General features: G+C 42.2%; 1 protein-coding gene and 1 long non-coding RNA gene across 8 annotated transcripts; both read left to right on the top strand.

Moving 5' to 3' along the window:
* The first annotated feature begins 38,207 nt into the window (after positions 1-38,207).
* SUSD4 (sushi domain containing 4) lies at positions 38,208-109,104 on the top strand. Of its 4 annotated transcripts, none has more exons than XM_061475355.1 (9): positions 38,208-38,373; positions 38,642-38,797; positions 79,292-79,504; positions 87,397-87,576; positions 91,014-91,202; positions 103,999-104,190; positions 104,672-104,816; positions 106,496-106,878; positions 108,044-109,104. In XM_061475355.1, the coding sequence occupies exons 2-9, from the start codon at positions 38,677-38,679 to the stop codon at positions 108,070-108,072; spliced, it is 1,452 nt and encodes a 483-aa protein (XP_061331339.1). In that variant the 5' UTR covers positions 38,208-38,373; positions 38,642-38,676; the 3' UTR covers positions 108,073-109,104. The 4 variants fall into 4 exon arrangements, with proteins under 4 accessions (XP_061331339.1, XP_061331342.1, XP_061331341.1 ...); XM_061475357.1 differs by having other exon boundaries at positions 38,225-38,337; XM_061475358.1 differs by lacking the exon at positions 91,014-91,202 and having other exon boundaries at positions 38,209-38,373.
* Positions 109,105-109,292: 188 nt separating this feature from the next.
* On the top strand, positions 109,293-118,156 carry LOC133280551 (uncharacterized). Of its 4 annotated transcripts, XR_009747223.1 has the most exons (4): positions 109,293-109,526; positions 109,991-110,111; positions 110,701-110,908; positions 114,564-118,156. It is a non-coding gene; the product is annotated as an uncharacterized LOC133280551 (long non-coding RNA). The 4 variants fall into 4 exon arrangements; XR_009747221.1 differs by having other exon boundaries at positions 109,293-110,111; XR_009747222.1 differs by lacking the exon at positions 109,293-109,526 and having other exon boundaries at positions 110,094-110,116.
* Positions 118,157-119,409: the final 1,253 nt, after the last annotated feature.

Raw genomic sequence — 119,409 nt, 5'->3', positions numbered from 1 at the left:
GCTCTGGCTACCTCCCTTCCCAGCCAACTGGGCACTTCGGTAATGCCAAGTGCCCACAGAAGCTGGAGGTGAGGGACTCACAGGCAAGCAATGAACTGCTGAGAGCACAGGGAAATTGGGCACAGGCACAGCCTTGAGGATGGATGGGGAATCAGGCAAACATGATGGAACTCCTCTGCATGTCTTGGCTCAGTCTTCAAGGGAGAGAATAGAGGATGGAAGGCCATAGGAAAGTTGCTGCTGTTATTTCAGCTGTGATCTTCTCCTATGAGGGCTTGCCCATATGTGGATTTCAGCACTCAAAGATAGGTTTGGGAGTTTTAGGAGGTGAGTGGCTGGAGCTCAGAAGCTCATGAATGAAAGTGTGAGGGGAGAAAGGTAAAATGAGTATGTAGGGGGGTCTTGGAGCTTAAGGTTGTGAGGGACATGCTAATATGGATCGTGATTTAAAGAAAAAACTGAAGCTAATAGTCACTGGCTAACAGTGCTATGCCTTCCTAAGATCATGGAAAACCTTTGACCCTTAAAAAATCTCTCTGCATTTAATTTCACAGTATTGCAGTGTAACAGCATAGCAATGCAGGCAAGATAACCTAGCAATCCTCTAGCAATCAGAAAAGAGTTCTGTAACTTGCAGTAATGATCTCACAAGACAACGTGGGTTTGACATTTCTCCTGGGAGCGGAAGGAGTGCAGGCAAAGATCTGTGTCCCCAAGGCAGATGTGGAGCCCATGCTTCATCCCTCTCTCTTTAGTGCTGTGTTTGAGAGGGGCCTTTCTCCGTGGCTGCTTGTTCCTCAGCTCTTTCTTTAAGCAGCAACAAAGCTGTTGTTTGGTTCCCATCTCTGAACACAGAAAGCCTCATGACAAACCCCAAGCCTCTGCTTGACATCTCCCAGCATTTCTTCTTGGTGCTGGCTACAGCTCTGTGACTAACAGGGGTGTATGACCTGCTTTGGTGTGTGGCACTGCCTCTCTGATGGACAATATTTGCTGCTCTCATTTGGAGGTCTACTAGAAATAGAGAAATAAATACTTCAGGTTGCAGTATAAAACCAATAGTGGGGGAATCATAGGCTTTCCCCTGCTGTCCCTGTGCATGTATCCCTAGTCATGACATGGCGTGCAGCTGTCTTATGTCGCCACCAGTTTCTCATGGTAGATATTTGCCTGCTGACCAAAAATAGACATCCACATACCTCCACCTGCCTGGAAGACAGACCTACATGGGGCAAAAGGAAGTTTCCAAACCTTGGTTAATTTCTAGTGGGTGCTCCGCCTGTTCAGTAAGATGAACATGTCCTTCCCTGCACTGTATCTTGAGTATGCAACATGCCTCCCTGCTAACCATGCAGCAGGGTGAGCTGACTGCTTGCAGCTTCAGATTTGCTTTCTGCTCACATGTGCTATTCATGAGTTCATTCCAATTATGATCACAGAGAGGCCTTTCTTCACAGGACTGGGAAGGCTCAAATGTAAGCAGAAATCCATTGCACTCTCCCTTTATATCAAGCAAGGTGCCCCACCACAATAATTCCTATAGTTATTGCAGTGACTTTCACCCTCCTATACAGGATGGGCAGAGTGCTGCACTCCATCTTCCTTTATCTTTGGGAAGCAGGCAACTCCAGAGGAGCCACCTCCTCTTTCATTTGTTCTTCAAGCGCAGCACTTGGCTATCAGGTCTTAGAGAACAACTGCTCAAAAAATAAGCCTTTCCATGGGACTGAATGCACTTCTTCTCACATGATGCATCTGCAAAAGATGATTAAGATCCACCTTATTTTCCTTCCTTGTGCTGCAAGCAGAGCAAATATCTGTGCACCTCAGTTCTCCCAGTTCTGATGGGGCTAAAACGCCTTTTGGTTAAAATGCCTGTAGCAGCTCCTGTGGAAGCAGTGGGGCACAATAGGCTGAGCCAGGGCTTGGCATTTGGACTCTGCATTCTTACACCCTTCATGCTGGCCATGCTTCATTTTTGGAGCAGTGAAACACCACAGCTCCCGTTAGATTTCAGTACCTCAGTTATGGGGAATTATAAAGCAGGCAAGTCACAAAGGTTCATGAATTTATGATACATTCCCTGTCACTATGAAAGCTGTGCTGCATGGCATTCTCAGCACTTTATTTAGAAAAGTGGGGCAAAAGAGATCCCCATGGAAACTCTGCAATGGCTCTTCAGTTCTTCCCTTTCTCTCTCCAATTTCCCATAGAAATATCTTCATTTGTGCTGCAGCCTCATGAACTGAGAACTTGAAATCTGTCCATTGCTCCTGTAAGATGTAATTCACATTAGACCGTGTTGAGAGTTTCAGATTCCTTGTACGCGAATTGTCTTGTGGTTGCCTATAGAGGAACTTTCTGTGGGTATAAACCCTGCCACATGAGCATCTGACACCAGTTTTGCACTAGAGTAAATGTCTGCATGAGGTGCAAGACAACCATGGGGATTTGGAATCCTGCCTACAAGCTAGCAGGATGAAAAGAATCAACCTCATACATGCAATTATCTGTCACCTGCTCATCCTCCCAGAATGGGAGATTTACAGAGGCATCTCTCCTTTCCATCACTACAGGCTAATGATCAGATCCATGGCTTACAAGTAAGCACAGAAGGAGCTGTCCTTTTCAAACTCCTTTTTGTTCTTCACTTCAGAAAGTCCTGTTTCACCTGACTCCACGTTATGTTTTAGTCCTTCATTTCCATACAGTTCAGACAACCTGGCAGGCCTGGAAGAACTGAGATACTGTGAGCGTGTTTTTCCTTTTCATGTTATTCAGGAAGCATCGAAAATTCCAGCCTGCTGTTGCTGTTATCCCAGCCTAAGCTTATAGACTGGAGATTCAAATAAAGTCCATAAAAACATGCGAGATTCTGGATGCGAAAGGAACCCAAATCCCAAAGCTTTTGAAGTTTCTCCACCACTAATGATGTCCCCAGCGATAGTTAATCTTAAAGTAGTGCCCTGCTACTGCCTGACAAGCTTGTTGCCATGGTGTCTGTCTCTCTCTGTATAACTGGCACATACAGCATAAAATCCTCTCTTTCTTTAATGGAGCAAATTACCTCACATGTTACTGTTGGCCCCTCATTAGCTCCTTCCTCTGTCTTTGAGATCTTCGATGCAGCTCCCACCTGAAGTGTAGGTCCCCATCAGCTCAGCTTCATCTGCCGGTGCAGATGGGAGGGCTGGTGTGGTTCTTGGGGAGGGTTGTGTTGGAAGGGAAAGGGTGTGAAGAGGAAAATAATCAGTAGGAATGGATCTGGGAGAGGGACTAAAGAAGCATCTGAACAAATGCTGGGATAACAGCCAGGCAGAAGACGAATGAATCAGCTTTTCATCCGTGCAGGATTTGAACAATGTCAGGAACTGGGGAAAACAAGTTCTTCTTTGACTCCTGCTGCTAGCAAGGATGAAAGCATGTGCACTCTCTTCATAATACACAGGTCTGACTTAGAAAAACAAATCCTCTTCTCTTGTTTGGAAAACTCTGTAAAATATTGCTGGTTTTGTCCATTTGCTCACCTCTAAACCGTAAAAACTACATTGTTGGCTCAAGGGGTGATTAATGCACTTTTTCTAACTCACCTCTTATTAATTCAACCCTCTTCCCCCTCAAGCCAGTGATGTCTTCTTTAAGTTCAAGCTGGCTGATCTGCTCCTCAGTAGATGCCTCACCAGTTTAGGTTTGCCTAGGCTGATTTAAATGGAGTAGCTTGACCTAAGTCTTATACAGCAGGTAACAGTGCAGGACTTCTTCCAGTATCTTAAAGCATTTCAGACTCCCCTAAATTCCCACATCCTTTTTGATAGTCTCTCTCTTATTCTCTTAACTGCACAGATGGTCACATTTTTATCTGTGCTGTATGCTTCTTGTCAGCTGACGTGGTTAAATGTTTCAGTGTTCCTCTGTTATATGTAAAAAAGCCACTGAAGCTAATTTTGAAAGGGAATTTCCATTCTCCTTCTCACTTGTTCGCTTCCTGCTAGCCAAGATACAAGCCAAACCCAGGTAACAGGGTCTATACGGGTGCTCCAGACCTGGTACGTCACTATCAATTGCTGAGGTGGAGCAGCAGGAATAACTACAATCACTGCCGAGGGGAACATCACCTGGGTGCGGTGCTGAGGTCATGTACCACTTTGAAGCAGCTCTCATAACACAGGTGTGTGGGGCACAGAGTCCCCAAGAAAACTGCTAGGCTATCCATGTAGAAAGCACCACAAGTCTTTCCAAAGATGTGTTTTCACTGCATTATAATGTACTCATACATGAGTACATTAAACACATTTTAATCTAAGTGGGTGTTTTATCTGTGTCTTTACACAACCCTGTAGCTCCGTGGGGACATCACTAAACTTCCCACAACAAATGACACTGTGCTGGCAGTGGCATCACAGACTGTGAGGACAAAGTAAACAACCGACCTCTGTGCCATTGAGGGCCTGTATTTAGACACAAAAGAATCACTGAATAATAGAATAGTTTGGGTTGGAGGGGATCTTAAAGCTCACCTCATTCCAACCCCCTGCCATGGGCAGGGACACCTTTCCCTAGACTGGGTTGCTCAAAGCCCTATCCAACCTGGCCTTGAACACTGCCAGGGACAGTGCAGATCTCCCAGCTGGAGCTGCAGCTTTTGTTTCAAAAGCAAAGAAACCGATTCATTACCTTTTTCACACTTCTGAAGGAAGCCAGGCTACTTTTTTGTCCGCTAAAGCTTTTAAAGGAAAAAGAATAGACCAGGGCAGTGCAACATTGCTTTAATTATAAAATTACCAGTGCTCTTTAATAATGAATGGAATCCTTTTGCCCCAGCTTAGACACAGATAGCACAGGATTTGGGATTTCCAGAGTTTTTTTCATTTCTATGTCATATTTTCTCTTCACACCTTAACTGCCTATTTAGCCAGCACTCCTAGGCCTGTTTTTAGGCACAACTCTCTGAATAACTGGACTTCAATGTCATCTATCTTTAGTCATCCTTGTAGGCTTGATCTGGAAAGAAAATCTTTCCTTTTATTTAAAGAGATTTATTTGGTAATTCATAGAATCACCGAATCATAGAATAGTTAGGGTTGGAAAGGACCTTAAGATCATCCAGTTCCAACCCCCCTGCCATTGGGCAGGGACATCTCACCCTAAACCATCTCACCCAAGGCTCTGTCCAACCCAGCCTTGAACACTGCCAGGGATGGAGCATTCACAACCTCCCTGGGCAACCCATTCCAGTGCCTCACCACCCTTACAATAAAGAACTTCCTCCTTATATCCAATCTAAACTTCCCCTGTTTAAGTTTGAACCCGTTACCCCTTGTCCTGTCACTACAGTCCCTAATGAAGAGTCCATCCCCAGCATCCGTATAGCCCCCTACCTTCTGCTGGGGAAGCCTCCCTGGGAGTTGGTAACTGTGGATGCAGAAAACTAGGAAAATATTTTCAGTTTCAGAAAGAATCAGCATGGAATTCATTAGATAGAAGAAAGCAGAGGAAAGGAAAAATAAGAAAATTACAAAGTACTGACCTGACCTCTAGTTTGTACAGCAGCTTTAGCCAAAATTCTGGAAGAAGGAGCTATCTGAAGCAGCAGTTGTGAGCTTAATAAAAACAAGGTTGATTCCAGCCTTCTACATGCTAATTCAATTTGAGCTCCTCTCGGTTTTGCACTGGGATTCTTTGTGTGTGTGTGCTTTTATACATGCTGATAATGTCTGAATCTCAGACATGCTGGTCTGGGGCATGAAAGCTTATATGAGGAATAATCTAACCAGATTTTAGTGTCCAGGCTGACTAGAGCACTAACAATGAGCAAGCTTTATGGAGAGAGGAAATAAAATTAATTTCACAGATTTCACAGTTCATGCCTTGCGTTGTATGGTGCTACCCTAAATGAGCAGCAAGAAAAAATAATTACTTTAAAAATGATGTGGGTCACAGCAGGGATGTCCTGTGTGGTCTGTGAAGTTAGTAGAAAGATTAAGCGCAGCCTTCTGAATTAGGAGATGAGGTTCCCTTGCTAGTTCTCTTTGCTAGTTCTCTTTGCTAGTGACTTCTAGGATATACCTGGAGCGTTCACTTAAATTGCCCCCACATGCATATAGTCCCTGACTCCAAAGCTGCACTGCTCAGACTTGCCTGTATTCACTTGCTGCCTGCCTGAGGAGATACCTCCACTCAGAGGTGCTCCAGGTTTTGTACTGGAGTTGCTGAGGTCCTAGAAGCTGCTTCTCTAAATGTGCACAAGTAGTTAAGTTTTGACAGTTTTATGGTTTTGACATCCAGCTCAGACTCAAGGCTACCCAGGTTCCAAGTTCCTCTGAGAGACTCAGTCCAAGATGCATCTCTGAGGATGCCTAAAGTATCCCAGGAGGATGCCTGAAGCATCTCCGGAGGATCAAGTTCTTTTTGAAACACGATAACACTGCTTTCATCTGAAATATGTCTATGGTGAAGCTGTTTCTTGCCACTTCACTCTCTTCCCATACATGGTGATGTAGTGGTTTAAGCACTTAACTAGGATGTGAGAAGCTCTGCTTCAAGCCCCTGCTTCTTGTTAAATGATGCAAGCCAGCATCTCCTTGTCCCCCAAGAGGCGCTACCATCTAGCCCAGGGATAATATTGGAGGGGAGCTGCCTCTCTGTTCTTCCTCTGGAAGTTATGCCACTATACAAAATAAATTCAAATATTTACATGCCAAGAACACAGAAGGCCTGGGTGAGACAAAGCACTCCACAGGGAAGATCTCCATGGGCAATGTAGCCTGAGGTCTGACCCCCAGAAGAAGCGCTGCTCATGGGTGGGAGCTCAACACAGATGACAAAGGTCCATGACTCCTGCATCCCAGGGGGTGATCTGACAACAACAGGCTTACTTTTGCCTGTCCTCATAAGAATCCAGCTCTGTCCACAGGACTGCCTATATTATTCTAGTTCAAAGGATATCTCTTTTCAGTACCTGAGTGCTGGTGACCATTCTGTGGCATAATGGAGCTATGTAATGGCGATGTTCTATTGTCAATAGGGATGTACTATTTTTTTTTAAGACTGTCCTGGGTTCAGCAGTAGCAGTCATGTTTTTGTTTTTTTTTTCCTTTGTGCTAGCTGGTGCAGTGCTGTGTTTTGACTTCTAGCCTGAGAACAGTGTTGGTGAAGTCGATGTTTTCAGTTGTTGCTAAGTGATGTTTACCCTGACCAAGGACTCTGTGAGGCTCATGCTCTGCCAGGGAGGAGGGGAAGCCGGGAGGAAGCAGAGATGGGGCGCCTGACCCGGGCTAGCCGGGGAGGTATTCCATACCACAGCACGTCATGCCCGGGGTGGGGGGTGACTGGGAGTTACCCGGAAGGACAGGGGCTTCCGGGTGGAACTCATCTTCCCTGCCGGTGGTATCGTATTCTCTTCCCTTGTTATTTTCCCTTATCATTGTTGTAGTTGATAGTAGCGGTGGTGATTTGTGTTGTACATTGGTTGCTGGACTGTTCTTGTCTCAACCCGTGGGAGTTGCACTCTTTCAATCCTCCTCCCCGTTCCTCCAGGAGTGGGGGAGAACCCCGGTGGGGGGGGGACACGGACCTCGATTGTTGTCAGCTCGGCACCACTCACTGGGAGTGAGTGAACAAGTTACCTGACTGGGTTTAAACCACGACAAAGACAAGGTGCATTTTGGGAGCAGCATATTCATGAGAATGTCTTGAAAAATCATGGTATTTGTCAAATCAGGATATTGCTTCTCTGAATTCCTACACAGAGAACAGATGAAATTTCCTCAGATACCAGGAATATGATTTTGGTTGTTTCAACTTTGGTTTACTCTGAATGAACGTTTCCAGTTTGGGCTTCCTGGAATAAAAGTGATGTAAAATACTGTTGGCTACATTTCCTTCATTTAATTTAAAAGTAGCTGGCAACATAATGGTAATTAGAATCATAGAATCATAGCATGGTTTGGGTTGGAAAGGACCTTAAGATCATCTAGTTCCAACCCCCCTGCCATTGGGCAGGGACATCTCACACTAAACCATCTCACCCAAGGCTTTGTCCAACCTGGTCTTGAACACTGCCAGGGATGGAGCATTCACAGCTTCCCTGGGCAACCCATTCCAGTGCCTCACCACCCTTACATAAAGAATTTCCTCCTTATATCCAATCTAAACTTCCCCTGTTTAAGTTTTAACCCATTACCCCTTGTCCTGTCACTACAGTCCCTAATGAAGAGTCCCTCCCCAGCATCCCTATAGGCCCCCTTCAGATACTGGAAGGCTGCTATGAGGTTTCCACGCAGCCTTCTCTTCTCCAGGCTGAACAGCCCCAACTTTCTCAGCCTGTCTTCATACAGGAGGTGCTCCAGTCCCCTGATCATCCTCATGGCCTCCTCTGGACTTGTTCCAACAGTTCCATGTCCTTTTTATGTTGAGGACACCAGAACTGCACACAATACTCCAGGTGAGGTCTCACAAGAGCAGAGTAAAGGGACAGGATCACCTCCTTCGACCTGCTGGTCACACTCCTTTTGATGCAGCCCAGGATATGGTTGGCTTTCTGGGCTGTGAGCACACTGCAGCCGGCTCATGTTCATTTTCTCATCGACCAACACCCCCAAGTCCTTCTCCACAGGGCTGCTCTGAATCTCTTCTCTGCCCAACCTGTAGCTGTGCCTGAGATTGCTCTGACCCAGGTGTAGGACCTTGCACTTGGCATGGTTAAACTTCATGAGGTTGGCATCAGCCCACCTCACAAGCGTGTCGAGGTCCCTCTGGATGGCATTCCTTCCCTCCAGGGTATCAACTGAACCACACAGCTTGGTGTCATTGGCAAACTTGCTGAGGGCGCACTCAATCCCACTGTCCGTGTCAGCGACGAAGATGTTGAACAAGACCGGTCCGAACACCGATCCCTGAGGGACTCCACTCGTTACTGGTCTCCAGCCAGACATTGAGCCATTGACCACAACTGTTTGTGTGCAGCCATCCAGCCAGTTCTTTATCCACCGAGTGGTCCATCCATCAAATTGATGTCTCTCCAATTTAGAGACAAGGATGTCGTGTGGGACACTGTTGAACACTTTGCACAGGTCCAGGTAGATGACATCAACTGCTCTACCCCTGTCCATCAGTTCTGTAGCCCCATCATAGAAGGCCACCAAATTGGTTAGGCAGGATTTCCCCTTAGTGAAGCCATGCTGGCTGTCACCAAGCACCTTGTTGATTTTCATGTGCCTTAGCATGCCTTCCAGGAGAATCTGCTCCAAGATTTTGCCAGGCACAGAGGTGAGACTGACTGGTCTGTAATTCCCTGGGTCATTGAGAATACCTGGGGAGGAAATATTTCCATCCCTAAATTCAAGATGATTTCATGGACGGATGGAGACAGCTAAATCAAAACTTAGCTAGTAGACGAATGAACCTGGGTGGACCAAAGAGGTTCACTGCACTGAGCAAAAAGTGAACAACATGTTTTGATCTTGATTTTGGTAGGCTGAAGTATTCTGGTGTATGTAGTAGATGATGCTCCATGCCACTGGTGTGGTCAATAGAGAAGTCTGGGAATACAGCTCGTTCAGAGACACTGCAAAACTAATTATACCACCATCCGATCTTAAAAGTACCACAGAGCTAGACGAGACTGTGCTGCAACACGTCTTCAACCTGCACTCCCTAAACGTTTACATCTAATTAATTTTCTTAATTGCATAACAGTGCACTTCCTAATTACACTGGGGAACCACTCTTGGATTGTAACAGGGTCTTTATCTATTGCTCAGATTATTCCGGCTGTCGCTCTATCAGCATACTCCCCAGCCTCATTTTGTGCTAGCCCTTATGTCTACGAGCACAGACTGCTTGGGGAATGCTTGACAGATCCTTCAACTGATGCAGCTACATCTCCAAGGACCAGATGGATACCCTTATTCACACAAAGTTACTGAGTAGTGCCATTGAAATCAATGGGACTACTGTGGAGACACTTACTGCTTGATGTAAGAGTTTGTTAAGAGCTCCTATATACAACAGCCAGAGGAAGCCAACTGCAATACACATCCACAATTTGATCAGTTCTACAATACCCAGGAGCAAGACTATGTGTTCTTGAGTGCCATCTAATCTGGGGAGTAACTAAGTCCTTACCAACAGATGGCATACTGCTGAAACAAGGAGTGCAATCAGCCCTCAAATTAGCCATTTTTCACATGATGCTGACAGAAATGAGGAATCCATACCCCCAGATACCTCCATTTATCCCATCACTGGAACTGGCATACGCAGTGATGCAGGTGGGTATGTAATAACGCCATGCAAGAGTAATTAAGGTCAAGCAGCAAAAAACCCAAACCAAGACCCCTGTGTGAGGAGTCTAGTTTTGAAGGAAGACACATGCCAGTGCTGCCAAATACATCTGACAGGCAGTAGTGCAGTATTGTTTCATTTGGCTACACAGGTGACTGAGGTTAAATACCTGAGCTGTATTCCAAGTTTTCAATGACACCGGAGTGCTTTAACACAGTGTTGGTGCCTCCAGCTTTCCACCATTAGTGGGAAGTAGTGGGGGTCTGGATCGTTTTTGCCCTATCTCCATATTTTGCTGAAAACAACCAAAAATTTCATAATAATGCTAGGTCAATTTTAATCTCTTTTCCTCATTTGTTTCTAAATTTTGTAAAGTCACTTAGCCAATGGGTTTACCAGGAGCTCTCCCAAACAGCCATCTGCTTCACTCCCTGAGGAGGACATGTCCAATGCAATATCAAAGTAATACATTTAAACCTGATCAAAGGAAGTATACGTTACAAAATGCTAAGTAAAACGTGAGCTTATTGTCGGTGGATATTGTTGGTCTACAGCATTTGTCAAGATGAGAAAAGGGATTAGACATCTGCATGGATAAAAAGGGTAATCACTGTTTTAATAACTGTTGCTAACACATCTTTTGGAAAATCATGACCTCTAAAGTTAGAGATTGAGAGCAAACCTGCTGTGAGCTTTAAAATACCTCTCCATCTGTGTGCCTGCTCTGAAACACTTTATCTTGGACACCTCGAGACGGGATGGTCTGCTGGATGGGCCAGTGTTTGCTCCACGTTATATCAAATAGATCTGTATTCATTTGCTGTGCAATCACCACTAGTGCTCTGTACTTCACCCCTCTGCATTGCCAGGAGCCTAATTTCAGCTTCTGCTTCACTGACCAGAGAAGGAGTTGACATGTCACAGAGTAGAAGGAACTTAATGCCCTCTCAGAAAGGTTTCACTTTTCTTCCTTCTTCCTTTGCTGCTTTAACTGCATCCTAAATCAAGGCAGCTGCGTGGTAAGTTCTATGTTTATTCTTTATTTATAGATTTATGAGTCAATGGAGACTGTGAAAGGTATGTGCAAAGCATAATTCTGGCCACTTATTGAATTGGCTGAAATGTGTTTGATCGGTAACAATTACTCTGAAAGAGAGGACAACTTATTAAAGTCTAATTGTCTTTTCCTATAAAAATAACTTACAATGTGTAGGCTTGAGGGTGCTAAGACCTGAATTAAAAATACTTCACAGTGTTGCTGTCTGTGCCAATTGTGAAAAGCCTCTCTCGGTTCCTGGGGCTCCCTCAGGAAGTGCAGCATGGGGATACCCATGAATCTGATTGCCAGATAATAATGGTGACTATAGTCCCCGGATCACCTGAAAATATCCCTTCATAATTGCTGTTTTCTAACAGCTCTAGAAAATGACCTGTGGGATTGAATGAAAACCCACTAGAATTTTAAATAGCTGTCCTGATAGTGATCAGTCCCTAGAGGGGAAGCATCTGGATACCCAAAGGGACAAATATTTGTCTGCAAACATGCTTCTTAGTGATGATGGTACGTAAGCTGTAATGCTTCCTTTTCATCTAGCCCTTTCAACACAATCACAGCAACACATGGCTTTAGCCTGATTTTTTGCCTGTTGTCCGCTGCAGACCAAGACCTGAGAGACAAATCTTCTTTCAAATTGGATAAGACATGTAGCAGTGCTGCATCCATGAGCACTGCACAAACAACAAAATCCCAAAATTGCCTTTCAGCACAGCCTGATTAGAACCAGCACTGAACAGCAGCAAGGGCTGTCTGAGTCTCAGGATGTGTCTTACCGCTTGCCCTCTGCAATGCTTTTCAGACTGCACCGCCAGTGGCTTCCTCATCACCGTGCTTTCTAAGAGTATAAATGGAGGAATGGCAGGCTGTGGAAGCAAATGATGGTTATTGCAGTTGCTATTAGATCGGGACTTGGGAGATTTGTGTCACAAATGACTTGTGTGATTTTGAGAAAGTAATTTCATCTCTCTTGGGGTCTCTATATTTACTATGGAAATAGTAAATATAAATATTAAATAGTAAATATTTACTATTTACTTCAACAAGTTGTCTCTTTCATTTACATGAAAAAAACATAAACTACTGCTCAGCCTGTTTCTCAGCACTAGCATCATGACTCAATCACCATGTTGGGATCTCTTCTATGTGAGATCTGCTATACTGGAAATGCAAAACCATGCCCATCTTTTAAAAATGAAAAGCTCCTCTGCACGCAGGCTGGCAGAGCCCTGTGTCATCTGTCACCCATGACGTGCATACAAAATTATATACTTAGTTTCCAAGCAAAATAATTGTTAACTTTCCCAGTGACATCCATCAACCTGGGCAAATATCCCAGACCATCATGATGAATATAGGTTCCACCAAGCAAAATAGGCCTGGTACTTTTTTCAGCCTGGATCCTGAATGGCATCTTTGCTTTAAGTGAATTTGCAAAGTATACATGTTTGGGAACTCAGTACGTGATTCCCCTGGTGATACAGAAGGGAAATAAAATCTGGACCACACTTTCCAGGGTTTATAGGAGTTAACAGGAATAAAAGGCAATAAAACATGAGTTATCACTGAAGTCACAAGCTTGACTCTAATACAAATAAAGATCAGATCAGCTAATAAAACAGTTCATTCTTTGCAGTTCAGATTAAGGGGGTGCTTTAACCCTCAAAACATCCTTGTTGAACATACTCACATATGCCAGTGCCCGTGGATAGCTCTATGTCCTGGTTTCAGCTGGGATAGTTAATGTTCTTCCTGGTAGCTGGTGCAGTGCCGTGTTTTGGCCTCATTTGAAGAACAATGCTGATAAAACATCGATGTTTTAGTTGTTGCTCAGTAGCACTTACCCTGATTAAGGACTTTTCAGTCTCATTCTCTGCCAGGAGAGAGCAGAGGCAGGACACCTGACCTGAACTAACCAAAGGGGTGTTCCATTCACAGCACGTCATGCCCAGCATAGAAACTGGGGGGAGTTACCCAGAAAGGACCAACCACTGCTCAGGTCAGGCTGGGTATCGGTCAGCGGGTGCTGAGCAACTGTATTGTGCATCACTACTCTTTATTGTCGTTTTCCTTTCCCCTTTTTAGTTTTATATTCTCTCCTCTTGTTATTCCCCTTATCCTTGTTATTAGTAGTAGTACTACTACTATTGTATTGCATTTTATTTTAGTTATTAAACTGTTCTTATCTCAACCCATGGGTTTTGCATTCTTTCAGTTCTCCTGCCCATCACCCGGGAGTGAGTGAGCAGCTGCGTGGTACTTAGTTGCCAGCTGGGTTTAAACCACGACACTCCAAAAATAATAAGTATGATTCATTTCATGACTCACTACATGGAGAGGAGTCAAGGGGGTATCACTAGCTCATACTCAGATGAAGGAGTTAGCATCACTTGTTTTCAAAAGCAGTTTCAAAGCTAGAACTGTTTAACTGCAGAGATACAGTGAGTACTTGTGCATGGCAGGGCTATTGAAATGATAACATGTCAGCTCCTTTTGGCAGGGACTGGACGAAAAAGCAGAGCTTTTCTGGGAGTTTTCTTTCCACAGGCTCACAAGCAGAGAAAAACTTCAGCTCCCCTCAGGCTCTGTGTGAAAGGTGCTCTTGGCAGGATGGTGCATAGTGGCACTGGGGGAGACAGGATGCTCTGGAGTCCAGAACAAGCTGTATCAGAGGAGAATCAAGGTGAAAGACCCTTATGGAAATGTCCACCCCATTTTTAAAGGGTCTTTGCTGAGAAACCTGTTTAAGAAAATTGTTAAGCATGAGCCAGATATGTGAATGAGGTATGTTCTCTCCCAGAGAGACTTCTGAGTGACTCAGTCTGATTTATCCTTGCTGAAATGGTCTCTTTTTGGTTGTTGAAATTCTAATTATTTCTATTGTATTTTTTTTACATGTGGAATGTATGATCTCCATTTCTCTCCTGAATGAGGTATGTCTTGTCTCTAAGGAGACAGGGACAGATTGAAAAAGCTAATAGGCATTGATTTTGTTGACAATGACCTTTAAATTAGAGTTAATTTCTGAGCGCGTGTAAAGAATGTTGGGAATTTGTTTAAAAAAAACCTCAATTGAAACATACTAAAATTAGTAGGTGCCATTTAAAATAATAACATAAACCTTGTAATAACCAAATTTGAACAATTTGAATAAGATTCATATCTTTTCTTTTCCCAGAAAAATATATAGGTAAAATGCCAGAGGAATCAATACCTAAAAAGTAAATTAGAATAAAGCATTGCCCCTCACATTCCAGGTGGCTGTATCCTTTATTTCCAGCTAGAAAGGGATGCCCCTAACTTTGTATTCAATACAGCCGTGCTGCCAGTGACATCAACCTGTGCTTACCCACTGTGATTGTCTTATAGAGACTCTTCAGTGCAGAATCAAACTGTTGGCACAGGACTGATCCCAAGCTTGAACCCATTCCCAACTCACATCCCAACTACTTTGATGCAATCCTGTGTCCAGGCACAGGCTTTGAGTGAGCCCTGGTGCATGGCTGGGTGGAAGGAACAAGGAGTGAGCCTGAGCGTCCTCTCATTACTGTGTGGGCAACACCAGCCCCTGGCTTGGTCCTTCAGCTCTGCACCCTATGGCAGGGAGCCAGAGAATAAGAGACATGTCAGTCAAGGTCCTTCTTAGAAGGACACATCATCTTAGGGGCATGAAAATGGGCAAGGCACTAGAAATGCAGAAATTCAGGGTGAGGGAGTAGCAAGGAGTATCATTAAACTAAACCTTAGGATTCTAGTATTGTTTTTAATAAGCAGTTGAATGTCAATATGAAAAATGGTTATGTTTTGAAGAATGAACAGGATTTTTTCTATTGCTGATTTGAATTCCTTTCTATGCCTTTGTAGTCCCTGAAGGCTGACATTTCATGTCCTTATATTCAGCTTTTAGTCTGTTTTTATTTTGGGTTGGTTTGGGGCTTTTTTTTTCCACTTGTGTGATAAACATTTTGTGTTTGTGACCTGAGCACCACGAGATAAAGTTCAGATGGATAATTTTAATGAAATCTGAGAAGTTGGGAACAAAAATCAGGAGGCGTCTGAAGAAAGTGTCAGTGCTTCACACTGTGTCTCAACAGCTGAAATCAAATTCTGCTTAATATTGTTCACCACCAGTAGTAAATGCCTGTACTGACCCTTGATTGTCAGTACGTTTTTAATATATGTCAGAAGTCAAACAGGTAAAAGACCAAGGAGGTATGGCCAGGGGGCATGACGGGGAGAAAACTGGGAGGGGGTATTAATGTATTGCATGTGGCACGTACACACTTGGTATTTAACTACAGTTTGTTCCTACTTCATACCCTCAGGCAGCCTGAAGCTAATAACCCTGTCATCTGGAGCGAGAACACAACACTGATCATCACAATTTCACTAAATAAGTAATTTGAAATTAATGATATTGCATCCTAATAAGACCAGCTCTGGTTGACTCCTTGCTTATCTTGAATTACTCTGTCAGGACTGAATATGTTAATTTTACAGATAAAGCTGTGTGTGCCTGCACACCAGTTGATGCTGAGTGTCTCTCCGTGCTGCCTATTATCTGTACCTCCCTGACCTCCTGAAATCCTGATGAATAGGATTCACTGGGCAGGGAAAGCCACAGAATTTTTCCCTTCTCATTTAGCACTGCACGATGCCATCCCGCAGCTGCCCATGACTCCCATTGAGGTTGTTGTTGCAGTCACCTCAGCTATGCCAGTTTATCTCAGGGCAAAAAGGACTGCAATCCAAATGCAAGCCTGGAGCTTGCGACTCAGCTCTCCTACAAGTAACTGTGCTCCAAAGCACCTCCCTCGACCGTTTTGATAAGCCCAGAGTCTGCTGGTTGGTCAAGTAGCCCCTTTAGTTTGATATCCCAGTGGTACAAATGGCACTGACAAGCTGCAGGCAGGAGAGTTGGAGTAATGGGCAGGTAGCGGAGGGGGCAGCTGGAAAGCTCTCAGCCTGCATCTGTAACAGCTATTTGTATAGTGTAAGAGATCTCTCAAAATAGCAGTTAACTTTATAGTTTTCCCAGTAAAATTTGCATCTATTTAAGACAACTGAGCCGAATTATTTAATTGGCAGCTGCTCTGTGATGTTCTCAGAAAGTTTGATCTGAATTCAAGGTTGATAGTAACAGGAGTGGATTATTGACTTGAGTCTCTAATTGAAGGAAATAGGCTTCAGCGTCTCCTCGGAAGAAATCTGTGAACAGGCAGTGTAACTGCCCTGTTGATGGGAGCAAAGACTGCTTATATGGGAGGGAAAATGGTAATTTAGCATCAGAATTAAATTGCTATCTTTATTGTATAGACCAAGTATGAAAACTCTGTCTTACAGAGATATAATAGAGACACACATGTTGTCCCATGACAAGGAAGTATTGGCAAAAGAAAGTGTTTGCTTTCAGATTTCTTTTTAATAAGACTGCTTTCCTTCAGGCAAGGTTACTTTACACTTATTTCACCTCTGTGTATTGCCTTAGTTAAGAGACACATCCACAGAGGCGCTGCACGGTTGGCTAAGCCTGCAATGTAATAAAGACTACTTTTACTTCAAGGCTGGGGAAGGATTTTCAAGATAACATGCTTTTACCAAAGCCCCTGAAGTTAAGCAAATCAACACACTCTCAACACTTACATCATGTTGATTTTTGAGTCCAGGGGAGGCCTGAACAGTCTGAATTGGAACTGAAATGGTGTTAAGAGCTGCTCCAGCTTGTGTTCTATCTCATGTAATCCCACATGCTCTCTGCATCAGGGGAAGAACTGAAACAGGGAGATGCTGTGACCCTCAGCTTGGACTTCTCTCTAGCAGCAGCAGGAGGAGGATAGGGCTACCCTGGTCCTATGCTCGGCGGTGAAGCCTGGCTGCTGCCCAGATGCCATGGCAGGTGGGCTCCGGCTACAGCCGAGTGCTCTTTGGTCAGCTCCTGGCAGCATTCTGCATGGAGGATGACATTTCTGTTGTAGGTACCTCCAGCTTTGCCTCCAAGCACCCCCAAAAATGCCACAGAGTTCTGTGGGCACCCAGGAGAACTGGTGAGCCTTTCAGAGGACAGAAGGGAAAATGAGCTCACTTTGGTTAAAATCAGAACTGACTCACATGAAGCATCGCCTTTGCTATCTAATACCATGGTGGGGTGGAAAAGGTTGCGTGCTCTCCCTGGGACAGTGAAAATGGAAGAAACTAAAAGAGAAAGCAGGCCTAGGCAGAGGAGAGGGAAAAGAAGAGGAGGAAGAAAGTGAACATGTGAGGGGATTGAAAATGGAGAAAATGGATTAATTTCCACTGGCTGAACTGCTGTGACTCCTGTGTCTTTCCTCTCCCTTCCCTTCGAATAGTTGATGTCCAGAGTAAAAAGACCTTTTCTGTCTTCTGACTGAGACTGCATATTCTGGGTTGAGGACCTGTTGTTTTGTGATGAACCCACAAGGAGGAGCTGGGGCTGTCCCTTGTCCCAGCATGCTTTCCAGCAGGTATCAGGGCAGAGTTGAGGTGCTTTAGGAGTCCAACCAAAGCACACAGTTACACAGGAGGGTAGAGGTTGAAAGGGGCTCGTGGAGGTCATCTAATCCAATGTCTGCTCAAGCAGGTTGCCCAGGACCACGTCTTGATGAAGTGGGAACATCTTCCTAGGGTCAACGCCACAAGGCCAGAGCAAGGGCAAGACATCAGCAGAGCAGTGCGGCCAGGAAGGGCTAAAAGTCACTGTCACCTGCAGCTTGCTATCCCCTGCAGCCGTCTTCCTTGCACACTGATTGACAGGGACTTTCTTCAGACCCCCTCACTCATGGCAATGATATAAAGTGAACTTCTGTGCTTGGCAATAGAAATACTCCCCTCAAATGATGTACCCCCTAGTGATTTCAGAGAGCTGCAGCAGGATTTCATTCAGTTTGCATGGAATGTCTCGAGTATGTGTTCTGTTTTCTACAGAGATGTCATTTTAAAAAGGAGCTTTGAAAAAACCATGCTCTTGGGAGCTGCACTAGGTTCTTTCCCCTTGTCGAGAACGGTAATACTCCATGCTTGTAGGGAAGGTTTTCAGGTTGCACTTCCTTGTTAATTTTCCCAGATGCTTGCAATAAGAAACGAAGCACTGTAAACATCACTGCTTTCCTGCCTTTGAGAACACCCAGTCAAAATCAGACATGGTGTGGAGAAAAATGCGTATAATAGAAACAGCAGTGAGGGTGCTGATAGCTGGGGACCTCAACATTTCAGGCTTGTGCTTCTACACAGCTGCTCAAGTTAGTGCTGAGTGAATACAAAATACAGGTGCTCTGATCTTCTGTCATTTCATAGCCATTGTTCATTTTGTATTAGAGGCTTAGAAAACAAGAAGCAAGGGAGAGAGTCTCTGGCATGCAGGTGAAGAATAGATACACAAACACGGCTTTCCCTTGAGAAAGAAAAAAAATGACCGTTGCAAGCAATCAGGAGGATGCATCTGGTGCATTATTAGGAGATGGGTACATGAGATAAAATGAGACTAGATATATGTGAGACCTTGCATAAGATGGAGAAGCCAATGATGAGTGGAGCAGTTGCAGAGGGAGACCTTCACAGCAGCGTTTTGCAGAATCTTATATACGAAGACGAGGAGAAAGAGGGGACAGGTTTGCACTGAATTTTTTTTCTGTTAGATCCAAGGTTTTTGGTCCTCACATCTGGGGGTCTGCTGAAACCTCTGTGTATGAACATGGAGAGATTTTCATTGGAATGCTGTACCTTTGAAGTCAACCCGAAGCATAGCCTTATACTCACAGATCTGATACAATGCATAGAAATAACAGACTTTGAGAATGGCCATAGTAACCAGCCAAAATACAAAGGGTTTCTAAATCCCAGTAGCCCAACGGATAATAATGCTGGAAGTGGGTTTATGCTGTAATTTGTATTCAAAGCCTGAGCGCTACAGGGAGACCATTTCTTGTACCTGGAATTCAGAACAGGCCCACTATAAAGATATGGCTGGAAATTAAAAAATAGATGTGCTCTCTTATCACCTTAGTATTTGAGATGAGTCTGTCCAAGGTTTAATTTTCTCCAAATAATATACAGCAATCGATGGGAGGAAGTGAAAATTGCACAAATTAGTCAGGAAAGATTGTTCGCTCTTTCCTATAACACAGGAATTAGCAGGCAGCACATGAAATTAATCACAATAAATGAAAGGAAGAACGTCTGCACACAATACATAATTAAATTGTGCACCTCCTTGCCACAGGATATTTTGGATACCACAAGTCTGAATAGGCTGAAGAAGCAATTAGACGGAATCAGAGTAGAAAGGTCTCTCATAGGCCATTAAGCTCCAGAAACCCCTGAAGTGGTGGCTGTCAGTAGATAGAGGGTACAGCGGGGGAAGGAGCATCCTATGCTTATCCCATTTTTCATGCTTTTTTCCTACACATCTTTCACTGTTCAGACTCAGAGACATGATGCTGAGCTAAACGAACCTTTGGTATGACCCCGTGTGGCTATTCTCATGAATTATACAAGGCACAGTTCCATACATGTTACGGATGCAATTCACACTCATGCAGAGCATCGGCTTATGGCCTCGCAAATCCTGCTGAATATTTACGGAGAGAATTTCAGCAGAATCTAAGTGGCTGGGTTATTGCATCCACATGATCCCTTTTCACCCTATCTGAAATTTCATACTGCCTCTTCTGTGGCTGCTTTTTGGTTTGGGTGCAATTTGATATGCAATTAGTCAAACATCCTCTCCTGCGATATCTGTCCTGTTGTGAACAATTAGCGTTGCATAAGGGAATACATTCTGAGGCTCAAATCCTGGGGATTCCTGTCAATTTGCATTGACAGCATGCTTACAAGAAAGGAGCTGACAGGTCCAGCTGGATTTGAGTGTTAGCAGCCACAGAGGCAGGCACACAGGAGCCCACAGATGGTCCACTTCTTTCTCACATTCTTAGCTGCGGCTGCATCCTTTTGTTTATATGTAAATGTTATGCAAGCTATTGATTGTGCTTGAATGTCCAGAAATGCCCTTCTTAATGTTTCAGCTATGGGTTAAAACCACAAACATAGTTTTTAGATATTTTAATGTGCCACCCAAGGGAAGGAAATCATCGAGTTCTTAGTTATATGCAGGACACTTTCTTGTTGGAGAAGAGCGGACCAGCTAGCGGGAGGCTGATGTGATGCTGTCCCTAGGGTGGCCAGATTGCCTGAGAGCAAGCTCCACTTGAAGAAGGGACAACCTGGCTTTGCAAGGAAGATCAGTTTGCTTCTAACAGTGGTTGTCCAAAAAATTCTGCTTCACGATGATCAGCTTTTCTCTGCATTAAAGCGTGCTCATGCATAGCTAGGTATCTTACAAGTCCTTTATTAAAAAAGAAAGCAAGACCTCTCCCAAGTCTGCCTTCATCCAGAACTAAAGTTTTTGGGGGAGGGCAAGAACAAGTAATTCTTTTAGTGCTTGGAGCTCACATGTTGGAAAAGCTGTCAGATGCTGTCTTTTCTTAGCTTTGTAAAGCTGTTAACTGTGTTCTGAAAGAGGCTTTTAGTACTCTGGCTAATCAGATCCCTTCTTGGTTTATCCTGAACTAATTATCTCTCATCTCTTCAAATTATTCCCAGTGCAGCTGATCACCTAAAGACTTCCTGACCCTGGGCAGCAGCTGCTGTCCATGGCTGATAAGGTGAGGCATTCTCCGCCAAGAGATGTCTTCCCAAACAGAACTAGATCAAAATGCTAAGCAGTGCCAGAATATTGTACCAAATAACCTTTTCTGTAGCTGCAAGTTTTTGTCTCTCCAGGGGATACTGCCTACAGATCTGGAGGCTGTTTTCCTATTATATGGGCAGCAACATGTTAGCAGGACACAAGACTCCATGCACACGGGACAGCTCAGCATGATGAACTGTCTTTGCCCTTCAGCAACTGATGATGTTTGCGCGGCAAAAGACTGCAGCTCTACATGGGTTATAGCATGCAGAGTGCAACATCGTTTTCCAAGCATGGTCAGCATTCCTGGGCTATATGCGCTCATCTGCACCTTTTAAGCAGTGGCTTGGATGCAAAGAATGGTTAACTTAATTTATTTATTAGTTATTATTTGCATGCCCACCATTAGAATTGTCAATATTAGCATCTCCAGCATTGAAATCAGTTCCTGTTAAAGCCTTGACACTGAATGCAAACTTTCAGAAGGGGCCATTTCTCTGCAAACCATCCCAAAATGCAGATCTGAGTAGCTGCTGCAAACAGAAGAGTCTAAAATTCCTCTTTGGATCACAGTGTTGCAGCATGGCCTGCAAATCTGTCTGCTCTTAACCTTCCAGATGGCAAGATGAGGAGGCATCCCTCAAAAGATGGGTGTACAGTGAAATTTTAATTAATGGTCACTGACCTTTAGAAGTGAGGCATAGTACTGTGTCAGACATTGTACCTTTTACCTAGGAAACTGCTGGAGTGTTGGAAAATACCTTTTTCTGAGTTGGGACCTTTTTAAAATAAGATTTCAGTGATCTACTTCAGATTTCAAATGTTGTTTATCTGCTTTTCCTTCAAGGACTCTAACACCTTCTCAGACCTTCAGCAGACCGCATCAGGGTGCTCGGATGGTGCTCCAATGTTGATTGATCAGAGTCTCCAAATCTTTCATCTAGCTTATCTGTCCCAGGACACCCATGAGATGTTAATCAAGTAATCAGGGTTAAACAGAAAGGGATCTGAAGGAATAGCTGAGTGGAAGTTTTTAATCTCATGTTTTGTTTTCTTGTTCATGTCCTTCTATTTTTTGTGTCATTTAAAATTTCAGTCACAAAAATTACTCTTCTGCACTGAGCTTTATGTATGTAAATGATGATCTTCCTAATACTCTATTGTTTCCATATGCCATATGGGTTTGAGCACACAGTCACTTTTCAGCCCAAGTTAGTAAGCAGCACCTCCAATTCCTCTCCTAAAGATGTTTATATCGTTTGGCCATGACCCCTTGTCATTACATGTTCGGGTGAAGAGCAGTTCTTGGCTACTTCTTGAGTCAGACTCCTAGTGAAACCCCAGATGCCCGGGAAAATTCCATTTGTTTCTGTGGTAAATAAGTGCATTGGCTCAAGGTCCTTGTTCTGAGAGAGCTGGCATTTTCCTCCTGTTTGATGTGGCCAGAGGATGTCTACTTATTCTTGTGTGGGTGGATGAGATAACTCTCTGGTGTTCAGACCTGTCTGGAAGCCTGGGTTAATGAAATAGGTCTGTATTATTAAATTCTTCTGAGAGATAATTCCATATCTCTAGGCTACCTTGGAGCATGAGTAGAGTGGGTTCCCTCCTGCCTAAGTAAGGACTGCAAAGAAGTACTGTACGTATCTCTCTCATGGAGAGGGCACTCTCCGTAGCTGCTGGTGCTCTACTCTGCTGTTTGTATGACAGAGGAAGCATCCAGGCTGCTGGGCTGGGTGATGTGACCCAAGAAGCCCACCTTTAGAAACAGCCCCGTGTCTTCTTCAGTAGGCCAACATAATAGAGTAGTTCAGAGGGTGCTTTACTTGATTCTATTCCCAGACTCTGCCTTTTACTCCACATCTTCCAGACATGTCAGCTAGAGGGTCTTAAGTTTCTCAAGGTCAGTGGTTCTTGCTAATAGAAGTGTCCAGACCACAAGGAAGCCTTTGGGAGTACATCAGTCTTGCTATAAGTACTGGGTCGCATGCCAGGTCTGGTGATAAATGTCAAAGAGAGAGGAGAGAAGATTCCTGCAAATGAGCCTATTCCACCTATTCAGCACCCACAAGGAGGTACTGGGGACTCTGAAGTATTTAGTTTACAGTGAGCTGCTCCACTGATGTAATTTGCCTTGTGTGTTAGCTACGCGGCCCTTGAAGATGCAACCATACTAATACGATAGTTTTCAGTACATGATTCCTCTTAGCTGCCAATTTCTTGGATAAAGCAGATGTAATTTGCACAATACCATAATGTAAAAAAGATACTTGTTCAGATTACATCTAGTTACTTGCAATTGCAGAAGGCAATTTGAAAACAGGAGTTTGGGACTATTACTTGATCCCTAGAGCGGTAACTAGCTAGAAGGATCCGAATAGATAAGTTTTCAAGCATTATTTAGTTATACCCACCAACCTTTGCCCAGAGGGACTTGTTCTATGGTGAGGGCCAGAGGATAATTAGATATCTGATGGCTCAACTTTTGAATTGTTATGACTCAGCGTGGCCAGTTCAGCTGAACTGAGTTCCCCTGGTGTTCAGGGATTCAACTAATGAAAACTCAAGCTCATTATATAAAGGCAAAGTAAAATATATTATCAATTGACACACTAAGCCTTTCCACGATGAAAAGGAATTAATAACATGCAAGCTCATCCAGTAATCTTTCTATTGCAATGGTTATAACAGTGTTCCTGTTATAAAACCAAATTCATTTCACCGTATTGCTGGAGGGAAGGGATGGGATCCAGAGGGACCCTGACAGTCTTGAGAGATGGGCCAATGCCAGCCTCATGTTCAACAAGGCCAGTGCAAGGTTATGCACCTGTGTCAGGGCAATACCAAGCACAAATGCAGGCTGGACACAGAATGGATTAAGAGCAGCCCTGGGGAGAAGGACTTAGGGGTGTTGATTGACAAGAAGCTCAACGTGAGCCACGAGTATGCAATTGCAGCCCAGAAACCAACCATGTGTTGGGCTGCATCAAAAGGATCATTGACCAGCAGGTCGAGGGAGGTGATTCTCCCTCTCTACTGTGCTCTCGTGAGGGACTTTTTACAAGGACATGTAGTGACAGGACAAGGGGTAATGGCTTTAAAATGAAAGAAGGTAGATTTAGATTAGATATTAGGAAATTCTTCCCTGTGAGGGTGCTGAGGTGCTGACACAGGGTGCCCAGAGAAGCTGTGGCTGCCCCATCCCTGGCAGTGCTCAAGGCCAGGTTAAATAGGGCTTGGAGCAACCTGGTCTAGTGGAAGGTGTCCCTGCCCGTGGCAGGGATTTGGAACTGGATGAGCTTTAAGATCCCTTCCAACACAAACCATTCTATGATTCTGTAATTCTATGATTCTGTGATTCTATGATTCACGCACACACTGAGTTATCCTTATAGCAGTAGGAACAATTATACACATCATAAGAAGCTGGAGACTTACCTCCAAGTCCAGCAAATCTGCAGGGCATTATCTAGGAGATAATGAAGACCAACATCTCAGCACTAGGGAAGAGAAGATCTTCATTATTGACTGCAGACAAAATATTAAAGCCAGAAGGAAAAGGTTAAAATCTTCCAAAATGCCTAATGGCCCTGCATGGTTTTAGATTTTGGATATTTTGCCCAAGATATGTAGAAAATACCTTATTCTCCTCAAGCCCAACTAGAGGAGATTGTTGAGATATATATGATGTAGCTTTTTTACTGTTTTGCTGGGATCCACAGTAGAATGTGGGGCAACCTTTTCAGAAGTTATTTGAATCAGTATTAGTAAACTGCACATGCATAATGACATTCTTTTGTACCTGGATGTCAGTAACAGTTTCTTTTTAATCTGTTTTCTGATTTAGGCTTTTTAGTACTGCTGGATGTAACAGCTTGTTAAGCAAATCCTTATTTCAGTTAAGTGTATAACTACATATATGTTTGGTTTTGTTTGGGGGCTTGGGTTGGGTTCTCTGCTATTATATGTTTTAGACTGTGGGGAGTGAGTGAAGAGAGAGAATCGAACAGCTTCTCTCTCACAATGAATGCATGCCAGACTGCTTTGTAGAGGATGACATATTCGCTTTGCTGTGATTGATCAGAATCTTCAGTGACTGCACCCCAAACAGGACATAAACTCAAATATTGCCACAAAAGAATGCTGCTCTGTGGCTTGTTCAATTTTCAGTAGCAAACTTACCATTCCACAGTTGAGTTTGTTCATTTTCCTAAGAGATTAAAACACTTTCAGCTTTATCTCAAGACTTGGGTATTTGTAGAAGAATATGAGTGTAGCAAGCGGATGTCAGAGCTGGTGCCTTTCAAACACGTTTCTGTGTTGTTTTCCTCAGAAACTGGTGGATTATTTCTATGAAAATAAGTACATAATCATTCCTCCCACAGCTTCCCTTCTCATCAGAGTCAAGTTTTATAGAGAGCAAGGCATTTATGAAAGACATAAGCATAAACACTATAACGTGATTTGTTCTGAATGGATTTCCTCCCGCAGTTTGAATGGGGTTGCAGACTATTTCTCCTACAAATACTGTACATGGGTTGGTATTTCTTCTGTTATGCATAGTGACTTTTATTTTACTAGTAACTACACACAGCCTTTAATTTTCCAATCTGTAATTCTAGGCAACGAAGCATGACATGAAGCCTTGGGTTTTAGGTGCACTTCACTTGGGAATGCCCATGGATTCTGTAAGCAGGCAGCAGACTCTCTGACTTCCTTGGTGCATGCAGTGGCAGTACCCACTGCGGTGCTGCTTTTCTCTTCACAGCTGGAGTCTTCCCTCAGATCCTTAAATAAGTTAATCCATTGTCACAGGAAAGTAGCAAGGAATTAATTATTGCAGTCACTGATAAGCCAAGTTAGCAGCAAACTTTCCAGTGGAGAGCAGAGCCAGTCTATATACAAGTGAATTCAGCGAGGAGAGACACATTCTCAGGACTTTAATCAGTTTAGCTGCTCAGAGTGCAAGAACTCTTCTATTTTAGAATTATTGACCAAAATTGCACCTGAAAACCAAGAAATAAGAGCTTATGATGACTGCAGAATGATTATCACAGGTGGAGATGCAATTTAGGAGCCAAAGATGACAGAGATACTGCAGAGGCTGTAAAGAAAGCAGTTTATTTTTGAAGGCCTATGATGTTGTCTTCCAGACACATGCCTTGGTCTATAATGCCTACAAAGGCAGCCACACCTAGTAGGGTACGCTGGCATTTTACTTTTAATTTTCTGTGTACATCTTCTCCCAGAATAGCTCAGACAAATCTAAGCTGACTGGTGAGAGCTTAGGAGAAGGCAATGTTCAAAGATCTAGGGAAGAAAATAAGACATGTAAGAAAATATGGAAGAAACTGGGGATGTGGGGATGTTACTCTGGAGGAGACTGAAATAAGGCATCATAACAGTCTTCAGTTACTATATAGAGAGCAGCAGTAAAGATAGTGGGAATAATCTGGTCTCCACTTCCACCATGAATGGCGTGAGCTTCTGTGGGAAATCACAGAATCACACCTCAATGATCCAGAGGACCTACCGGGGTTCTTTCCAGCCCTATTTTCTACAGTTGCTAGAAGTGTCCTATTTCCCATTAGTAGTGTGTAATTAGCTACTGTTTCCCATATTAGGAGGTGGCTTAATGGCTGTTTTCCATTGGAGTAACTCTAGTCACTCATGGGGAGGTTCCTGGTTTGCTCTGCTATTAGAAGATCAGAAGCAACACTGTATTTCTCCTTCTTTAAACCCATTTGAGACCTTGCTTGACCAGAGTTGAAGTGAAATCAGTGCTAATGTGAGTGAGCAGCACTGTGAATGGTGCTTAGGAAAATATTAAGGCTATGAACACCTTGTTTTCTTGAAGGACCAAAGTAGAGGCTGGATTCAGCAGCAGCTAAAACCTCACTGTTGTACACTTGAAATTACAGCTCTGCGGGCAGTGTTAAGTGGAGGTATCATTCCTCAACGGTTTCAAACAGTGTAGCACAAACATGACAATGATGAGATAAGAGGCAGATATGAGTGACAGTCTAGGAACTAAATCTGCTCTAATCTACTTGAGTGTAAATCCACTTACTTCAGATGCATAGCTCCAGAGAGTGGTTCCAGTGTGGGAAGGGAGAATTTCGCCCTAGCGTACTCCCTTTTTTGTGGCTTTTGTTACCTCATAGTCACAGCAGAGGGCAAATAAAGTGAAACTGTAAGATGTGTGTTCTCAGATGGGCCTTTTTGGTTTGTAATGCTGGTATGTGATCAGTCATAGGAAGTATAATCAAGCAAGGCAACCTGTGGAGTACAAACAGGAGCAAACAGAGAGCCTAGAGATTTCAATAACGATCCTTTAACTACTGAGGTCAAAGGCAAATCCCCATGAATTACAAAGGACCTCTGACCTTGGTTTCCAGCAGGTACCTAACGCTATGTGGCAAACCTGCCTTTGCTTGGATAGCAGTAAGAATAAACTGACTTCTGAAGGCATAAGAAACAATTAACTAGTTGTTTCTTCTTTTGTGCATGCTGGATTTATGCGTAGAACCTGTTGCAGGTTTTGTGTGGCACCAGCAGCAATAGCAGGGACATCTGAGCTAGCCACAGCCAGGGCTGCTGGAGGAGGCAGAGAGATGGGACGCATAGGGTAAGGGATGCAACATCGGTCTCCCTGCTCACAGAACAACTTGTGAGATAATTACAATGATCATTTGGGATATATTCGGAGTGGCCCGTACATTCTTATGAGTGAAATTGCCCTAGTCGGCGCTGCAGCATGTTAGCATTAAATCACCATAGTATATAATCCAGAAGGTAAAACCTCTAAATCTTTTGAAAGGTTTGTTCTTCTGACTAGTAATTTAACAATCTTGTAAGAAGCTGAGATATAAGAGCTTTCTGGCAGAGAAATAGAGGAGAAGCAATGAAAAATGTGTCATGTAGTCTTCTGAATCAATTGTAGTGTCTAACTTACATTTCTAATGAATTATGAAAGGTGGGATGACTTCTCTCTTTTTTCTTTAAGCTAATCTGGGACCAGACACTGATTAAATCTGTAGAGAGCACTGCTCCTTTATATGTGATTTTTTTTTGTGGGAGATGCAGGATTTTTGGCAGGATAAAAAAGAATATAAAATCAGGAATTTCATGTAATGAATGTACTTTGTTGCATTTGTTTTTCATGTCCTGTGCATGCTTGTGGAGATGGCTGAATAATTACCAGTATTTGACGAGCAACTTCTTTTCAGTGCTCCTTAACGTACCTCTCAGGTTTTGCTCAGTTTAGGTTTCTCATTGTTTTTGCAGATCATAACCTAAACCTTTGACCCAAAGCCCAGAGAAATAATATATAAGCATATTTCTTCGTCCTTGAATAGCTAAAGGACTAGACAACAGGTTAACTCAGTGCAGCTCCCGGGTCAGGCAGCTTTTAGCTCTGCTTTTCCTATGCTGATGTTTTTCCTCGGGGAACTCAGTAAATGTTGCCTAGAAACACCTGTGCCTCAGAAACGTCTGAAGCACAGCAAAATAGCCACAGAATCAAGTATGCGAAAGAGCCAAACTGAATTTGGGGAGACAATTCCCATAAATGTATTTGTACTAATCAAAATGCTGTTCTTTTTCCCCTCAAAGCTATTTAACTGCGGCTTGCATCCCCCACGAATTTACTAGTCAACCTTAAAAACTTAATAAGTGCAGTGCATTAGTATAATATTCTGCTCATTCTTGATTCCGTATAAGTAAAGGTTTTAATTACTAAAATTATGCAGTTCTAGAAATAATTTAATGAAATTATTCTTCCCATTTGCATTCACGGACTGCCTCTATTCAGGCATTATGAGAGGTGGTAAATTGTACTGAACTATGGAGGAATAAATCTCATGCTACCTGAGGACTGTGCACCTTAACGGTTTCAGTTTTCAGCAAAATCAAACTGCAGGGAAGGGAGCTCAGTATACTGGAAGAAGGATTAAACATAACGTGTGGCTTTTTGTTATCCTTTGTGCTTTGTTGATGGACCTATGCCCTAAGCATAGGTAAAATTCTTTCACGGTCATAATCTAAGATGACCGGTTTCTGCTTTCAGTGAAGTCCTTTGCACGACATCTTTTGCCATTGCTGGTGCAGGATGTGTGCCTTGCACAGGAAGATTACTGGATGATGCCTTAATTAAAGCGCATCCTCTCTAATCTGAAATGATGTCTGTTTATTTCAGAACTAATTACTTCATTATGCTTTCCTCTGCTAAAAAGTCTTTTGTGCCTGAATGAGACTGCAAACTCTTTGGGGCAAAGACCACATCTAATGAGATAATGTTATGTTTGCTAAATAATATATTAGGAAGGAAGCTTGTGAATAAAACAGAGGCTGAAGTTTTGTGATTCAATTTTGAGTTTCGGTAAAATTTTACAATTTATCCCATATTTGCTGTCATAAATAACCTTTTTCTTCAGATTCATAAATAAATCATCATCTGAGATACAAGCTGCTACCCAAACAGTCTCAAATGTTAGCAAAATAATTTCTGACATGACCATGATGGACTGAGCAATAATTCCTGGATTCAAATCGGTTGCCATAGAATTTCACATATGCAATTCCTCTTTTCTTCACAAGATTTTTTTCTGTATGGAAAGAACTACAGTAACCTAAGAGACTATTTTGAAGGTATTATTTCTAAAAGTTACAAGTGTCACTTCCTAACCTAGAACACCCATCCTACACCAAACCTACTCTGGACTTTTCTGTAACAGGTAAAGCTAAGTGGTCAACCAGGAAACATTATTCACTGCTTGCTGCCATTCAAACTGGGAATAAATGAGAACAGATTTTTACACATTCTTGTATGTTTCAGAAGGATGAGTTTCCCAAAGATGAAGAAAAAGGTGAGACTGATAGTGAGGAAAAAAACATAAACAGAAGGAGCAAATGTGACGGAGAACTGCGAGCTCTTTCAAGAAGAGCTCATTAAATAGCCAAAAAGCTGTGATTCCAGTGTCAAGAAAGATGACAGTGTTGCCTGAAAGGCCACCCAGGCTCCGTGAAAAAAAATGAAAGCAGCAATTAGGCATAAGCCGTAATGTACAATCAATGAGAAAAAGGGTAACATATAGCAATAAATTATAGATGAGAATTTGTGAAGCATGGGGAATGGAGAGGGGACAAAATCACATGACAATGAATTCTTTCGGTTCCTTCTGGCTGGGCACAAGGCAGTTCGGGCTTTTTATTAGGAGCTTTGAAGGGAGCTACCACTCTGCAGGACAGTGGGGTCCTGATACGAGGTCCTCAGCAGTGAAAACGAGCCTGAAGTTTGTTGCTCCAGAGAAGGAAACACCTTCCAAAGGAGAACTGTTCATTTCTCCCTGCCCTTTCTCCCAGAAAGAGCAAAGCCTTTTCCACCCCAGGGCAAGATTTTTCACCCCTGCACAGTGAGTGCAGTGCCTTGAGCAGGTCCAGATCGCACGGACCACCAGCTCAGGCAGCTATTGATGTGCTATTGATTTATTTGAAGGGGCAAAACTGCAGTTATGAAGGGACTCTAAAGTCCAGATGAAAAAGGCTCTGAGAAACCATTGTTTGGGAGCTGAAGTTGACAGATTCAAGTTGGATAGCTGAGGATCTTACTTTCCCACGGGAAATAACTGGTTGAACAAACTGCCATAAGACAACTGGATTCCTTTCCAGAAACTTATATTTAACCAAATACTAACACACTTCAGCATTCAGAATATACTGGAGCAAAGAAGAGAAATGGAATGATCAGGGACACATAGAAGGTCTGATCAGATCTAATTAGTATTACATTTTGAAAGCATGTCATCCAAAGCTTGTGCCATCATCATTACCATACACAGTCCTGGCCCTGTATATAATACCTGATGCTTTATGCACCACAAATGTGTTGACATTCCTTACCAGAAAAATTAGTTTATGTGTCAGTTTGTGTTCTGCACTGTAAAGAAAACAACCACCTCATATAAATAATATAACCTTAACACCTAATTACAAAGAAGGGCAAAGCTTTTAAATGGCATTAGTTCAATAAAACGGAATCATTAATTTTATGGTAATTTAACCTGTTGAGGAAGACTAGACCTAGATGGATTAATTTTTCATTAGGAAGCATGAAGAATTATATGACTCCCATGGGCATCCAAAAATCTGAAAGTCAGCTTATGCAGGAAAAAGACAAGACCTCTTTCCTCTGCGTAGCCAAGCAGGGTTTCAGCCCTTGCTCTGGGGAACGGCTGTCCCTGGAGGGTGCTGTAGCGCTTGTGTGGAGAAGGCAGGAACATGAAGAAGAGAGGAAGGTACATCATTTACTTATGGCTTTTCTACTCCATGCTGTGCCACATGCAAAGTGTTAGCAGGATGCTGCCCTCTCCTTCTCCACGCTATAGAGGGTTTCCTCTCCCATGTCATTTGCTGCCAAACAGATTGTCACAGGGGAGCTCACCCCAATTCCAACCATGCCCTTTTTTTCTCATTCCCCTTCTCGCTTCCCCAACCCTCTTCAGTTGCCCAGTGGCTCTCAACACACAGTTTCCCCTGCATGGACTACAGAGGGGAGGGAGGTTTTTTGCTTGTTTGGGGGTTTTGTGTTTGCAAAATGAGAATAGCTAACCTAACCTAATCTAATTTGGCCTTCAATTCAGGCTACTCCTGTGGTTGCTGTGAATTTCAGGGTGGTAACAGCATGAAGTAATGGTGATCATGTTTTTTCTAGGCAGCTTTAGATTTGTTATCATCACACCTGATAAGAGCCAGCAGATATTCAACTACAGAAATGCAGCACCAAGGAGGAAAAAAAAAGGATCGCATGCAAGGAGAGACATGAACAAACCTGAACTGTTGCCTGTACTGACAACCATATGAGCAGCTGGTACAACTGACACAGCTTGGTGGTAAGATGGCTATAGCTGAATCGAGTTATTTTTGTGGCTCCATGAAAAAAAAGGTAAGAAATAAACATGAAAATTATAAATGAGAAAAGCTCAGATCCAAATCTCTGCTTCTTCAAAGGCTGCTAATGCTAACTGCTGTCTAGTAAGTTTTTCTTTCTGATCCCTTTCTTCTGGATGCAGGAGTTTGCACTATATGGTTGTTGCTTTACCTTACGCATTTGTATTAGTTTTGCAACTTTATACTGTGGGTTTTAGTATGTGCATCAGAACAAAGCAAGTTACAAACGTTCTAGTGTAACAATGACATAACTATCCTTTTGCATGGCTTTGCTGTGAAATGAAGCTAACACAAATTGCTGTATTTATCAAGAAACATAAAAAAGTGCAGATATGGAACATATAAGATGCATATAAATCAGTTCTTCCTGAATTTGACCATGTGTTATGAAGTCAAGGTTTTGCATGCCATTTGGTTAGGACTCAATATAAAAAATCTCAACAACTTAGAAAGCCATTATTTAGGTCTGTAAGGTTGTGACATTTTACCTTTTTCTGTTACTCTGCTTTCAGGATTCTAAAGGTACAGGTATTTGCACTGGAAGGATTCTCAAAGAGCAGCTCTATTCATGCCGTAGGCTTTCAAAGAATATGCATGAACGCATTCCCTTCAGCTATTTCATTCTCCTTTCTCATGGGGACTCTACTCCAATTCCTTCTTCTTTCCTCGTGTCCTGAAGGAATATATGAAACTGCTTTTTATGCAAGGAAAAAGGTAGTGCGCATTTTTTTACTTCCCTACATGGTTAATGAAATGCTTCTAGGCAAACACACTGTGTCCACACAAACCCTGCAGAGACATGAGATGCAAGGGCCTGAATCCAAGGACCGTGGAAGCAGATTTATTCTGTACCTGAGTGGAAAGCTCAGCTCGTCGGTTTGCACAAGGGAAGGCACATCCTTTCAGGTTTGAACGATACCCTTCTCATTCGAAGCACCATGCTAGCTTCCATGCTCCTGTCAATCCAGCACATGGAAGTACACCACTCCCTAGGCAAGCACAAGATCCCTGCTGCCAAGGCTGAGCCCACTCTCTGAAACAAACCCCCAAACCCATGGGAGTTTTTGCTAAGAAATGGTGAAGTGTCTTTGAGTTAAGATTTTAGATCGGATATAAGGAGGAAATTCTTTCCTGTTAGGGTGGTGAGGCACTGGAATGGGTTGTGAATGCTCCATCCCTGGCAGTGTTCAAGGCCAGGTTAGACGAAGCCTTGGGTGGCATGGTTTAGTGTGAGGTGTCCCTGCCCACGGCAGGGGGGTTGGAACTAGATGATCTTAAGGTCCTTTCCAACCCTAACTATTGTATGATTATAAACTGCAGCTGAGCTGGGGTCTGGAGGTTGTGATTTGACTGCAGGTACCCTTCCCTTTGGGGAAGCTGAGTTCAAGGGATGCGCTTGTAGGTGTAAGTTCAGGTAGCGGTAGGAAGGAATTTGAGTCTTGCTGTCCCTGTGAGGTTCCCTGTGCAATGGGCTGCGCTGCCCCACCAAAGACGCAGTGGCAGTCAGATGTGTGCCTCCTCATTCTGCTCTTGGCTGCCTCTCCCAGACAGAAGGTATGATTTGGGAATGTTCCCAGTTGAAAACAGATGGGGCTGAGCACCTTCCTTTACACAGACCAGCCTTCTTTGAGTAATGAATGAGCTGGAGGTGAGACACTGGGTCCTCTCATGCAGAACTTCAGGTATCATCATACAATTAATGTGTGCTGTGGGCATAGAAAAATTAATCATGAGTTTACAGTGAAGGGTGATGAATATCACTCACACTTGGAATGTTGCTGCAAATCAAACACTGCATTTGCATTTTGTATTTGCTAGCCTCTTCTTGCACAGGGGGATGAAAAGAGAAGCACTCATAACCTATTGGAATTGTTTCAGGTCCTGGAATAGTTTCACTTCACATTCTTCTGCTGGAAATTACTGTCTCATAGTAATGTAGTCACAGAAGTAGCGGCAAGTAAAATTTGGCTATAATCAGAAAAGTGCAAAAAACCTCCATGTGTTCAGCTGAAGAATGGACCTCCCAGTACGTGCAGTCCAGTTCTCCCATTAGCCAGATAGCCTTTATTCTGTAATCTCCTCTAAACCATGTTGCTGTAAATAAAAATGAAGTATGGCTTTCTGTTAACTAAAACTCCTCATTAGTTATGTAGGCCAGTAGGAAACAAAAGAGTAGTTCAAGCTCCACCTTCCCTATGCTGCCAGTCTTTTTTCTAATGAAATGTAATTAGCACTAATTGGTAAAACCACACTGCTGGCTGGTTAGCAGGGTTTGTGTATTGGTCCCAGATGTGATTTTATGGCTGTCAGCACGAATGGCTGAGTGAAGGAAAAGAATTGTCCGTTCATGTTCCTGTCATTTCCTTCAGGGTGCCCCCCATCCCCTTCCCACTCAGAAGGAGTGATTATGTTTAGGGAAGGGAAAGCCTCTTCTTAAATCCTGACTTTGTGAGAAACTGAATGCCTTCAGCTCTCATCTGAATCCGGCAGGAGTTGAAAGTTCAGCGCTTAGCATCTGCAGAACCAGGGCTCAACAATTTTAGGGCTGTTTTTCTTGAGCCATCATAATTGTTAGTGGTTCAGAATTTATCAAAATAATTATCCTCCTAATTGCGTACATGTTCTTGAAAGCACACTTATGAGGCAAGCCTCTCTCCTAAGCAATCACCGTAAAGGATTCTGTTTAGAATAATTGCTTTCCTGCAATTACTGAGTGGACTGCGATCACCTTCTTCAGACAGATGTAGGTGAGAAAGCTGGCCTTTTTAGACAGGGATGAAATGATGTGATGAAATCAAGATATCTAATACAAATCAACCTAGAGCGGTGGGCGGGGGTAGCCTTTTGCAGAGTCAAGCAAAGGCAATGTCACAGCGAAGAGGAGGGTCTCCAGGTAGGGACCAGAGCACACTTGGGAATAGGATAGAAAATATTCAGGAACTCATTTACTCCTGAATATTAACAGTAAGACATCCATATTAACACCTAAGAAGATAAAACCTTTCTTTGCATCTGTGTATTCTCACATGGTTTGATAATATACGCCTCCCCAGGTCACCCATATGTGCCTTAGTTTTGTGAAGTCTTGGCTCATTAGTATTTCTAAGTTAAAACAGAGATACAGCATACTCCAAGTATGAAGAAACTGGCCGAATGCCTTATCTGATGTATAATAGGGTTTAACAAATGGGTAATATCAGCAGTCATGTGTTTATTTGAAAATGCTTGAAACTTTGAGCCTATTAATATTACAAGAGATGCCACATATCTTAGCCTGTTATCTGCCATAAGGACACAATAAGGTCTTTATTAAATCTTAGCCCTTAACAGTTTTGTGCTTTACAAGGCATTCAGGACTCCCTTCAGCATTTTGTTGGAAGATGCTTGAATCATTTTTCTTAACTTTCCATGCAGAATTGCGTGTAACAACATGATACCTGTGGGCTGGGAAGAAATAGTTCTTCCTTGTGGCCAATGAAAAAGGAAGCTGGTTTGTGTCCAGGAGGCCTGGAGGACGTATTGCAATACGTACTTACAGCCTGGAATGACATTCTGCCAGCCAAATCTCAATGCTAGTGATGGCCATTTTATATTTACAATAATTAATTACAGACTTCTGCCTTAAACTCTTCTTTTCCCCATGGACTGGACACCCTATACCCATTCAACTGCCACTAACCTGCACTGGTGTCTTTTTTTACTGCCACAGATAAATTCTCTTATTACCCTCAGTTACAACCACAGCTCCATCCTTTTCACCCTTGCTGGAATCCAGCTAAAGGACTAAACTTACTTACCAAACAGCCACATCTCTAGGACAATTCCTTCTGATCTTGTTTTTGAGCAGGGAAATATGGAGAAGGAATACCTCAATGGGATAAAAACCTCTAAATATACCAAGCACTTAATCGCATAAAGACACAGTACTCAACATTTTGGATGGGCACAGATGAGTGCTGGTGCTTTCCATCTTTGTCCTGGGGGGTGGCTGCTAAGGAGAGCTGCAATGGCAGTGCATGGAGATGGAGGCAGCTCTGTGATGACTTACAGAGAAAAACAGATACCAGGTCGTTTGGCTGACTTGTTTCCAGCCCATCTTTGCCAGTGATGGTGAGGGGTTATCCCCAGCGAAGGCAATTCTGGGTGAGTCCGTACAGGTTTGAGGCAAAATCTGTGACTGAAACACTGGGGGGATCATCATCGGACAAATCCTACAGTATTTTACAGTCTGTGCTGTGTAATAGCAGCTCAGAGCTTTAAGTCCAGCCCATTGATCACAGCTCTGGCCCTACTTCATCTCAGAAGGATGCACTAAAATTGATTACAGATGTCAGTTTTGGTCACTGAGCTGCTGTAGCCCTTCAGCAATCTATCTCATCCAGAAATGAAGTCCAAGTGGAAGCAGAGCACCTCCTTCCCCTCTGCCTCTCTGCGGTCGGGCTTGCCTCAGGCTTCACCTCTTGCTGCTCCTCACTCGCTTTGGTCTTTCCTGGGCTGACAGGGACGCCTGCCAAACTCCTCCAGCACCAGTGAATGTTGATTTCCTGGTGCTGTCTGAAGCAGCGTTATTCCTGCTCACTTGGGGTGGTGGATGGATGCCCAGAGCATTTGGTGGTCCTTCCTTAGGCTGAATGGTGTCAGAAGCATGGCCACAAACACATGGGGGTAAGAAGAAATGGCAGAAACAAGGGCTAAATAGCAGCTATCAACACTATAGCTCACTCGTCTCTTCCTCCTTGGAAGGAGACTGTAATGACCCCATCCATGTTGAAGGCAGATTTTTAATCCAGCTCTTTGCATTTGAATTGGTGTGAAACAGAAATGGCGCTAGCTCACTGGGGACATTATCTTTTGCCATTTTGATTACAAAAATTAAAGCTATCAAACCAGTAATGTAAAAATAAAGATTCTCTTGTTACAGATAATAGGAATTGCTGCATTATTGCTCTGTCCTGCCACTTGTGGTAGCCAGCATCTTATTGCCTCGGAAGAATCATCTGTATCATATAATTGTGCTTGTGTTGTGTTTGCTCAGTTTAAGAGAGCTCTTACTGACCTGAACTCCCTCTCTGTGCTAGCTGGGGAAGTGAAAGCTCACCTGGTCAGGAAATGATGCTTGGGCAGAAATGTTCTGTGGTTTTCAAATTTTCTCATTTAAAAGGAGCAGCAAAAATATCTCAGAGAAAAAGCACCCTCTTAGCTGAAAACTGGCCAAATACTTCTCCTTTTTAATGAAAAACCTGTGTTTCACTGTGAGATGCCCATTTTCTCCAAGGGAGAGTAAAGAGATGAAGAACTACCCTTCTTATATTGCTCTTTGAACTGATACATGATGCAGTGATTCGAGGTAAAAGCCTTCAGAGTTTTAGCTCATCAGGTAGCTGAGACTTGTACAGCTCCAGCTGTACATATACCTTTACCAATATCAACTGTTAACTTCAAAGCACCAGGATGTGCTATTTCCACATGCTCTTAGTAGGAGCCCATGTATGTTTGGGTACGGGTTTGTGCGGAGCCCAGGTATGTTTCGTCACAAACAGGTCTTGTGTTGCCCCCAGTATTCTTCCCTCCACTATGTCCAGGAGTCTGCTGCACACCTTAATCTGTTTCACGAATGTCATCTCTGCAGCCTCCTCGGCTAGAAGACACCCTCTGCTACTGCTGGGCCTGCACTGTGCAGTGGGTGAAGGGGTGATACCCCTAACCCAGTGCCCTGCGAATGGCACCAGGAAACATGGAGCTATATCACAGCTGTGCCACAGTGTCTCCAATTCAGTGATTTGTGGCAGTGAATTTCACAGATTGTCTAAATCCAGCTGGGTGCTGCTTCCTAACAGCAAATTGCTTCAGCTGGCAGGCCTGGGCACACAGCCTTTCCCCACTGGCAGCTGATGGGCAAGTGCTCTGTCGTACACCTCCTCATTCCACAAACTGTGACTGATGCGGCACCGGCATCTGCACGGAAAAACCTTACCTCATGCCTAACACATGATGAAGCATACAGGCATCTTAAAGATGCTCCCTCAGAGCTTCCCACCACGAACCCCCGTTTTGAAACGAAAACAGCCGGAAACTACCAGGGGCTTGAGCACGAACTTCACGTTTCCCAGCCCTTGGGAAGTGTTCGGGCTCCCGTGGAACGGGGCAGCGAGAGCCCTACCCCCGCCCCGCTTCCCACCCGGCGGGACACCCATTCCGTGCCGTGCCGCTCCGTGCGCGGAGGGGCGCCGCAGCCCTGCCCGCGGCTGCCATGCGTGTGCGCGGCGGCGGGGCTGCCCGCGCTGCCGCTGGGCGCCGGCGGTCCCGCAGCGCAGGGTTCCCCGCGGCCAAGGACCGGCGGCCGGGGCAGGTGCGCGCTGCGGCTCCGCGCTGCGCCCCCCCGCAGGTAGGGCTCAGCCACGCTGCGTGTGCCGGTGTGTGTGTGCGTGTATGTGTATGTGTGTGTATGTGTGTGTGTGCGAGCCCGGCCCCGAGCCGCAGCGGCGGAGGCAGCGGCAGCAGCAGCCGCGGAGGTGCCCGCCGGGGCTGGCTGGGAGGGGGGACCCGGCAGGTAGCGGCGGCGGGGCCGGGCGTTGGGGTGGGGGGGGAGGCGGTCCGGCGTCGACCCGCGGAGCCCCGGGCACCGGCGAGGCGGAGCGGCTCTCTCGTTGCAGGCGGCGGCTAACCGGATGCCTTTGGCGGGCAGAAGATGTGTCATGGGAAGCAGGCGAGCGGCGGCGGTGCCCTCCCGGCTGCGCGGCGGCGGGCGCTGGCCGCGGCGCTCTGGATGCAGCTGGCGCTGAGCATCGGCCCGGGGCCGGCGGCGGGCGGTGAGTGAGCAGCCCCGAGCCCCAGGAAGAGCCGTTCCCCTTCCTCTACCTCCACAGCCCCGGGGAGCCGGGGGGGGGGGGGGGGGGGGAGCCGGGAAACTTCCTCCCCCAGCCCGGTGCCCTCCGCGGAGAGCGAAGCGCCGCTCCGTCCTCATCCCCCAGTCCCTCGTAGGGATCTCCGGGAGGAGGGAGCTTCACCCCGGTGCCTGCTAGGGAGCAGTGTTCTATGGAAGTACAGCATGATTTTGAAACAGCCTATTTTCTTTGAATTTAAAGAGAAAAAGGCCAAAAAAAGGAGCTTTCCCCACCGCTGTCCAGACGGCCATCTCCCAGCTGACTCGTATCCCCACGCAGCTAGGGAGAGCAGAGATCTGGGGAGGAAGCGGGCGATTTGGGTCTGAAAATGCAACGTCCTTCAGCACTCTTCTCGTGGACGAGTCACCCAAACTGATTTGGCTTTTTTAATTACATTTTTTTTTTAATGCTATCTTTTTAAATTATTGAGCCTGTGAGATATTTTCAGCAGGTACTTTTAATTACAAAATTGCTTTAAATTGATTCCATAATTAGACTTGGGTTGCTGGAAAAGTCTTAAAGTAAACTGCTTTGCTGCAAAATGAACTTAGCTGTGATAATGAGAGCAGCTCCACATTTCTACTCTGGTATGATATTATATATCTGTGTTGGGGGAATAAGCCATTTTATGATTGAATCGCATCACTAATGGCAGACTGAGTCCAATATAAAAATTGCTTGGGCTTTTTCTCATGCCAAAGACTTATGCCAAAAATTTCTAACTTGAATGCCTAAGCCCAAGCAGCTCTGATCCAGATGTGTTTTCTGTCACTGAAACATAGTCTTACACAAATTTGTCTGAAGAGGACCTCAAAAGGTCGTCTTGTCCATCCTTCTCCTGAGGTGATTCAGTCCTAATTTCCCATCTGGAGACAATGATGCCATTTTCCAATAGAAATCCTGTGACTGCAAATGTGATTCCAGCTAAACAAGCTTTTAAACTGTTGCAGTATCTACAAACCTCTCTTTAGAAATCAATGGCTTTTCTTTCCCCTCCAACTGCGTTACCCTTGGTTTCCTGGCCAGCTTGCGTTTCAGTGTGGTGATGCCATTCTGCCTGTCCTGTGCCTTCCTCGCAACTGGAGTTGTGTGAGCTCCTGTCCTTCTCTAACCTCCCTCTTATGGCTCCATTCATAAAAATGAGACTGTTCCAAGGCCCCCTCCTCCCTGAGGCTGTGTATATCCCGCAGTTTGATTGTCGGCGTTTATTTAGCTGATTAGTGCAAGAGGTTCTTCAAAATATGGTTTATGTTTCCCTTGAATGTAGTGGTTTTCATCACAGCCTGCAATAAATTCTTGTGTGATGTTGATCATTATCAACACTGCTGCCTTTCACCTTGGTAGCGTAACTAATTCTGTGTCCAATTGCATTTGTAAGGCATTTTAGGATCTTTCAAGAATTCTTATTTCAATCTTTTTTTTGTCCAGAATCTAGGAAAAGGCAATGCACTGAATGATTGTGCAGGGGTAAAATAACCAGGGAAAAATATTCATTGCTGTTCTGAAGTTATTACTGCTATTATTTTCCAGTGTGGTTGTGCTCGGAAGTTAGGCACTATATAAATACCAGTAAATGTACAGATCTTTCATGTAGTAAAATATACGGTCATTGGGGTGGTTTTTTTTCACCCTGAGTCATTCAAGTGGTAAAAATAACGAGCTTTGTAATTAGAACAGAGGACTGTAAATTAGGAACCCTCCTATTTTAGGCTCTGTTGTATCTGTGAGCAAGCTTACTGTGCTTATGCAGCTTGCTGTGAAGGCTTAGCTTCTTGATCCCCAGCCTGTGACCCAGAGTCTGAGAACTTGTAGCAGTCATTGACATCAACAAAGTTGTGGTTTCCCAGGACCTTTGCAAATTTGGTTTCTGTAGGGCTCTCATTTTATGGATTTGCGTATCCAGACAGATCCAGGCATTACTGACTGCTTTGGAAAACGTAGCCCCGATCTCTTTCTCTATCTTCTCATTATCTGTTAAATAAGGATAATTATACTTCTCTCTGAGATTTGAAAAGAGCTTTGATGACATTTAATGAAAATACTATGGAGGTGGAAAGAATTTGTTTCAAAAGCTTTAGAAAAACAGCAGTGACAAAACGCTGAAATAAAAACTATCTCACATATTAAAAATGAAAATGAATAGTTTAGGGTTATTTTTTTTCTATAAAGCAATCCACAGCTTATGCTTTGAATCCCATTTATGGCTTCCCCCCTTCCTTAGCTGATACCAGGATTTGGCTCCTGTGATAATCCTGTCATGACTTGTGTGACTCCTGTTTTATATATGACTAAGCTCTATTGATTGTCACGTTCTACCATTTCACCCCAAATCAATACTACTTATAACTCTTTTTTTCTTGTCAATAACCCTACAGAGAGTAACTCTGTTTATTACATTCTGACTTTCTCAAAAGTGAATCTAGCAGAAAATTTGCTATAGAAGTGAACTCAAATGAACAAACCTTTCAGCTATCAATATACCTCATTCCTCCCTGATGTATTTAACTGTGCTGATACCGAGGATAAAGTAAATTTCAAACCTCAGCTTGTGGCTTTCATCTAACCATCTTTGTTTAGAGAATTATTTAGGCTGGAAAAGTCTTTTAAGGTCATCGAGTCCAACCGTTAACCCAGCACTACCAAGTTCACCACTAAGCCATGTCCCTAAGTGTCACAACTACAAAAGTACCTCCAGCGATGGTGACTCCACCACTGCCCTGGGAAGCCTATTCCTACGATTGACAACCCTTTTGGTGAAGAAGTTTTTCCTAATATCCAGTCTTAACCTCCCCTGGCACAGCTTGAGGCCATTTCCTCTTGTCCTATCACTTGTTTCTTGGGAGAAGAGACCAGCTGCTCTCTGGCTCCGTCCTCCTTTCATGCAGGTAGAGAGTAATAAAGTCTCTCCAGTCTCCTTTTCCCCAGACTAAACAACCCCGATTCCCTCAGCCGCTCCTCATCAGACTTGTGCTCCAGGCCCTTCATCGGGGCCCTTTGGACACGAACCAGTGCAGTGTTTTTCTTTCAGTGAGGGACAAAAAAAGAAAGAAACTAAGAAAGTAGGAGCAGGGTGGGAAGGCTCCTAAGAGGGAAAATGAAATACACGAGCAATGGAGCTGATGACGAGTTACTTTGGAGTTTCAAGGCACTGTGCAGGGTTTACCGTTAAACATGTAGTTTGGAGATAATAGCTCTAAGAATATGTTTTTACATGTATTTCGAATTCCTGGAATTGTATTGAAGGTGTGAGGGACTGGAGAAACCTAAAAGGAGAAGAAGAAAAACAGCTCAGTAAGCTTCTGGATTTGAGGTTCCTTATGTGGCCTCAGAATTTTGTCATTGTACCCGGACATCTCCCAGGTGTGCTTTTTTGTCCTAGGTCAGTTGGGTGAGCTCTGTTCTTCTGCATGTTTCTGTGGAGAGGCTCAGGGCTGCAACACACCTCTCTGTAGGCTTGGACAGGGCTATGGACTGTCACCTCATCTTGCTTCCTGGCCTCAAGCAGGGTCATGTGTAATTGTGGTCTTCTTGAAAGATGTCTGTTTAATCACCTTTAAAAGTTTCCACATCTTTAAGCACCCTCTGCCACTGCTTCATCAACCTATACATGAGAAAGTTTTTCTCAAGGTCTAACCTGAAACATCCTTGCTGCTGTATAAACCTGCTATTTTGCATCTTGTTCACGGCAGATGTTCAGCAGAGCTGCTGGTTTCTGGCTGTCTTTGGTGTTTGGTTCCATCTCTTTGGTCTTCTGCTGTAGAAATGCTGACTCCAGTTCCTCTAAGAATGGGATGGCTCCAGTTTCTCCAAACTTTTCCTAGGTCTACATCATACTTTCTAGATTTCTGGTCATTCAGACCAGGAGCTTGCTCCCATGGAGCCATGTCCTTATGGAATACACTGCCCAGGAGCCTCACCAGTGCAGAACAGAGCTGAAGGATAGCTGTCCATGCCTTATTGCCCTGCTCCTGTTCAGACATCCCAGGTACATTTCCTGTCCTTATATGATGCTGCTGGTTTCTCTTCAGCTTCTGATTCCCTGTAGCTCCCAGGCTGGCTCCTGCAGGGCTTGTTCCTGCAGGGCTGCTGCCTGGCCAGTCCCATCTTACTGCTTTTTTCTGGCATTGCAGTCCATTTGCTGGGATTCCCTGGTTGTATGTCCGGCAGACAACACGATGGGAATTACTGTATGTTACGTGTGACAGTGAAGAAATCTGGCATGTTACGAAGCCTTCAAACATTACATTCAATGTTAGTGATACCCTGTGGAGCAGCGGTGGGTTAAAAAAAAACAGACCAAAGCTGAGCTTTTACTGCTCCGTGATTTGATTGTATTTGATTTAAGTCTTTGTTGTGCCTTGGTTATAGTATCTAACTCATGCGTTTGGCTATAGTGGCTACCAAAAACATATCCATCAGGTTTCTGAGGACTTGTTTCTTTGGGGTAGCACAGTTTTTCGTGTGTGCTGATGATGCAGGCTCACCAAAAGGTTTGCTTTTTGTCAGCCCGCAGTTGGTTTTGATGAGAGAAGCCAGACAAAGATTCCCTGGAACTGCCTTGCATGCACTTCTGCGATTATGAAGGTTTTCTGAAAAATCAGAATGTTTTCTTGTACCTCCTCATTAAGTCTTTAGCTAATGTATTTTACTCACTCCCTCTCAGTGCGTCTGCTTTACTTGTCAAGCCAAATAGACATTTCAGCCTTGAGTTCTCTGTACATTTGATGGAATCATCAGTTATTTTGCCGGACTGCTTTTAACCTCCAGCTCCTTGGAGAAGCTCAGTATTTTGGAAGGAACAAATTTTTCCCACTGTGACACGATCTTATTCTCTATCTCAGGTCCTCTTCATACAATCTCTGTTCCTCTCTCTGCAGGCTTATCTTAGCAGTTAAGCACCATTTTGTAGCCATTCTGATTACAAGTGGCAAGGCCAGCAACATCACAGGGTGGCAGCTCATTTATCTTAGTGGCACATCCACTGCCTACAGCCTTGTGAGAGGTGGGCATCTTTGATAGATTAACCTCAAATTAGTACCTTGCAAGTGGGAGGCTTATCCCTGATTTGCCATGGGATTCAGAGACTGAAGTTAACTTCTCTGCTTTGCTCCCTTACTCCCAGAATTACCCAGAATAATTTTGCTCCCTTACTCCCAGAGTATCTTTGATCTCTGTATTAGGGATGATTACAACTTTAGAAGAATGAATTAATTATGCTTTGCTCGATTTCCTCATCTGTAAAGTAGACAAGCGATGTATTTCATGGACATGTTATGAAGTAGTTTGAGAACCTCCCAGAGAAAAATGTTACAAGAGTGAGAAACAGGGATTTTAACAAAGTTCACCAAAGCAGAAAGTCCTCTAACGTTTGTGATTTTTGTTGCTGTTTTTGTGTGGATTAATAATTAAATACCCTTACGAGAATTAGGAAGATGTTCTCTCTCTTGGCTTTCACAGATTCTTAAGGATTTTTTCTACTTTTTCCTTCATGTTTTTCAGTTCTTTCCCAGATATTATCTGCCTCTGAGATTAAATATTTTTAAAACAAAATGCACATTATTGAAGCAGAAAACCTTGCACTTGTGCTTGGGTTTCAGTGAGGTTTTAGGCTTGAAAAGGACAACAAAATGCGGCTGAATTCATACGTGCTATATGCCAGTGCAGATGTGACTGAAAAACAGGGCTGCGCTTAGTGGTGAACAAAAGTTAGCCAGAAAATGAGCTGGAGGGATGTAAGTGATGTAGTGTGTACAATTTGATTCCATAAGCATAAAAATGTGCTTTGCTAACATATTAAGGGGACTGAAGGTACAGGCGTCTCACCAAATTCAGCAATTTAACTGTGACACCAACATCTCCTCACTTAGTTTCATGTCTTCTCAGCTACTTTCTTTGACATGGCACAAGGAAAGTGTTATGAAACCAATTACAGACTGTATGTACATCTACTAGGTTTCACAGTGGAGTGGTTTATAGCAGCGGTTTTTCATGTCCACACTTAGCTTCTGACTCTCCTACCCCATTGCTTCTGTTGACACGAGTTTGGCTGCCTGTTTTTCAGAGGGGACTCCCGACAGTGTTTCCTGAACAGCTGGGCTGCTGATGGGATTTATCCAAACTGAGGTGTTTCTTTTGCCATGTACTAAAAGCACTGGATGTAGTTGTTGGTGCCATCTGTGCTCACTGAGCTCCTGCGGGGAAAATGTGTTGGATGTGTTTTCATGCTTGTGATGGGTGATCCCAGCATCATATCAACTTTTAAACTAGTTTGTGTCCATCCTGGGTTCAGTTTGTTATTATGGGATTATACAAAGTTTTTGCTCTGTAGGGAAGTTCCAGAATTTACCAGGAGTATTTCTGTATTAAGCAAGCCTTGTTTTTGTCAGTATGACCAGCTTTAGAAAGTAGTATATGGGGCTTTTCTGCTGTCATCACTGCTGACTGTTGATAAGTAAATCTTATTAAACCCATAATTTGACAAATGTTCTTGCTTGTGTTAGGTTAATAGGAACAATAGTGATAAAAATGTGACCTTTTTTTTTTCATAAGCCCTTCTCATCCATAGAGTTCAAAGCACTTTATAAAGGAAAATAAATTTTATTATGTCCCTTCATAGATGGGGAAATGATGATAGAAAGATTAAATGGCTTGAAGCCACGTTTCACGTAAGAAATAGATGTTGCCATAGACAGGGAAGAGATCCTCTGCATCTTTGTCCAGCACTTTCTTCTGTAAATAGAATTTAGGGAAATTCCTAATCCATATTTGTATGATGCGGCCTTTATAATAGGATTTTTTGGCTGTGACTGTCTTCAAAATTAAATGAGCAGCAGATTTCCTATTCACATAAATTGCTACTTAAGCAAATCACAGAGGGAGTTTTTTCCAGTGTGGTTTATTTGCCTGACTCCTTTATGTCTGAGACAGTACATAGCATTTTTCCAGACACTGGAACATCGTCTTCTGAATAATAAAAAAGATAAGAAAATGTTATGTTAGGGTCAAGCCCTCAAAATGCTATCATGCAGTTTCTCATCATACAAAGCGCATATCAACAGGAATGATATTTCTGCCTTGCTCAGTCATGCGGTTCCTGATCACAGTTTACATGAAACTTAGAAACATTAGAAAAATACTGACTGCGGTTTTTAATTAATTCTAACATACTTGAGCAGTTAGAGAGGAGAAGAGCATTGCAGGACCAGGTAGCTCTGTGCAGACTGGGGTGTGAGTGCCACTGCTTTACAGTGCCCATTGCAGCTCAGAAATCAGTGGATGTAAAAGAATGAGTTCAACAACTGGTTGCTTGTAAAAATATAAGGTGTAACGTAAAGGACATAAAAGGATGAATAGGAATAGTGACTGGTTCCTTGCTGTTTCATTTGCTTTATGCAGGTGGTGAAGCAATGCAAAATGCAGAGCTGGGAAGCATACTAAGGCTAAGGGTGCAGCAGAGTTTCTGTGTAAAGCCAAATTCTCCACTTAATGAAAATTGACAAAATCTGGGGGAAAAAAAAGTTTGCTTGCAAACTGAAAAGAGGAGATGGGGCTTTACAATAGGCTGAAGAAGAAAAATAGGTGAGGTTACTAAGGGTTAGATTATGTAGAAGCTGTGTTATCAAGGATATCATGAGATAGTGTTCTAATGATAAACTTTCTTGTACACTGCTGAAGAAAAAGCGTGATACAGCACACACATAAATCAGGGGGATCGTTATATCGCTGGACTCCCATTCCAGAGACCTAGAGAATACACTAGAAAGAAGAGTTTGTCTTTGAAAATGTGGAGCCTTCAGATCTTCTTTCTGGTACTGCAGGAAGGCAGCAGCACACATATTTGTTTATCTGGCAGGAGGCTGGAGAGCACCATACAAATTCAAGAGAGAAGCTCTCATATGTGCTGGGAGGGAGGAGAAGATGCTCCTGAGGGAAAGCCTATAAACGTGGTGTCCTGTTCTCACTTTTCTCATTAGCACCATAGAATGCATACAATAAAAAAAGTATGGAATAAAAAATTTGTTTCCGTCTTTCTAGAGGTGGGACAATAGACTTGAGAGAAGCAGCACAGAAATAGGACTGGAAAAGGTCTCATAAGCTCCCTCAAATCATCCTCCTGTCCGGAACAGTTGTCATGCGAGACTTTATGTTACAAACTCTACAATCTCCCTATCTATCCCAGTGTTTCACTCTCTTAACCACTAAAAAGGCTTTTCTGAAGTCTAATTTGAGTCTTCTTTGCTGTAACATGGGACTCCCTGAGGATTTATATCTCTACTGTGGGATTCCAAAGTGTTGCTTCCTCCACCATGCTGCCTGTTGGTGCAGATCCACCAGTGCTGTGTCTTTGGCTATCCTGACTACTGCTACCTGCTATTTCCCTGAATCAGGGAGGGAAGCATCCTGACTGCTCCAGCCCAGCATAGTGTCTCTGAAAAATTAGCTATTAGTTAATAGTCCAGGAGCTCAGGTTTAGCTGTAACTGCCCTGTGTTCATATGTTGAACTCACATGGAAGGAGCTGTTGTGACTCTTCATGGTGGAACTTACATTTTCTGGTTTAGTTAAGGTTGCAGCTAAGTTTGTATGTAACACGAGATCACTCATCTCACCAGCAGCTACGAAAAAGGTCAGCTTTGCCTTGCTCGTTTGGAAGGGTTTGCAAGTATTTTCCAAAGTCACAACTGGAAACAATCGGGAATAACTCTCAGAGACCTCTTATGAAAGATGCTTATTTAGGCAATCTGTTCTCCTTGGGGATATTAGCCCAGCTCCTTGTACTTGTTCATGATGTAAACAGTATGTTATTGCCACACTAAATTGCACCCACGTGAATCTGTGTTTTACTTCTGTAGGCTGACTGAAGTTGTATATACTGAATAGCCCCGTGGTAATAGATTAGAAACATACAAAAGCCAGTCAGTAGCTTAAAGCTTCCATTGTGTTCGCAAGGAAACAATTTTACCTGGAATCTTAGAAGCAGCTGCTTAGAGCTGTTACCTCCAGTGCCTGAGTTCCCGTTGCCAGTAAAATGGGTGCTGACAGTGGGTATCCAGAAAGACTGTATCATTCATGAATCTGCAGTGGCACAGGGAGAGGTAGGGGGTAGTAGTGAGTGTGTGGGGAGGAGTTGCTTGTTTAGGCTAAAATGGAAGTTTGAGACGTGTGGCGCAATGTGAAGAGATGAATTATCAAGAGGAGGATTACGATTGCGTGGGGTTTGAAGGCAACGGGGCTACTTGCTTGAGTAAATCTTACAGCTGTAAGAACTTCATGGCATACAGTATGGTTTTTATCTAATACTCTGTGTAAGCCTACTGTGCTATTTCTGTGTTTGTGTAATAATGATTTGCATTCTGAAAGCCACGGGTACTTATGAGACAGAGTCATTCTTTCTGTGTCTTTCCACTTCGTTGACATTTTTAGGGACATTCTGTACACATCATATTACTCAGAGAAAACACAAATGATCCACTTAGAACTGAAAATAAATAACAAATAATTTGGTCTCCTGTAAACTGGACTTATAAAATAGCTTGATTGCAATTACCAGCATTGCAATAATCTTGAAGGAATTAAGATAAAATGGTGTTATCATGAGCAGTAGTAAAAATGAGAATATGCAGACGTTTGTCTTGAGCTTGTAAAAGGCAGAACACCCTTCTCTCCTCTGAAGGGGGACCACAACCCACAAAAAATACAGTGACAGCCATTCTGGGGGAGCACCACACTGCTGAGACTGCAACCCAACTCCTGCACTATCCTGCCTTATATTCAGGGATAATTATGGCAGTTCTTCCATGGCAGTTCTTCCCATCGCTGACTTGTTCAAGCACATTGCCCTCTTTTCGCACTCCTTTTTTGCTCTCTTTGCTGAGGCCTGAGCTTCTTCTGTGAGGACATGGAAGTATGGAGGGTGCAGCCTTTCTTTTCATTCGATGTCACTACAGGTTAATACTACATAGAGTTCTATGGGTCAGCTGGAGTGTACAACGTGGTTGTGACAGCACAACCCAGATGCAGTCATCAGGTGTTCCACCTCTCTTTTTGCTCCTCACAAGCCCTTCAGTCACAGCAGCAGGCAAGAAACAGAATGAATAAGGTCTATGTCTAGACGCATCAGTGGCGTACATTTGTCAGAAGCCACAAAATCCTTAATTTGCACACCTTATTATGATTGCACCCCTCTTTTATGTGTGCCCTTGTGCAAATTGTACTGCTGCAGTCTGGTCCTTTGACAGCATTCAGATACCTCTCCCACATTCTAAAACTCTCCGTCTCTCCCTGGTATATGATTCACGTCTCAGAGAGTGGGGTGGCTGTTTCAGCTTTTCTCTTTTTGAAGAATGGCACTCAGAAATGGTTGTCCACACAGAAGAATCCATCTTGAAAATCTAGCAGAGCCATTCACCGCCGATAGCCTGTGTGTCATCTCTCACTGTTGCCTTTATCCACTGCGCCTGTCTTAGAGGCCAGTGCAAGAAAGCTACAGTCTAGGGTTGATTTTGTCAAGACTAGGCTAGTTTGCAGAGGCTAGGATATTATAGTCCAAAGTGAATATCCCAGTAAAAATTCTCACCAAACAAAATACACAAATGATTGCAAAATGTGTGTATATGAAGCCCAACTCCATTGGACTTATGATCTCTTTGAAATTGGGTCATGATGGGACACACCACTGCCACAGCTGCTGTTAAGAGGTGCAGTGGAAGAAATTGCAGGGAAATGGCACATGGACTAGCTGGTTATAAAGGAGTGATAAAGGAGGGGTACGTAACTGCACTCTTTGTATGTACCCATGCATTAATGCACTTAAGCATGCCCTTACTAATCTTACATGGAGATAGATAAAGAGATAAATAGAGGTGTGCGTGTACGTGGGATAAGAGTAAGACACTAAAAAAAAACAACCCTAGCTATGAAATTGCAAAAAATATACTACTCTCTTTGACAGTCATTTCAAGGTTCTTACGCTTCTTCTTAACGTTTGCAAGGTTGCTTTTCACACTGAAAAATGGATGAGCGTTGCCTTTAATGCTTCTCTTTGGGTGCAAGAGTGATATTGGATTCATGTGAGGGATGGAGAGCGGAACAGTGTTGGGTATATTTAGATTCCATTTCATTTTTATTTCATATGCAGCAACATTACAGAGAAGGACTTCGCTCCTCATTTCAAAGAAATCCGTCAGATAAATTGCATTCACTGTGGGGAGAGAAATTTTGTCAAAACCAAGATGAAAGATGCCTTTTTGCAGTAGCCTTGATGTAATAGGAGGTGTTTCCTGGGTGCTACTGATGGGTGCATTTTTTAACTCTGAGTTCTGCATGTGGTAGTGTTTTCTTGGTTCTTCCAGCAGACTGTCTGAGAAACCTTGTACTTAGAGCAAGTAGGTCTACGCCGTTCTAAGTAACTCGTTCATAACACAAGTATGTCAGCCAGGCCAAGTTTACAGGGATATAACGTGATAAAGCAGGCTGAAAAAATTGCATTTAAAACAGTTTCTTAGAATGCTAGCATTATTAGAATATAAAAAATGCAAGGGGCACTCATTTAAAGTAGCTCAGGATTATGTCAGCTAAAGGGATTTTGCATTAGTATCACAGGTAAGTGATTCATTACATTTGCCCTTCTGGCCTCTTTAAAGCTGTGATTTAAAAATGCAGATTTTTCACAGGAAATAGTTACAAATCTGATCTGAATTCCAAATGGTTTGGTTGGGGTTTTTTCCCCCCAAGGAAGCAGTGTAACAGCTCCCAGTTGCAACTGTTCAGTCATCTTAGCATTTGCTGTTTGTGGTCACTTTTTGCCATACTTAATCTCAGTTTAATCCTTTGGTTGTTTTGATGGAGAGGAAAAAGTCCTTTGATAATGCATCTATACATATATTGTTAGAAAAACCTATTTTCCATATGCTGATTTTTTCTGTCTTTTCACTGAAATAATTCTGTTATCAACAAATCTCCTCTGAAGTATGAAGCCAAAGCAGTACAAGGAGCTGCAGCAGCATTTCAGGAGCCAGTGAGACTGGCAGCTTACTGTGAATGTTAACACAATGCTGCTATTTGTTAGCTTGGAAATACCGTTTGCTATTTTTTCCCTGATCCAAATGTCTTTGGAAATATGATGTAGGGATTTTCCTATTCATCAGCTTTCCATTTCTCCTGTGAATTTGCTTTCTTGCTCCAAGGCAGTCGTTCAGGCTGTGGGGGCTCTGATTGCCAGCAGCACTGCCAAATTTCCTGCAAGAGCAAACGTGGATCCTCTGTTTTATCTCCTACACCTGACCTTGGGAATGAAGGAGATAGGGGTGAGTGGAGGTTTTATGCGATGAAGAGATTTGGCCTTATGAAACATTTCTAAAGCAATGCCTCGCCTCAGTTTACATACAGGGATGCAGGAAATCTCGTGTTTCTAGAACACAAGATGATGCCAGTTCTTCTGGTTGCATTTACAGCCTCTCCTTTCAGCATCTGAAGACTGCTCATTCTTGCTTCATTCGAGCCCTGACAGTCCTCTGACCTATTTTCAGAAGTACTTAACTTAGAAGAAAATAGGTGGACTGGTCCTTTTTCTGGGAGATTCTCTGTTCACTTCAATGATGTTTAATATGTTTCTTTTGTAATTTGGCTCCTGTGTTGCCTCCTGTAGGTCATCTGCTCTATCTGTCTAGATCAGCTAGTTTTCAAGAAGATTCTTCACAAATGCTTTATAGCCATTTGCATTGATCTGAAATAGCCAAAAAAAAAAAGACAGGAAGAAAAAGAAAAGACAGGGATGTACTCCACGGGGATAAAAGGGATTGAGAGATGGACTATTGAGAGGTTTATGTATAGCTTCCCTTTTCTTCCTACTTGTAATGTTAATTTCAGTCTTGACTCTCTTACTGAACTTGACTGTATTAATTTGATATATTCCTGAGCAATCCTATTGAGTTTTGAAACCTAGGGCTGGTTGGTGCCCTGTTCCTGAGTGCTCATGTCCTTACTACCATTTCATGATCTGTGGTATGATGGAAATGATTCTGTACGTATAAGCCTAATGACCTGAATTTGTAAAGCTAAATAGCAACACTGCTACTGGCATGACTCACTATTATTTTTAGCTCTGAAGGGGAGACAGTGGAGCAAAGGTTCATCTTTCCATACCAGCTCCGTCTTTTGTTGAACAACATGATATTGCTGAGAGGTTTAACCTTCATGTTTCTGTTTTTAATCAGACTTCTGCAAGATGTCATGCATCTGTTCGGTTTCTTTTTGTAATAGGCTCACTTCTTGAGAGAGTGGCTCTGTGCTCTTCTTGCACAGCACAGGTCCTTTAATATTTGTGAGGACAGAGGCTTTGCAACTTGCATTGTTGCTTGAAACAGCCAGCCTAGAAAAGGTGACTGATTTAACTGAAACAGCAACACGGAAGTGTTTGGATCAGGTTTGTGCTAGTCAAAGCAAAAATATTTTCTCCCTTGCCCTTCAGAACGCTAATTATGTTATGTTTAAAGAACATTTTTCAGAGGTGAAATGTTTGGTAGTACTGATACAATAAAGGAAGAGTCATATTTTCCTGTGGGATAATTGATCCAAACCGATTCAGTTTGGAAAATCACACTGATTTCTGAAAGCTCTTGCTTCTAGTCTTGAAGAGTGCTGCAAAGCCTGGCAGGTTGCATGGCCTCTGCATTCCTGATGGGGTTACCTGGTCATTAAAATCCCCTGTGGCACCCAAGCTGTTCCAGTTTCTAACACTGAATTTCTAAGTAAAGGCGAGTGGTAATACTGTCAGATTTGGAAGGAAAAAAACAGGCTTACGTGTTAAAAAAGCAGTTAAGTGACTTTGGAGGTTAAGAACTGCTTTAGAATTGGCTTAAGCACTGAAGGAAACTGAAAGTCCACAAACTCCCAGTGAAACAAAGGTCCTGAGCTACTCTGAGGGTACAAGGCAGACAGAGAGGTACTGCTGCCTTTGGGGTACTTGCTGAGAGTATGACCAAAGCAAAAACCTGCATGCAGATTACATAGCATTTAGGTCTTAGACTGTAGTTCAGCTCATAGTGGTGATGCAGGGTATTTCATAAGGAGGTTACTGCTTGTATGTTAAGTTGAAGGAAAGATTACTCATATTTTTTTTACTCACAGTGGGGAGATAACCCGTACAGAAACCGTTTCCTGGGAAAAACCCACCAAGCAACCAAAAAAACTCAACCACAACAAAAAATAACCCAACTTACCAGTATTTAAATTTAATTTGGATTATTTCTTAAGAAGAACATATGATGGTGAATGTCAACCGAGCGATATTAATATGTTCTCTGTAATCAAGCCTTGTTCTGCTACATATGGAAGATTCATTTGAGCCAAAAAGGGAAGTAAGGGCAGGGAGTAAGGAATACAGGGCAATAATGTGCCTTGCATTATTAGAGGATTGCAAACTCAGATAAAGTAAGACAGAGACTTTTTGTCAAAGAAGTTGAGTATGTAAGTTTAAAGCTTGCTCTAGGCAGTTTTAACTCAGCCAGCACTTCCAGCAGCTGAAAACCTAAAGTGACACTGACCTTGGCAGACTTACAAGGGTAACCTTTGCACAGGGATGAATTATTTCTTGATCAGTTGCTCAAGTATATGAGGCACAGTCCAGTATTCCTTCAGTATTGATTATGGATGTTTGTTTTATCCCAGAACAAGCGTACCAATTGTACATAGGGGAAGTAGAATCAGTCTTTCTATGTATTTGAGCTCTTCTGTATCCATAATACGATATCCTGGGGCACACTGAAGCACTGAGCTTACGCTCTGCCTCTCTCTCTCCTTGCCTTTTTGACTCATTTCTTTTTAAAGCTTTAATGCACAGAATAGGAAATACTGGTTTTGTTTGGGAAAGATCTGCACAACCAGCCTTTTGGCCAGCTTGTCTTTTTCCTGGCCTTGTTGCGTTCATGTCCAGGAATGCTTCATGACCTTTGTTGGTGCACACACATTTGCAATTGTGCACCGAGTCTTCAAGTATCGCAAGTGGCTGCTTTGAGGTTGTCAGTGTTCAGAGATAGAGTGGTGGCAATTTAGCCACAACGTCACTATTTTTAATTCATCCTCTGTGTACTGAATCACTGTACCTCTTGCTAAATCTGTCAGGGTCCGTGGGTGTTAAGTGCTGCTAGGATGTAAATCGTTTCTCATGAGGAGCTACTCAGAGTCAGGAAATAAAGTGCCATGGTAGGAACAGAGCTTGGTCGTACCCTCGCAACACGAATTGTAGTGGTTTCTACTAGAGGAATTGGGCAGCTCTGGAGTCATACCATAATCCAAGCCCTTGTCGGGAAGGTCATAAATTGTGACCCAGTGGACAAAGCCTTTTGTTTTCTTGAACTAACAGAATGCTGTCAAGTTCTAAATTCCTGAAGATATTCTAAGCTTAATAATATTATAAGTTTAAAACATTAAATGCCTGTGGTTAAAAATAATACGCAAAAAACAAACACAACAACAAAACCACACCAAAAATGTTATCTGGTACGTTAGAGAACGTGACAGATGAAGTATCCCTTCTAGCTCTTGTGCTCAGTGACTTGCTGGGTTCAGAGATACTTTCGCACATGCTACTTTGCCCATCTGTTCTCCCTGTTTTCTCAGACCCCCTGAGCAGGCAGAGAAGCAAAACTCAAAAGATTTCTATTCTCTGCTTGTCAGAGAAAAGAAATGGTGTCAACTGCAATACAGTGCTTGGACACAAAAACCTGAGCTGGCAGGAAAAGAAGCAGATAGTACCCCTGACACATGCATGGCTGTTCCAGAAAGGCTCCAGCCACCTTTGTTTTAGCAGTGGTCATTGAGTTACAGACCTGGATACTAACATTTTTTGGCAGTTGTTTTTTTCTCTGTTAAACATTTGAATTAGGTATGTAATGCTGTGGTGGGAAATGGATTAATTTGTAGCGTTTTCTTTAACGACATGGCCTTTAAGGCAATAACATGTTGTAAGACTCAAGGTCTTTGTGAGCTAATCTGTGTTGACAGCACATGATTGATTCAATTTTGCAGATGGGACAGATTTCCTTGTTGTGTCTCAACCTGTCTTTTGATTACTTAGCCACTGACAAACCAAAAATGTTAATATGGATGAATGCTCACACATATGCCTTACACATATGTGAACACCCACTCCTTTACAAATTGCTTGAGGAAAAAATATCCTTGTACACAGTAATCCTGTTCTTTATACATGTGTAATACAGAATGCAAAGTTACGCAGCCAGAAATAGCAGCAGGGGTTGGAGAAGTTGACTTGTAAAAAAAAACAACAACTCCAAAATGAGGATTGAATGGTTGTATATTCAAGACTGCTGAGTACAACAGGGATTTGTACTTGGTCATCGATCCTTCTTCCTTCAATAGGTCATCACTTGTTAGCTCCAAATCTGTAGTCGCTTTCATCTCGAGGCCACCTTTTCCTGTACTCTCATGGGATACTAATCTGTCTTACAGCTCTAGGTGACTTCACACTAATTTCTAATAATTGCTGGCAGTTTTGAAGGAAAATACATCACTGACAAGGCCAAGACTGTTCTTCTGTCCCTGAAAGTTTGACAGTTGTCACACAAGGCCTCCGCTGCAGTCTCTTCTGTGTATTTTCTGAACGTCACATGGGTCAGTGAAGACTACAGGAGTTACGCTTTGGATTGCATCAGAGGCAGGATGTCACAATTCGGTAGAGGAATTCAGTTTCCAAGTTTTCCTAGCGATACTGTATAGTCATTGAAAGTGTTTTAAAATACAAGATTTTGTCCAGTATTCAGTTTTCTTAACGTCAATTGGTATTTCTGTTTAATAGACTTTTGTTGTGTAGGTGTTATCCTACTACAACTAGATTTTTCTGCCCTGCCAGATCTTGTAGCTTACAAAACTTACTGGGGAAGACCCTTGGTCTCTCTGAAGGCTATATTGTAACTGCAGCTTATTTGGACACCTGATGGCTTGCATTTCTCTTAGGTTTCAGAGACTGCTCTCTAAGCATTTAGTTTCCCATTTAATGTAACGTTTCTGCCTGTGCAAAAGAGCCATGACCCATGAGGTGGCATCTTAAGATCAAATGTTATTAATATGAGAAAAAGCACTGGAGACCATTGGTCTAATTAAAAGACTTCATTTTCAGAGGAGGCCTACCCCTAATTACTACCATCTTTCAAAACTGGATCCTGACCAAAGACACCTTAATCATATGGCACCATTAGTGGGGAATGATTTCTGGCCACTGTACTGAAATCTCTTTAAAATGCGACCATCTGCCCAGAGTTTTTCAAAGGCAGGAAATATTAATCATAGAATCATAGAATACTTAGGGTTGGAAAGGACCTTAAGATCATCCAGTTCCAACACCCTGTCATGGGCAGGGACACCTCACACTAAACCGTATCACCCAAGGCCTCGTCCAACCTGGTCTTGAATTACAGGGTATTCTGACAGCCCTGGATTTATATACAGCCGAATGTGGCCCGTCATATTTACAAAACTGATGTTGATCAGAATTTATGTAAATGAAAAACTACGTAGTTAAATAGTGCTTTGTTTTCCAAACCTTTACCTTTGCAGAAGAGTATTAGACAAAAGGAGTAAATTTCAAGAGACAGTTCAGTACAGATTTGCATGAAAAGGGTACTGTTGCTACAGGGTGTGTTATGAACTGTTATATAAATAATCTGTTTTTAAACAGGCTCTAAATATCTGTTTATGCAATGTAGCAGTTAGAAAATTTAGTGTGTTTTTTAAGACTGACAGTACTTTATTGTGTTCAGCATCTTTGGTTTGTACAGCAGAACATTTTTCACTTAACATAGCTCAAAAACTCAAAGCAAACACCAAGAGACACACACTGTGTACACACTGTATTTAAATATAAAGTTCAAGTTGCGTAATGAGTCAGCTACAACCAGGAAAATATTCGATCTGACAGTTTGTTAGTGATTGCTCTCATATGCCTATATGTTATAAAGGTTATTTGTCAATAGGTAATGCTGTATATGCTACAAGTTGAGTGAACTGAGACAAAAAGGTTTCTAAACGGGTGCATTTTAAGAACTGGAAATACATGTCAAAGCTACAGTGTGATCCCATTAGCCAAGCCCATGAGAGGGCTATTCTTCAGCCACGCTGCTGGGTTCTCTTACTTTGTCTGCAAAACCGTTCACGCACCTCAGTGCCTGCTTACAAGGGCAGTGCCTATGTCATTGTGCATCTGAGTTAGCATTGCCAGCTGGGAAGGCTCCTTAGGCAAAAGGTCTGACTGTTTCAAAATTACAATGGTATGGACTAGATATAACATGTAGAAAATGGCATTTCATCCTTTGGGCATATGTCTGTGTAGGCTGAAGAAATTAGTGGAGCTGGTCTCCTGCCTCAGTTTCCTTAACGCCCTGTATGTATTTTAGTCAACATTCTGGTTTTATAAAGAGCTATTCACACATCTGGTTTCTTTCTGTTCCATTTCTGACTCTTGGGAAGTTCTGCCTTATATAATGGGTCTGGAGTTGTTGAGTTATTGACTTAAATATTTAAATGGTGAAATACCTGAAATAAAGCATATTTCACTTTAGAAACATCCTCAAAACTCTTGAAGACCAGCCCTTTCTATGTCACTGTCTTCTAAATCTTCAGGAAGGAGGATCTGACCACTTGTCACTTCCAGTCTGTCCTTGTATTGCGTACAGATCTTTGAGAGGCACTGAGGTCATTGGTAATCAATCCTGCATTCATTTTCCAATAAAAGCATTATTCTGTTTGGTTTTCAGTAGCATTTTGCATGGAGAACTGTAGATGTGAACCATGCACTTTGGCTTTCACATTTTTAACCTCAGTACATCTATCTAATCTGTAAACATGTCCAAAACTAGAGCTTTCTGTGAAGCACAATGCATTCAACAAAGCAATCTTTGAACATAAATATTCCCCCTTCCGCATTAAGCAAGAGTGCAACATGGCTAAATTTTTTCTTGACGCATTTGTTCTCATTGACAGAATTCCTATAGGAAAACCTAGTTTGAGATATGAGGCATCTGCTTCAGTCTGGTAACATTAAGTTTTGAGATTGCAATTGTATTCCATACACAAGAGCTCTGCAGAAGAGGTGAAATGCTGACACTTGTCATCCACATCTGTCGTTGTTGCAGGTCTTGTGTTTGGCATCTTGGAGGAACTGCAGCTGCTGTGGCCATAAAGGGGCAGTTGCAGGGCAGGGTGGAACCTTCTCAGGTCAAGATTTGGAAGATCAGTTTGATTTTGGGTCCTGAAACACATGTGTCATGCTGAGTTATGGGGAATGTGTTCTTCTTTCTGTTAGTTATAAATGCTGTGGCTTTCTTGTCTGCCACATGTATTGTGTGATATGGTAGTTGAGACAGAAGATGAGAAAGATGTAGTGTGCTTTTGGCCGTGACTTCACTTCATAACTGACTTAACAGAAGTACTTACAATTACAGAAGCCATGTGGATATCAAGTAAAGAATCCAGAATACACTCCAGACTGCAACAAACTACCTACCACTTGCCTTTGATTGAAAACAATCTTCAGAGTGTAGCAAATTCCTTAAAATATTTTCCTTTCCAAGGATTCATTTCTTTGTTGGCCAAACCTGGGAATCAAGATAGCTCAGTAGAGTTTCATGTGTGTGTTTAAGACGATGGATGTACAAAGTAGAGGTTCAGTTGTATTTCATAGGAGACAGAAAACCTTGTGGTGTTCACTGGAAATTTATCTTCTCTTGTTATACAGGAGAGAATTGAATCTTATCAAATTACACCAGGAGATGTTTTCAGAGCAGAAGACCAGCTGCCTGGTCTGATCCTGTGTGAAAGTCTGAGAGGAATGTTTTAAATCAGGGTAGTCCAAACTGAGCTCTCCACTTGAAGTCTCATGTTTGACTCATTAACACCTGATAGTCAGCTGTAACAAATTTCACTGTCTCGCCTAGCCTATTTATTCATGCACATCGGAGTCTGTTGCTATGTAGGCACACATTTTAAAGTGGAGTTCATTTTCAGTTACTTCTAAATCCTATTAGTTAGCTTGGGGCCAACTGGATGGAAAGCAGCTCTGCAGAGGGGGAGCTCAGGGTCTTGCTGAGCAAGCTGACCATGAGTCAGCAATGTGCTCTTGCATCAAAGAAGGCCAACAGCATCCTGGGCTGCGCTAGGAAGAGAGAGAGGCTGGGGCATGTTTCATGTGAGGAGGGGCTGAAAGAGCTTTGACTGTTCAGCCTGGAGAAGAGAAGGTTCCAGTGAGGTCTTATTGATGTATGAAAATAACCTGAAGGGAGATGGCAAAGATGACAGAGCCGGGCTCCTTTCAGTGTGGAGATACTCAAAACCTGACTGGATACAGTCCTGGGCAGCCTGCTCTCACTGACCTTACTTGAGCTGAGTCATCAAACTAGATAAGAAGGTCCCTTCCAGCCTGCACAGTTCTGTTTTTCTGTGATATGCCATGTTGGAGGAAGCCTCCCTGTCAGACTTGTCTATCAGTCCTGTCCAAGAACACAGGAAGTGTGAGAGACACCCTGTTATACAGACATTATATAGTTATGGAATAATTGAGTATGATGCACAGGTTATGTCCAAAGTATTGTGGGCCTGCAGCAAGCTGGGTGCAAGGCTAGGGTGTGTTTCTAACATGCAGAGGCAGCTGAAGATCTGAGACACACTATTTGAATTTCTAAGTGTATCCAACAAGATTTGTACGTATATTACACACGTGGACATTTCTACTCATGTTCAAGAGTCTGAATGGTTTCAACCTGAAACTATGGCCAAAGAAATCTACCTTTCCTCCCCTTGCTTCCATATCTCTTCTAACTTTAGTCCAGAGTGAATGTAGAGCTTGATCAAAGTGAAGCAATTTAGCAACCCTTTCAATACAGAGTTAAAGGTCTGTAGTGCAATGTAAGTAAAGGGAATGACTGTTAACAAACAAACTATAAAGACATTATGCATGGCAGTACTGTTGAGGTCTGTTATTACTATTATCATCACTGTTACTGCTGTTACTACTGACGTTGCTTTTAACATAGTCTGGGTACTATTCTTAGCTGAAATTAGGAAGAGCTTGTTGCGTTGGTGTCTTTATGAACACACAACATGACCGTATGCTGCCTTGGCGCAAGTAGGACCAAACTGCTCACATTCTTCAATGTCCTTGCGTTGCTGCTTTCATTATAGGAACAGATGGCTTAGCAGGAGTGTTCCCAGCTTGGTTAAGCAAAGATGCAGAAGGTCATCTGAACTGGTTTCATTGGAATATGCTGGCTATTACAGTTAGGTGTTGTTTAACAATCACTCCTAGATGTACTTTCCCTCCATTGCACTGATAGAATCAAGGGTCTCTTAGGTGTGAGAAGCATATATGGCACACAAGTTAAGTGAACGCTTTCAAGAGGTAACATGCAAAATGACTGATTTTGTAGACTTAATTGCATTTTGAGGCGTTTCTTCCCATCTCTGATTTTGAATATGTAGAGACATAGCTCTTTGTACAGCAATAAATTGACTGCTCTGTTGGCAGCACCTCACAGTTGATTACATAAAAGGCATGGTGGCCTTGAAACCTTGATTCTGGACAGAGGCATAAAGAAACAGTTGTATTTTAAGGTCCTGATTCAGTGAGCTCAGTTCAACAGTGACAAAAGATTGCTGCTATCTAAATAGATATTAAATGATCTTACAAATGTAAAATGATTCTTCGGTTGCTCAGGTGTCTCAGTCACATATGGACTCCTCATGACTGTTTGCAGTCTCATCAGAGATGCCAGTTTCGGATGAGATCTTGGAAGCTGAATTGTGCTTGCTTGTAGAAGTTAACTACATGGGGCTGCAGAGGTGCTGCTGGCCTATGGGAGAAATCTGCAGTCCCCCTCAGCTTACTGTTATTTTACTTCCGAGCACCTCACATCCATGCCAAAAAGAAAATCCCTTTTATGCTTTTTAGATTATATTCAGTGATGTTCGCTCACCATATTCGGCTTTGCTACTAGATGTATAGTATACTAGACACATAATTTATGTCAGCACATGATTGCTTGCTGAACTCCTTCCTGAAACCTGAGGCAAAAAATGCTAGGAACGGATCTGCAAAGTGGTTTTATCTCACTTTCTCCTTTATCGATTTTTTCATTAGATTGATCTCCATTCTTTGCTTTGTTCTGATGTGTATTTCTTGGTTTCTTAATTTGCTTCATAAAACTTAAATATTTACTCACAGATCTATCTATTTATGTATCAAAAGAGGAAAAAGGAGAGTGAAGAGACTAATGACTAGAGGGAGAGGAAAGGTGCTTTGGAAAACATGTTTCTAGTTTGATTTCTAGATTTTGCTCCTGGTTCTAACTGTTAAATCTTTGCAAACTTTTAACTCCTGCAAGCTCGTTAGGTTGTATTCCAAATCAATTGAGCCCTCTGGCCAGCATGCTGTTAAAGGGACATTTTCTAGTTCATTACTGTAGCAGAGACAACACAGCAGACTTTGTGAGGAAGGCTTTGTGTGACTGCAAGATGGTCCATTTTTTATAATTATCTTAATTGGTTTAGCAAAATTTATTTCTTTTCCCTACAAATGTTGCCTTGGTGTATCCTGAAGGCAGTCACAGCTACTGCACTATTACTGCTGCTCTGAAAGTCACAGCTGAATGTCAGTGGGAGTCGAAGTAAAAGGTGCAATAGAAATGTTATGAATTATTATTAAGATACACGAGAAAGCTCTGCAGGGAGGAGCGGGAACATCTTGGGAAATGGGCTGCAGTCAGCCATCTGGGAAAGCTGGAGACAGAATGTTAATAGAAATGTTGTTTTTAAAAATCACCATGACATCAACATTTATATCAAGTGCTTTGTGCTGGAGCTGGTTATATAACTGTGATTATATTAGGTGTGATGAGCAGCTGTGTAGTCAAGAGGAGCTGTGCTGTGTTGGGGAAGGTGGAGTTGGTAGTAATGCCTGTAGCTAAAGCTGCTTCAGTAGGTGTCCTTGTTTTCAGTGCTCTGTGACTTTATAACCATTCAGATGAAATTTTCCATTCTCGTTTTATCTCTGGCTACATAGCTTTGGATTTCAGGGAATGTTAGAACAAGGTTTTTAAAATACCTGATTGTGCCCAGTGTTTTATTTTTTGTATTAATTAATTATTAGAATTTGCAAATGCTCAAGCGTCTTGGGAGAGTATGGTAAATACCACACATAATCTAGTAATCAGTCTGGTATGTGCTTGGCAACATTTTCCTCCGCTAGTAGGAAGAGAAAGGGAAATGTCCCAGTTCCAGCCTAAGTAAACTAAAACAAGTTCTTGTCATTGTGAAGTAAAGCCCCTCTGGCAAAATTTCTTGGTTAGAAGGATGATAGTTAAGCATAACAACATACAAAGTCCTTATATAGGAAGCATCTTCTCAAAACCAGCGTAAGCAACTTAGAAGTAGTTCACAGACTAGAAGAAGTGATGAATATTTCAATAAATGTTGCTGTTGGAGATATGAGATACAAACATACTATAATCCCTTTTCATCCTCTAAGCAATAGATGCTTTAAGGCAGATTTCTTCTAAAAAGCCACAGAAGGAATAGGATATAAAAGCAACCTGGTCTAGTGGCAGGTGTCCCTGCCCATGGCAGGGGGTTGGAACTAGATGCTCTTTAAGGTCTCTTCCAACCCAAAGCATTCTATGAAGACACAGATGCTACTCTGTAGTAGTGTATTTTTAATATTTCATATTCCTAACACCATTTTGCAGGTCAGCTGTCTAGGGAACATGAGAGAGTCGAGCAAGATGTTGAGAGGTCTGAGACAGCTCTGCTGTCTTCTCTGAAGAGCTCTGCTTTCATCCATCTGCTTGGCAAGGCAGCCGTGATGCATATAAAACCTGTGTACACACAAGCTTTGTATGTAGGAAACAAGCTATATGTTTTCTTTTGCAAAATCCATTTTGAAGTTTATATCTATTCTACTACCTTTGTGTATTTGTACATTAATATCTGGGTGCAGAAGGCTCTCTTGACTCACGTGAATTGCTTCTAGCTACTCACTGAGACTGAAGAGTTGCTGCATTTTTAGATGAGGCAACTGTTCATCAAAGTTGTTCTCATCCCACTCTGGTTCTTGTCCTTCCTGTGCATGCTTTCCATTTTGGAGGGGGCCAGTTATGCCATAAATGAAATCTTTTCACAAAGCCTTACACTGAAATAGAATTTGGGTTTACACCAAAGCTGCTGCTGCTGCTGCTTGGAACTCAATTCCTCAACTGTAATTATTTCCATTAATTTCTGTGTCTGTTTCAATAGTTTTTCTTCTCTAGCAAGGTGTCAGAGGCTCCCTCTGGAGGATACATTAACTTCATTTAGCTTTTGGCTTTTTAACTATAAAGATGAATAAAGCAGTACCTGATAAAATTGAAAGCCCAAACCAAAAGAAACAATAATAATAGTAGTAATAATGCAACTGCTGTACAGGAGCAGCAGTGTAGGCTCATACTGAAGGGGGAAAAGGTAATTTCTTGGAGGGATGGCTGAAGGATTTGCAGCACGATATAAGACAATTTAACACATTTGTACACCGTTGCTATTGAGCAGCATGCACAGGTAGGGACAGGACATGAGATCTACTGAGTGAAAATGCATCCTTTCTCTTTGATTGTCTGAAAAATTAGACCTGTTATCTCAGCATGGGAAACTATTTTGACTTTTGACCTTTTTTTTTTTAATAGAATTGCAATGTACAGGGTTTTTTTTTGAAATAATGATGGAGCCTGTTGTGCTCAAAAAAAGCATTGCTCAGTTCCCATTAGTTACTTCTTTTGTGTTTATTTTTTTCCCAGGCTTTCCAAGCATATGTAAAATAATTCAGCAGTTCAGTTCTGCTGTTTGTTAGGAATCCATCTGGCAAATAGGCTGGATGCAGGAATTTAAAGCTAATGCATTTCATCTTGTGGTCGGCGAGCGTGCACAGTCTGCTGCCGCAGCTCAGCTGCCACTCACTACCTGGGTAAGGCACAGAAGCTTCATTGTACAGACACCAGCTTAAACAAGGCTCCAGGCAGCCTCTGCCAGCCTAGGAGACAGGTTTGACATCTCTCCCAGTTGCTAAAGCAAGGACTGGTTTTAATTAGTGCTGTGCCCATTTCCACACAGAGAGATTCTGCTGTCCAGTTCATCTGTTTTCTGTAGGTCATGAGTAAATATTAGAAAGGTTTCAGGTTGAAAGCTGCACTCCCCGCTCTTCGCATTCTGGCTTTCCCCTTCCACTCTCTGGTACTGAAAGCTTCCCACACACATAGCTGTCATAATTTACAGCAAAATCCTTTGAAATGGCCCACTGGGTTATGCATTTGGCACATTTCCACTGGTTGGTGGAAGTTTGAAGAAGCCTAGTGTCTACAATGTAAATACAACAAAAATGGGGGGATGATTGCGGGTTATTACTGGATTTATACATAGCCCTGATTCTCATGAGGATTTCAGTTTCACTGAAGTCTGTAACAGTAGGTGACTGTCCTGGTTTCAGCTGGGGGAGAGTTAATTTTCTTCCTAGTAGCTAGTGCAGTGCTGTGTGTTGGCTTCACTATGAGAAGAATGCTGATAACACAGTGATGTTTTAGCTCTTGCTCAACAGCCCTTACCCCAATCAAGGACTTTTCAGTCTCTCTTGCTCTGCCAGTAAGGAGGGGCACAAGAAGCCAGTAGGAAGCAGAGACAGAACACCTGACCCAAACTAGCCAAAAGGGTATTCTATACCACAGCACATCATGCACAGTATAGAAACTGGGGGGGGTGATGAGGAGCCACTGATCACTACTTGCGTTGGGCTGGATATCAGTCAGCGGGTGGTGAGCAGTTACGTCGAGCATCACTTGGTTTTCTTGGGTATTATTCCTCTCTCTCTTTTTGTTATCTCCCTTACTGTCATCATCATTATTATCATTTTGCTTTAATCTCAATTACTAAACTTTTCTTATTTCAACCCACGAGTCTTACCTCTTTCCAGTTCTCCTCCCCATCCCACAGGGGTAGTGGGGGACAGGGAGTGAGCAAGAGGTACTCAGTTGCCAGCTGGGGTTAAACCACAACAGATTGAAATACTTCAGAAGCTTATTCCCAAAGGAGAAAATACATTGCACAATGTGTAATTTACCAAAAATAATGTAATTCTTCATTGTGGTTATAAATCACAACAGAACAATTTCCTCCCTGCTTTGGGTATGCCGTATTTCAAAAGTAAGTGTGACAGATGTGGTTTTTGGCATCAGATTAAGTTTACCTGATTACTGATTAAGGGAATTTTAAAAAATGCTGAATTCATCCCACTTTGGAGTACCTGTTCTTGTACTTCCTGCATACCATATAGAACAGCTGGTAAAGTTGAGACAGTATCCTTTGCCACGGAGGAGAAAACAGGTGTTTGAAGCCAGAAGTGCACACTGGGGCTTTGAGAAGTAGCAGTTTCCTCAATTTTTCCATTGATTACAGTCATTTTACTCCAATCTTCATTCCATTTCCAATTAGGCCTATGCAGTGGTGTGCTGTATGCGTGATTGTATCTATGACATAGAAAACATGCTGAGTTTTGAGATGTGCGAGGACATTGGTATGTACAGTTATTTTCACTAAGATAGCTGCATTATAAGGCATTGTATCTAGTAAGTCATCCAGTAAGCTATAGAGTGGATTGTTTTATGAAGTGCTAGACGCAAGAGAGGAAATGAGCTTTTGTATTTCCCTCAGAGAATCAGTCACAATTGATAACATTGCCTCGCTGGCATTTTGTATGAGGTCCCTCTTCAATTGAGCTGAAGAAGTTAAGTTTAAACTTGCAATATAAATGAATTAGCTAGGCAGGAAGAAGGGCAAAGTTCCTAGAAGAATCCTTTAACCCTCTGTTTTGATTGTAGCTAAAGCCTAGAGTATGTTCATGTACCTGAAGGTGCATGTGTCCACGTGGTGTGTAGGCTCTGTCTTTGCCTGCAGCTCCTTTCTGAGTTGCATGTGGGGTACACAGGGTTGTGTCTACTGAGTCAAGCCCAATCCTAGCATAGCAAAACATTCACGTTTCTCCTCCAGGAGACTGCTTTGACAAGGGATAATAAATGACCTTGGTCCTTCTAATGGCTGAGTAATAGCAAGGTGAAAGGGGAAGTTGCCTGTCCCATGTTAAGACAGCTACTAAGCTCAAGGTTGGCATTTATCCCTTTATACTGTTGTACATACATGTCCTGTAGCCTTTCATTTAAACTTAACTTCATCAAAGCTATATAAAGTTATCATTCCTAGTTTCAACATGATGCTGATAGGGCAGAAGATGCTGCATTTTATGAGAGCTGTAGGTCTAAATGCATGGAGGACAGGCACGTTTTGAGAGTGGGAAAGATCTGTTGGTCAAGCCATGCACTTGACACCATGTAGCAGTATCTCGATGTGGGAACTCGTTAATACTTGAGGAGGTCACTCCCACCTGATGTGTGATGATTAATGCACCTTTGGTGAGCAGCATGTGGGCTACAAAATGGCTTAAGTTCGAAAGCAGGAGCAGGGATACTTCTTTTCATACTGGGGACAAGTATTTCTTAACAATAAGACACATCAGATCAATGGAAGTCTCTCTGTTTTCAGGTACGGTAAGATATTCACAGAAAATTAATTGCAGGTGAAGAAATTCCAGAAGGGACCTGAGGGTTTTTTCCAGAAACATGAAAAATTAATTAAAAGATGAAAATTTTCAGGCCATAGTTAGGGCAGACTACATAAAAGACAACCAAGTGTGGCAAGATGCTTTCTTCTCTTTGGATTTTATAGCCTGAACTCCAAGGCCTCAAGGAGAATGGCCTTTTAAGTGGAAAGCAGATAGGCCTGGTGAAGAATAAATGAAATAAGTGGGGGGTTGATAATGTGTTTAAAAGAAATGGGAAAATGGACACAGATGGGGAAAAATGGGAGGATAGGAAGGTGTCATAAAAAGAGAAATTCAAGCCTGAGAAAAACAAAGCAGCCAAACGTATATCATGGAGAGAATGCAGAAGAGTAGGGCACGGAAAGACCTGAGCATAAGGATGTATAGTAAGGAGGAACAGGATGAGGGGCTTGAACTTCCCAAAGACAAGAAAGGAAAGCAGTGAAGGGAGCTGGGGTTGTTGCAAGGGTTGTTATTGTTCCCAGGAGGACAGTAAAACTGGCAGTGATGGAGAGCAAAGGCGCAGGATAGTGTAAGGGTCAGGAAACTGGTGCAGAGACATATCAATATTCTTCCACCAGCATTAACAACAGTCAAGTTCAGAGTTTTGTTTTGAAACTGGTTTTGAGTTATCAGAGGCAAAGAATACTCAGGAGTTTCATGCATAATAAAACAAGGCTCTTCATCTTGCCTAGTGCAGCCAGGCCTGGAAGACGTGTTTGACCTTAAAAGAGTTCATTTCTAGTCTCAGATGAGGTTCATGGCAGTGTCAGATTATGAGGAAAAGAAGCCTTTCTCAGGTGATCAGAAACTGAAAGTGGCAATATATTTAGGCATAGTCAGCTCATTTTTAACCTAATTTAGTGAGGCATATTAGACAGGGTACTATTAAGTATGCCATTCAGCCTGTGCTGTTTATAACCTACTTCTGTTTGTCCCAGTACCCATCGTGTGAACTGGTAACATATACGCCTATCTTCGTTATAGAGTAATCTGTAGTCTGGTTTTAGGAGTAAAAAATCATTTATAATCCTAAGATTAGTAGTGGCATGCTGTAGTCACAATAGCTACTGAAAGGCCATGCCTACTTAATAAGCTGCTTAAGTAACTCAGCATTTTGGGCTACATTTAAAGAAAGAGGCTGTAGATGTAAAGTGTAGATATAATAATTAGGAAGAACATAATTGTCTAAATAACCCAGCGGCTCTTTCAAGTCAGAAAGCTTGATGTGCTGCTTGTATCAGTGGAGACTGCAATTCACTGAACACTGGAAGGCAGGCTCGGAAATGTGTGCAGTTACAAATGGAAATGGCTGAGCCAAATATTTTGTAAAAACAAAGTAAGATTTGAAAAGAAAGACCCTGAATTAAATCAGGCAACCCATTATGTGCATGGCTGGAATCTATGGTGTAAGGAGGCAGCCAGACTCCTGCATTTATTTAAGTCTACTTACTATATAATTCAGGGTAGCGAGGTGAACTAAGGATGAAGCATTAGTTTCAGCATAGGATTTTTATTCCGATCACTGGAGCCTAAAGTTATTAAAAGAACAAACACAATTATGACATCCTAAGGGACTGGCACACATATAAATCTGGATATGCTGCCTGCTTCTCGCAAAGCATATGTATGGATCTGTGCAATGCCTGCTTTTTATTTTAACCAGGTTTGCTGCAGCTGTTGCTCTGAAAAGAACAGTTTAACAATCTGGGGAAAGAGAAGCTGCAGAAATCCTCAAATTAATATCTACTAAGAAAAATAAGTTTTAAATAAATTGCTTATTTGCGTGGTTAAAACTCTTGTCTCTTAAATAGGAACAAAGAACTGTCACTTTGCTAGTTCTAGACCTTTCCTAGCTCCCAGTTAATCAACTTACAGTACCATAAAAATTTAATAACAGCTTATTCTTCCTCTAGTCCTTCAAAATGATGAGATTCTATTTTCATGAGAGGTAAGGATGTGAATAACTCCTGAAGAACAAAAGCCCATAGTCTTTAAATTTAACCAGCATGTGTGATTTTCAGATTGGCTTTTATGAAAATATTTTGAGCATCAGGTATCTCATCATTACCTATTATCTGTGCACATGAATGCCATAACTCTCAATCTTTCAACTGCCTAATAACGATGTGTATATATTACATAAACTGTATTAGATTTCATCTGACAGCCTCAACTTCAGTGTTGTCAGTGCAGAGTACATTATGAAGCCTCGAGTTTTTAGAGGTGTCAGCAGAAAAAAAATAAAATAAAAGTAAGGTTCTTCTGGGTCAAAAGGATGGACCATTAACCCTTGGAAGGCTCTCACAGTGTACTGCCAGCCTCCAAAACTGTCCTGCCAGGAGTCTTTCTGGAACTGATGCCCTGTTCTTGCTTCAGGCACTGCCCATCCTCAGCTCTTCTGCCTGTAGACTGAGGTTTTCTCCCTCTTTTCCCTCTTGTCCCTCTCTTGCTCCCCATTTTAGCCTACTGAGAACGCCATAGAGATGCTTCTTGGGTTCCCATTTCCCTCTCTCTTATCTTCTAGTGGTACCACCATCCAAACAGCTGTCAGTCAGCTTCCAGGCTAACATATTTTTATATGTCACTACATCCCACCTCTGTACCATTGCCAAGTCACTCCTGCTGTTCGTGCTACAGTTTCTTTGGTTTCTCTTCTATCCTCAGCTTCCTCCTCTTCTGCATAAGTGCACTGCCATATCTGTGAGTGAGAGGGAGTGACTTCCAGTAGTGCTTTAAGACACTGTCTGTACTACTCACAGAATAAAGAAGGAAAAAAAGAAAAGGAATCCCCATGATCTGGGCAATCAGGGACTCACTTCAATAATTCACAAGGTTTTTGATTTTTTAAGGTATGGAGATTAAAAGTCTTGGAGGTATGATATAGAATAAAGCATAGAAGTATTAAAGAAAGGTTGTGTCAGACTAATCTGTTAATCTCCTGAGACGACAGCAGGTTTCCCAGAGAAGGGAAATGCAGCAGATACCGTCTATCCTGACTTTTGTAAACGGCCACCAGGGAAAGTATACGTGAAGATTTGGATTAATAGAAGAATTGCAGAATTCATAGGAAACTGGCTAGAGAGGAAGCAGATTGTGTTGAAGGGGGCAATTCTGGGCCAGAGGGAATTTACACATTGATGATTTTTGGAGGATGCCAGAAAAATTGAGAGTGTGCCAGTGAAATTTGTCATTGACATTCTTATGGGGTTTTTTTTAGGGGTTTAAATATAATGGCTCTGTAATGGCACAATGTTGTAATTACAAATATTTCAGTCTCACTCAATAGCTCTTCTGTGACTTTGCTCTTTCAGTTGCTTGTTCTGACGCTGTGAGCAATCTGCCATCTTTTTCCAGCTTTGGGGAGGTCCTTGGCTAGGACTGCACCAGGAAAATGGGCCCACAGTGATTTTTAGTGAAGACAGCCCACAACTGGAGTACTTGTTTTTATAGTCCCGCTCCTGACCAGCTGCTTAAACAGAACTAATTTCAGGGGAGGTTTTACCCTGTGTTGGGGAATTAAGTGGAACACAATCATGAATCAAAAGGAAAAAATATGCTTCTGCATCATCTTAAACTACTACTGATTTTCCGATCTTCCCAGTACAGACTAACTCACAGGACAGAGCATTTTAAATGAGTAATATAAGTAAAAAGCCGTTCGGTATGATGGCAGAGCTTCATCGTCAGTGCCCAACTGGATTCCTGTTTCCTTTTATAGTTTTGCGGGTTTGTCTCATTCTTGGCAAGTAACAAGCCAACTTTGGTTCATTTTTCTTCAGTGAAGCATTCTCATGAAGGGAAACAACAGACTAAAACCTGTGTTTGATGCTAAGAGTACTAGCAGAACGTAGGAGAATAAAATCACTTTTCAATGTAGAAGGAAATCAGAAGTTCTCCTTGCATCCAGATTAGGACCAAATCAGTCAGGGTGGGTTTTTTCCAGTGGATATTAATCTGCTTTCTTTCTAAAAGCTTTCCTTGCATAGAAATGCTTTGTGGTATGATCCGAAGCAAATGTGAAAGGTGCAGTGGCAGTCCTCATGTGGAAAATAACAGGTGAACCAGCAAAACCACCTTGTCTTGCTTTACATCTTCTAGACCTGGGGGTGAATAATGTCTCAACTTTGCAAGGCTAACCAAAGAAGTACCGGCAAGCAAAACATACACAGAGGGAAAGGCAAATAAAAAATGGATGGCAGAGATGAGGTCCCCTCTAAGAGGAAAGGTCACGGTTTCACGGGTAGGTGCATTTAGAGATAAATCACTGTAGGGCATAAGGGCTGTCAGAGTATCCAGAAGCATCAGAGGATATGTGATAAGGACTCAAGTGCAAAAGCTGGAAACAGTGTCTGTCTGCTCTTCTGCTTTAAGTATCTACTAGTTTTTAAAATCCCTTGTCTCAGTCTTCTCTAACGTGCACTTTATTTAAGGGTTTAATATTATAATATTCACACATTAATCCTGATTGTCCTTGTGTCCAATTCTGCCCATTCTTGGGGAAGTATAAAATCAATTTCTGTAGCACAGCTGAAAAGCAGAAATTGTTGGATTACCATACTGTTGTGTGCAATAAAAATACAGCATTGTCTAGGGAAGTCTGTAGTTGATTAAAGCATAAATATCAACCCCCCAGCTCATGCCTCTGAGAATTTGATTCCTGCATCTTACGGAAACAAGGATCTCTGCTGAACAACGCGACATTTCATTACTTTGGATTTGTTATGATGAATAATAATATTGTATGCTATTGGCCTAGAAGAAATATTACTATAGTAACTAGCTCATGATTCATTTTTTATGTGGGTTTTTTTCTATATTTCCCAAGGGATGACTGTCTAGACTAAAAATATTTAAACTAACTCATGGTAATGAATTCTTTTTCAGAGTGCTAGAAATGTGGGACAGATAAACAACAATACTTAGATATGGCTTTTTAAAAACACAGCAGGCCCATAACATGCTTGAAATTATGGGAATATAGTTTTATTTTATTTGGCACTTTCTTATTAGTAGCTTTCCGTGTTGTTATTAATCCTGGTTAGTGACCTAAGGCTGGATTCCCACATCGACAATATTGCAACTCTAATGAAATCCTTAGACATATAATATGTAAAATGTTACATCTGAGGAGGAAAACGTAAGTGGGGTTGGTTGGTTTAAATCAAAGTAATGAGCTCACTTATTCATTTAAATCAGTAAAAAGGAAATCTTGGCATAAGTGATATATTAATATCTCATAGTTTGGATTTGTCCACATTTAATCCCTTATGATGGTTCTTATGGGCCACCAATCAACAAGCACATATTGGCAAGTATCACCTTCGTAATTCCCTCCCAGCACAAGGAATAAGAGGATGTGTTAGGCATGTGCCCATTTATTGAAGCATATATAGAGCTTAATGTGTATCTACTGCATCCTTAGTTTTATTATTGTAAAAGATGTCATTTGATTATTTTTTAATTAGATTGTTTCAAAAACTCATCATCTATTTCAAAGCATGTTTATCTATAATTAAAATTCATAGATACTCAGGGTTCAGATAAGAAGCAGGGAACCACCATTTTAAAGAACCATTTTAGAGCAGTTAAAATTACCATAAGTATAATAAATATGCTTAAAGGTAAGCTTATTTAAGCACATTTTACATTTCAAGTTCACTTAGAAACGTGAAATATCATCTGTAACAGGAAATTGAAGAAGTCATTCATTCTCACCTGCTTCATTTTCATTGATCAGAGAAGAAAACTTCATTTCATACTTTTTAAATTCCTGGTAGAGTTTGCCCCTTGAATAGAACCAGTCATTAAACCAAACTAGCTCAATAGATGGAAATGAAGCAAATATTCACCTTATATTTGCAGAAAGCTGAACAAACTCTCGTGTCAGGTTTTTAGTTATTTATTGAACTGGCCTCAGTCTAGGCCTCAGCATGCAGGTGTTATAATGTTCAATGGCTTTCTTAGAAAATGAAATACACAGCTTGCATGTTTAGAAACTGGGAGGAGGTTGTGGGATTTCTTGTGTGATGAATTGGCTTTTTTTCACCCTGAAGCCTAGCCCAGGATGCCCATGGTAAGTCTGTAATAAAAGCACAGAAGAACAGAGCTCTGTCAGCAGAACCACCAGATCTACTTTCTGCCTTTTGTTCTTCTATTGAAGTGATAGGAGGTTCAGAGGATCCCAGAGTAGCATATGACATTTCATAAGGGTTCATAAATTATGCAGTCAGACTTGTTGGATTACAAAAGGCTGGGAGCAACAAGTGCTTCTTGCATTATGAATGAAATGGCTTATTTACAAAGATGACACAGCTATATTAATTGCGAGACGTTATGATTACAGGAACAGGCCTGTGCTGTTTAAGATGTTAATTAGAAGAAACTCATTTTCGAGAAGAAGCGAATGCATGTTTTTAGTTAGCCGTGGGTTTACTGATGTGCTCTGCTGATTGTATTCTAAACCATCTTCCCTTTTCAGCAATGTGAAGTGGTTTTGCCTCATGCATTAGCCTAATATCAAGGCAATAAAAGACTCCTCTGTCAAGGTTCTCATTCAAAATTAAAAATGGTGATCACCTCCATGGGTAGAAAATCCAGCTTGTTCCCTGCTCTACAACACCGGTCAAGCACCAGCTGGAGTGTGCTATCATCCATGAGTGCTGAGCAGTAATTGGAGTAACAAATCAGAGGCATGACCCCTGAAGTAAAGATGCTGTTATTACATCTGCAATCCTCTATGTAGGGCCCTTGTATCTGCCTTGCTGATACTGAGGCTTTTCCCCCTTCCTCCCTGGTAAGGTTCCCAGGCAGAAGCAGCTCCAGCATGGTTCCTAGAAGACCCCTTTTGCCCTCCATGAGTGCTTTTTCCTCCTTATGGATCCTCACATTCCCTCCCCTGTGCCCGCTCGGGACGGAGCAGCAATCCTGAGGCTTTCCAGGGAGATGTCAGTTTGATTTAATACAGAAATGCCCAGGGACTTGTCATGCCTGAGTAGGGATTTTAAGGTTGAGCTCACCCTTGCTCTTAGGAGCATCTCTGAGTGACTGCTCCTTTCCAAGTGCGTGTTGAGGAGAGGAGAAAGAGAGGTGGTGAGTGTGGTGGTGGGCAAGACTTGGGAGCATGAAGGACTTAACAGGAGGGTGCAAGATGAGGCGGTGAGTTGGCTTGGCATAGGCTGAGGTGAAGGAGGATGGAGAACACAGATGGGAGGCCAGAGCTGGGGGAGAAGAGGGCATGAAATGGAAAGATAAGAAAACTGGGGCAACCTCTCAGCCTTTTGAATCATCAGTTGCCTCTCTTGGAGCCTGCTGCCCTTTGTGCAGGGCTTGCATGTGAATTTTTTGTTGCACATGGATTTTTTTGGCGCTTGTGAACTGCATTACACACCGATTTTCTTAGTTTTCAGCTATGACACTCTTGAGTGATAGGGAGGAAAATGAAGCTTAATGGGTGTTCTTGATTTTATAGATCACCTTGTGGCTTAAGCAGAGTATCCACACCCTGCAGGTCTTACTTGTTTTTCTGTTTCACCTACAAAGTAATTTGAACTTCTTCCTTTCTTCCAGTGTCTTGTTAGGCTGCCCTGGATAAAGCTCAACCAAGTGAGGAGTGATACCCAGCAGTGCTGGGAGCTGGGAGCATGTTCTGCAAGGATAGCAAGGGAGGTTGTGATTCACATCTTAAACAGGGCAGGGGTTTACAAAGCTGCTGAAGTCTGAAGGAAGCTTAAGCATTAGTGACCCTTAAGGGATTAAAGAGAGTTTAAATTTTAGCAGGCATTTCACTAATGAAATCACAGGTTTATAATTTCATTTCACTTCCATGGCTAGATAGTAATCGAAGCACATCCTTCCTTTTCTTGTTACAGGGCTATGAGGATAGCTCAATTAACGTCATCAACAGCAAGGAAGCATAAACAGCCAAAGGCACAAGATGCTGTGCCTGCATGGCTTTCACAGAAACAGGACAGAAACTCTTTAAGGGATGAAAATGACTTTTCCTTTATACAAGACAAGCAAGCCCCTCGGCATGTTTGCACTTGTGGTCCTTCTGCTTTAGTCCTAATACAGCTTTTTACTGAGAGCTGGCCTAAGATGACCTGCTCCTGCAGTGTTTACAGGCTCCTAAAATGTGTACGCAAGCAGTCTGGTCCTCCCACAGGCTGCAAAACCTCTGCCTTCCCTACCCCCGGCTGAGATAGAAAGGACTTGCTGATTTTATGAACCCAAAATGCAGGTGCTGCTGTACAGAAAGCTCATTCTCCATCCTACTGAAGACAAATACTGAAAATACTCTATATCCTTAATATTATCACACATTATGTGTCACTTTTCCTTCACTAGTGTGTATGTAACAAACTGTAATGAGAGTGATGTCTCTGTTCAAGAATGAATGCAGCCATTTCTGAGCTGACATGCTTCAGCAGTGTGTCAGTGAAATGCTATATAGCAGTTTTAGAGGCAAAGAAGTCCATCAAATCTAGATTAGAAATCACCTCACCAGCACCATGAATTTACAAGGAGCTGTAAGATATGGAGGTGAGAGAAGAAGGAAACAAGGAAAACAAGAGAGGAGACTGAGAAAAAGGTGAGGATAAATAGAGAATGACAAGAAGAGCTGAGGGGTTCTGCTTTTTTTCAGGCATGTCCAGAGTTCAGTTACGGCTATCATCATTTCTTATCATCACAAATATGTGATTTTCCCAAGGCTTCCAATATTTAAAGCTTTTCTTCAGGGATGAGATGAATCATTATATGTTTGAGAACATAGAACGCAGAGTTCTAGAAATACAGTCCATTGAAATGAATTGCAGTGGTTCATTTTACACCCCCACAGAGGGCATTGCTTATTTTTCAGTCTTCTGATTAATTTGACATCATTTTTATCTGAATGACTATTCCAAGTAATGTAGGTAAAATGGGGACCCATATAATCAGCTTGTGTTTTATCCAGATTAAGAGCATTGCTGTTTTCTGATGACCTCCTGTTGTTGCAACAGTAGAAATATGTAAATACCACAACCAAAATACCTTCTGTATCAACTGCACATGCTTTACTGGTCGTGACGACCTTATGTACTCATTAGCCTTATCAGAAGGTATTATTGTTCATTATATTTTCTACAACATCCCTTAAAGGTGCCATGATACGAAGTCTGCAATTTATACTAAATACTAAGCTATTTTGAAAACTGAAATTGTCAGCTCCAGCAGTGATTGCGCAGTCTTTAGGGATTTAAAGCCATACAATAGCATCCCATAAAGTTGTTGCTAGTGATGCAGTGTTGGTTATGGTGATGGCTGCTGACCTCACAAAATTTTTACTGTATAGCTAACATGAAAATTCACTGCTTTATTTGACGCGTGGGCTGTACAGTTTTCACTAGCTGGTGCTCATGGTTCCCCCTTCTCTCTTTGTAACCATGAGAAGAACAGTCAAAGTAAAATTTCATTATTTCCCCCACAGACTCATTGAAGGGTTTATAAAGAAAAAGAACGCATTGCAGTTATCTTTTATCTTATTTGATAGACTCTTTCTGCAGTATAACACCTTTCTATTATAACCAGAAGATTGGCTTTCCCATTTATGTAAGTTTTATGATTCTTTCCAAAGACTTACCTTGTGGCTGTGTCTGAAAACTGTTTTGGCTGGTTTCAGCAGGTTCTGAAGGGAGCAAAGCTGTCCCGTCTGTAATGTGAAATTACTCCTGCTATTAGAGAAATAGTGCATCGCAGCTTTGAGTAGCTGCTTTTGAATGCATAACTTTGAGAAAGGAAAGAAACTAAAGATCTTGTTTGGAATTTACCAAGGAATTTACCAAGCTGTATTTCACTGAAGACATGTATTTACTCATTTTTGATAAGGTGGATCTTGACTAGGTGAGATTATGTGAAAAAGATTATTATGTAAGGGCTCCAAGTCTGGTATCATTAGGCAGAAGTGGAAGACGGCAATTCTCAGGGATGTTTCAGCATTGTTGTTCTTGAATGTTGTATCAGGAATTTTATACTTAGATTAGAAAAGACTGATGGAATTCGTTCCCAGCTAAATAAGCTGTTGAAATACTCAGCACACCCCTTGTGCAAGAGAGGAGCAACCATGGTGAAAATCGTCTCTGTGCATTGGGAGATCCTCAGCACAGCAGCCAGCCTCACTATACCTCCCTCACATGTGTCCTTGCCTCCTTAGCCAAAGCACAGGGAGAGGTGGTACAGCACTGGCTTCACTGCTTTGTGCCTGGATCATATATATCTTCAAAATAGAAGCTTGCCATACAAGTGACTTCCACTCATTTTAATCGGACTAAGATCTGGGCCTATTGTTGATATCCATGGAGGGAAGATGGGGTTGGGGTTTTGTTTTCTTTGCCTTTATGACCTTAACATGGAAAGTTATTGTATTACATGTGTAATCTGTCTAACTGGCCGTTCCCTGAGGCTTTTTCCTCCTTCCTTGCTTCAGGAACAACCAATGGAAATGTTGCATGGAAGCAGTGATCCTGTGCTGATTCCCTGTGTCATCTCTTACTCAGTAGCTGAATAAGAGCTGGCTACTGGCTTTGTAGAAACTAGAGACTACATCATTCAATTTTTCCATTTGTGTTCCAGTTCCTTCTTGGAAATTCCCCTTGGAGATAGATTTGTGTGCTCAGGAACTGCACTAGAGAAAAAGAACCTAAGAGACCAACTTACTGCAAAATGATCCCTAGGAGGAAAGGAAATGTTTGCTTGTGAAAGGTCACCAGAAGAGTGGCAGTAAGGTCACAAAATTGGGCTGCACCAGGGGAAAAAAACATCCTTGCCTTCTATGCTGGGTCCCGAAATCAGTAACTTTGCACGTCTGACTTAGTGAAAACTGAGAAATGAGCTTGGCTTATTGTTTTACCAAGCAAATTGTGTGCAACCTCAGCAGCTTTCTTCTTTCTGTTTTTGCAAACGCATAGTAGTAGGCAGTTGCATATTTTTCCCTGATGCAGCTAGTAAGAAAGGACACTGATTTCAAAGTGGGTTGTTATAGTCCTTGCCTGACTGCAAATTCTGAGATTACCGAAGTAACAAAATTGAGCTAAATGTCATGTTATCCCTTGTTTAATGAAAAGCAATTAAGATCATCACTGACTGTACCGAAGGATGTGGGTTTGCTGCCTGAAGCACAGGGAACTTCTTTTTAATCCCCAGTAAAAATGGACAGCCATTCTCTGTTATTATTTCCTACAGTGTGTAATCCCATGAACATAATGACTGTATTTCTCCTTGTTCGTGTGTCATGTGAGTAAAAGATAGAGAGTCTTTGGCAGTTTGCACTGAAAGTCTTGAGCCATGCAGCAGATGCTCAGGCATGAAGCGGAGAGATTTGTTTGACTTGGTACTGCACTGACAGTAGCCAAGTCTTGTGATAAACTTTAGTTCTCATGATAGACTTCACTGGATGGAGGAGTAAAACCACGTAAGAGCAGATTCTCTGCTGTTTGAGCAAAGAGAAGGGACACAAGTGAAACCTCTTCCAGTGAATAACCCTGGTTATCGCAGCGCTGCAGAGGGGCAGAGGCTGGGTGTAGGTGATGGTTGTCTCCAGCCCACATGGCACATAGGTATTTAGGCTTGGTTCTGGCCATCAGGTCACCATTGGGCTCTCTGGCTACAGCATCACACTGAGCCCTTCAGCGGAGGGAATGATTTACCCTCAGGAAACAGATTCGTATTGAAAAGTCTTCTACTGTAATAATCTCCTTCTCTCTCTACCATGGAAGCATTTCATCCCTATCATGCAGTAAGTAAGTAGCTGAGGCTCTCTGATGCTACTCTTAGGCTACAGTGTGATGATTTTCAAATCTTCCAGGCATCCCTCCCACTGGCATTAATTGCCCCCCTGCTGCTGCTGTTGCAAAGCTATTTGCTCTTTCAGCATGCAGTACTTATTCAGTGCTGCACTAAACCCTTGTTGCTTTGCAGTAAAAAAGAAAGCTTCAGTTTATGCAAATAACATTGAAATGAGTTTGATAAAGTGATAAACAATCACGTTTTATGATTGCAACCGTTGGGGTTTTGTTTGTTATTTTACAGTTAATTTTGTGGAAGTGAAGGTCTTTACAAACTCCCTTCTGGCATCAATGCAGTAATACAGCGCTCCCATACCAGTGTTTGAAGATTTGGTAGGGCCACCAAACCAATGTGATAGGGGGATCACATACATCCAACATCAGTGTCCCTTTTCCCTATGGTTGAGCTCCCTCCCAGCTCAAAATCTCCCTGTACCTAGCAGCTCTGTTTTAGTTACTATGTCTTTGGGTGGCAGTTAGGTTTCATGCCCTTTTCTTTATTTCCTCTTCCTCTCTGTTCCTGACACATTATTATTCTTTCCAGTGACTGACCACTGCTCCAAAATCCCATAGTCCCCAAGAGTAATTACAGATACATTTCTATGCCATCCCCACTGGTAGCTTGGGTCAAGTGCTTTATTTTTATCCAGGTCAGCTACAGAGAAGTCTGGTTGACTTTGCTTTGTCAGTAGCTGCAGGCAAGACAGGATTATTTCTGTTGCCTGAGTGTTTCTGCTGTACAGGTTGGTCCTCTGCAGAGTCTGGAGTACTCAGTACCACAGTAGTGTTGGTAGTGGCCATCAATGGAAGATATGAGGCCCCTACAAAGATTAAATGTCAGAGGGAAACAGCTAGAAAGAGCGTGAACACGGCTACATGAGGAGTAAATGAACACAGTTTGATTGTGTCTTTTTCTGCACAGGGTTTGATGACCTGCATGCTTGTGCTGACCCTGGAGCTCCTGAACATGGATACAAGACACCCAGTGCAGGTGTATTCTTCGAAAGCGTGGTAGTCCGGTTTCATTGCCAAGAAGGATACAGGCTTAATGGTACTTCAAAAAAACTTTGTGTGAGACACTTTAATGGCTCCCTGAGCTGGAAACCAAGTGATAAACCTGTGTGCCTACAAGAAGGTAAGTCAGTTTCCTAAAGCACTTCATCAGCGTCAGCTCTCACTTGTCCATGTACAATGTCTGTGTGCCTCAGCGCAAAACACAAAAGGCTGGAGTCCATCTCACTGTGTCTTAGTTGATGTATACTTCAGTTTCCCATCCATCCCATCCATAATCCCCATCTGTCAGTTAAATATTTACTGTGAAAGGTTGTGTATGTGTATGCGTGCGTGTCTTTAAAGAGACATAAAGAAATGCGAAGAAAAAACCATAATATATATCTCCCCTTAAGTAGTTACAAATTGATGCACAGAGAAGATACAACCTCCAGTACAAGTAAACCATTTCTAACTATTTATTAAAGTTGCACACTTAATACTCCTTTCTGCAATATTTTACTAGGAAAATATGGTAGATTTCCAATGCTGCTGTTCCTGCTGATCAGGAGGTTTCAACAATTATATTTTATGATGTGTGTATGATACAAGTAGGAAAATCAATACCCATGGACAGTACAAGTTTACTTTGAGATAATTCAGATCATTATGGCATAAGCCATTTTATTTTTATCGTATTGCGGTGTTGTAACTGTGTATGGTTTTAAATAATTAGGATGTTAAATTACTTCCTGCTTCTGGGAGTTATAGAATAGAATCATAGAATCATAGAATAGTTGGGGTTGGAAAGGACCTTAAGATCACCCAGTTCCAACCCCCTGCCATGGGCAGGGACACCTCCCACTAAGCCATGTCACCCAAGGCTCTGTCCAGCCTGGCCTTGAGATACAGATGCAGGATTAATTTGAATATCATAAGTATAAATTTTGGCCAAAATACATCCAAGCAGCACAAATGATTTATATTACTAAGCATATTAAAGATATAAATTGTTCTTTCTGTTGATCAACTTCAGTCAACAGAGCAGTTAAATCAACAGGCATGAAAAGTGTTAGTTAAATCAAGTGTGTATGTTTTAGTGTTGTGACTTCTCCACTGAAGTCATTAGCCATTGCCTCCTTGGCTTCAAGGTGGAGCAAGATGAATTCTATTTCAGGATGCTTTCCATCATTTAGAATCAGATATAATGTAAGGATAAATATAAGGAGTTCATTCAAAAGAAGTCAAAGACTTATGAGGCTCATAAGCACACTTACTGCCTAGGATCATGCATCACTCAGTGGGTACCAACACTGCAGGTACTTGTTTATGCTGAGCAGGGGGTGGGTATGAGACTCCTGTGCCAGGGCAGGGGTGCATGAAGGGCCGTGCCACAATGAGAGATGAACCACGCTCAGGAGATGCTCATGAAGGGAAGAAGCCCAAACAGTGATCTGTGTGAAAGTGGTGCGTATTGGAGAGAGCAGCCAGAGGCAGCTGGAAAGTAGCCCGTGGTCCTTCAGGTCGCTGCCCTGTTGGCTTTTCAAGTCTCGGTAAAATGTGGACTCCTGGACACGTGTGAGGCCACAGGCTACAGAGTTGTGAGGGGCATAGTCATGAGCTGTCTCGTGGTACACATCGAAACGACAGCTGATGTGTAGAACATAAAGGCAATGCTGCCAGTAATGCCTGGTCACGATGGTGGCGTAGGTCAGCTTCACAGAAATAACCTGATGCCTTTCAAAGTAATGTATGTCTGAAAATCACGCCCTCTCCTGTTACAGCACCTTTCGTAATGCCCTTGTCTCTCATCCCATGGTGATTTAAGAAAAAATGCATGTAGAGTGGCAGCAGCATATGTCTAAACTGGGCATCTGAACTACCAAAAAAAAAAAGCTATAATGCTTGGAATATTTGTTTTCTTAACCACTACAAGTTGCTTCTAGGAATTTTGATGTGCAGCTTGGAAATAGTACCTGTATCATCCACTGCGGGTGTTAAAATAAGCATTAACATGTTTGATTGAGTATTCATACGTCTTCAAAGTGCCCCCCGAACCCCCCATCCAGTGGACATCTGTGGATGAAGTTTCTGATCACAATGCCACTGATGTCAGTGTGATCAACACCAAATCCAGGTGGTCTCAAGACAGAAAGAAATTGGAAGATGAGAATGTGATGGATGATGTGGCAACAGTTGCTTAAGAGATACCCATTACTTTAGAGCACAGAACACTTAAAAAGGATTGGTAGCCAATGCTCTGATCAAGCAAAGCACTTAAGCTTGAGCATAACAGTAATTATGTGATTAGTCTTGTTAAAGTTCTGGGCTCAGAAGATGATTTTTATTATACAGGCTGAAAAGTAGGATCCTGATTTGGGATTTAGTGAAGCAAGTGTTTAAGCACTTTCCTGATTAACGGTATAATAATGCCTCAGGTAATACTAAAACAATCCTAGGGTTTAGCAATAGATGACAGAATTTATTCTTCTTTCCAATGCACAATACAACCACTGATTCAGAAGAAATACTAAGCAGAGGAGTAGTAGCAACCCATGAGACCTAAGCATTTGCTTAAGTGCTTTTTAGAGTGATCCTTTTATATACTGGAGCAGAATCAAGCATGACAGGGAGGGGGAAAGTGTAGGAACACGGTACATCTGGAGAACTGTTAAGGAAGAATTATAAAAGGGTTTATAATTCTCAGCTGATAATGCAATACATTAAAGTCCTCATTGCAGAAATTCTGTGATGATGTATAAAAAGAAAGTTGAAATCTGGAGCAAATCCTGGAGAAGAAGTTAATGTTTCACCATCCATCATTAGCTATCACACGGCAACATAAACTTTAAATTGCATTTACCCATTTAAGGCAGGGGCTGACTGCCATATGTGCCGTGGTATGCTCTACACGCCTCTCATCCCAGTATATGTGAATGTCAGATATTGCCAGCTGAGCTTGAACACTAAAAATACTTAACACTTTGGAGGTGATTATAAGTTCATCTCAGGAATTTGGATCCAACTAAGTATGGTTACATATAGTTTTATGTCTCTATGTTCTGTACATTTAATTGCTGTTATGCGTTTACTAGAACAATCTCTAATCACAAATGAATGCTATTTACCAAAGCAACCTGTTTCAGAACGTAATTGATTTTAAAACTAATACATTTGCCTGGAGCTCTCCATCCAATCAATTTGATTTTATAAGTCCGTCATTTCTTGTTAAGAGACAGGAGATTTTAAGTGTCAGTACGAGAATGAAGTCGCATGAGCAGGTGCCCAATAAGTGCCCTGTCAAAAACTGGTGTGCTTAGAGTTATGTTCTCATGTTGATCTACAGCATGTTGTGACAGTACCTTCCATCAATTCTAATACAGTTATACACATAAACACCAAAGCTCTGAGGTAGGAATTTTGTGTTTACTGTTTAAGAGCAATATGTCATGTTGTTCACACTTTAATCTAATCTTCTCCCACTGTGATAATGTGGCTGCTGAGGCTGTTGCCCTACTTGGAACAAATGCTACCTCTTTCCTATGAGATTGAATCTAAATTTACAGTCTACAGAGAAATGGCAACCAAGCGAAGAGCCCTTCTCTCCCAGTGCTTCTGCACGCAGACACCTTCAAGATGTCCTTAGTGCCTCATTCTCCCACTGACATGGATGATAAACCTGCAGTGAGAGCAGTGGAGTAGTGGCTACAGCTTTCCTGTATGACATTTAGCACTCATTTCTCTTTGCCCTTATCCCTGGATCCGTGAGGTGATTGAAATACCTTTATTTCTCCATCTCTTATCTGTCTTGCTCAGTGTTTGCTGCTTCTTAAGCCTGGTTACAAGCACTACATAATGTTTCTAGCCTGTGCTTGGCACAATGGCCATAGATCTCTGTGCATTCTTGTAATACAAGCAAAGACAATAAAGAGGAAGTGTCATTCAATATGCACTGAAGTACTGTTTGCCATCCATGGAAATACCCTGCTAACACAGTACTATGGCTTTAACACTTGTAGAAAAAAAAGACACAAGAACAATCCTAAATATGTACTTTTAAGAGCACAGGGTCCTGATGAGTTGTCCCTCTATTCCACCCATTCTTCATGCTGTTCTCTCATCCTCTCCTCTCCATTCCAGCCTGTCAGTGCTGTGGTTAGGTGTAGTCAAGGCTAATTCAGAGACCACTCTGCAGTGAGACACACAAGAGCACTGCACCTCTGCATTTGAGTTTGCAAGCAGACTAGTAAGCAAAACAGTGCAGAGCAGGGGCCAGGACATTGTTCTTCAATTGTACACTCTGCTACAGTGTTAGAAAGGTCCCGATCTGGTTTTGGCCAACATCAAGTAGTACTCCTGAAGCAATTCCTGCAGGGAACTTCTGGATTAACTTGGACCAGGGACAATTTTTGGAGGAGTTCACCTGCAATAGACACAAGCCATGTCAAGCCAGCTGCACCCATGAGGATAGTGTAGCTATCTTCATAGTATCCACGTCATGCCTTCCTTGTGAGCTACCTTGATGGGCAAGGTGCTCTTGGGAGGAGGGAAGGTGGTTCTCCTTCTCCATGAGCTGGAAGAAACAGTTCTGAGAGATGATGTGCACATAAACTACAGCACTATAACTATAGTGTTTAACCAGTTTTACACTTTGGACCAATATTCTTATGATGGGGGATGCACTTGGTTTGCTAAAGCCAAGAACTAATGTACAAAGCTGCATCTTCATAAAAAGGACATGGAGCTGTTGGAGCAAGTCGAGAAGAGGGCTACAAGGATGATAAGAGATCTGGAGCACCTCCCATATGAAGACAGGCTGAGAAAGTTCAGCCTGGAGAAAAGGCTGCATGGAGACCTCAGAGCAGCCATCCAGTATCTGAAAGAAGCCTACAAGGATGCTAGAGAGGGACTCTTCATTAGGGACTGTAGTGACAGGACAAGCGGTGATGGGTTAAAACTTAAACAGGGGAAGTTCAGATTAGATATAAGGAAGAAATTCTTCCCTGTGAAGGTAGTGAGGCACGGGCACAGGCTGACCAAAGAAACTGTGAATGCTCCATCCCTGGCAGTGTTCAAGGTCAGGTTGGACAGAGCCTTGGGTGACATGGTCTAGTGTGAGGTGTCCCTGCCCATGGCAGAGGGTTGGAGCTAGATGAGCTTAAAGTCCTTTCCAACTCAAACCACTCTATGAATCTATGATTCATGAAAGTTAGATCAGGGTGATGAGCCCTTGCACCTGGCAGACCGTTTGGCCTACACCCCACCTCGTTGTGCCTCTTCAAGATCAGGCACGTGTTCCTAACTGTGGCACTCTTTTGGCTGAACTGTTCTAATATTCATAGAGTGGATATAACGCAGGTCGTATAAAACTGCCGGAAAGCAGTGTAAGTCATAGCTGTTGCTGTTCATTGCTGTTAAAGACCTTGTATTCCCTTAAATGGTTTAGCAGCTTCCATGGATTTGCTGAGAAGTACTTAGAATAAAACAGTTTCTTTTCTAGGACAGGACATTTTGAAATTCAATCACTTAGTCTCAACTTTTCCAAGCAGAATTTGTGCCAGTTAATCCAGCTGTTTGTGGAGAGGTGGCTACTCCAGTTTATCCCTGACAAGTGCTAAACAATACAGATTCAGCCAGTGAGAAGGCATTTGCTCTCAAGGTGTCAGGAAAAAGAGCTGTGATACTGTGGTCCATTGTTCTCATGTTTAGCGATGGCTTGTAATAGGCCTGTTATCTAAGACAGCCAGGATGTTACAGGCAAAGAATGGTACAGTGAGAAACTTACCACTGCTCTCTGCCAGCATCTGGCTGATTAAAATGATTTGATCTACAGCTGTTACTTGGAATAATGGGGATGAAGTCGCTGTAATAGATCATTGTTATAGAATCAATTTCCCCCACTTTGAAAATGAAATCTCGTGTTTTACTGCACTGTATATATATATATATATATATATATATATATATATATATACCTCTTTTATTTGTATAGCAACAGAAAGCTGTTATGCCAAGAGAGTGAGCTGTTCATTGACATTATCTTCTGGCATCCATCTCTGATCTCATCCTGTGTGGCCGCAGAGCAGGATCCCTATCTATCTCATCCCACCTTTGGGAGTGCCCAGGGCAGTCTCTTTGTGACACCATTCATAACTTCGCTTCAGGCATTTCGTATGGGGCATCCTCTGCTGTCTCCACTGATTAACTTGCCACAGAAAGAGAGAAAGCTATTCAGTCATTGAAGGTGGTGTCTGCATCCTCATCACAGTGCATTTTATAACCTCTCAGGCTTGGGTATTTATAAATGAATAAATCCTAATCAAACATCTTGCTGCAGTTTCTCAGATAGTCTGAAAGACTGCAGCCTTTCCTGTTCGAGGCAGCAGGAGGTACCTGCAACAGCAGCCAAGAAACAAGAGAAATGGGAGAATTTTGAAGTAATAATATGTCCAGGCCACATGCTATGAGTTAGCTAAGTGCAATGCATTATAGAAAACAGCCCTGTAATGGGAAGATACAAAGGAAAATATATTTACTTGGGGAAGCAGCACTCTTCCACTTCATATTAGTAAAATCTAGTGATGGAGTCTCAGAATAATAGATCCCCTAGTTTGCCTAAATACATAAATACATGCATCAGGAAATGCATTTGCTGTTTTGTATGTGCTGTGCTAAATGACAGTTTATCTTGCTTCTAGTTGTGATTCTAAGCAAACAAGTAAGCTCTTGCTATTGCTTTACTTTGTGCTTGTTCGTAATTAAGTGCTAAATACAAATTTAGAGTTGCCTTTTCCTATTCAGTGACAGTTACGCATGAAAATGGCAGAAACTTTCTCTTTAATGCAAATCTCAAGGGACTTCTGAAACTTATTCTTTTTAAATAAGTACTCAAGGTAATTGTATCTTGTGGTAAAAGTGTTGGGAAAAAAACCCAGCATAAAACAGGCTTAAAATATTTCTACTGTCTTGCTTTTGTTTGAAATACTTGATAGGTTTTGATGCCTGGAAACTTTTATCACCACCTCTGTCATGGATTGGCTGCCGGCAGACAGATGATTTTGATTATATTTTCCCAATATTTAATCTTTTCCTCTGTTCTGTTTAATCTCACTTTGCATTTACGAGGAGGGTGAACTTTGAGTCACCTGAGCTATTCCTTCACATCCTCTTGGCTTCTCTCTTAATTATTCAGTATTAGCAGAGGAATTTTTACCCTGCCTCACCCTTTCCTTCCACTTTCCAGAACATCTTTCATTTTTCAGTCTTCTGGGTTTTATATTTTAGTGTCTTTGGCACTGGTATATGAATTGAGGTATGAGACTTTCTGATACATAGATCACAGAGAGGTAATTGAGCCATGCCTGTATATCACTAGAGGTTTGCAGTCATTTTCCTTGCTGAGAGTCTTCTACAAGCACTTGAGATGCTGCTCAGGGCCTTAAAACCCACTCTTATAAGCACATGAATTCAGGAACATAAAATGATCTGATTTAAAGCAGAATCAATGAGATTAAAGTGAAGGCATTCCCATAATGAACTCTGAGGAACGGAGCTGGATAAACCCTTGCAAATGTACCTAATTTTCACCTGTCTCTCTGCTGCAGCTGCAGTTTTTCTGTGTCTCTCATGCCGTATCTGTATTCTATCTTTTCTTGCGTCCTGTCCTCAGTGCTGTCAAGGAGTCTGCTTTCTCGTGGGTCTTTGGGGTAGTCAGAGTATGCACTGTAATGGTGACTATGGCTTCCATGGAGAATGGAAGGACTAAGTTAAAAACAGTCCTCCTAAATGCTTTTAATGTTTGTTTAAAAAAAGCCTGGGGGAATGAGCTATTATCGTAGCTCGTCATCTTCTACAGTGCTTTAGACTTCGTAACTGATGCTTAATGAAGGAAAGGACATCATTACTGAAATGGGTGTTTCAAACAGTTTAAGCAGAGCACTTACATGATCTGATAACTTTTGCTTAAGAGCTTGATTATTGAATAGCTACCCATGTTTTTTTTTTAATGAAGTTACTATTTTTGTTTCTTTCATGAAGTCACAGATTGCCTTGTTCCACACGTTGAAGATGCAGAGGTTCATAACAAGACATACAGGACTGGCGATAAATTAATAATCAGCTGTCATGAAGGATTCCAGATCCGTTACCCTGACTTAGACAACATGGTTTCAATATGTCAAGACGATGGAACATGGGATAATCTGCCCATTTGTCAAGGTTTAGTACACCAGCACATCCTCTTTTATAGCTCGTGATAGTTTGCCACTGTTATTTCCTATAGTTGTAAGGATGTCAGTGATCTGATACAGTATTTGAATAGTGCTGCTGCTATGTACTTCCCCACTGCTCACTGCAGGAAAGAAGATGTCACTTTCTGAACACACCCATACTTAAAATGCTACTTTAAATACTGCTTTTTGTTTGCTAGTCTAATATCAGATACTTTGCAATCTAAAGAAAAATCAGAGCCAAATCAGTCAGAAATGATCTGATGGGCAATTGACATTTTAGCCCCATTTCCGAGAAGAGTTAAGCTTCTAACTGCATTTTACCTTTCTTCACCTTGTGCAGCAGGCGGGGGAGAGGGGAAAAGCTGGAACCTGTTCTTCTATCAGTTTTCAGCAGAGTTGATGATGAGGTTCACAGTCCATTAAACCCGTAGGTATTGACTGAAAATTCAGGATGTGCATAAGAATGATTTTGGCCAGAAAAGCCATTAGCCGTGGAACTAGTAGTAGCTTGGATCACGGCTTCACTTAGACTGCGAGAAATGGATGGGGGTAGGCCAGCTTTAGTGATTGGAAATTCAGTACCTTTGGGCTGCCACTACCTCTACATTTCTAATACGCATGCCTTAGTACCATTGACTCAGGTTTAACAGCATTGAGAGATTTTGTCTGTGCTAAGGAGAATACTGGGTTAGTATTAACTGTCCTCAAACCCATCCATCGTCTCCTAAAGGTGACAGTTTCTGTAGGCACTTAATTACACTGTCCCATTAATTTGCAGAGTCAGGGCAGGCAGGCAAGGAGAGCTGGGACACCTCTCAGGAGTGACGGTGGCACGGTGAGAGGTGAAAGTCAGAGCTTGGCATTTCAGCTGTAAAGTTATGAGACTGATGGGCACCAGAGTCAGAAGTTACAGGAGATTAGATTGTATGGGTCTCCACAGTTAGGAGCCTCAGTCTGGGGCACATCAAACTGTCCCCCAAGGTCTTGTCTGAGACCACAGTGCACAGACAAGTGGAAATTTATGTACATTACAGGGCTAGCTCAGTGCTTTAGATGCACATGTAATTGAATAGGTCTGACAAGAAAAGGGAAGTTTTCACAAACCTGTAATAAAATGGACACACGTTTTGGGGTATCTTATTAGCAGTATAAAATATACAGCCCATTTTTGAAAGTGGGTGCACCTCACACTGAATTAAGATATATTAAGACTCTTGCAGTTGGGTGAGATGAATACTCCAAGGATTAATATGCAGAGATCCAGGTGGAAATTTTGTGGCAGCCAGTATTGACTGGGTAAGCAAAAGAGCCTGAAGTACCCCTTTGGCTTATTGCTTTCTTCTGTTGCTGTATTTATTCTATGCAACACAATCAATTGCTGCTGCTCAATATTTGATATTAACTGATTTCAAAATAAAGCAGCTCTAATAAAAGTTAAGAAATGAATTGCACAAAACCAAAGTGCTGTAACTACCAGACAGGTAGAGAATAGGCATTTCAGATTAAAGCACCTGCCATATTTTGCCAAATTCTACAAACCTGTTCCAAAATTGCCTCCAGAATTTTCCTTTTGCTATGTCAAGCACTAATAATATCAAAGCCACTTGTCTACATGCACTAGGTAAGCTGTCAATTCCATTTCCATGGCCCTTTGATTACAGCAGGCAGGGGAGTCTCATGACACTCAGATACCTTTTTTTCCTGCTGGAGCAGTGGGAAAGGATTGTGGAATGTATAAGAATCCGACCTTAAACTATTTTTGCCACAAGATAATAATGATAATTACTGATCTGAAATGATGAGGATTACTTAGCAATAAAAAAAAAAGTCAAAATGAAGTTTCCAAGCAGCTTGAGATGTTTGGAGACGCAGGGGTTTTCACAAACACTCGGCTCTCACACAGATTCAAGTACAAGGAGCCCAACAAGCATTAAAATTCTGAGCCAGCAGGACAAAATTTCCCCTCATACAGTTCAGAGAAGAGTGAGCTTGGTCCTGCTCAGGCAGTCTGTGCTCTTTCTGTCCCACTGGAGGCTGCTTATATCGCCCTGCTCAGTGGGCTGCTCAGTTTGCAGGAGCCGGTGTGTTACGTGTGGGGCATCCTTGATCAGGGGTACCAGCAGTAGGTAGCATATAGGATGCTTGAAGTTTTATTTGAGCAGAAAGATAACCAGCTAGTAAAAACAGCTATCAAACCATTGCTCTGGTAGCCCAGTGTGCTGTAAAAATGCTTTCAAGCTCTTTTTGTGGTTTTCTTTTGCTTTTGTCCCTCTCTCAAAAGACCATTGCAACAAATAACCACTTGAAGTGGTGTCAAGACTTTTTCTTTTAGATGCCAGTATCTGACAAGAAGTTCTGAGGCTGATTTTAGTTTCCCCTTCAGGCTTAAAATTATAAGCATCCTATGGACATCCTTCACTAATTCCTAGCAGCAGCAAGAGACCCACTGATGCATTGCCATAATGCACCTCCTACTATTCTCATAACTTTATCATATTATTTTTCATTTCCTGATTACTAATCATTTTTCCTCCACACTATTGCAACTTAAAAAACCAACAATATTAAGCATTACCAAGAGGGTAATTTCTAAGGCCATGAGGAATTGTTCTTTTCTCTAGTACAAGCTCTTATCTAAATACCAGCTCAAACCAGACTCTGAATGTGAATGACATGTTATAAAGTCATGTCGTCTATTAAATTCACTGCTTTTTCTTGCACCACACATGGTTGATGGCCATTTAATTGTTACTGCTCAGCGCATCCATGGTACAAATCCCTCAGCAGTAAATCCAGAAGCAAAACGTAACCTCTGACTACATTTCCAGTTTCTGATGATAACAGGTACCTTAACTTTTTGATAACCTAATCCGAGACCTCCTTCAGTGTTTATCATGGGACTGCTCAGAGGAAGTCATGTCCCTTTAGAACTTCTCAAACTGGAATTTCAAAGTCATTAATTCTGTCTGCGAATCTCCTACAGTTGTGTGCACTTTGTGACAGAAGCAGTCTTAATATTAAAGATGGTTTATATGCCTGTCAGTTTTAAGGGGAGGAATAAAACTCATGGTTTATATAAATGACAATCTATATTTACTAAAGATTCTACCTCCAAAAGCAATTGCCATCTGCTAAACCAGTGAATGTTTGTGAAACAAAATACTGTTATTTTCAGTAAACCTTTTCTGGATTTGCTGAGAGTGAATCCCACACTAGCAAAGTGTGTGGGCTGAACAACAAAAAGGGCTTGAATCAGGATAAGGAGGTATATGCATTTGAGGGAGCTCATGCAGGCATGCCATTCATAGTAGAGAAAATGATAAATAAATACTGCACTCCTTAATTTAGGAATTAGAACCAAGATGTGTGAAGATGACTGAGATAAGCACCTTATAATAAAGGATACCTCCCTCTTCTTTGCAGGTTGCCTGAGGCCATTGGTTCTTCCTCATAGTTACATTAACATATCTGAGTTCGAGGCCTCCTTCCCCGTAGGAACAGTGGTGCATTATCAATGCTTTCCTGGATATAAACTAGAAGGGGCAGAGCTCCTTGAGTGCATGTATAACCTTATCTGGTCAGATAGCCCACCTAGGTGCCTTGATGTGGAAGGTAAATGTCTTATTGTTTGTTTATCTTTCAGTTTTGCAAAATCAGCATGCTCTGTATGATTTTAACTCAAGGCTATAACCATGGTTGCACTATATGTAATGCCTACACTGGCCATGCAGAGCCTATCTATCTGGTTTTTGCTGCGTAGCTCACTGCACCATTAGCTCTTGGTGTTACTTAACCATAATGTTCGCTCTCTTAGTGTCCAAAGTGCAAAAGGAGAAGCTCAGTGATGAGTGCTTTGCCCTTACAAAGCAAATTCTTTGCAGCTTTTGTAATAAACATCATGAGGAAGTTATGGAATTCACATTCATGTGCAGATGGTCAGTTTATGGATAGATTTCCATGATAACTTAAAAAATACTCTGTAGGAACTCTTAATTCGGGCTGTGCCAGCTGCAAACATTATTCAGTGCTACACAGTGCTGCACGCTTGAGTATTTGTTATCTATCTGTCATCATAGTTAACCTTAAAGAAGGATTTGCAACTCAAATCAAATCACTGAGCTAATTTATTGATTAGGAACATAAAAACCGTCCAGCGTGAAACAGAGGTAAATTGTACCAAGCTAAAAGGAAAAATCTGTGACTATAACTGCAGTGCTGGAATGGAGGGCATTGTAGTGCATTTGTATTTGCATCCCATACATTTAAAACAAAGATATCAAGTGGATTGCTCCATAAAATGTCAAAACCTTTTGATCTACCTTCCTCCATCTTCATACTGCATCTTTAATGAAACATCCTCAGAAGCCATCACAATCCAAATGCACCCTCTGCATTTCACTTCCCTAAAAGGACTACATTTTTGCTCTATTTCAAGCCTGTAAGGAAGCTACCTATATGCAGAATTCAGCTAAAAGTAATTATAGGAATTCATATGTGATACTTATGCCACTGAGTTAAATGCTAAGCATTCTGGAAGTGCAAAAATTTGTCAACTGCATCAACAAAGTGATACACTGCACAGAAATAATACAATGATCCTTGCTATTAACTGGCAGTGCAAGTTCCAGAACTTAGAAATGCCTTTGCAGCTTTAGAATGACATAAGGCGATTTCTGTTTGTTTCTTTACTTAGCACAGCATAAAAGATTGAACCCAAATCTGCTCCGTGTAAGCCGGTTTTGGAAGGTTTGTTTGTTGTTGGAAAATGTTGCATGGAAAATACAGTAAATATCAAAATATACTAAAAAACCAGAAGGGCCCTGTTAGGCATAATCCAAACAGTGCAACCGATTTGATAAAAACGACAATTCTGCAGTTAGGGAAAGAAGAGCAGTCAAACACAGAAACTCGTGTATGAAGCAGAAGTTGTGTGCTACTGTCACTGACCACAGGTGAGCATTCCAGCTCCTATCAAAACACCCAAGAAAACTCCTGTGTCATTTTTATTGCTTGCATTATAAAGTCATGGAGAGGCTCATTTTTCTTGATAATTTAAAACATGAGATGAGAAGCGATGCCCTGACAGTTCTGCACTCTAAGTAACATGTCAAAAGTTATCATCCTAACTCAACTATGATGATCTGTGATGGGGGCATCAGTGTGCTCCAGACACTGGCCATCTGGAAGGCCTCCTGAGTTTTGATTTTGATCCAGCCTCCCTTTTAATCACTTTATTGTTGCTCTCCTTAAATGTTAAATCTGCGCATGTGTTGAATGAACCATGAAGACCCATGCGTAGAGCACAACGCTTGCAAGAGCAGGTTCTCCTCAGCTTTGGGGCTGTCCTTGCTTCTGTTGGGGCAGAAGAGAGATCAGCATCACCCTTCACAGCTACCCTTGTGAACTCTGTCGTAGGGATGCTTCACCTGGGACACAGAGAACTTCAAAATAATATCCAGATAGGGTAAATCAGCTTGAGATGCCCTTCTCTGAAAGTGTTTGTTCAAGTGATTTATGCAAGGAGCGCCAGTCCCTAGGAATCTCTTACAATCCACTACTCTTAATTAGAGGACAGAACTCCCTCCCTGCGTATTACTTTATTCTGTACCTTGCATACCAATGTCAAGCTCATTTTTCAGCATTCCTTTTACACGGAAGGTGTAATCTCGCCAAGCAGTATCTTTTTCACAGAGAAAATTTGCAAATACCAAATTAATTCCATTTATTTATTTCCATGATCAATCTGAAATTTATTCTAATGACATTCCCCGCTCAATATTTTAATGGTGATGATTAAAAGCAAAATGATTGTTAGGAAGCTGTAGTAAACCACTGCAGAGCTTTTATTTGGCTATAAACAACAGTGCTTACAGCTTTCTTATTTTGATGTACGTTCTTCTCGAAGCCTTCACAGAAAGAATTTAAATGTGTGTGTAATCACACAAATGCTATATGCCACTCTCATGATTCTTTCCCTCTGTCAGGCCACATAAATTCTGAATGGAGGGTTTGTAGCTCCATTTAAATAAATGGTTACGGCAGGGGTCACTCAGCTCCCATGGTACAGCATGCTTTCTAATGCTCACTCGTCTTATTCTCACTATTGCCAAGTGCAGAGCTTCCACCATCTCTGGCAAGACACTGTTTTTGCTGATAGGGAAGAAGATTTTTCTGATAGTTAAAATCATGGTTGCTTTAGTGTGTGAAAATTGTGATACCTGGTACCTGAAGCACAGCCAGCACTGCAGAGTTATGCAGCGGCTTCCCAGAAACAGCTGTTTACATCTGATCAGGGAAGTTATTATAGCTCAGGCAAATAAGGATGCCTCCAGCTCAGATTGCCAAGTATTTACTGGTATGAGATCCTCTTCTTAAATGCTTGTACCTTTGCCAGATTAAAACATTCAGATTGATTTTTGAGTGCCTGCCTCAAGCTGAATCATTTGGGAAGCTTCAGTTGAAATGGTTCAGCTATATCTGAGAATGACGGTACAGGAAATGGGGTTGTTTTACCAGTGCTAGAAAATTTAACAGTCATTTCGAGGTTAAGATGAAGCATCTTAACACTGAATTTTCTTCTCCTTTAAGTCCTCAATTTACATCTTTAACTTTCTTAATATCCTTTTTTCTAGTGGAATGCCATAATTGTGCAGAAGTTTTTTAAACTTCTTTTTGTTTGTACTGAAACTTGCTAAACACTTCAATGATATATGAAAATCTAAGGAAATTTTTATATACATATATATTTATATGACTTTTGAATTACCAATCTGGGGTTAATCATCCATCTGTAGAAATCGATTAAGTTAGGGATTGCCTTCTATAAAATCAGATATGCAAAACACGGGTGGAGAAACCCTTAAATTGAAGGTTGCCACATGGGGTATATAAACATCAGTTGTAAAATCAGATGGCTTCCAGAAACATCGGGGAAGAGTAAACACTTGAAAGGATACTGGTATGGAACTCAGTGAAATAAAACATAGAACTAGGAAATGTGTATGATACAATACTTTAAGGTGGGTAAAGACATTAGCACAGTATTTGGAGGAATTCTTTAAAAGCCAAAACAGTGTCCATTAGCACTTTGGGAAGGTGATGTGCATGCGATTACACACCTTGCCATCTGGAATCTGTATTTTAATCTTCCATGTCCTTTGGAAGAGCTCCGAGAAGATGTAAGGAATAGTTCTGATACAGACCTGGGGGGAAAGCAGGCAAAGAGAGGAAATGTCGGAAGAATTTGATTAAAGTGCTAATGCTAGAATATAAAGCAGTTATATGGATAGTGTAATTGGGAATTCCTGGCTTTGTAAGTAAGAGTAAAAGGGAAAACAGGTTGATTGAATTTGCAAACAACAGACATGATCCTATTACCTTGAATGTCTGATTTCAGCATCATCGCAGTTTAACAGAAAAGCAGGAAGTCAGACATACTGCGATATCAAGACTTCATTCTACGTGCTAGGATCAACAGATTCTCAAGCTGAGGTTAAGCTTGAAAGACTGTAAAATAGAAAATATATTCAAGTTTTTGTAGGTAGATTCAAAATCACGAGGAACAGACCTCAAAGGGGAGAATCAATGAGTAGAAGAGGGGTAATAGAAGAAAACTGAAGGCATTTCAGAATGTAAAGAGCGTGAAAGAGCACTGGAGGAGGGTGCTATTACAGGTGAAATGCCATAGGCACCTAAGGCTTCAAAACAAAGTAGCTCACACTTTCTGACCAACTGCATGCAGGATCCTTTGAAGGAAAGCTTCAAAAATCTCCATTCTTACAACAATTGCTGATGCCATGAACAATGATTGACACTGAGCTGTATGCCCAATCCACTGTGCCCTTAAAATATTTTCAGTTCCTGATGGAACGTACAGCAATACACTGAGAAAAAGATTCAGGTCAGTCTGTAATCAGTTTATGTTCAGGAGTCAGAATAAAGCAATCCTCAGCCTGAGATATTGTACACTGGTGCAAATAGATTTCTCTCTGTGTTTCTTTGTTGACATTGAGAAGGCTTTAGATAAATTCCAACATGACAGACTGGTGCGTATCCTCAGGGAAGATAATGTTGATGCAGCACATTTCCAAAAGATACAAATCCCATAGAGGGAGCAGAGGGCAGCAATACAAGCAAGTTATGAAACACTGTGGTGTTAAGAAATTAAGAGAGGTAGATACCAGGTGTGTGTTCTGTGTTTACACCTACTCAGCTTGCAGGCAGGAGGAAGAATAAACTAAATATTGTTCAGCTGCCAAAGAGGTCATCCAAGTTAACTGAGTTAATGTTAACATAAGACTCATTGATAGCCTTGTTTTTAATAGCTCTGACTAGAATGGCGTTTCAGAATGTGTTCACTGCCTACAGCAATACTTCTTGCAACTCAGGAATGACAACCAGCGGTAAATGCTCAAACAGAAGCAGCAAATTATATTTGCAAGCACCTTTACTTGGGCAACACCTTTACACCCGTGACACCTTTAGCCTGATAGCCAAGGGATGAAACAGTGTTTGTAAGTTGTACAATTAAGTTGTAAAAAGCAAGTGTGATGAAGCTGTTTAAAAGGATAGTTTCCTTTTTAAAAAGTAATTGAATAATTTTATGTGTTTCTGCACTGTAGACAGTTAATTCCATCACCCAGGCGTGCAGGAATGATATGCATCCAACCACCCTGTATGAGTGCAGAAGTTGAACACTTTAAAGGAGCTGCTCATAGTGGCTTTGAGTATGTGGATTTTGTGCTGTTGGACAACACTGAAGTTTATCTGTACATCTTTACCCACAGCTGAAGAGGCACAGAAAAGAGCTCAGAAAGAGCACAGTGACATGAAATACTAGGCAGACAAATCATGTTCTTCTGTGGACGTCCTGCTGCTTAATCATCCAATCTCTTAACTTCAGCAGGTGTGCCACAAAGGGAAACAGAAAGAAAACCAGAGCACAGGCTCCAAGTTGAAGACATTGTTTGCAGAAGATAAATAACATATTTCTAAGTGACTGTTCCTTTTTTTACATTGCAGAAATCTTTGATCTTGGCTGTGATTGAAATAGATGCCTTCCCCACTGTTCATAGTTTTTCAGGAAAGCAACAGAACAGTTTGTAATCTGTTTCTTTTATGTCTTCTGTTTCTGCTTGATGCACAGGACTGTCACATTAAATCACTGTTTTACACCTGCTCTATCACCTGTGTACTTTTCAGATACCTTAGTACTTCCAGAATCAGCCAGACATCCCAACTTTTTTATGGAGCCATAATTTCTGCCCTGAAGTTCCACATTAGATGCCAGATGCATGTAGTGTTTTATCCACAGTGCTTTAAATTTGCTGAGGATTAGGTGGGGGAAAGCAGAGAAAATCTCTCCCTGAGGGCTGCTTTACAATATTCACCTTCACCTTTATCTTGCAGGACTCCTCAGAAAGGAAAAGCACACTACATCATCTACCTTGAAATCAACTATCTCTCTGCTTTATGGACACGTTCATTAAATTTGGCTACACAGTGCAATTACAAAACTTCTTCCATAAATGGAGGGAACTGTAGCTACAGACTCTATGCATTAGGAATTCTGTTCACTGCATAGGGTTTTTTCTCTTCCAGGGATAAAACCCAGTATTTAAAGGGTGGCTGTTTCACCAATAGGCAGGCACTTGATAACTAAACTTCAATAACAGAAACAGATACTCTTCCAAATCTTCCCAGTCTTGTAAACTAGTTTGTGGTATTACAGTGCTAAGATCACCTGCTGGTTTTCCTCATCCTCTTTTTCTCCTGGTAGCACTCCATTGGGAATGAGACCTTGTACGTTTCCTTCTCCTAGGTGGTACAGCTTGATTTCCTTGGCCTTCAGCTAAGTCCTGGAATACAGCTTGTCTATTTCAGCATTCCTTCTCTCCGTCAATCCCTGATGATAGGAACGCCACATGTGTTCAAGGGATAGTTGCTTAAAAACAAAGAGGAAAAAGCTATTAAAGAGACTAAAATGACATAAACCCACTGATACGTCCAGCTCACAGTGAGCACTGGCTTCTTCAGACATCCCTGTCAGGTTTTTATCTGGCTGGTTTTCTCAACCAGCTTCCCAACAGTTCTCTCTCCCTTCTCCATTCTACTTCTAAGCACTTTGACCTTTTCCAGGTCTGGAGTTACCCTGTGATACTTGTCAAATACCCAAGCCTTGAATTATTCTGAAGCTTTCTGCTTCCTGTTATGTGTCTGTGCAGTCCCCAGCATCTGCTTCTTGAAGCCCTAAAGGACCACTACTGATCAGAAAATCAACTGCTCATGGGAAAAGGAAGAAATGAAGCTAGAAGCAAGTGATGAAGAATGCTAAAATGATCTGCTGTGAGACCACAGTGGTCTAAGCACTTGCTTCTGAATAATGAGCATAAATACTTCCTTAAAGATGGGCCTCCTGCTAAAAAACTTCTAGCTCTTTATTGCTGCAAATGCATCATATTTATTTTTTTTAGTTTTAATGAAAATTGCACTTCTAAAATTTACAGGCAAAACATCACTTGAGGTGTGTTTTACCCCGTATCTGCTGTGAAATGCCTTTGAAACTAATGACTTTGGCATTAAGATCAATGTTTAACAGGTTGCTGTGCCTGGAATGGCAGGATTGTTGAGGATGAGTGTGAATTTGGCACGATGCTCCTGCAGGACTGGAGCTCCAGCAGGTGACTGGAATTGCAAAATGGGCTCTGTAATTTGTAACTCCAGCAACAAGGAAGCTCTGTGTATGATAAGTGATTCTAAATCACCTTCTGTTACCATCTGGGAATCAGCTAATGCTAAACAATTATTAAAACAGAGTTAAAGCTAGTTTTATACTGGCTCATTTAGGCTTATACAGCTGGTATCAGTGATTCACCAAGATGATGTTTGTCAGAGCTAGACCAGAGAAGCAGCTTTTCGTTAAAAACTTGATTAATTGAGTTAACGTCACACTGTAGAAAGTGAAAAGTTTTATCACTGTGTGCACATGGAGAGGCTCACCTCGCTGTTGTAGCTGGTACAGAATTACCCAGGAGTGTTTATCTAAGGGCAGAGCAAGCAGCTTGGAGCCATGAGACCTGGGGTACGTTCCTAGCTGCTTGAACGCTGACTTGCGGGATGGTGGAGAAGCTGCCAACGTGTTCGGTGTCTTTTCAGACGAAAACGTGTAAGTGGCATAGTGAAGGTTTAGTAATTGAGAAAGGTTAAGATTGAAAATAATTTGGAAAATATTGGCTACCAATACAACATTTTAAATAGTTCTTCCTGTAGTCTGTCAAGAAATAAATCTGCTGGCAACTTCAGAGTTCAGCATGAGCATCCTGCATCTTCACTTCCAATGAGCGATCAGAGAAGTTCCTCACAGCACATCTTCACTCTCAAAACACAAATGCAAAGTTTCTCTCACTTGTTCCAGTACAGCTCTAACATGCACTAAGTCTCCCTTCAAAATGCCAGCAACATTTCTTATAGGAATGTATCATTAGGATATTGTTAAGCTGATGTTCACAATAAATGAGAAGTTACTCTAGCAATGCTTCTTGTTCTGCTTACATTTCTGATAGTGCCATTGGAAATACAAATTCAAATTAAGCAGCTGTTCTAGGCTGAGGTGTTTTGACAGGACTTATTTTAAAGCAACTGGGTTTGCTATTTCCTTCCTTCTACAAACCTCTGAATTTCTTCTTCAACTCACATGAAGTAAATAGTGGCTCAAGTTGGTTGGAATGCAGTAGCCAGATGACAGGCGTACGGATTTCTGGTGTTAGTGTCCAGATACGTACAAGAACAACAATTCAAGAAAAGCTCTTGTTCTCCTCCAGTTCGTGAGCAAACAAGACAGATTACCATCTAGTGAGATACACCAGCATCTTCCCAGCACAAAACAGTGCCAGGTTTTTATCTATGTCTTTCTCAACTTGAAGTTTCATCTTAATCTTTTCTCACCCTTCCTAATGAACAGGCATTCATAGTACCTTTGAAGAAGTGTACCTTTTGGTTAGGTGCAAATGTGGCTAAGCCTGTTCATCCCTGTGTCAAGCAGAAAATGCCTGGCTTTACGGTGGGCTTTTCTGCTAACCCAGCTAACTGAGCAACTAATGCCCTACATGAAAGGCAGACTAGTAGCTAGAGAACAAAACATACTATGCAAAATAAAACAGAAGGTGGAAAATAAGCTTTTTTATAAGCAAGTACCCTGTATTTCAAGTCATTTTTGCTTTTATTTTTTGGCTCATGTACAAGATCTGGGCAAAACCTGAATAATTTACCTCCTGCCTACTTTGACCAAAGACTAAACCAACCAGCTGTTGAACTAATTGACTATAAAGAAGGTTTTGAGCACTGTAAATATCTGTAGCTCTTTCATCTCTCTACCAGTAGCTATTAGAAAAGTGATGGGAGATCTTTATTCTGTGCCATCAATGTTAATTGAGAATATGCTAATGCCAAAAATCTTCCCTCCCTCCTACAGCTCCAGTGTCAATAGTGCAAAATTACTGCTACATCCTCTGGGCAGTTTAAAAAGCTTCTTGACTGTAGTGGGTAGGAAAAATTACTGGGTGAATCTCACTTATTCCTCCAGTAATTCTGGGAGTAAGTGCCACAGCCTGCATCACCCTCATGTGCCCCTGGTCCAAGGGATGTGGCTGTTGCACTGTGGAGGCTGTGACAAAGGGGGCACAGAGTGGGGCAGAACCACCCCTGCCTGTGCTCCAAGCCAGTATGTGATAGTGTGTGTAACATAAGGCTTGACTCCCCAGGTTTTAAGCTCTTTCAGAGAGTGCGAATCTTTCATTACAATGAGTCAGAGCATGAAGCCCATCGCTGATCTCAGGTTGGCCGTCAGCTCCAGCAGCTCCTTAAGAGCAGGCAAGGAAGTGCATCAAATCAGGAATTCTTCCCATCAACTTCCTTGAGTAACAGGTGCCTTGAGCATCCCAGAAAGGATTTGTTTACCATAGAAAACACATCTGGTTTTGATTCTTGATAAACAATTCAGCTTTTCAGCTGAGAACGCTGAGCTGTAAAGTTTCTATAAGTCCCCTTACAATCTGTGGCCAATTGCTCTATAAAGATGGATCCAGACATCCAGGATCATGTGCTGCAGAACCACCAGCAGACGCTGTCTGAATTGTGCCCATCCCACTGAGAAGCTCCAAAGTTAAGGACATGTGCATACGGTTTTTTGATTTGGTTGTCAGAAGGTACTGCTGGATGTTGTAATTAGTGCATTAACATCCCAAAGGCCTTATAAAGTGAAGATGCTGAAAGGTATGGGTAGTAGAGATTTGGTGTCATATTTAAGAACAGCATGTAAGGGGTTTTTTTTAAGCTGTAAGAGCTTCCTGAAGTACTCGTTCCTATGATTATTTATCATTCATTCTGCTGTCAGCTTTGACAGTGGAAATGTACTTGTCAGACACACTTTTACAGTTTGTGGCTATTTTCATTCTGTGAGTTTGATGCAATTGCCTGAAGTCCATGGCCTGTAATTTTCAAATACAATTTGCTGGGGACGCTAGAATTTTAACGGCGTTAGAGAGCTCCAGTGGGCTGAGGTTTGCCACCTGAGTTTTTCTCCGTATTTGACCTGGCACATTGCTTTAATCTGTGCAACCAGTTTCATACGCTGCTATCCAGCATAAATAAGGGATCTGACCCTGAAAGACAAGTAGCTCTGTACCAAAAATCTGTCTTTGGGAGTCAAGAGTGTTCAGAGGCCCTCCAGATTTTCATAATCTTGCATTTCTGTGATCAAAACTAAGGCCACTTTATGGCTGTCCTTCGCCTGACTTTAAAGGACCTTGGGCTAGGATGACCATGGGAATGGAGTGAGTTGAGAAAGGGACTGGGTGTATGACTGAGCTCAAAGTAAGTTCATTTTTGGTTGTTTGTGGTGTATCTTATCTGACTTGATTTGGTAAAGAGGCTCCGAACCTGAGCATTAATGATGGCACATGGGGGCCTGTTTGTCCATGCAAGTGTCGAGGGATCCTGAAACTGGATGCTCCCGTGTGAGTGAGAACCCCTGACTCTGACAGTCCAGTTGACATAAGAATGAAGCACTGTTTCAGCTGAGCTAAACAACCTGATTTTCAAACCTGCTCCATTGCATCTGCTGAGTGTTTAATGCAAGAGCTGTTGGCAGGTACAACTACTTAAAACTTGACTCTTAATTCATGACTAATGTTCAGCAGTGCATGAAATAAATGTTTGCAGACATTTCCAGGCTGAAATGTGGAAGGATCCTGAAACTGGATGAACATGAGCTTCAGAGGAGTCAGTGAGGGATACCCCCAGGGAGTGGCAGTAGAAGGGGTTGCACTGGGGACATACCCTACACTCAGTGTTGCTCTTGTTTTCAGGTTTTATAAAATACAAGCCTATTTGTAAGCAGACTGAGAGCTCCAAATCCGCGTTGTTCCCACAGAGTATCATTTTTAATATGCCTGGTAATGTGTCCTTCCTGAGCTGATCCACATTGCTGGGACACCAGCTTTGAGGCTTTCTTTTATTCAACAGCCTGCTTTGGCTCTGAATGCCATTAAGAGGTTTGGGATGAAGCAGCAGCTACATTGCTGGAGAGGAAAATCTGTTTCTCTGAGTGTTGCTGTTTGTGATAAGGTGTGATCTACTTGCTCATTGCTTGAAAGGTACTGGGCATCTACACACCGTTTGCAGGCTGCCATAGCTTGGCAAAACTCAGTTGCAAAGCAGCTTAAATTGCTGTCTTCCTTTGTCCTCATCCTGTAAGTGTAGGTAATAAAAATATACCAAGATTCCTTATGGCAGGCCAGAATTGTTGCTTTCACTGATTGTTTTCTTTTTAATAGAAGAATGACCCCTGATATGGACAAAAGGTGCTTTCCTACTATGTCAATCCGACACTTTTGCCTGGATTGTTTTCAATCTTGAGTTGACTTCCCAGTAAAGCATTCTTCTTTCTTGTGGGCCCACAGACTTTGGGAAGTATGCAGAGGATTAAGGCTGTGAATTTTTATGTGAATTACTTGCTCTGATTTCAAGTTATTATTAAGCCTTTCCAGTGAAAATGCAAACAAAGCCATGTCTCCAGGGGATGGGGAGTAGACACGCTGCACATTGTAATCAGCCTCTCTTGAAGATTCATTTAATATCTTGTGTATCTTCTTTTTTTTTATGAAATGCATTATTCATGGAAGAAGATGCACAGACAGAAGCAGCTGAATTGTAATTTCTGGAAAGATTCTTCTTCTGAGAGATGGCATTTTCATTGTTTAAAGCGATGCAGTAGGTCCTGCCTGAGCGAGGGAGGCATGAAGTGGAGGGAACAGCCTGTAGATGGGCACTGAGCCAGTTAGTTACTGCCCCTGAAGGGACGTAAAACAAGCCATCCAGTACTTCAAGCCCCTTTGGGTCAGTATGTAGCCATTGGAGACATCATTACACTTTCGCAGGGTTTTTTTTTTGAGTCTGTGCTAGAAGCACTTAAGAAAATAGCAATCAGCGAACACTTACTCAGTGGAAAAGTTTCCTCTCTCATAAAAATACTGCTTGCGAGCTGCCTTTCTGCTGCTGTTTTCTAGAGCGCGCTCCCTCGGTTCTCCATTGAGTTCATCTGCCCAGCCATGTGAGAAGACATTTCTTCTCGTTTCAGGGCCTACAGTAAAAGTTGCACACGTTTATATTGCAATTCCTTCTTATTTACTTAACCTTACGTAAACCACTGTACTTAATTAACACAGGCTCAGCCTCTGTTATATTTAAGACCTCGCTCCACCAGCGGCCCCACTGAGATCAGTCAGGCTATTCATAGATTGCAAAACGCAAATAACACCAGTAGAGTTTAAGCTTAATAATATTACAGACTGTAAGTGCTTAAGGAACACTGTGTGCTGTGCATTTCATGCAGCACAGTTCATGGCAAACTTATTTTTAAAGCAAATATTTAGGAATGAGAGCATATGAACACTTTAATTACATTAATGAAACAAAAAACAGGATGTTACAGCTGAATTTGAGATGTTTCATAAGGAAAGGGATTCTCTCTCTCTCTCTTGCTTTGACTGTCCCTTTTCATCCCCATACAGCCATGTTGTAGGTGTATGTGTCCCCTTTTGTCTTACTTTCTCCCTCTCCTTCCCCCAGAGGGTGGGAAGCTTCCCAGTTCCCATCTCTCAGGCCTTTAAATAAGCTGGTGACAGCAGAGCTCACTGAGAGACAAAACTGACCTCCCGGCACATGTTGCCATGTTGGAGGTGTGTGCATCCATCTGCTGGTGGTCTGGTACCCCAGACAAACCCAACACTACAGAGAGCTTGAAGGGGATCCTGAAGTGTGTGCTCTGTGCATTTTGACACAGTGAAGCTACACAGTGGCGGGTTGCTGGAATTAATGTCTTTCTTCTTCTCTCTTTGTTCATTTGCCCAAGTTTGTCCACTACCTCCAATGGTGAGTCATGGAGACTACATCTGCCACCCGCGGCCTTGCGAGCGTTACAACCACGGGACGGTGGTGGAGTTTTACTGTGATCCTGGTTACACCCTCACCAATGACTACAAGTACATCACCTGCCAGTATGGAGAGTGGTTCCCCTCCTACCAAGTATACTGTGTCAAAACAGGTAAGGCAGCAGCAGTGGCATTACTCCTGTCCTCTTACAGTCCCTCTCTTTTAGAGCAAATCTGTCGATCTGTAATGCCTGGTGAACTTCAGCTGTTCCATGGTTAAGTGGTGGACATTGATTTTAAGATGCTATTAAATTTTGTACATTTCCAAGATCCTGAATGATACTAAATCGTTTCAATTGCTAGCTCTTCAAATGTATTTTTGAACATTTTCTGGGTATTTTTATATGTACATAAGTTAAAATCATGATTGCATGTATAAAAAGAAGTCAAGGGGAAAAAAACAAGGTCCAACCCCTGTGGCAGCTTAATATTAAGGTTGGGTTTGGTATATGGCACTGGGTTCACGTGTTTTTACAACAGATGTATAAAAGATGTCTTTGCCTAACTGGCGCTTCTGAGTATTGTTAAAGTATTAATACAAAATAACAATGGTAATAATGAAGGACTGCTTTTTTTATCGCCTTTTTGTTACAGAACAAACCTGGCCAAATACACAGGAGACCCTCCTGACTACATGGAAAATAGTGGCGTTTACTGCTACCAGTGTTTTATTAGTACTGCTACTGGTCATTTTAGCCAGGATGTTCCAGACCAAATTTAAGACACATTTCCTTCCACGGTTTGTACTGTTTTCTATTACCTTTTGAAGATTGAGGGCCTTGATTCAGTTTTCACATTGAGCACTCCTTGCTGAGGAGATGGAGCAGCTCACGAGCCTGGCAGAGACCTCCTGCTTCTGCTCTGAGCAGAAGTCTCTGAACCACTGGTGTGGATAGGCACCCCCAAAAACCCTGCAGTGGTGCTCACTGCAACTGAGATAAAAGGCAGAGTTTGCCAGATTCACGTTGGGAGTAATTACAGCTCTGCTGCTGAGAATTGCTGCTTCTGCATAGTAGAAATAGCTGGCAATATTTTTAAATACTCATTTTCAGGTGCTGGGGGACTTAATGTTTTAACTACTGTAGACTTAGTAATGTGAGTTTTAAGAAAGAATTTCTTTTTTCTCTACGGACAAATTTATATTAAAAGTTTGCTTTCTCTTCATGAGTATTACTTTCATCATGATTCATAAACATTTCCTACATCTTCCTTTATTCCTATCAAACACCAAGCAGCTATGAGCATTTGTCATTGATTCTCACAGCAGCCCTCTTAAGGGGTGGGTATTATTATCACCATACGGCTGGAAAAACAAAGGCAGGCATGCCGAGTTTTAGGCAAAGCTAGTACTCTATTGGGGTTCAGACCCTTTTCTACTTTTCACTCTGCTCAGTTTGCAGTGGACCTCGACCATGTGACCTCTCTCCTGCGCTTGCTTTTTGTCGTGTCTTTTATTCTACCATGTGCAGAAAGGAGAGGTGGAAAAAGCGGAACGTCAGTAAACATGTCTACATGCCAATGCAGCAGAAAGGACTTCACCATCTTAATGCTAAATAAGCATGTGTACATAGAAGTATACAGATTATATAAGTAATGTATAAATGTTTATATATATGTGTGCATATGTACAATATACGGATAGTAGTACATATGCATATGCATATACATACACATACCCATCTATGAAGCTCTTTGGGGCAGTGGGTTGCACTACAGAGAGCTTTATAGCCTGCACTTTCTAGCTTACTGAAATGGCTTTCTGTCTTCTCCTTTCCAGACATTTTCATGTCGCAAAGGTACCTGGGACCAATTCCCTCCCGTGATTTAACTGGCTAGTTATAAACAAATACTTTAGGGTTTAACAGACCTTCCCAATTAATGTTTTGTTAAAAAAAGAAACCAGCTTATTACTGGTTAAGGAAGCCTTCATCCTTTGAAAGTAAGACCTGAAGGAGGCCACAGATCTGGCCACCAAAGCCCTGTCATCCAGTAGCAATCATCTCAGTGTCTGTTTACATGGGTTGTAAACACTTCTGTGCTCTAGCACACATCCTTCCAGGGGTTCAGACACTTCTGACTGGTGAACTACATCTGTGATCTTACATCCATGACACCTACTGTGCACAGCAAAGCAACCGGTGCTTCTTACCTCTTCCAAGCACCCTTTTTCCCCCCCTTCTCAGAATTGTTCTTCACATTAGTGGTTTCATTTCTCCAGTTGTAACAGATTCCACCTGACTGGCAACCCGAGCAGAGCTTTGCAGCCCTGTGAAGCAACCATTTCTGTGAATGTTAATGACCTTGTAGCTTTGTTTTGCATGACTAGAAAGTGCTGTGTTTACTTAAGTTCAGCAGTTACTCCGAGGTGCTTCTGACATGCTCCTGCTCTCTGTGATAACTCATCTGTGTTTGACGTAGAGGCAACCAGGAGGGCTCCATGGGTGACCCCGACTTTGTGGTGGTGGATGGTGTTCCTGTCATGCTGCCTTCCTATGATGAAGCTGTGAGCAGCGGCTTGAATGCTCTGGCACCCGGATACTCAGCTACCGCAGACCAGGGGCATATTTTGCAGACAGAAGACCAGAACCCTCCTGCTTACCCCGGCCCCAGGATTACAGACACGCTGCCTAGTGAATCTGAGACCTGTGATAACAGGTCAGACTCCTCTGAACTGCTCCAAAGCTTGTACCCATCCCAGGCATGCCAAGCGGCAGCACTTCCTGGTTCAGATAGAACTGATGTACCCCATGGCACTGCTGGGGAGGCTGCGTCCACGAGTCCACGCATTGATATTGCAGATGGTGAGTCTTGCAAAGGTGCAGTAGGTGAGTCCATAAACAGGAGCCATCATTCATTTGTATGGTCAGAGCAGGAATAAAGCCGGCTGATTTGCTCGGTTTTGTCCACATCTAAATGTGGATGTTTTTTAAACCATACTACTCCATGGTCATATAGCTTCGTGTCTGTGATATCCTTTCTAGCTGTGGTGCAACGATTTGAATCCTAGACCAGAAGCTTCCTGTCCAGACCCCAAAACAGCAGTCTTATCAACTGGGATATCAGCAGGCACCTGTGTACAGCAGCAAAGCCAACCATCATCTTGCCTATGTTGGTCTGTTCATCTGCTCCTCAACTCCTATGCTCGCTCACATGCCGTAGCTTTCACAGCAAAAACTAGGATTTTCTCCTTAAAATGGAAAGCAAATCATGTTTTCATACTGAGCCAAAATTAGCTTTTTTATTAACAAACTTCTTATGCCTATGTGTACAGCAACTCCTCATCTGAGGCATGTACACGCTAAGCCATGGCCATGGGAGTCACAGCATAAGGCACCCACAGGACCCTGTATGACAAGGGAGATTGCCATATACTATTGTCTGCATTTAAACTGAACATGAGCATGCACTGATGCCAGTTCTTTTGAGTTCTAATGGAGCTGTATGGTGTGCTGCTCAGTGTGCTAAGGAAACTAGATTGCTTTCCCTGGAGACATTTTGAAGGAGTGGCTCTGATCCTGCTCTCCACAGTTACTAGGCAAAAAGCTGAAGCCCAGTGTCTTGAATTCAGTGTGGGTAAAGGTCCAGGTGGAGGAAGTCCTTCTTCATAGGGTCAGGGCTAATTTTTACTGATATGACAAAGGGAAGAGGACTACTAGGAGGAGGAGGGAGAAGTTACAGTGATGCCAGTAAAAGTCCCTGCCTCCTCTGAATGCTGTTTCAGTGATTAACATAAGAAAGGATGCTTGCAATTAGGTTTTTGTAGGCCTGGTTTGTTTTATTAAATCTAGATAGTCTTAGAAGGTTAATTTTCATCTAAGTGTTAGAGCGGGTCTAGAATTACTGATATCATATGTCTTGTTCAGACTTTTGCAATGTCCATTTGTAGCATTGCTAATATGAATGTCCTGCAACAGAATAAAGGGAAAATACAGTCAGCAATCAATGCTATTTCTTTTTTTCCCCTAGAGATTCCTTTGATGGAAGAAGACCCTTAGCCTGCGCAGAGACCGGTCTTCGTCGAATTGCACTGTTGAGTGATGTGAATCATGAGCATCTAGAGATAGAAAAGACTATCTGTGGATTTGGGGAGGGCTTTTTCCTACATATCAATCTTCCATGTGATGATGTCACCAGGTTAGGTGTACATCTTAATCCACAGCAGGGATAAGAGCATCAGCATTTGGAACAGCAGCAGTTTTATGAATGAATCCTGGGGATTTGATGTGAGCAGATGTAGAAAAAGAACTGTGGCTTTTTAGAAATGAAATGTATCTCTGCATCGCAGAAAGTCATATGGTTCTGTAAGAAATGCTATTGGATTTTGATACTAACTGCCTCAGCATGTCAAAGTATGTAAATTTGCTTATAAAGACTGCTTTAAATGAACTATGGACCTCTAGTTTATGAAGAATCCTTACACGTAAAAAAAAATACTAGTACTGAAACACACAAAAAGAGGAAAGATCCTCTTTGGCTTTCCTACAGTGACCAGGAAGCTTTTGATTTAGCTGTTGGTGATTTTGTTTCAGACCATGTCTGCAGAAAATATAACAGAGATGATGGGATTCATATATACTTTGATGTATGATAGCAAATATATATAAATATATATATATTTAAAAACTCTTAAAGAGAAAGAAAAGGAAAGACTCCAAGGTCACATAATGATCTGGAGATTTTTTTAAAGGCAAGGCAGAATTTATATCCTATTCAATATTCAAGGTAAAGTATCGGTATTTGTATTTATGCAAGACTTCTGTGACTACATTGCATTTGATAAATCCTGCTATAATATCAGAGATCTAGAACATGTCAAACTTACTAAAATACGTGCTTAAGAAATGTTGAAGTGCCCTGTTTCAACCTTTCTTAAGCTCTTACAAAATATACATATATATATCAGAGTAATCTACAGTCATAGCCCAGAGCACTGCCTTGTCCCTCTACGTTGTGGTAGTATTCTGAGCCATTATTGTAGAATACTTTTTAAAGAAACAATAAAGTTCCGTTTCAGTTCTTTTGACTTACCTGACTGTGTGTAGTTGGCCTTTCTTTCCTTCCTCACATTTTCAGTTTTACATTTATTACCCTGCTAGAAATGGAGAGAGTGCTTTTGGTTAAGCAGAGCACAATGAAATGGGTGAAGCAGTGGTGCGGCTTCTGTAGATGCTGCATGGCTTTTCTCTCCCCTACATGCGACACCAGAGCATTGACCTTTGTGGTGTTACAGGCTATTCATCATTTGTCAGGAAAAATTCCTGGCTGCTTCATACACTTACTGAAAGCCAAGCACATTTCCTTGACTCATTTTGGGTATTGCGCAAAGGAAACACATGTTAAAGTGGCAGTGTTTGAAGGAAGAACTCGGCGTATGCTAATGATAAGGATTGTCATCATGTGGGCCAATCCAAAGGAAAGGATGAGACTGCATTCTGATTTTATGTACAGAGTAAGCCAATAGTATTTCTATTGCCCTAAAGAGAGGATTGCTACGAGTTGCTCTGTTATGTTTTCATGATTGTTTTATTATTCATTGGTGTTGTGGTAGCATCCAGTGGCCTCACTCATGAGTCAGGCTAGTAGAATGATGGATGTGCTGCACCCATTCAAGAAAGTGTTCTATTAGCGTCCTGTCAGCAACTGTATATGACAGCAAGATGGAAATGGAGACCAGAACTGCGTGATGGAGAGGCAATTATTACAATAATCTCAGTTATTCTACGGTATCATTGATGAGAATGTAGTGATTGGTATTGAAAGATAAGACATATTCCACATTTCCTCCATGCTTGCTTACTTAAGGTTTGCATTTTTAATGCTGCAAGTGTCTCAATTGCAATCATATCATTGGGTTTATCCCAGAGCCGTATTTATTGGGCACTAGTACTTTATTTTCTACCCATTCCTTTTCAGATCCCATGGTTTCCAGAGATTTTTCCACTGTCAGTTAAAGTTCAGAACAGTCTCCCCAGCAAAAACAAGACAAGAGTGCTGTAATACCTTTGAATTGAAGCACGTCTCAAGCCTACAGTCAGTTAAGTGATTTTTGTTTCATAATGTCATTGAAAAGTATTGAATTTACTTGAGATGCACTATAAAATATTATGAAATCTGTCTTTGCTGGGTTTTTAACAGCTTGTGAAATTTCATTCCTTATTAAATTTCTAGACTTCCATTTATTAATTTCTGTTATGAAGGATTTTGATTAATATTGGGAGCCCTGCGGTTTTACAGTTTTATACTGCTGTATGTATTGTATTGCAGTTATTTTGCTAAGGGAGCCAGACAGGGTAACTTAAGAAATGTAAATTTATGGCTTATTAGACCACTTTTATTTTAGCAAGTGCACAACTGCAAATACACTAGAGAACATTGATGTATTAATATTGCTTGATAGTCCTTTGATAGCACCATACCAAATACAACTTGCAAAGGCAAAAGAGAGATTCTTAGCATTTTTTGTTTATGATGTGTAAGACTTTCTGAAAGGGTGTTATGGGGGGATTACTTGTGTGGTTGGGTTTGGGGGTTTTGCATGCTTGGGTTCGGGGGGGAAGGAGAGGACTGTTTCTTTATTTCTCCACGCGGGGCTTGAATTCTCATGAGTGGTCTGCCTACCCCAGATGCGCGCCTGTGTATGGACCCACAAGCTGATGCCCCACAGCCTGCCCAGCTCCCTGGCCACCTCAGATCAACCTCAGTGTTCTCTCAGCCTTGAGAACCCCGCAGCTCCCTGGCCTAAAAGCTCAGATCAACATTGCACACACCCCAAAGGCAGCCAGACCTTGAGGAGGGCGGATGCTCTTAGCACCTCGAGAGACCAGGGAGCTGGTAAGATCATGTCAGCGTGTTTGCCGTGCAAATGAAACCAGATGGGAGGATGAGCTTGTCTTACGCAGATCATAAGCTGTTTTCACTGGAGATAACTGGATGTGAATAAAAAAACAAGCCCAGGAAACCCTCATTCGTGAAGGGAGAATGTTGGTGAAGACAACCCACGTGCCTTCAGCAGAGGGAGGAAAGAGTGCATAATACTGAGAACTCCAGGAAAGACAAACAAGAGCTGGATTCACCCTGCCAATACCTCTGAAAATGAAAAAGGAGGAGGAGAAATGAGCAATGCGTCAGCCTTCAACACTGACTTATGAACGAGGGCTTGACCTGCAGAGTGCTGGGGGAAGGATGGGGATCCAAGGTCTCACAGCAGCGCTGCAGGGAGTGAATCACAACCTGAGCATGAGTCAACAGGACCTGGCTGATGTGAAAATGTCAAATATCAATACGAGGGTGTTTACGTGGAACTGTAACTTATAAAATGCATGAAGCAACTCTTCAGCTCCACTCAGCACTAGTGAGGCCTCAGCTGTGTCTAACATTGAGCAGATTTTTCTCCTCTTCAAGGGAGATGTGCAGCAGCTGGACAGGAGCCAAGCAGAGAGAATCAAGAGTTATTAGAAGTCTGAAAGAGCCTGTCCTCACAGGTTATGACAGAGATTATTTATGACAGATTAAGACAGTGTTCAGTGTGAACAACAGGAGACCAAAAGGGACACAGAAATGCAGTTTGCTGTAAGAAGCATATTTTGCATAGAAGAAGAAATTTATCCATAGAAGTAGGACAAGAATAATAGGCTTAATCGCAGCTTGAGAGAATTAGGTTAGATATTAGGAAATCACTCTAGCCACTGGCATGAAGCAATGGTTACAAGCAGGGAGAGTGTCAAAAACCTCTTGTTATGAGAGATTTTAAATAAACAAGGACTAGGAAAACACTGAGGTGAGATGCACTACATGAGATCTGGGGCTTCTTCTCATTCCATTCCCAATACCTGAGAACTAAATTTGGCTGATGCACTATTGGGATTAGTCTATATGGATTCTTTCCATATAGACTAATTCCAAACTGATGGTACTGGGCAAACTGGCCAGCAGTCATCAAAATGACAGCCAGAGACACTGCCTATTCCACCAATAGTAGCTTTTCGTGTTTCATGGGCTGAGCTCCAGTAAAATCCTGTCAATTGAACCCTGTTGCATTAAAGCGACATTAATTTCAGAATTCTGTCGTGTGACAACTCCAAATTTGGGATTTTCTGGTCTTCGTGTCTGTCTTAGGCAGCGAAATGAATGCCGCCCTTCTGATACGCTGTGTGCGTTAGGTGAAGTAAATCCTCTCTCAGCAGTTATCTGAAGACACCTATTGAGCTCAAGGGAAAACAGCAGCTCAGGCAGTGGAGCGCAGAGCCCATTGTCCTGTTGATGCAAAACTTGCTTCCTGTGCCTCAAAAGCTGTAAGTACAGCTTACAACATCAGCTGTCAGAGGAGGAGTACCACAGATGAGAGAAGCACGTCTCAGGCTCCTGCTCTTGGTCTCCCATGGATTCCCAGAGAGGACATGGGAGCAGGGAGAACTAGAAAGCACATAAACATCTGCCCCAAACCCAGGAGCATCTCCTACTGTCAAGGGCAAGTTCAGTCCCTTCAACACAGTTCCCAAAGGAATTGCACTACGGCAGAGGGGAGGCAGTAAGGCAGAGGGGTGGTACACCCTGCTTTGCCTATTGCTCTCCCGAGCCAGGCTCTGCAGCCAGAATAGACAGACAAATCCTTCTCCTCCAAAATAATGTATATAACTTCCTTCATGCATTAGAGATATCTCTTGTCACTACCACTACATAGAAGCATACAGCTCATTCTCCCAGCCCTGCCTTTTCCAGGAAAGATAAACATAACATAAATAACATAAAGATATGTTATTTAAGAGTAACAGAGGGCATTAGCCTGAGATTAAATTATTTGCTGTCCAGGTGTCAGAGCAGACACATAGTTCACACAGACCCTATCACAGAAATTGGACATTAGGGTGACTGGGATTCTTGAGGCAAAGGGACTGTGCTGCAGGGCAGGGAGAGCTGCTACATGAGGGTTTGTAACCCAAAAAACCTGGGTTTTCCTGGTATAATAAAGTACATTAAACAGAAACTTGGAGGAGGAAGAAGAAGACATTTTAATAAAGTCCAAGGGACACGGATAAGTTCCCCATTGTTCCCCAGTAAGAAGAGAAGGAGCTGTTTTCTTAATAGAACTGGTTCAAGAGGAAGTCAAGAGGCAGAGAAGGAAGAAAAGCTTCCTGGACTGAGGGTCCAGCAGCTCTTTTCCATCACCTCTGCATTTCAATGGTCAGACTGGTTCTGCTTGCAATAAAGGGCCTTGGTTTTGATTTGGATCCACATTTTCCATTTTACTGTGTTTGCCTTCTGTTTCCCCTCTTCTTATCCTTCTACTCTGTTTCTCCTTGGTTTTATTGTAACTAATACTATTGTTCCACTTTATCCTGCCACCACAGTCATGCTGGGAAAGTGAAACAAGTTGCTTAATTGCAGTGCTGCACTCAGCAGGACATGTCCCCTCCCTCACAAGAGGTTGCTCTTATTTGCCTTCCTCATTTACAGTCTCAGCAGAGAGGACAAGAAGGGACATGTTGTTCCTCACTCTGCTGTCAAATGGTCCATGAAAATGCTTAAAGAGGGACACTGAGGGGAGCCCACATTGCTACATGCCCCGGTCCCAATGCTGTCAGCTCATGATCTTTCATTGGTCCATATTCACTGCTGCACACAGATGCTCCTATACAAACACAGATATTGAAGAATCAGCTAATATTTCAGGGTGCTTCAAGGTAAGACATTTTAAAGAGACCCTCATTCCTGAAACTGGTGAGCTCACAGCTTCAGAAAACGGGTGCTGGCACAGCCCAGTTAGGGAACACAAGGGTGCACAGCAGGCTGCTTCATCTGTCCGCTTCCTGGTGCTCCAGTATGAGCCTCTTGTCCCTGGGATAACTGCTCAAACCAAACAGTTGCGGTTTCTAAGCTGTCAGGTCCACATCTCCTTTTTTTCCAACCTAATTAGGCCAGATTTATTTTTAACGCTCCTTGTTACCATCCCCTTCTGACTTCCATCCATCTACTGCTGAGTACATGCTGCTCTTGCCAAAGCAAGTGTCTTTCAGCAGCTATCTCAGCCCCCCTGGAACCGTACCACCCTGCGGGAGATCGCGCTTGCCACTGTTGTCCCTGCTATTAATTCCATGGCAGCACATGCTGTTCGTTTGCCTTGTGCAGTGCTCTCGTGTTAATAACCGTGCAACCGGTTGTTATTTTGTTTCATAACCATTACCATTGCTGCCTGTTGTTGATAATTCAGGGTTAATTACTCACTAAAAAGTTTAGCAGAGCAATTTAGCTTTGCTTAGCCTGTTTGCTGATGAAGACTCTAAATGTCTGCAGTCTATCACTGATACAGATGTTACTGGAGTTCTGTATAATTGGCTTTTACTGCAGCAAAAACAAGGTTTAGTCCAACTGGCAAGTCAGCTGCCTGCTTGTACACACATACTGCTTGGGTTTCCATTGGATTTTGGGCAACCAGCTGGGAGGAGAACTGCCGCAGTAACTTACTAGGTTCAATTCTGTATCTTTGCAGCAGTGTGCAGCATAGGAGCAGCTACAGAAGTGCTGAAGCTCAGCGTTAAAAAGGACATCATGGCAGCTGTGAAGAGTCCAGCAGCACAAGTAGGTTAATGGTGCTGGTGTGATCTGTCACAGATACACCTTACTGAAGACTGACATGCCTACGACAAGACTTGGATGATAATGGTCTGTCTGGTTTATGGAAAAAGTGAGGAAAAAATTGCCAAGCAGCAGCATTAAACCAATGGTGCCTCTCCGGTCAGTTTTCTCTGGTCTGGCTGTCTCCTGTTTCCTGAAGTTTTGAATCTAGGAGCTGTTACAGACAGAAGGTTTGGGATATATGCACTGCTCTCAGTTTCCAGTGAAATGGATGGGAACTGGGACACTTTCAGCAGCAAGCTGCTTCTGACCATGCACTGGGAGTCCCCATCTCCTGATACCCAGAAGCAGAAGAAAGGCCATGTGCTGCCATCTGAGGAAAGGTTGGGTTTAGCATTATACTCCTGTAGAGCAAAACTGGATCCTGGAAACTCCACCCAGCTCTCTGACTTTACTTGCATTACACTCTTTGTAGTGAATTGAGGCTGACTGGACTGGGTGCTCTGCGGTATTCTGCATTCATTTAAGCCTTCACAACACAGACAGAATGGCTGCTCTGGCCATTGCCAAGCAAGTGAAAGCAAGATGTTCTATCGGGCACTTTCTATATCCAGCACACTGCTGTCTTCATCTTTGGATGCCTGAGTATCCTAAACATGCCTGGATATCTTACTATTAAATTATGAGTGAGAAACTGATTAATTGTTCCCTGACCTTCAGTTTCTTCATTGAGACTGTGTCACCAAACAATATTTTATGTCACCAGGAGACAGCAGATGTAAATCAAATATCTGCCTGCTCCAGAATATCTAACAAGGGAGGAAATTACTTCCATCCGTTAACACAGCAGATTTTAGAGAGGATTTTCTGCCTTCCAAATTCAGTTTTAAAATGCAGGCTCACTGCACAGGCACAGGTCTGCCTGTTGGTGTCCAGCACAAGGGGCATTGCCTCAGTTTGCCTGCAGCACTGGCAAGAACAACCTGCCGCTGTCTCCCATCGTCTAAATGTTTTTTTATGACTATGTAAATTAAAAACTGTAAGTGAAAATATCCAAGATGAATTTAGGTTCTGGGTTTCTCTAGAAGGAAATGTAGCGGGTATCCTTTCTCAGTAAATTCTAACAGAATAAAATATAACATATAATAAATTCTCAATAAAATCTAATTCTCAATAAATCTCTTCATCGGGGACTGTAGCGCTAGGACAAGAGGTAATTGGTTCAAACTGAAACAGGGGAAGTTCAGGTTAGATCTAAGGAAGAAGTTCTTTACTGTAAGGGTGGTGAGGCACTGGAACGGGTTGCCCAAGGAAGTTGTGAATGCTCCATCCCTGCCAGTGCTCAAAGGCCAGGTTGGACAGAGCCTTGGGTGACGTGGTCTAGTGTGAGGTGTCCCTGCCCATGGCAGAGAGCTGGAACAAGGTGATCTTAAGGTCCTTCCCAACCCAAACCATTCTATGATTCTAAATTAAATGATAACTCAACTGGCTCTAAAGAAGGCTGTCCCCCATGCACTTCACTTCTGCTGTCCAAGACTGAACATGCAGTAAGTAGAGAGGGGACTTTCTTCCCCAAATAATTAGCAAGAAATGACAATGGGCCTTGGATCTCTGAGAGCACCCGTGATTACAGCACATAACATCTGCATACCTTAACTGGGATGCCAATGCCTTTGCATGCAATGGGGAGAGAGCAGTGCTCTGCCCCCCATGCCATCTTGTGCCCCTACTTTGCTCAGGTACGCTGGGCATAGCAGCCCCCACTGAACCTGGTGCATTTACCAGGTGCCCTGTGGCAGTGCTTTGTAAGTTCTTTCCCTTGTTTTGTCCTTTTAGGTTTTTGCATCGGCAGCATTCAACACTACCAGTTCACTCTATTAGCATGGTCTTTGGGCTCAGCTGTATGAGGCAGTATTTTCAACTCGCATCAGCTCCAAAGCAAGTGCAAAAAAACCCCAGTAACAACAACAAAAGGACTTAGAGGAAAAAAAAATCAAGCTCAGGACTAGCCTTGTTGTTGTGCTGTCCATGTGCATTCATTTTTCAGTTCAGATTAGTCATGCACTTAAGGGATAGGAAGTTCACAAAAGGGCAGCCAAATCTCATGTTCAGAACCGGGGCGCTGGAAGGAAAAACCAGCATGCGAACCAGACAAATACGAGCCCACGATTGCATTGAAATCTCAAAGGTTAATGCAAGATGTGTTCAGAACTGCTTTTGGTGGGGAAAAAAAGCCCAGCCTGTGCCATGCAATTACACATTAAAGCTCTGTGGAAAAGATTTGTTTACTGAATGAGAAAGGCACACACGCCAGGCTGCTGGGCCGAGAGTCCTGTGCAATCATCACAGGCTGCAACACAAACACAACAGTCTGAAGACCTTTGACATTTGATGAGTGCTTTTCTCTTACAGAGTGAGGTGAGTTTGGACCTTAAAAGGAAAATGAGCTAAGCTGCTTTAATTAGTAGGGCCAGAGAGAAAGAAATGAAGAATGACTCTGGAGAGAGGTAAGTACATGCAAAAGCTCGCAGGGAAACTGATGCCAAGCAGATTGGAATAAATATCAACTATAGATGGACTCATGCGTGCAGATGCCAAAACCAACTGTTTCTATGTAATTCCAAAAAGGAAATGCAAAAGAACTTCAAAAGCACAAATCTGTGATAACTGGGAAACACTCTACTTGAGTATATTTACCTATTGGCACGGTCATAAAGAATTGATTCTGCTCTCTCAGAAACAACAGCTGTTCACTGCTTAAGGCTGTTACTGGATTTGCACCATGTAACCTAGCACAAAAGAGACCCAACTTTATGCTATTGTGGCCCATCTGTACTGGGCCTTGATCCACACAGCTCCGTCAGTACGATTAGTGGTGAGCTAGCCAGCAACACTAGTGACAAATGTGACTAGACAGAAAGTTGTCTCAGATGCACAAAGAAAATGAAAAATACCAGCAATCTGTGGGGCTATTTTCAGGCAAATGTGATTTGTGAGGTGGTGGTTGCTTCACAGGCAGCGAGTCACGGAAGCTTAGCCTCTGCAGCATCTTCCTTAGGCAGCACTTCCCATAGCAGTATCAGGTGTAGATAAGAGCAGTGTTTTAGGGCTTGTGCTGATAGCACAGTGAGCAGAACCTGCTGTCAAGCCAGAACAGGTAGGGAGAACACAGGCCATACGAAAGGGAAACACACTTCATGTCAGAAAGGTTGGACTCTCAGATGCGGATGAAGCCAGAAGCAGTGTGACATCCTGCCCCATGTTACCCGGCATAAAAGCAGGAGTGGAAGCAGCACTGGTTGAAGCTTGGCTACACTGGGCATCAAGTGAGATGGAATGAGATGCAGCACAACTGCTGTATCTTTCTATCCTGGTATTCTGGTATAAAGACTTATTTAGGTTATTATTCTGATGCCTGCAGGAATCTTCCCGTATGAAGAAGCAAATGTTTTTTCTCTATTATATGCTTTGTTAATAAAACACTTTGAAGATTCGTAGGTTAACATTCCTGGGAGCGCAAGAAGTGATGTGCTGTCTTTATGCTCTCCTCATGCTTTGTGTTTTTGAGCAGTACAACATGACATGTTGCAATTCATCTGTCATTTTCACATTTGGAGAAGTGGTCAGAATGGAGCAATCCAGCCCTGTCAGCTGAATGCACTGTTGCTAACTGACAGATGTCTTGAGTGCAACAGGAGGCGTGAAGCTGTTGTGGAGGCGCTGACTTGTAAACCCCAGTTGCGTGCAGAACCTTGGCATATTGTCAGCATGTACAGCTTTCAATTTCAAGGGACATTTCCTTTGGTGTTACCCGTGAGTTTTGTTTAACCTTCATCTTCCCTTTTTGTTAACGCTGCAGGAATTATTTCTTGGGGCTGTCTCCTGTCTTACTTCATGCTGCATGTGCCCTGTGATTCCCAGGGGGTTCTGTGGGTATAGACCTGAGCTTACACCAGTGCAGTCACATACAAATAGCAGACAATGCAATAGCATGAAAGCTGTCACAGGCCATTTTACTACAGCCCCAGTGTTTGAAAGGTTAGCTAGTTAATTTAGTTCTTATAAAATCACGTTATTTGCACAATACAGGGAACAGCCACCTGGCCAGCAGGTGCTGCCTAAACAAAGGTCTCCTCCTACTCTTGAGTGTCCCCAAGGGGAAGCTGCCCCTGCATCTGGCTGGCCTGGCAGCAGAGCCCAAACTAGGGGTTTGCCCTCTACATCTGTGGAGGGCAGACAATCCAGGGCTGTCTTTCATATTTTTTACCGATCTATGTATTTATTTTCAAGCCTGGGATTACATTTTCCTCGTACAACCCACTCAGAAATTATCCTTTGGCATGTTTTTACCTTATTTTTAAGAATCCAAAGCAGGGAAAGCACAGCCCTGAGCCTTTTTGCCGAGATCCAACCGTGCTAATTTCAACAGATGACACCAGCTTCAACGTGTGTTAAAATGAAAACATGGACATTCTCAAGCTAAAATGTAAGATATTGAATTCTTCTTATGTTGAGACTGATGAAACACTTTCTTCAGTTGATCAGACTTTGCTCAGTTAAACCTTACTCGTCTTGCTTGTCTCCTTTGCTCAAATTAACACAGACATATTTGTAATTGAACTCAGTGGTAGCCAAGGCTATAAAGGCATATAAATGGAAAAACCTGCCTCTCCAAAGCCTGCAGTCTCACTAGGAATGAAGCTCACAGAAGCACATTCAAATCAAAATCAATGCTACCTGCACCAGCAAGAAAATCACTT

Source organism: Pezoporus flaviventris, unplaced genomic scaffold (assembly GCF_033815535.1).
Source record: "Pezoporus flaviventris isolate CSIRO_AGI_PZ_B2104156 unplaced genomic scaffold, CSIRO_AGI_Pfla_v1 ptg000083l, whole genome shotgun sequence".
Classification (NCBI taxonomy): Eukaryota; Metazoa; Chordata; class Aves; order Psittaciformes; family Psittacidae; genus Pezoporus; species Pezoporus flaviventris.
Note: the sequence above shows the minus strand (reverse complement) of the source record. Positions and strands in the feature narration are given on the sequence as shown.

Coding starts and splice junctions, on each gene's coding strand:
- SUSD4 (XM_061475355.1), top strand. CDS start 38,677: ATGTGTCATGGGAAGCAGGCGAGCGGCGGCGGTGCCCTCCCGGCTGCG. Junction 79,505..87,396: donor ACCTGTGTGCCTACAAGAAG/GTAAGTCAGTTT, acceptor TCTTTCATGAAG/TCACAGATTGCCTTGTTCCA. Junction 106,879..108,043: donor ACGCATTGATATTGCAGATG/GTGAGTCTTGCA, acceptor TTTTTCCCCTAG/AGATTCCTTTGATGGAAGAA.